This window comes from Trichoderma reesei (genome assembly GCF_000167675.1).
Source record: "Trichoderma reesei QM6a unplaced genomic scaffold TRIREscaffold_12, whole genome shotgun sequence".
Classification (NCBI taxonomy): Eukaryota; Fungi; Ascomycota; class Sordariomycetes; order Hypocreales; family Hypocreaceae; genus Trichoderma; species Trichoderma reesei.
In genome coordinates, this window is record NW_006711159.1 from 851,288 (window position 1) to 984,602 (window position 133,315).

At 54.9% G+C, this 133,315-nt stretch overlaps 34 protein-coding genes and 1 pseudogene across 35 annotated transcripts in view; 16 read left to right on the plus strand and 19 right to left on the minus strand.

The window, feature by feature from the left end:
• Nucleotides 1-759: 759 nt before the first annotated feature.
• Nucleotides 760-1,374, plus strand: TRIREDRAFT_4454 (uncharacterized protein; the record flags this gene model as incomplete). The annotated part of the gene is made up of 2 exons (XM_006966140.1): nt 760-1,032; nt 1,141-1,374. The coding sequence occupies 2 exons, from the start codon at nt 760-762 to the stop codon at nt 1,372-1,374; spliced, it is 507 nt and encodes a 168-aa protein (XP_006966202.1).
• Nucleotides 1,375-2,952: 1,578 nt separating this feature from the next.
• On the plus strand, nt 2,953-4,368 carry TRIREDRAFT_49366 (uncharacterized protein). Its single transcript, XM_006966283.1, has 2 exons — nt 2,953-3,725; nt 3,999-4,368. Exons 1-2 carry the CDS (start codon nt 2,993-2,995, stop codon nt 4,148-4,150), a joined length of 885 nt encoding a protein of 294 aa, XP_006966345.1. The 5' UTR covers nt 2,953-2,992; the 3' UTR covers nt 4,151-4,368.
• A 1,261-nt stretch (nt 4,369-5,629) lies between these two features.
• TRIREDRAFT_122476 (uncharacterized protein) lies at nt 5,630-7,179 on the plus strand. The gene is made up of 2 exons (XM_006966284.1): nt 5,630-6,121; nt 6,479-7,179. The coding sequence occupies exons 1-2, from the start codon at nt 5,792-5,794 to the stop codon at nt 6,962-6,964; spliced, it is 816 nt and encodes a 271-aa protein (XP_006966346.1). The 5' UTR covers nt 5,630-5,791; the 3' UTR covers nt 6,965-7,179.
• A 23-nt stretch (nt 7,180-7,202) lies between these two features.
• On the minus strand, nt 7,203-8,749 carry TRIREDRAFT_22637 (uncharacterized protein; the record flags this gene model as incomplete). The annotated part of the gene is made up of 1 exon (XM_006966158.1): nt 7,203-8,749. The coding sequence occupies exon 1, from the start codon at nt 8,676-8,678 to the stop codon at nt 7,203-7,205; it is 1,476 nt and encodes a 491-aa protein (XP_006966220.1). The 5' UTR covers nt 8,679-8,749.
• An 840-nt stretch (nt 8,750-9,589) lies between these two features.
• On the plus strand, nt 9,590-9,919 carry TRIREDRAFT_42513 (uncharacterized protein; the record flags this gene model as incomplete). Its single annotated transcript, XM_006966171.1, has 1 exon — nt 9,590-9,919. A coding segment is annotated over one exon (330 nt), but the record flags the coding sequence as incomplete, so codon positions are not given.
• An 18,144-nt stretch (nt 9,920-28,063) lies between these two features.
• TRIREDRAFT_49372 (uncharacterized protein) lies at nt 28,064-32,903 on the plus strand. Its single transcript, XM_006966285.1, has 8 exons — nt 28,064-28,644; nt 28,826-29,071; nt 29,141-29,250; nt 29,351-30,122; nt 30,234-30,859; nt 30,927-31,031; nt 31,089-31,706; nt 31,769-32,903. The coding sequence occupies exons 2-8, from the start codon at nt 28,883-28,885 to the stop codon at nt 32,118-32,120; spliced, it is 2,772 nt and encodes a 923-aa protein (XP_006966347.1). The 5' UTR covers nt 28,064-28,644; nt 28,826-28,882; the 3' UTR covers nt 32,121-32,903.
• Nucleotides 32,904-38,422: 5,519 nt separating this feature from the next.
• Nucleotides 38,423-43,715, minus strand: TRIREDRAFT_63756 (uncharacterized protein; the record flags this gene model as incomplete). Its single annotated transcript, XM_006966386.1, has 7 exons — nt 38,423-38,854; nt 39,047-39,638; nt 39,698-40,495; nt 40,551-41,481; nt 41,641-42,955; nt 43,027-43,451; nt 43,547-43,715. Coding segments are annotated over 7 exons (4,662 nt in total), but the record flags the coding sequence as incomplete, so codon positions are not given.
• An 848-nt stretch (nt 43,716-44,563) lies between these two features.
• Nucleotides 44,564-46,343, minus strand: TRIREDRAFT_49373 (uncharacterized protein). The gene has a single exon (XM_006966387.1). The coding sequence runs from the start codon at nt 46,323-46,325 to the stop codon at nt 44,739-44,741; it is 1,587 nt and encodes a 528-aa protein (XP_006966449.1). The 5' UTR covers nt 46,326-46,343; the 3' UTR covers nt 44,564-44,738.
• A 496-nt stretch (nt 46,344-46,839) lies between these two features.
• On the minus strand, nt 46,840-49,802 carry TRIREDRAFT_122480 (uncharacterized protein; the record flags this gene model as incomplete). The annotated part of the gene is made up of 2 exons (XM_006966388.1): nt 46,840-49,448; nt 49,564-49,802. 2 exons carry the CDS (start codon nt 49,800-49,802, stop codon nt 46,988-46,990), a joined length of 2,700 nt encoding a protein of 899 aa, XP_006966450.1. The 3' UTR covers nt 46,840-46,987.
• A 2,450-nt stretch (nt 49,803-52,252) lies between these two features.
• On the minus strand, nt 52,253-53,101 carry TRIREDRAFT_63657 (uncharacterized protein; the record flags this gene model as incomplete). Its single annotated transcript, XM_006966389.1, has 3 exons — nt 52,253-52,563; nt 52,683-52,770; nt 52,994-53,101. Coding segments are annotated over 3 exons (507 nt in total), but the record flags the coding sequence as incomplete, so codon positions are not given.
• Nucleotides 53,102-54,732: 1,631 nt separating this feature from the next.
• Nucleotides 54,733-55,803, plus strand: TRIREDRAFT_63913 (uncharacterized protein; the record flags this gene model as incomplete). Its single annotated transcript, XM_006966286.1, has 2 exons — nt 54,733-55,691; nt 55,749-55,803. 2 exons carry the CDS (start codon nt 54,733-54,735, stop codon nt 55,801-55,803), a joined length of 1,014 nt encoding a protein of 337 aa, XP_006966348.1.
• Nucleotides 55,804-56,718: 915 nt separating this feature from the next.
• On the plus strand, nt 56,719-57,521 carry TRIREDRAFT_79166 (uncharacterized protein). Its single transcript, XM_006966287.1, has 3 exons — nt 56,719-56,789; nt 56,878-57,078; nt 57,215-57,521. The coding sequence occupies exons 1-3, from the start codon at nt 56,774-56,776 to the stop codon at nt 57,376-57,378; spliced, it is 381 nt and encodes a 126-aa protein (XP_006966349.1). The 5' UTR covers nt 56,719-56,773; the 3' UTR covers nt 57,379-57,521.
• Nucleotides 57,522-57,782: 261 nt separating this feature from the next.
• TRIREDRAFT_63397 (uncharacterized protein) lies at nt 57,783-59,385 on the minus strand (the record flags this gene model as incomplete). The annotated part of the gene is made up of 5 exons (XM_006966390.1): nt 57,783-57,891; nt 58,014-58,279; nt 58,415-58,443; nt 58,533-59,096; nt 59,262-59,385. 5 exons carry the CDS (start codon nt 59,383-59,385, stop codon nt 57,783-57,785), a joined length of 1,092 nt encoding a protein of 363 aa, XP_006966452.1.
• A 691-nt stretch (nt 59,386-60,076) lies between these two features.
• Nucleotides 60,077-61,378, minus strand: TRIREDRAFT_79169 (uncharacterized protein; the record flags this gene model as incomplete). Its single annotated transcript, XM_006966391.1, has 3 exons — nt 60,077-60,844; nt 60,954-61,108; nt 61,261-61,378. The coding sequence occupies 3 exons, from the start codon at nt 61,376-61,378 to the stop codon at nt 60,077-60,079; spliced, it is 1,041 nt and encodes a 346-aa protein (XP_006966453.1).
• A 6,238-nt stretch (nt 61,379-67,616) lies between these two features.
• On the plus strand, nt 67,617-69,234 carry TRIREDRAFT_79171 (uncharacterized protein; the record flags this gene model as incomplete). Its single annotated transcript, XM_006966288.1, has 3 exons — nt 67,617-67,745; nt 67,912-67,981; nt 68,072-69,234. The coding sequence occupies 3 exons, from the start codon at nt 67,617-67,619 to the stop codon at nt 69,232-69,234; spliced, it is 1,362 nt and encodes a 453-aa protein (XP_006966350.1).
• Nucleotides 69,235-70,689: 1,455 nt separating this feature from the next.
• TRIREDRAFT_79174 (uncharacterized protein) lies at nt 70,690-71,681 on the minus strand (the record flags this gene model as incomplete). Its single annotated transcript, XM_006966392.1, has 3 exons — nt 71,332-71,681; nt 70,942-71,247; nt 70,690-70,839 (listed from the first exon to the last, which is right to left on the minus strand). Exons 1-3 carry the CDS (start codon nt 71,533-71,535, stop codon nt 70,690-70,692), a joined length of 660 nt encoding a protein of 219 aa, XP_006966454.1. The 5' UTR covers nt 71,536-71,681.
• A 606-nt stretch (nt 71,682-72,287) lies between these two features.
• Nucleotides 72,288-74,207, plus strand: TRIREDRAFT_63442 (uncharacterized protein; the record flags this gene model as incomplete). Its single annotated transcript, XM_006966289.1, has 1 exon — nt 72,288-74,207. The coding sequence occupies one exon, from the start codon at nt 72,288-72,290 to the stop codon at nt 74,205-74,207; it is 1,920 nt and encodes a 639-aa protein (XP_006966351.1).
• A 10,293-nt stretch (nt 74,208-84,500) lies between these two features.
• TRIREDRAFT_71689 lies at nt 84,501-86,748 on the plus strand (annotated as a pseudogene; the record flags this gene model as incomplete). Its single annotated transcript has 4 exons — nt 84,501-85,244; nt 85,322-85,454; nt 85,601-86,611; nt 86,685-86,748. Coding segments are annotated over 4 exons (1,952 nt in total), but the record flags the coding sequence as incomplete, so codon positions are not given.
• Nucleotides 86,749-88,096: 1,348 nt separating this feature from the next.
• TRIREDRAFT_36468 (uncharacterized protein) lies at nt 88,097-90,128 on the minus strand (the record flags this gene model as incomplete). The annotated part of the gene is made up of 3 exons (XM_006966168.1): nt 88,097-88,223; nt 88,330-89,856; nt 89,935-90,128. Coding segments are annotated over 3 exons (1,848 nt in total), but the record flags the coding sequence as incomplete, so codon positions are not given.
• Nucleotides 90,129-90,726: 598 nt separating this feature from the next.
• TRIREDRAFT_63511 (uncharacterized protein) lies at nt 90,727-92,877 on the minus strand (the record flags this gene model as incomplete). The annotated part of the gene is made up of 1 exon (XM_006966393.1): nt 90,727-92,877. One exon carries the CDS (start codon nt 92,875-92,877, stop codon nt 90,727-90,729), a length of 2,151 nt encoding a protein of 716 aa, XP_006966455.1.
• Nucleotides 92,878-93,679: 802 nt separating this feature from the next.
• On the plus strand, nt 93,680-94,330 carry TRIREDRAFT_63542 (uncharacterized protein; the record flags this gene model as incomplete). Its single annotated transcript, XM_006966290.1, has 1 exon — nt 93,680-94,330. One exon carries the CDS (start codon nt 93,680-93,682, stop codon nt 94,328-94,330), a length of 651 nt encoding a protein of 216 aa, XP_006966352.1.
• Nucleotides 94,331-94,494: 164 nt separating this feature from the next.
• On the minus strand, nt 94,495-95,440 carry TRIREDRAFT_108635 (uncharacterized protein; the record flags this gene model as incomplete). The annotated part of the gene is made up of 3 exons (XM_006966394.1): nt 94,495-94,738; nt 94,952-95,185; nt 95,253-95,440. 3 exons carry the CDS (start codon nt 95,438-95,440, stop codon nt 94,495-94,497), a joined length of 666 nt encoding a protein of 221 aa, XP_006966456.1.
• A 1,585-nt stretch (nt 95,441-97,025) lies between these two features.
• Nucleotides 97,026-100,036, plus strand: TRIREDRAFT_63620 (uncharacterized protein; the record flags this gene model as incomplete). The annotated part of the gene is made up of 7 exons (XM_006966291.1): nt 97,026-97,076; nt 97,170-97,301; nt 97,602-98,299; nt 98,367-98,702; nt 98,762-98,841; nt 98,906-99,243; nt 99,317-100,036. Coding segments are annotated over 7 exons (2,355 nt in total), but the record flags the coding sequence as incomplete, so codon positions are not given.
• Nucleotides 100,037-100,480: 444 nt separating this feature from the next.
• On the minus strand, nt 100,481-101,239 carry TRIREDRAFT_108637 (uncharacterized protein; the record flags this gene model as incomplete). Its single annotated transcript, XM_006966395.1, has 2 exons — nt 100,481-100,834; nt 101,015-101,239. 2 exons carry the CDS (start codon nt 101,237-101,239, stop codon nt 100,481-100,483), a joined length of 579 nt encoding a protein of 192 aa, XP_006966457.1.
• A 508-nt stretch (nt 101,240-101,747) lies between these two features.
• On the minus strand, nt 101,748-104,098 carry TRIREDRAFT_63454 (uncharacterized protein; the record flags this gene model as incomplete). Its single annotated transcript, XM_006966396.1, has 4 exons — nt 101,748-102,240; nt 102,295-103,703; nt 103,766-103,892; nt 103,962-104,098. The coding sequence occupies 4 exons, from the start codon at nt 104,096-104,098 to the stop codon at nt 101,748-101,750; spliced, it is 2,166 nt and encodes a 721-aa protein (XP_006966458.1).
• A 284-nt stretch (nt 104,099-104,382) lies between these two features.
• TRIREDRAFT_108639 (uncharacterized protein) lies at nt 104,383-104,763 on the minus strand (the record flags this gene model as incomplete). Its single annotated transcript, XM_006966397.1, has 2 exons — nt 104,383-104,394; nt 104,473-104,763. The coding sequence occupies 2 exons, from the start codon at nt 104,761-104,763 to the stop codon at nt 104,383-104,385; spliced, it is 303 nt and encodes a 100-aa protein (XP_006966459.1).
• A 276-nt stretch (nt 104,764-105,039) lies between these two features.
• Nucleotides 105,040-108,259, plus strand: TRIREDRAFT_108640 (uncharacterized protein; the record flags this gene model as incomplete). Its single annotated transcript, XM_006966292.1, has 3 exons — nt 105,040-105,042; nt 105,117-107,947; nt 108,007-108,259. 3 exons carry the CDS (start codon nt 105,040-105,042, stop codon nt 108,257-108,259), a joined length of 3,087 nt encoding a protein of 1,028 aa, XP_006966354.1.
• Nucleotides 108,260-109,805: 1,546 nt separating this feature from the next.
• On the minus strand, nt 109,806-110,848 carry TRIREDRAFT_122487 (uncharacterized protein). The gene has a single exon (XM_006966398.1). The coding sequence runs from the start codon at nt 110,735-110,737 to the stop codon at nt 110,234-110,236; it is 504 nt and encodes a 167-aa protein (XP_006966460.1). The 5' UTR covers nt 110,738-110,848; the 3' UTR covers nt 109,806-110,233.
• A 5,792-nt stretch (nt 110,849-116,640) lies between these two features.
• TRIREDRAFT_108642 (uncharacterized protein) lies at nt 116,641-118,274 on the plus strand (the record flags this gene model as incomplete). The annotated part of the gene is made up of 3 exons (XM_006966293.1): nt 116,641-117,579; nt 117,657-117,726; nt 117,787-118,274. The coding sequence occupies 3 exons, from the start codon at nt 116,641-116,643 to the stop codon at nt 118,272-118,274; spliced, it is 1,497 nt and encodes a 498-aa protein (XP_006966355.1).
• A 488-nt stretch (nt 118,275-118,762) lies between these two features.
• TRIREDRAFT_22645 (uncharacterized protein) lies at nt 118,763-120,992 on the minus strand (the record flags this gene model as incomplete). The annotated part of the gene is made up of 4 exons (XM_006966159.1): nt 118,763-119,914; nt 120,050-120,182; nt 120,251-120,799; nt 120,895-120,992. The coding sequence occupies 4 exons, from the start codon at nt 120,990-120,992 to the stop codon at nt 118,763-118,765; spliced, it is 1,932 nt and encodes a 643-aa protein (XP_006966221.1).
• A 931-nt stretch (nt 120,993-121,923) lies between these two features.
• On the plus strand, nt 121,924-123,170 carry TRIREDRAFT_49399 (adenosine deaminase-related growth factor; the record flags this gene model as incomplete). Its single annotated transcript, XM_006966294.1, has 2 exons — nt 121,924-122,043; nt 122,217-123,170. 2 exons carry the CDS (start codon nt 121,924-121,926, stop codon nt 123,138-123,140), a joined length of 1,044 nt encoding a protein of 347 aa, XP_006966356.1. The 3' UTR covers nt 123,141-123,170.
• A 713-nt stretch (nt 123,171-123,883) lies between these two features.
• TRIREDRAFT_108645 (uncharacterized protein) lies at nt 123,884-126,640 on the minus strand (the record flags this gene model as incomplete). The annotated part of the gene is made up of 1 exon (XM_006966399.1): nt 123,884-126,640. The coding sequence occupies one exon, from the start codon at nt 126,638-126,640 to the stop codon at nt 123,884-123,886; it is 2,757 nt and encodes a 918-aa protein (XP_006966461.1).
• Nucleotides 126,641-128,480: 1,840 nt separating this feature from the next.
• TRIREDRAFT_4475 (uncharacterized protein) lies at nt 128,481-129,783 on the minus strand (the record flags this gene model as incomplete). Its single annotated transcript, XM_006966141.1, has 4 exons — nt 128,481-128,776; nt 128,914-129,393; nt 129,480-129,499; nt 129,596-129,783. The coding sequence occupies 4 exons, from the start codon at nt 129,781-129,783 to the stop codon at nt 128,481-128,483; spliced, it is 984 nt and encodes a 327-aa protein (XP_006966203.1).
• Nucleotides 129,784-130,602: 819 nt separating this feature from the next.
• On the plus strand, nt 130,603-131,855 carry TRIREDRAFT_22647 (uncharacterized protein; the record flags this gene model as incomplete). Its single annotated transcript, XM_006966160.1, has 2 exons — nt 130,603-131,728; nt 131,783-131,855. The coding sequence occupies exons 1-2, from the start codon at nt 130,626-130,628 to the stop codon at nt 131,853-131,855; spliced, it is 1,176 nt and encodes a 391-aa protein (XP_006966222.1). The 5' UTR covers nt 130,603-130,625.
• Nucleotides 131,856-132,078: 223 nt separating this feature from the next.
• Nucleotides 132,079-133,315, minus strand: part of TRIREDRAFT_79187 (uncharacterized protein) — a gene marked incomplete at both ends in the record, with an annotated part of 2,169 nt that continues 932 nt past the window's right edge. The window contains 2 exons of the mRNA XM_006966400.1: nt 132,079-132,249; nt 132,331-133,315. The exon at nt 132,331-133,315 is cut by the window's right edge and continues 336 nt beyond it. Coding sequence (XP_006966462.1) covers nt 132,079-132,249; nt 132,331-133,315 — 1,156 coding nt within the window. The remainder of the gene's footprint in view (nt 132,250-132,330) is intronic.

The window sequence follows — 133,315 nt, forward strand, 5'->3', positions numbered from 1 at the left end:
TGCACTTCTGCCAAGGTTGTTGTTGGACCAATACTCAATTCCAGTCAGCAATCAAAAACTTGGAAGTCCAATCGACGGATTAATCAATCCATAACAGCCAAGTCAGTCGGGGCCATCTCGTCAATGCACCGCCAGCGAATAGTAGCGATCCTCCAGCCACACGTATGACCTCATCCACTCTGCCCCAAAAGGGAAGGCCACCCAATGCAGCAATCAACACACCACCAACATCCAATCATCAACCCAACATTGCCAGCCCATCACCGAAACAATGGCTGCACAAAAGCGTGCAGAAAACACGAAACAAGGAGACAGCGAATCAACACGGGATTCGCTTACCAGCGGCTGCCCGCGTCCAGGCAAGCGTAATGCCGCACAACTGGCGGGAGAGGGACAGCAGACCACGGGTTATTTTCTAGGTGATGCCAGAATCTGGAAGAATACCAGGCTCGCAAACCGGGTTTTTGGCCATGGATGGGCATCTATGCGTGTCGTATGCCCTGCCGCTCACAGGGGTCATGTGTGCTACGTATGACGACGGAGCTGCAAGTTGGTGTCGTAGATCAACCCAGACCATCCAACCCAGGGTGAAGCCGCGAATCGAATAAATGCAGCGCCTCTGTCCCTCCGGACAATTCGACTGAATAGTCTCTCTGTCTCAGTCTCACTCGTTGCCTCTTTCACCCACATATCCGGCTTCCTTCCAGATACACAAACACCAAGAAAAGCAGCATCACCACCAACCACCAACCACCAACCATGGCGCTCGACCGCATCGTCAACATCGTCCTCCGAGCCGCGGAGCTCGTCTTCGCCGCTATTGTCGCCGGCGTCACGGGCGAGCACCTGCACAACTTCCGCCACGCGTCCAGCTGGTCCCAAGGCCGCTTCATCTACACCGAGGTCGTGGCCGCGCTGTCCATCTTCTTCTCGCTGCTGTGGCTCGTGCCCTTTTCGTGGTCCTTTGTGCACTGGCCCGTCGACATCATCCTGAGTCTGTGCTGGTGGGCTGCGTTTGGTCTATTGGTCAATGTAAGTGACAACTCCATGATTATTTTCTCCTCTCCTGTTTTTCTACTTCATTCCCTCTTTTTGCCATGGCTTGTGTGCAGAATTGAGAGGCTGACAATGTACGTCTAGTTGCTCGGCAACTCGTGTGGCTACATCTTCGACTGGGACAATGTCCACCCCATCTCCGGCGACCAGTGCGGCAAGTTCAAGGCCGACATTGCCTTTACCTTCCTCTCGGCCCTGCTCTGGCTCGTGTCTGCTCTCCTGGGCATCTTCTGGGTCAGCAAGCACCGTCCCGCTCGAGTCGATGCTGCTCCGCGCCAGAGCAGTGGCCGCTGGTACCGCCGCCGCAGCCGTGTCTAAGAAAACTCGTCTTAACACTTCGATGCCCGAATTCTTTGATACCCGATACCCAGTTGTTGAATCTTCTTTGATACCCGATACTCAGATACGAATGAGCTTTACGCAGCCTTGAGAGGCACACGGTCCTTTATGATACCTCTTGATATTGATCCCTTAATTTATACCCCCCGGTTTACACAGCTGTTTCTTGGTCGATTGCGGCTCATGATGAATGATATGAAAAGGTGGTTGGAGTTGGGCGGATGATTACGAGAAAGTGGGATGGAGATGATGTCGCTTCGGCTTTCAGTTTTGCTTCTTCCTGTCTTATGCCATACTACGGCTTCTAATGACCTTCTATAATGACCCTTATACCCAGCTAAGCTAGCACTCAATATTCAATCTTGTCTTCTTTTTCTGCATCCATTATTGCGATCGAGACCATGGCGTCTGATCTCTACTTGAAGTCTAAGAGTTATACCCAACATGGAACATTCCTGCTTCGAGAAGATGGCGGGCTAGACGTAGAGTTTGTGCTAGAGCGCCCTATTTGGTAATTGAGTTCCCCTTTCCAGCATCTCCTCGTTCTTGATTCCAGCCCTCGGCAAGTGCTAGAATTCCATCTCCGTTGCCCTACCAAACGCCATGATCGAGATTCCCCAGATTGCCATGGGGCTTCACGTAGATTGCAAAATACTGGAGTACCTAGTCTGTATGTACGTCAGTGAAGATCTTCCCTATCCACGTCACAACCAGCAAGACAAACAACTTGCTGTGCCACAGCAGCACCTCGCTGCATGTATGTATATTGGTATACCGCTCAAACAAGCACAATCAACTTATCGATTGGCTCAAAACCAAGCTTTTTTTCCTCCTCACGAGACTGCCACATGGACGGCTCACCAGCCACAAGTCCAAGGGCATGATGCAACGATGATTGCAGTTGCGCCACCTTTGGGCCCACCACGTGCGTCATCGCGCAACTCAATCCAACTACCAGCCGTCTCTTTGCATCACCATCACACACTACCAACTTTGACAATAATACCTACATACGCAAGAAACGCGGCCGTGCAGTGGCTTGGTGTAAGCTATTCTCCCTAGGTAGCCTTGATTCTCTACAGTACTACCACAGTATTATTGGCATAACCATGGCACAACACAAACCTGGCCCATCACGCGGGTTACCTAAGCTCGGCACTGGCCTCCTGCTGCTCCCGGATGCAAGTCATCTCTGGCTGATCAACGTCACTATGCCCCGGTATGACGCTCGACGATTGCAGCTTCGTGCCGTTACCTCATAACTTGGGAGCAGCAAGAGGCGCTATGAGATCTGTGGCTGCTGCAGCACGGCTTTGGTTGGGCAAGCAAGAGCATCCCGTAGACAAGAACAGCGGGCAAGCTTCAAGGTTGGACGCCATCAGCTTGGAAGTTGCAGCATGAGCAACCAATGTCATCATCGGAAGCGAGCAGTCTCTTCGTGAGGAAGGATCCAGCTCCAAGCTCTATATAACTGCCGTGCTCCTCCGCTGTTCCTGAAATCTCATCAGAACATCCCCAACACTCTACCACAAACTGTCAACCCAATCTTATACCCAACAACTACCAACATCCTTGAATACCCATCACATTCATCATCATGTCTTCTCTCATCAACAAGGTCAAGGACAAGCTCCACTCCGACAACAAGACGGAGCAGCCCGAGGGCACCCACGGACCTCACAGCTCCCGCGCCGCCAACGCTGCCGACCCTAGAGTTGACTCGGACCGTGACCACCGCGAGAACTTGGGCAAGCATGACGGCTCCTACACCACCGGAGGCGACAACTACTCTTATGGCGCCGGCAACACTGCCACCACCGGCACTACGGGCACTACCGGCTTCGGCTCCGGCCCTGGCCCTGCTTCCAACACGGCCGGCATGCACAGCTCCAACCTGGCCAACAAGGCCGACCCTCGAGTCGACTCCGACCTCGACGCCAGCCGCAACATGGGCATGAAGTCTCATGGTGCTACCCACGATACCACCACCACGGGAACCACTGGCACTTCCGGCACTACTGGTTACGGAACTGGTTCTCACAGCACACAGACTGCTGGCATGCACAGCTCCAACCTGGCCAACAAGGCTGATCCCCGAGTTGACTCTGACCTTGATGGCAGCCGCAACATGGGCATGAAGTCTCATGGTGCTACTCACGGCACCACCACCACCGGCAGCAGCACTGGCACCTCCGGAACCACTGGGTTCGGATCTGGCTCCAACGCCACCAGGACTGCGGGCATGCACAGCTCAGACATGGCCAACAAGCTCGATCCCCGAGTCGACTCGGATCTCGACGGCAGCCGCAACATGGGCATGAAGTCCCACGGTGCTACCCACGGCACTGGCAGCACTAACACCCACGATACCTCTCTGAGCTCTGGAGGCATGGGAACCGACACACTGGGCTCCGGAGGCCTGTCTAGCACCACTGGCTCGACTGGTGCCTACGGCACTACCGGTGGCGCGCACCCATCAACGGGCTTTGGCACGACTTCAGAGTACCGCACTGGGGACCGCAACTTGGGCCAGAACACCAATGTCCTGGGAGGCGATTCGACTACCAGCGCCTATGGCGGCGGCATGGGCAGTGTCGGCGGAGGCTTTGGCAATGATCCCCAGACGACCGGCCCTGCCCCCAACACGGCTGGCCCGCACAAGTCGGACATGATGAACAAGGTCGACCCTCGCGTGGACAGCGACCTCGACAACAGCAAGACGGTCGGCGGTGACAAGACCTTTGCCCAGTCGTAAGTGGGCAAACGCCTCTGTCCCGGAACAACGGTCGCCGACTTCGACGAACTAACACCTCCAGGGACAGCAGGACGACGGCCAAGGATCCCACGGATGCTGCTCAGGTGCCCCCTTCGGTGTTGCAGAAGCACATTGGCAAGCCCACCATTGAGCACGACAACCACAGCTACGACCGTGAGCGGAGGCACAGCGTTCATCAACGGGAACAGCATCATGGGTTGTAGGCCAGGAACTTTCTGATTGATGGCTCATGAGATATCCAGTTTGTACTACTAGTATTATTGTATTTATTAGCGCAAGGTCAATGACATGATGACTTTTAAACGATTCTGGACTTTTCCAACTGCAATTCTAACGTGTGTGATCTTGGACCTTTTTAGAAGTTGTAAAGTTGGACACTACTCTCTTCCATTAGTCTGTAGCACTTCTGTTCGATCTCATGTGTCCAGCAAAATGCAATTTGTGGACGAATTCTCGGTTACGCTCATGTTGCTTGGAAGAAGTGTGATATCCTTCAACTCCTTCACATCTCATAACTACGTAAACATGCGGAATTCTCACTATTCAACACCCTATCTACTTCGCACAACATATTTGAGTCATAAGGGACACGTCAATATGTAGGGCACACGCCTGTGTCACCCACTCATCATGGCACGTCGCACGAAGCTGCCAGGCGAACACAGAGGCAACCCTGTTGTGAAATGTGACAAGAAGGGGCCAATCGCAGCCGGAAGCAAACAAAAGATTCGGTCACCTATCAGACACGCCACAAAGCGGTGCGGCTGAGTTTTGAGCAAAGATGGTAGTATTCGAGCAAGGGGGTTGGTGGATGCATCGGGAAACCCATGCAGCTTTGGCTGTACGTCGGATCAAAGAGAGCTGAAAAGGAACAAGAAAAAAAAGAGATTCGTCATTTTGAGGGAGTGATGAGAACTACTACTGCTGCATATTAATACCGCTGGGCGGCGGTCTCAGTCGGGGACATTTGAGGGAGATGGAAAGGAGGGGGGGGGGGGGGAGGGAAACCGGGTTTTCGGGTGACACTTGCTTAGCGGAGAGGGAGAGTGAGTGGACTGACGAGAAAGATGAGATTTGAGATTTGAGATGGAGATGGAGATGGTGAGAGATGAAAAGTTGGGATCTGATACGATGAGATACGATGGACACGATAATATTACAGACAAGGCTCATCATGTACCCGTACAAAGGGCGAGATGCGGTAACGTGGGGAGGGGAGGGGTACAATGACGAGGTACCTGTCGGCCGACCAAGTGACAAGACAAAAAAGAGACATCAACACCAAAAACCCCCACATATTCACATTCATCCAACTACCATCGACCTCGACAGTGGCCTTGTTCTCTCACTCAAGCCCCCTCTTCTCGCTCCCGGAGTCTCTACACTGTCCTGAACGGCCAAGGGATACAATCTGAAAGGCACTGAGTATTGATCTCAATCAATATACACACCCCCAGGACGTTGCCCCCGCGGTGCATGAGTCGCGTCTTCCGCTGAAACCAACCCTCCACACTTCGTCGCCATGATCCCGCCATAACCCTCGTCGCAATATCCAGCACTACCTACCTACCTACTATTACTACATACTTCAAAGTCCAGCACAGACTCTGATACACCCAAATGGCCACCCCGACGCCCTCCTCGTCCATCCCGCAGCGCCTCTGGGCCGCCCAGATCCCCCTGCACATCACTCACCGGTCCGCGCCCTCGACCTCGACGCCCCTCATCACGAGCGTCCCGCGCTTCAGCTACCTGTCGCTGCTGCTGCCGCGCCTCTCGGCCTACTTCGACGCCCCCTGCTCCAGCTTCCACTTCGAGGACGTGCAGCTGAGGAACCTGGCCGTGGGGCTGCTGGCCGACCTGTACGCCCCGAGCCTGCCCTGGCGCCTGGTTGTGGATGACGGCGTGGCGTGGGATATTGGAGATACCTTTTTGAATAGTGTCAAGGAGGTGAGCCAGCCTTTGTCCTCTTTTTTCTCCGTCTCTCTTTTTTTTTTCTTTGACCTCACTTCTGGTTTTCGTCTATCCGGTCGATTCTCGTGTTGTTCCCGTTTGCTTGCTTGCTTGCTTGATTGCTGCGTTTGATGGCTTGCAGGGCAATGCAATTAGAGAAACACGGCTACTGTTGTGCTTCCACCTTTCCCCCCTTTCATGCACCTCTCATCACACCGGTCCTGTAAAATGGACGTGAAGCACACACACAGATAGACACACACATGTGCCTATACACATTACAGTACACATACAGAAAGACATGGCACAAAGCAGGGAGGGAGAGTTCAATTTTGCTCATGCTGCAAGCCCCAGGCCGACTTCATCCGCTACGGCAACGCCAACCAAATCATGAAAATGTCCAAAGAACACACCACCCAGCTCTGGAACTCCGTCATCGACAACGACTACGCCGCCTTCTCCAAGATACACACCCGCCTGCTCAACGCCCCGGCCACGCTCAAGCACGCCCCCATCCGCATCTACATCCCCTCGAGCACCGCCGGCGGCGCTTCTGGCGAGGGTGAGGGTGCTGCTACTGCCGCCCCTGCAGCCGGTGAAGCTGGATCGTTCAGAGTCGTCCAGTCACTGGTCCCCGTCGTGACGCCAGACCGCAAGCCAAAGCTGCTGGGGCAGGCCCTCAAGGACCTCATGCCTACGCTGTTTCCCAGCAGTCGGGATCCCGTGCTGGCGAGCGTCGTGCTCCATGGCGTGCCGGCTCCCTTCAATGCCCCCTTGGGGGAGATGATGAGGGAGGCGGCGTACCCTGATGGCTGGCTTTGCTTCGTTGTTGTCGTCTGAGGGGCGGTAATGGTTTGGTTTCACGACAAAGCATGGCGTCCCGTGGTTACGCTGAGGCTTTCGGGAAAGTCTGTCGCATCATGATGGGGCGGAACGGCGTCTGGGAAGGGGCTACTAGCGATTTTGGATTCTCTTGGTTTTACTACGTTGTATTAGACTGCCGTGACGGAATTCTGGCCATCCATACAGTCTTTCTGCTATCTGGCATTTACTTGATACTCAATCAAGCCAGGTGCAGCTACGTAAACCTAACTTCCTTGCCCATGAGGCTTCTATACGCATTCTCAATGGCCTTTCTCTTCCTCTGCTTGGCTTGTTCATCCTCGCCAGCCTCTTCGTCCTCGTCCGCATCCTCTGGCCCGGGAACGTGCGGCATCCAGGCCCGTATCTGCCCGTCCAGATGGGCGCTGTAAACGGCCCCGATCGAGTTGCCCCCTCCCATGGCAGGTCCAACCTGCCCACTCCCACCCCCTGCACTACGCCATGCAATGTTGGTGATGCGGTTCCGCCCCGCCTCGCTGCCCCGGACGCCCGTGGAGTGCGTCGAGCCGGGGCTCCGCAGGCGACTCATGACAGTCCCGTCGTGGAGGTCCAGGAGCAATATCTCCTGCTCATTGGGCCAGACGAGCAGCTGGCGGCCCGTGGAGAGGCCCGACGGGGTGACGAGGAAGCTCGCAGTCTTGGCGTGCTGGTTCTGCACAATGGCACCAAAGCTGGCAAGCGTGTTGGCCCCCGTGTCGGCGTCCCAGACCCTGATGCGGCGGTCAAGCCCAGCCGACACAATGTACCTGCCGTCGTCGGTCCACTGCAGCCCGTTGACGGCCTCGTCATGGGCCTGGGACGAGCTGCGAAAGTGCGGCATGCTGCCCCAGTCGGACCCAGACGCCACGGCGTGTCTGAAGCGGTGCACGACGCCCAGTGAGTCCTCCTGATCGAGCTGCGCGATAACGCCACCGGCGCGTCGAATGTCCCAGACGCGAACCCTGCCGTCTGCGTGGCCACTGACGAGGATGTGTTCATGGCGAGGGCTCCACGCCGTGCTCAGGACGGGGCCACCGTGGGCGACGAGGGCCTGCACCGCTGCCCCCGACTTGAGGTCCACGAGGCGGACGTTCGAGTGCTGGGTGGCACACGCAACAAGCAGATGGGCCGCGATCGGGCTGCAGGCGTGCGAGTAGACGGTGGCATTCAGGTCGAACTCTGCAGACAGGGCGCCCCTTGCCGTGGCCCACAGCTTGAGCGTCTTGTCGTAGGAGCTCGACAGGAAGGCGTCGGGGTCGAAGGGATAGAAGGCCAGGTGCGTGACGCCGTGGCTGTGGCCGCCGCTCCTGGGGCCGCCGGTCGAGCGCGGGATGTAGCCCACGGGCCGAAAGGCGTGCGTCTCGTGCGGGCTCGCGCAGCCGCTGTCCAGGTCCCAGAGCTTGATGGACCCGTCGGCGCCCCCAGAGACGAGCAGGCGGCCGTCGAACTTGTCCAGGGCAAGGCTGCTCACCCCTGCGCCGTGGGCGCGCAGCCGGTGCGGGCGCTCGTCCGGGTCCAGGCCCTGCGCGGTCTGCTGATCATGATGCTGGGCCGCCGCCAGCAGCCTGGTGTCGCCGTTGAAGCGGTGTTGCGGCGCTGGCTCAAAGGAGCGCAGCAGCTGCGAGGCCACGATCTGCGCGAGGTCGCGGCTCGGGAGGTCACCCACCTCGCGGGCCAGCAGACGAGACTGCATTCATTGACGCTTGTGTGAGATGAGTTGAGCAGATTGTATTTTGTCAGTACCAAGGTCGTCGCTCGGATTGTATGTAGGTAATACTTGGTTGCTCAGAGAGGAGTAAAAGTGAAGATGCCTGGATGAGGTTCGAGCGAGTGATGTCACCGCCCAAGGCGGTCAGCACAGGACTAATGCACCCCACAATTGCTGCCAGAAACCACACCTCACCGAAAGGGCGCCAAAACTTTGTTTCGACAGACATTTTCAGGCCTCTCCGGCCTCAACCTTGAAATTTGCAGCGTCTCTCTCATCACCGCCTGTTGCCGCCAGCAGCAACACCGTGGCTGCCTCTCAGTTCTCACCGGCAGGGTCTCGTCTCACTGCAGCAGCTGCCATGACAGCCGCGATACACCGTCGCGTTCTCTCTGCATCGCTTCGGAACCGGTGAGGAACGGCACGGGACAAGGGGATCTTCGCTTGAACTGCCCAGTCGGTACATATCAGGACCGTTGGCCGGGCCGAAGCACGGGCCAAGGGAGCAGGGAGAGCAAAAGAGAAAAGAAAAAAGAAGGGGGAAAAGAACAAAAAGAAGGACTCCAAACTCCAGGGAACGAGGCCGGGGGAAGCCATGGACGCCGCAGACGAGCACACAATTGCCGACATCGGGGATCCGTCGCATTTGCACAGCAAGCGCCACCAGGGCCAGCGCATCCTCGCTACCGTCTACGATGCAGTCGCAGGTAAGCTAAAGGGGGGGGTCCAAAATGAACCTCTCCCGGCCGTCTGGGAAACTATGAGCGTCACGTGAAGCTAACTGTATGCAAGGAAGAGTCACGTACGATGGAGTGTTGCGAGAGTCCGAGGGCCAGGACCGCAGGAACCACCAGCCTGGGATCGTCGAACAGCGATCGGCCCGAGATGGCCTCAAGCTGGCTCCAGACGAGGCCTTGTTTCGCCGCAAAGACGCTCCGGAGCGGTATGCGGAGCACGACATCTACCGCGCGCACGAGTGGGAGCTGCCCAACGGCGGACAGGGCGTCCTTCCCAAGAGCGACCTCCTCAAGGCCATTCACGAATACTCGTCTGAGTTTTACGGGGCGCTGAACCGCCATCAGGGTGTGCTCGACAGTGGACGCAACCTGGACGAGCGCAGCATGGACGAGACGGCACTGCTGGCGCTGGGCATCCTGCTGGAGGAGGCGGGGCGAGAGGTCCTAGGCCGACGAGGGCATCTTGTCTTTACTGAGGGCACCAATGATGACCATGACGACAGCGGCGGTGAGCAGGACGGGTTGGGAGGCAGTGCGGCGCAGGACTCGGGCGGTGATACTGCGGTGACCCACGAAAGCGATGAGCTCCCAAAGCAGGGACGGAAGCGAAGAAGGCTTGCGAAATCAGATGACGACTGATTGCAACGTCGGTCCCGGCAAATGACCATGATGAAGTTGTCGCCCTGCAGGGACCTTGTTTTGGAAGTACACATTGCTGCCCAGCATGAGCAAGGGCGATCCCTTGGGCTGCGAAGCAGGTTTCGTTACGAAGTGACAGCAGCCAACAGCTCTTGAAACATCGAATCAAAGTCCGCACTGTCGAGTTATGATGCACACGGGGTTGTTCGTTGCCTTATCGAACCAAGGGAGGGCTGTTGGTCGATGGTGACCGACAAGGGATGTGGCGGGTTTGCTCTTCCGAGCCCTCAAAAACCCGCATGCCGCAGATGGTGAAGGGACTGGACTTGCCAAAAGGCCCCAAGGGTAACCGAGCTGTTGGTTACTGGCTCGGGAGAACAATCTGGAAGCTTATGATGGACCTCATACCGCATGGGTCTGACACCTGGGCTCCTCTAACATGAGGAGCTCATTTACAAGTAGTATATACCTACCTGGAAAGCAGCGAGTTAGTTGAACTCGAGAAGGGCTCGAATAGGCGGACCCCTCGGTAAGGGAGCCGAATTACGAAGGGGTAGTTGTACCTTATTCGCACGCACCACACATGTACCTACCTGGAGACTCATGACGTTGTTACGGTAAACTCAAGGGACACTGTACTTGCGGACCTACAATAATACCCAACGAATAGCTACTGGCAATCCCTACTCATCAGAGGTACCGGTAATAGCATTCAGTTGTTGTTGGTTGAGAGAGCCCTCAATGTTACACTGGAGGTGGGACCTCAACAGCCAAGCCATGGATGGAAGCCCCAATACATGTACGGTGTACGGATGAGCATCTACCGCAGGTACTCGCAAGGTACCTATCGTGAAGGATCCACGGAGATACATTGACACTCATGTCCAAACTCCGCGTGCGTATTCTTCGCCAATGATAGGAGCGGATGAGCTCTTCATCCCATGCTGCTACTGTCTATCCGGGCATGTGCTCGTTTAGTGTAAATATTCCAAATACTTACCAATTGCGTGGCACCACTGGATCTCGCTCCCCATCGTTTATTTTCCCAGTCCTAACCATACCCAGGCACGGCTTGATCATCAACCACGCAGCCGGGGGGCTGGGAATTCGCAAGCATCTACCGATTCAGCTGGCTGAGATAACGGTTCCAGCAAGACCCTGGAAAGTGGACTGACTTTAAGTTGATGCTAGTATTGAATCCCGGCGGCCCAAGTAACGATAGTCTGGGCAGCGTCTCCCTCCCTGCCTTATTGCACCTCCAGCTCTCTCTCTCTCTACCTTATCAGACCTAAAGAAAGTTCCTGTACTGGGTACACCAGACAGGAAGTGAGAAGGGGGGAGGAAACATACGTGACCACTCTCCCACCCCCCCTAAAAGGGATCTGCCCGTGCCAAACTGCGCATGTGGCTTTGCTTCTCCCAACGTCCCCTCCATCACATGTGACGTGCCAAACACAAAGGGCAATGGTGAGCCGCGCCGTGCCGTCCGTCTGACGCCCACCACTCGAAATGTTCGCGAGGCTGGGAGGCCAAGACGAAGGATTGGGCGGCCACGGGCAACTGCTGCATGTGAAATGCATGGTAGGGAAGAAGGGCCAATATAAACGGGATGGATGCGGCAAGTGATCGCCACACCTACGATGCGACCCTGCGACGCCATTGTGTACAAGTTAATATCACCGTCAGTTTGCGTCAAAGGTCGTGATGACGAGATGGAACACATGAGCATCAGGGGGAAGAGAGAGAGACGGCGAGGCCGGTTGGCAATGGCTCCGCTGAAACAATATGACAAGACAAGACAAGACAAACACACAAACACGGGGATACACCCTCTCACAAAGACGGGAGAGAAGCATGACAAGTACGCATGTATCCTACTCTGTGTGCAACTGTATCGATGATGGAAAGGGAAAAGGGAACCGGGACATGGCATGACGCTGACATGGTTGGCTGCAGCAACGAGTCAACACGGCCAGACGAGATCAAACCAAGAGGAATCAGGAGAACGGAAGAAAAAAAGTGATAGTACGGACCGCGTGCATGCAGACCGAATGCACGACGGGAGGGCTATTCGTCACGCGGCAGCTTGCATGTAGTATTATGGATGGCTTCTTTATTATGTGGGTAAGCTGGGCTGCAACCCCGTTGACCGAATCACCTCCACTGCAGTTTGGCATGATACATACCTAGTAATGCTAGACGGACCAATATTGTACGTAGGTTCCTTTATTACAGACGCTTCTTGGAAGAGATGACAAGAGGAGGAGCGGGAAAAATCACGCAGCGGCACGGAGTAGGTAGAGATAGATAGTAAAAAGGCCCCCAAGTACTAGCAATCAATAATATCCTCAATGGCTTCAACCCTGCCCTGCCACCGCTCCACACAGCCATCAGTAAGCAAACTGCGCAAGATTGATCCCCTCTGCGTCATGCTGGCAGGGCCTGCGTCTTCTTCTCATTCACATCGTCCTTCTCTGCCTCTCTCTCTCTCTCTCTCTAATTTTGTGTGGTCTGATCTCATTCTCTCTCTCTATCTCTCTCTCGGCTGTAGACCGAGCCCTGTTAGCCCAGAACGTTCCAAAGTAAACACGCTGTGTCCCTTCTCCCAATAGGAACATTATTCCCGGTCAAGATTGACGGATCCAGTCTCCAGTTCCGTGTTTGTTGAACTTTTTCTGTTTTCTCTTTTTTTCTCTTTTTTGCAAGTCACACGCTGCAGACCCCCATGCTTGGCTCCCCCAATCAACATCTCAAAACGTCTTCCCCCCCCAAAGAAGCTGGATGCAGGCAAGCGGAACGATTTGCATGTGTGCCTCCGAAAATGCGTCGTTGCAGCAGGTCAAAGCTTTTCATCTTCTCGTAAGAGAAGTGCTCTCTATGACGATCAGTTTCCGCTATTTTTGGCCGACTTTCAAGATGTATCTAATAGCAGCCCAAGCATATGCCCGACCATGGGGGGTGTTATTGCTTTGCTATTCGTCCCTCTCACGAAGCCACTTGCATGCACCATCAGGTCCATCTGGATGTTCCCAGTCAGGGCACGTAATAATACAAGTTGTTGAACTGCTTGTCCTACCAATCCCGCATCTTTCCAGGCAGCATTGATACCTTCCTCCTCACCTACTTCATCAACTATTGTTTACTTCTTCTCCACTGAACTATCAGTATATAGTCCACTCACAGACAGTCATCTAGGCAATATTTGACTTGCTCCGAAGGGTTGCATGCCATCAATACTCCAAACAGGCATCGCGACCCTGGCAAACTTACCAAGTACCTGGCAATCTCTCTCCCGCAGAGAGACTCTTTCTCCACACCGAGGGTGGGAGCAATCTCATCCTTCTTTGGTGGTCTCAAGAAAGTAGACCCATGAGTTTGGGTGGGTGACAGGGAAGTTCGAGTAGGAAATCTTCTTGGGCTGTGCTTTTGCCAAGAGTACGTGCATCTGTTTCCTGCACTTAGAAGTGAAGCTTCCTTTGAGACGGATACAACTATTACTGATCGACTGTCGTCACTCGCATGAATAGTGCTATGTCTATGTATCATCATCTCCGGTAGATCAAAGCGGTATTTCGTAAGGAAGCAAGTGGGAATAGCAATCCTTGGGACTAACACCAGGACCATGAACAATGAGACTAAACAAGGGCTTTGGTAGAGTACCAGCAACAAACACTGACAACTTGACATCTGCCGACATATGTTTAAACACAACGTACATAAGCCTTTATTACGACAACATCTTTCTATATTTTGCATAGACATGCATGCCCCCAACAAGTTTGGGCGACCATGTGCCCATCACCGTTACATACCCAAGATAACCCTCGGAAGAAGCTTACGGTTACGGTAAATAGAAGTCGTAAACAGAGCTCGAGCTGTCTTGTTCCGGATTGTATCTGTTGGGGGTTAAAGCCCTCCGCAGTATAGAGGCCTGTAAAAGAGAAGCAGTGGGTAGGCACATGTAGCCAAGTCACCTCCAGCCTCCTCTGTGTACCCGTATGCTGTATGTACTCAGCCCCGTACGCCCCCAGTATTACACGCCTGGCATGTACCACCTCACTGACACAAGGCAGATCAACAAAGGTCAGGTCGGGAGTTTACCTCGTCAATTCTACCCCGGCAAACCTAGTAGGTCGTTTGGATCAATGCCTCCCAGACCACTGGTAGCGGATACATCGCTTCATGTACTGTACAAGCCCCATCTGGCTCTGCCCTCACAAACCACAACTTGCTGTGTTTTTGTTTGAGGATGCTTCTTCCCGCGCTGAGTGACGCCCCCAGCATACTCATAGAGCAGTAGATACTTTATTCGCCCTTGCAGGGTTGAACCCTCTCAGATCAAAATCCTGGGGGTGGATAATCACCATGGTATGAGAACAAGTTGGGAGATCAGATGACATCTATGTCTTTCTATAAAACCCCCCTCTCATCATTCCCCAACGGGACAGCATCTCGGTAACTGAAAGAGGTTCGCGTCGAGCGTTACAGCGGCGGTTTTAGGTTGAAAAGGTCCTGATGGCTGGCGTGGTTGTTGGCCAGAGAACATGACGTGACTTACAAAAGGGCAACAACCGACCAGGTTTCGGGGTGTGTAGCAATAGTGAAATCTTGAAAATGGGACGACTTCTTCGTAAGCGGAACTTGCAAGTCGATACAGATCTGCGACAGAACAGGAACATCAGGCCGTCATTGTGCTGGTAAACTTTATGTGGTCTTGGTACTTGGGGAGACTCGAGGAGTCACTCGCACTACGCCGCTACATAGCTGTTCCAGAGGCAAATCTCTCCCCATGTATGAATAGCAAGGCAGCTCACGGAAACGGTGTCAAAGGCACTGTAAAGAACAACAGCACTGCAGCACTGCAACAATGCATGGGTGAACTCGCTGCATCCAATGCTAGTTCTCGCGGATCGGCCAGTGTGGCAGTGAAGTCCCGACGTCCAAAGTCACTTGGCTACCGCGCGCCTCTCATGCAAGGTAGCATTCAGCCTGTCCTTCACGTGCAGACTTGCGCGTGGCTTCATTGGATGGCCAAGAAGTGCAACTACTCCGTCTGTAACAACATCCCACCCTGTCGTCCTGCCAGGTATTACGGGCTCTCGTCACTTCGTATAGACTCTGTAATAGCGATTCACCTCCAATGACGAGGTCGAGGCATCGGCTTGCAAAAGCATCTACCATGGTTAACACCAACCGCCCGATTTCCGCTTGAAGAAACTCTATAGGCGATGGGGGGCAGGGAACGTTTCGCCACATTGAGGAAGTTAACGACCTCGTAGCGGCTTCGTGTCCGCGGTCATGGCGGCTATCAGTTGCGCGATGACGAACAATTGCGGCCCAACGTAAAGCCATTTCAAGCTCCTCAGGCTCAATAATACATACCATGCTGGGCAGTCCAGCTAGGCCCCCACCGATGGCGAGACAACAAAGATACCAAGCCTCCGAAGGGGCAAAGCGGGAGGCAGGAAAGGATCAAGGTGATGAGAGAAGGAGACAACAAAAGACCACAAAAGCAACAGCAAGGGAGAAAAACCCATGATCCCATGTCCCTCCCTTGTCTTTTCTCTTCCTGTTTCCTCTCTCTCTCAACCAGGATCCTGGGTTCAGGTCAGCTGTCAAATATGACGTGTGGCGCTTACACGACCCAAACCCCATGGGCATGGTCTTGCAAGGACCGAGACCACCAAACAGCTCCCAGGGCATATTACTGCCTAGGTATTACCAGACAGGGGCTGGGAAACTCGTGATGCTACTAGCAAATGAAGACCGAGCCGTACGAGTACTATGCGCAAGTGTTTGTCCTGCTGTCGAGACGCAAATTTTAAAATTTGAGGCCCTTCTGCAGTGAACGGCCCCGGACCGAGAGAGAGAGAGAGAGAGAGAGAGAGAGAGCTCAGGGCTGACAGGTCACATTCTCCTAATCTTCAACCCCAGCATGTGTATCTTCCGGTAACGCAACCGATAACGCACAGCCTGAGGGTGACATTAGCCAGACCCAGCAGCACAAGCACCCCATGGGCAGGCATAACACAACCTGGACAGGACAAAGGCAGGCAGGACGGCTGGACGGCTCGGGTGCGATGCGATGCTCCCCCCTCTCTCGCTCCTCCCTCCACTCTCCCCCCTAGGAAGAAAGGATTCGGCCGACCCAAGCCCGTGTCCTCGGTGCTGCGCGGGCTCGACTTGGCGATATTGCTAATGGGCGCCATCGCCAGGATACGACGTAGGGACCCCGGACAGAGGGCACATGTGGCCTGTGGCCCGTCGCTGCCTCTGGTCTGGCCCCCACGGGCTCTGGTGGGCGATCAGTGACCCCTCGTCGTGTCTGCTCCTCCTTTTGTTCTCGCTCCGCTGTCAGGGAGAAGCTGAGGAAAACGGGAGAAGGGGAAACAAGAGAGCGGTAGCCGCGGATGTGATGAAAATAATAGCTGAAGATGTGTGATTCGGCCGAGTGATATAGGGAGGAGGGTGAAGCTCCAGGCAAATGCAAGGTCTCTGTGAATTCCATCTCAGTAATCAGAATCTCGTATGTGTGTTATTTGATGCCGATGGATGCATCGATGGAGTTTCATTGAACAAAGTTACCATAATGAGCAGGGGGAGAAACAGCCAACCAACCAAGGCATGGCGTCAGTGGTCACGCCTGGTAAGAGGGAATTAAGATGATGTTGGTATTGGCGAGGCAAGATAACGAACGGTCAAGTCCCGAACACAGGCACCGATCGATACGACGGCTGTAGCCGCGATACCGATGCGATGCCTTTGCTGTACTACCAAGTCGGATCGAGGCTCTTCAGGTATGTACATATTGCCTCAAGAAGCAGTTTGATAATGCCATCTGTCCGCATTTGTTCCCTCTCTCTTTCGTCATCAATGGTTCTACCTACTCTAGCCTTGAGCGTTCGATTCTATTTGTAGTCAGCAAGGAACGGCACGAGCCTCGCCTTAGCGCCAGTAGCTCCAGCCAAGGAGCAGAAAGAAGAAAAAACGACTGGACGACGTCAAAGCCGAGATTTGGCTGCCTGCAAGTCTGCCTGCTGTTGGTTGAGACGATGGCAATACTATGGGGATCGGAGCCGGAGCGCCTCGGGGCCGTGGCGACGGCAATGGCGCTGGTCGTGACGTTTGCCGACGAGGCACAAGCGAGATGGACACGGAGTACAGGCGAAACTGCGTGTCCAGGCGCAGGGTATCAAGTACCTACCAGGCGGCATTCTGGCTATTTTGCTTTCCCCCAGTTACAGGTATTGCGCACTATAGCCGTCTTCTGACGCACGTTGGCACCACAAATCCAATCTACGAACCGGTTCTAATTGTACTAGTATTGCTGAGTATTTGGTATAGGTATTAAGCGGCAGCGAAGCCCTAATACTACATACATAGCTGCCTTCACGTTGTCTACCTTATGCAACTTCAAGTTGATGACCATGACAAATTCCCCCGAGAATGGCCTGACTCTTGACCCCCCCGGGTTGCACCGGCTAAAATGATGCGGGAGCAGCAGCTGAAACTGGCAGCCAGCCAACCACCCACTGGGGAAAAGGCCGCTTCGCTGCACACCGGCTGCACGTTGAGTGCTCTGCTCTGCAGCAACCTGGGGGGGGGGGGGGGCGCTTGATTGTCTCTCCAGGTACCAACAGACATCCTGGAGTGAGGTCTCTGCTCTTCTGTTGGGTACCAGTCACAGATACGAAGTACGGGATACGGATTACGGATTACGGGTCATTACGGAATGCCTGGGCTTGTTATTACCTCCTAGGTGGTATTCCTCACCGATATTCCAAGAGCGGTGAGCCAATAGTCATTATTACTCGTACTTTGTACTGTATCCATCAGGTCTTTACATCCAAGACGATTAGATAGTGTCAACATTTGCCAACATAACATGCGGTAAAGCAGGATTCAACGTCGGAGGCAAGGGACCTACGAGACAAGTACTCGTCCAAGGACCCAACACTGCTAATTCCTACCTAGCAGTACCAGTACTAATTCTATGTAAGGTACCCAGTTCTATCGGTGTATCCGTACTCGCAACAAGTACATAAGATACCTAGTATGTAGGTATGTCCAGTCGCGCAGCGCAGTCAGTCGGTCAGCTTCCCTCGCCGCCTTGACCTTGACCTTGCATGCGAATGCATCCAAGTAGTATTAAGACGGCAGGCACATCACAATCCCCAGGTTCAAAGAGAAGAAGAGTCCGGAGAAGCAAGGCGAAGAAATTACCCGAAGGGACTCGGATTGTCTGAATCATGTCCCAGTCCAATATTTGTCCCGAACCGCTCAGCTGGGTGAGACAACTCGAAACAGACGGTCCAGTTTAAGACTTTTTTTTTTTTCTTTTTTTTTCCTGTTGCGCACCCTTATTGAACTGCATGTCAAAGAAGAAGCAGGGAATCAAGGAAAACTTGACAGAGACAATGTGTCATAGAGGAGTCCTGTGCACAGCAGCTGGTGGGGTGCCACAAGAAAGGAAAAAGCAATGAGAATGTGGGAGCAAGTGGTCACCTCGCATGAGACCTGTCAAAAACAAAAACAAAGAGAATAATGCTTGTGTTCTCGTTCTTTCTTTTTTCTTAGGTGTCTTGTCACGAGTACAAGCGCATACAGTATTAACAGCAGCAGCATCATCACCGCATTGGAGTGGCCTCACTGCGAGTCCTCGGATCACCACTCCGAAGGGCGAAAAGAAGAAGAAGAAAAGGAAGCGTTCACCCCCCCGGGCGAAAGTTCGCCTCTCACATGAGCAGCCGCCTCTGCGCGAGATTGGATCGACGCTGACCTTCTAATTTTCCATTCCTTCTTTTTCGTTTGGGGCGAGAAAAAGGCCAGGGGTGGGTTGGGAGGCCAAAGGTACCTACGGAGGATGTATTTACCTACATGGGGGCCAGTCTAGACATGCATGCTTGCTCCGGGAAATGATGCGGTGAGTAATGAGGTATCGAAAGAAGAAGGAAACTTGCAATTGGAGACAGTCCTTGGCTGGGTACCTAAGGTACTGTGTGTCCTTGAGTTGGTACATTGCCGCTGGTGGCTGGACATCCGCAGAAGGGAAATCAACAAGGAGAAGAGATCAAAGACCTGGTGACGCTGGAAAGGCTGGTGGTGATGCACCTCAGGTTGGTAGGTGTGAACCTTGCAATGTAGCTGTACGCGTCTTTCTGATGGTGATTATACGAAGTGTCACGTACATTGTACGGCACGGCTCGTGTATCACAAGAGGTACTACTTCTCACCGATGTATCAGGGAAAAAAAGAAAGAACAATAACGTAACAGGTCGCGGCAAAGGCAAGGGAAAGGTGGCCAATGCCAGCGCTTTCCGGGACATTTTTTTGCGGGAAAAAAGAAAAGTGAGACCTGGAGAAGACGGGATGGATGTGCATCTCAGACGAAACGCCCTGCAGGAGAAACGGCGGCCAAGTGCTAGGTATCGAGTACATGTTCCGTTCCCCAGCGGTATCGTAGAGGTAGGTACCTACCTAGGTACAGACACACAATAGGTATCGTCGTTCTCCCCTGCCAGAGACTTCCAACGGTCTCGCCTTTTAGCTTCAATGCGAAGAATGAACCGGAAAATTTTTTGAAGGCCAGAACATGGCCCTCCTTTGTTGACACCAATGGTTTTGGTAACTCGGTCTCGAGGCGGTCTGCTGAACGAAATGGTGCGGAATTCGATCGCTGCGGGCCACCACTAGCAAACGTGAAGATTTGGACGTGGGCTGAAAAAAAAAAGCATTAGACGGGCCCGGGATTGCATGAATGTACTTGGTACACGCTTTTCGCAAAGTACCTAGTAGTGAGTACGCGAGAGAAGAAAGTATGACCCTGACAACAGTGTCCCTTCCCCCCGGACAGTGATCATTCAAAGAGTGGATCGAAGAGCTGGAACAATAACGGGCACCCAGAGAAAAAAAAGAAGACAAACAGAAAAACAGGGAATTAAGGGGACAAAAAGGGAAATGGACTGCTAAAATCATCGGAAGCTGACCTGATCTATAATACCTCAGACCCTCCTCAGAGCCTGTCTGTCAGCGTTTGTTACCTTTTAGACGGCAGTACCTAGATACGGAGCAATCATCTTGCTGTTCATACTACAAACTACTACGAGTATTACCGACAACGTCCCTACGGCGGAAATTGGAATGAATGGATGAAATGAAGGCGAGAGAGGCCGCTCCGGAGCGGGGGGAGACCCCCCCAGAAAAGGGAATGAGCAGAGAAAAAAATTTTCCTGCTTTGCCTTTGCTTCCTGCTGTTATCGTGTCTAGTCTTATGGAGAATTGGGGGTTCTTTGAATCATGTAGCTTGCTTCATGATGAGTACTAGTAGCTCTGTTCATTGCCTGAACTTGGCGGTCTGGCCGTGCTCGCTGCGTGCATGTATGTACGTACGAAGTACATTAGGCTGTCTGGTAGTAAGGTAATAATAAAACGGGAGCCGCAACAAGCTGCCGCCCGCACAGTAGCGTGCCGTCGGATGGAGATCGTCCAGCCGCAAAGACGTCAGGGAATCCCGCCATCTCACTCGATTGGTCCGTCAAGACGGCCACGAAAAGCAGACATGCTCGTCATTGTGTAATAAGGTACCTTGGAAACCTTGGGTACCTTTGTTCGCGTGTGATTTAGTAAGTAGGGTAAGGTAGGTATGTACACACACATGAGAGATGGGCAGACCACATACATACATTGCGTGTTTTGATCACCACGCATTCTCTGGTCTTTCGAAGGAGCATACGAAGCAACCCAGGGGTCTTTGAGCGTTGGCCCCGTTTCTCCCGCCACCGAGACACCGTGAATCATATTACTCGTACCCGATGGTCAGAGCCCACAGTTCAGGGCATGCATCATATGTAGGCACGCAGTCAGCTCAAGGAGCAGCCGGACGACGGGTCGGATAACGGCGCAAATCACTCCACAGAAGAGCTCCGCCCAAAGAAACGAAGCATGTGCTTCTCACCGAAGATCGAAGCCCAAAAAGCCCCTTCTTCACTCGGCGTGTCTGTCATGAGAACAAGGTATTTTCGATGACTTGTTGGAAGCAGACGGTCCAAATAGCACACTAAAACTGATACCACTAGTAATGACGGGCTTTGTTTGAGTAAGAGAAGAAAAAAAGCCACGCTTGACGTGTTGTCCAAGTCAGCATGCGGGCTGAAGAGGCCTGCCATGACGATGTCTTGACGAGGTGCTGCTGCGGCCATGACAAGGCATGTTCGACTTCTCTCGTCCTTGTCTCTTTACTTCTCTCGCGGAGCCATGTTCTAGACTGCACCACTGTCAGGCCGGATCCCTTCTGACAGAGGGATCCCGGCGCAACGGTACACTTGGGAACCCGCTGGCCACTAGGGGGCTTCTGGTGACCTCATCCTGGGAAGCCTCTTCCGAGTGGTAGAATCACAAGCAAAGATGCCTCTTCTCCAACTAAGTATACTACTACTACTAGTAGTAGTATCAAGCGGCACGGCTATGCCCTAGCATCGTGGGATGGGGACGTAGGCAGCTGTATCATTGACCCCCCCCCTCCCCCCCTCCGGCACACTTCCGTCGCTAGGAAATATTGAGATTGAATCTGTCATAGCCATGCAGAGACGACGACTCTTGCATCTCACCGAGGCCGTGACGAAGAGATGACCGCTACTGCAAGCTCGCAGCCTTCTCGGGCAGTGTGACATTATCATCGAGCACGATCATTCTTTGTGGACTAACAAGAGGGCGGCCCCCGCCCCCCCCCTCCCCAAGTTGCTGATGTCGCTTTTTTGTTGGTTGCCGGCATTCATTGGATCCCTCACACCACTTCAGGGCAGTGGTGTGTAGGGTCATGGAGCATGCCGATTGGTCTCTCGTTTGCCCCTCGTCCGCTGCGCCGACTTACCCTAGATGGATGAAAAAACTGACGAGCATGTGAAGCTTGGAGGAAGAACGAATGAACCAGGTCCGATTGTCATGACCACCAGGGTGAGGAGTTGCACCCCCTCTTCTATCAGGAGACTGAAAGGACAAGGTCCAGGGTATATCAACTGCTCGTCTCGTTGACATTTGTTGAGATATCGAATACCTACGTGTAAGCGGCTGCCTCCTCGGCGTCGCAGTGAAACCTCCCTGCATATGATAATCGTACGGACTGCATTAACAACATGTCATGATATACCAGCTGATGGGTGGTGGCAATGGCCTTCCAGCACCAGATTCGCCAGGCCCATCTCAGTTTATTGAATTGAACCCGGCTCGCAGCGTCGCCCCCCCAGGCATAAAAACCAGGTAGCTGGGAACCGAGCCGCATCGGCTAGCACGGACAGCCCGGCAGGCAAACATTTCCAACATGGGGTTGTCATAGGCGGTAAAGGCAGCTGAACAAGGGCCTGAAATCGCTCATCGTCATCAGTGTTCATGTCGTCCTGGTTGAGAGACGTCGTGACAGGCGGAGGATTTGCGCGCTCGCCGGGGGGGTTTGGGTTGGGTTCAGCGTGGGCTGGCCGAGTGGGAGGCGAAGAAGAGAGGCAATGGATCGTATGTATCTCCTCGGGACTAGAAGTAGTATTCAATAACGCTCCATGCTTTTTCTTTTCTTTCTTTCTTTTTTTCTTCGTGCCGTGCATGCATGTTGACAGCAGTAGTAGACTGTTGTCTAATAATAGAGCTGGGGACGGGGATTTTTCACACTCCCCTGCCCTTCGTCTGTTCTTTGCGGGCCAATTTCACGAAGCTGCATGACGATGATGATAGTGTACTTCTAACTGTTTGTCAAAAGGAAGGAAGGAAGCGGAAAGAAAAAGAAAAGACAAACCTCCTGATCCAGAGGGAGACATGAGGGCACGGCACGACGGTTGGCTGTGAGCATGTGGCCAGCAACAATCGCCGGCGAGATGTATGTACACACCACCACACGGAGTAACCCGCAGGGTAGTAGTACATGCATCGGTATCTTACTTGCCTTATGTACATGTGAGGCGTGTACATGAAGTGTGAGAGTCCGTGATAGAGACACACGCAGAGGATGGAGGAGAAAAGACCCCTCATCATCGACCCCTCCATACCAGCCCGTGGCCCGTGTACGCCGTCCAAGGGTTCAGCATTTTTTTTTTGCTCCCGCACCCCTCTGAGGTTGTGCCCGCCCTGCATCAACGGCTTGCCTTGCGTATGTATGTACGTATGTATGTACGTCTTCTGCAGATCGGGTTGTGCGGCACACACGCTCTGAGACCAACGGTTGAAGAAGTGCGACGCAAGAGAAAGAAGACACCTTGAAGCACTAGTAGGAAGAGGGAAGATTGATGCCCAATAAACCTAAAAGATGCCCGGCGCATCCGTCTCACGTGGAAAGTATCAAGTTCCCCTTGCCAATCTACCGCGCTAGAAACATGGCAAACGGAGAGGCTGGAGGCCGTCTCTTTCGTCTCCCTCTTGCCGGGCTAATAAGGCCAACCAGACTGGCGGGAGTGGCTATACCTTAGCTAAAGCTAATGGGCTGGGTTGCAAGTTGGCGGCAAGTACATCTAGTAGACAAGAGGCAATTAATTGACGTCTGTGCCCAAGATGTATGTAATAGTATAAACACGTTACTTACGAGGGCCGTTGGAAGTAATAGAATGTACTCACAGTAAACGAAAACAAGCGGGAGGCTTTGCGGTTTGGTTGTCTGATACAACACGAGGGACGTCATCCAGTGTATGTACCTCTGGGTAGGTATACCTAGGTAAGGTAGTAATAAGTTGGAGTCTCGCAGCAGAGCGGCCGAGTGCGCCGACCCGCCCACGGCTTTGCCTCTTTGGTGACAAGAGTTGAAAGTGGCTGCATTGGCCGCGCGCGCTGCGAGAGACAGAATCTCAGGCTGAAGCAAAGAACTTACAGTCCGTGCATGTACAAGTACTCAAAAGCTACGCCCTGCCTTTGCCAAGCACATGGCATCCGGACTGTGCTTGAACGGTACATGTACCTGTCCTGTAGGTATGGGGTAACCTCCCGTCTGCCTGACCGACCGGCTTGACGTCTGCTCGCCCGTCTGCCAAACCAGACCGCAGAATGCCGCAAGGCAAGCCGCATCTTCTGCTCGTGTTTCCCTCCCTTTTGTCTGAGTGACAGACGTCAGAATGCTGTGCTTTGCAAGAACAGTGCCGCTGCTTCTCACGACAGAAACAATAAGCGTGTAGTATTACTACATATCGTGGAAACTGCAAAGACGGCGCCGGCTGCCCCACGCCACCATCCCCATGAGAGGCTTCGCTCGCGGCTCGGTCCATTCAGCTGGGAGCTGGGAAGAAGAAAGCCAAAAGTGGCCCTAAAAGCAGAAAAAATGCCAAAAGCCCAAGCCATGGCCGGGCAAGAGCATGAAATCCAAACGATGGCGTCGACGATGGTGAGGCTTCTAGAGCAACCCGTAGTGGCCCTTCTCCGCCCTCTCCGCCGAGCCTAGGGACTCTATCCGGCGCCCGGATCTTACTCGCGCGCAGCCATGGCTTGGGAATCTCTGGGCTGGAACTGACTGGACGGAGCCGGGTTTTTTTTGTGGCACTTGGATGGTAACAAGTATCGTAGGTATTACTAGTATGGAAGCTGTTTGGATCTCTGCTGGAGCTCGCCGATGGCTAGCTGGTGCGCTATTGCTTTGCTTGGTGGCTTGCTTGATGGTCCGCCCTGCTGCTGCGTTCCGTCGGTGTGCTACGGAGACGCGTGCATGTTGGTACATAGTAGTATGGGTACATCCGTACGGACGACGTTTGTCTTTCAACGACGTATCACGGGTAGTAATACTACCTGGTAGTAGCTTTGGATTCTGATTGATGAGGCCATACGAGAGAGGCAGGAACTCGCATATGCATCATATATTGAGGTGACTTTAGGCAGGCGGAGTGGTGCCCCAGCTCATTTCGGAGCACTTATTATTAGTCAGATATGGACTGCTACGACATAAGGCGGCTAGCGAGATGGGAACAATGAGGAGAGATGGACAGAAGACGGGCACGGTGACGTCGCGAAGGAGGGCATCGAACAGACGACTTTGGGGTCAAGAGACTGATGAATGGCATCATCATCAGCACTTGTCTTTAGTAGCTCGTACTGTACTGAATGAAATACTCCAAGTATCAGTATTTCAGGACCAACGCCGGGGAGTTAAGACAGGTCCCATGTAGTAGTAGTTGCGGCATGGCTGTCCGGACCGCGCATCTCGCCCTCTGACTGAGGTATTGCCCGTCTTCCATGACCGACGGGCATCCTCCGGTATTACCTCGATGCCTACCTTACCTTAGGTACCTCAGATACACGAGTAGCTTAGTACAAGAACAAGCGCCGGCACACACCTTAACCACGACCTTACCTGACGCGCACTGGCGCCGGGCCTTGAATCAATGCAGCTTGTTTGAGCGCTCGCAAATCATTTCAAAGACATGTACATCCAGTACCGGCCGCTAGCGGTGCGGAGCAAATTTGGAGCTGCTGTGTCACCATCGTGTCTGTTTGGTTTGGGCAGTTGGACGTCTTGGACGTGCTGGAGCTTCCAGGGCCGGGTACTTGAGCAGGTACCTGTTACCTGTACCTGTACCTGTACTTGCACCTGTACCTTGATTACGGGTAGGTACTGTTACTCGAACCTCGCGTCCAAGTCTTTTTTCTTTCCTTGCTCTGTGCTCTGCTTGCTCTGCTGTGGTGAGGTGACAAGGTGGCCAATGGCAGATGGGCGTGATCCATGCAGCTTGGCCAGAAGCCCACACGCTCTCCTCCACCATCACGGGTCGGTCCCCATGCCATCTATCATCGGGCGCCTCACGTCGTGTTTTCCTTTCTTTTTCTAGTCGCTTTCCCGCCTCTCTGGCCTCGGACTTGACCGAGTCTCTTTCTGTCAGGAGTACCTGGTACTTGTCCAAGTGAAGTGCTGCTGCCGCTGTTGGTCCCTTGTGAGTGTACGAGTCACCCCTCTGCCGCCCCGTCCTGTCCTCCACGTCTGCCCGAGTACCGTGCCGTGAGTCCATACAGAATCATCGGCTGCCCACAGCGTCCCATCTGGCTGACCCTCGCTGGCCGGTGTTGTGATCGCTCCGACTCAAAGGGCCCCCTGGTCGCCCCCGAGTTCTTGGGCAACTGTGCCATTGGGTGCCAACAGAGACTGCCCCCGGCCACTGGCGACGTATGTATGTACTGCCGCTTCCCGAGCACCGAGGTCGGTACCGTATGTACAGTACAAGTGCAGGCGGAGGAGACAAGAGCCAGGCACGCGTGAAGGGTGTCCAGCCCAGTGATGGACAACCTGGTTGGCTGTCAAGATGAGGAGAGATAGGCAGCCAGGTAGGTACCTACCTACTGTAGGTAGGCCGCCCAGAAGTGAAGGCGAGAGCCCGGCAGAGCAGACAGCGGGCAGGGCTCCCTTGCGTAGGCTGTATCGCCGACATCATCCCACAGAACGTCTGGCCTGGTCGCCGCCGTCCCAAGTCGGAACCCTGTAATGAAGCCCCAGTTCCTCGTTAGCAAACCCTGCGCAATGTCGTTGTAGCTGGTCGATACCTTGGATGGGTACCTTACCTACCTACCAGAGAGCCAGCTCCTGACCGCAGGTACTGCATGTACCTCTACACCTTACCTGCCAGCCTAGGTACTAAGGTACTACCTAGCCCGACAGCTACCAACTGCTAGCGCGTAGGTACCTGGGAAGCTTTCCTGGAGCTCCTCCTTGGTGGCGTCAGCGGGCCATGCGCGCGCACCCCCAGACCACCAAAATGCCAAAAATACGGACGACGGCACGCGGTTGATGAGTCCCATGTCGACGGTTGGAGGCTGGAGGCTGGAGGCGCGAGGTACCGGGCTTTTGCACAAGGTCACCGTGCTTGTACAGTACCAGAGGTGGTGCTAGGTACCTAGTCGAGGTAGGTACCTGTTACTGGACGGGCCAGGGATGGAGGAGGAGGAGGAGGCCATTTCTCGGGCTGGCATCAGCAGCATCGTCTCACCTGGGGCTGGAGAGGGCCTTTTTTTTTTTTTTTTTTTTTTTTTTTTTTTTTTGTGTGTGTTGTCACTCTTCTTGTTCGTCCCCCTTCATCGTCTCCTCCAGGTGCTGCTACCACCACCCTCTCGCAGGCTTCTGACCTCCCACGGCCGGCTCGTGCTTCTGACACTCCCCCCCCCTTCTTCTTCCGCCCATTTGCCCGTCATCGCCTCTCGTTCGTTCGCCTAGGCTTGACTCGACTCGACTTCGGCCTGCTCCTCGACTCCCCATCGGGCAGGATTGGCTGCTGGGCTGCTGCAGGGTTCTGGGTTCTGGGTACTTGGGAAGTTTGTCTCGCTCTGCGGCCTTGGCTCTCTTCCTTCTTTTTTTTTTTATCCATCCCGCCCCCACAGCTGCCGGCAACCGGAGAGATAGCTTGCTTGGTGAAGCTGTCGCCGCTGCTGCTTCCTGCTCCTGTCCCGTCTCTCCTCTCTCTCTCTCTCTCGCTCTCCATCCCTCGTCGTCCTCGCCGTCCCCCTCCGCCGCCTCGCCGCCTTGCTCTTGTGCATCCTGCTGCCCAACGAGAGGCTCGTCCTGGTTGATCGCCCCCCTTTGCCGCGTTCGCGTTGCTGGGTTTGGGGCTAGGCCCAGCCGTCGATAGCCCGTCTCTGAGCTCGACTATCACCCGAACCTCGCTCGTCCTGCTTGTGCTCGTACCGCAGCCGTACCGTACCGCACCTGGCCTGTCGTGTCCTGTCGTGTCCTGTCGTGTATTATACCGCGCGCCCGCGTCTCGCAGTCTCTCCTCGAACGGCGGCGGCAGCCCAGATGTCATCATAGTCGCCCTAATCGTGCGAGGCTCACCCACCCATGTCGTTCCTGGTTCCCGGTCTCCCGCTGCCAAAGGCCCAATAACCAAGCACCGCTCATCGACACTCCCCCCGGCGTCCTGGTGTTTCGCCCTCTAGCCCATGGTCAACACCCCTCTGTGGTCCTTGCTTCACCTCTCGCCTCGTTCCTGATTATGTATCCGCGTGTCCTAGCTTGCATTGTCTCTACGTCAAGCCAGCAGCATGGATTCAGGTCCCGACAGCAAACGGCCGCGCCTGTCCTCGTGGGCGGGTGCTGGCCCGCAGCCCACCACGCTGCCGCATCCTCATCATCACCTTCCTCCCTCACCTCACCACTCTCTTCCTCATCCTTCCCACGGCCCTCATGCCCCCTCGACCCAGCTCCCGCCGCCGCCGCCGCCGCCTCCTCCTGCTCCTCAGGGCCCTCCTACTCACCACCACCACCACCTGCACCATCACCATCCGGCCTCGAGTCCCTACCCGTCCTACCCGTCTAGACACTCGGAGCTGCCTCCTCCTCCTGCGCCGCCAGCACCGGCCTCGGCCCACGGGCATGCCCAGCAGCATCCTGACATGGACCGTCGACACTCCGACCAAGAGATTCTCGCTCCCATGCAGGACCCGTATCGCCAGCCGCCGCCGCCGCCGCCGCCACATCACCCGGGACTGCAGCACCCTATGTCGCCTGCGCAACATCCCTATCACCCATATGCCAACCGAGATACCGTCATAAAGCGAGAGCCTACCGAGGATCTACGGAGGCCCAACTCGACGGGCCATGCGCCAGAGTCCCTCCCACCGCCGCCGCAAGCCATGTCAGCACCACCCCATCCTCAGCAACAACAGCACCCTCAGCAGCCGCATCCTCAGCAACACCCTCAGCAACACCCTACGCAACACCCCCAGCACCAGCACCACCAGCAGCAGCAGCAACAGCAGTCACAACCGCAGTCGTTACAGCAGCAGCAACAACAACCACAGCACCAGCAACAGCAGCAGTCGCAGCCGCATCCCCCACCACCTCCCTTCCAAGATAACCCTCCACCGCGACACATGAACTACGACAATGCGCCATCGTTGCCCCCAACTCCCGGGGGATATCGCGCCCCTAGCTTCCCTCCTCCGCCCACGCCCGTTGCACACCAGTCGTCCTACGAACAGACCCCCAGTTACCAAGCCGCAGAGCCCTTCTACAGTGTCTATTCCGCCGTCTCGAAGAAGAAGAACACGAGAGCTTCACAGGTCTGACTCGGCCACCCTATGACTATATATCGTGTATCGTGTGGGGACTCGGACACTGACTTTTCCCAGGCATGCGATCAGTGTCGACAGCTCAAAGCCAAGTGCGATGAGACGAAACCGTGTAAGACGTGTAGAGACAAGGGGACGGAGTGCAGATATCGTGATCCCGTGCCGAAAGCGTAAGTCGCATGATATACCTTTCATCCACGCTCTAAGCGCCTCTTTTGTTTTCCTCGAAGCGAGGCTGGAACGGACTGCTGACGTAGATTTGGCAATTAGAACCGACAAGGCTCAGGCCGACATTCTGGACGGCATCTCCAGCATGCAGAGCACGCTTTCCGCCCTCGCGGAGCGCTTTGGGCACATGGATGACAGGTTGACCAAGATGGAAGCAGTATTCTCGAGGACACCCAGCCTATTCCAGCTTAAGCGAGATCCTAGTCCTGATGCGGAGCTGAAGCCCATGTCAGTGCCCATCCCAGGCTCGCCGCGTGCACCTGACGAGTTCATGGCGGATCGATCTCCTATGGAGGACATGTCTCGGGACCAGCCGGTGCTGTCCACTGAGACGGTGCCCGCAGAGGCGGCTCCTGAGCCCACAGCCACCACTTTCATGGCTGAGGACGAGATAGAGGCCGAACCGGGGCCACCAGTGCCGCCTGGCGAACCTGCAATCCCCATCAACCATACGACCTTGGCTGGGCTCCTGCTCGACTGGGACCCTATCAAAGAGCTAACGCGGCATCACCTGGAGCGCGAAGGCATCAAGTTCATCAGCGAGTACCCCATCAGCCAGGAGCAGAACCGCGGAATTCTCAAGGTGTATGGGCGAGGCGAGGACGCGCACTTTCGAGTCTCGAGGGAGGCAACGGCTGATCACGGAAACGTGGACATCGGCGACGACAACATGTCGGATATTGTGTCCTCCTCTCCCGCTGCGGACTGGGGACAGCTTGGCGGCCTGAGTCCAGGCGATCAGATCGAGTACCGAGGCGGCGTCCTCAGCTCCGACGGGAATCCGGATTTCACCGAGTCCAAGATCGCGACCTATGTGGAGAGCTTCAAAGCTAACATTCTCAACATGCACCCCATTATCCAGCCAAAGGTGCTTGATGAGTGGGTTCACCAGTTCCTGAACGAGCTGCCCACCGTCCAACCCAAGCCGAAGCCGCAGCCTCTGAAGTCGGCCTTCGCCGTGTCACAGCCTCTCGAGGTCACCGGCTCCAAGAGAAAGAGGACGCCCGAGACGGATGGGCCTTCGACACCAGGTCCTGTTCGCGTCGGGAAGCCGAGCCGGTCTATCCACAGCGCGCTTGTTCTCGTTATCATCGCACTCGGCAAGATCTGCCTGCACACCGATGAAGTTCCCGACGTTGTTTTCCCCGTGGACCCAATGCCTCACGGAAGCCCCGTCAGTCGCAACGGGGTGCCCCCATCGCCAACGCAGGGCTCACCTCCAGGGTTTTCCGCCCACTCCCAGTCCTCTGGCTTCCCCTCGCCCAGAGACCAAGAGCGCGGCTATCAGAGCAGGAGGTCATCCATTCATGGCGCAAGCGGTCCTGTTCGCTCAGGGTTGGGCTTGAAGAAGAATTACGAGGTCATTCCCGGCCTGGAATACTTTGCGTTGGCAACGGACATTCTCGGCAACCATACGGGCGCGTACCACAATATGAAGAATGTCTACGCCAACATCTTTGCTGGTCTGTATCACGGCCAGCTTGCACGCCCCCTGGAGAGCTTTGCATTCATCCACAAAGCGAGCCACAAGTTGCAAGTAATCATGAGACCGTGAGTGATTCTTCGCTTGTGATTATCATAACTATTTCTTTCTCGATTGCTGATGTGCGTTCCACAGGAGCCTGGACAAGCTACGGAAAATCAAAACCAACATGGAGTTCATCCGCGAAACAAAGTACAACCAGCTGGCACTAGCCTTCTGGACGTGTCTGCAGCTGGAGAGGTATGAAACCCTAGAGATGCATCCTTGCTGGCAGCCTTTGGTACTAATCCGTCGCAGTGACTTGATTGCTGAGCTTCCGCTCCCTCCATCTGGCCTGTTGCAATACGAGAACGACATGCCCCAGCCCAACATGAGTCTCCTCGAAGGCTTCGACCAAAGGGTCGTGGACAGCTATCCGGCGCAGCTGTACCTCCGGACGCACTTAAACAGCATTCATCGCATGTTCTACTCGCCCGACGACCCCAGCAAGCCGGAGAAGCTCAAGAACGTGAGGCTCGTGGCCGACGGCGTCTCGACCATGCGCTGGGTCCCGGCCAGCTTCCGCTTCAACGAGACGGACCCCCCTGCAACCGACATCTTGTCGGCGCGCCTGAGGGCCAAGTACTGGGGAGCGCAGATGATCACCTATCGGCCGTTTGTCCGCCAAATTCTCCAATGGTCCTTTGAGGTGAAGCGCCACCCCTCCAGCCCCCACGTCCCCGTCATGTCGGAGTACCGCGATGGCATCATTGCACCTTACATCCGCCCGGATACCAAGACTTCGAGCCAACTGGACCCCGGCATCATTGAGCTGGCCCGAAAGGGTATTGTAGCCCTGATTGAGAGCACGAAATCGTTCCATGGCCTTGGGGAGAAGCGACCCATCATCACCAACGTGTTTGGCACGGCGCATGCGTAAGTTTCCTTTCTATCCCACGAATCTGAGGCGTCTCTGTTTACTAACGTGACGGGCGCAGTCAATGGGGCAATCTCCTTGTTCTCTCGGCAGCTTTTAAGGACCCCGTGTTGCACAAGTTCGTCAACGAGGATCTTTTGCGGTCCCTGTTCCACAAGACGATTGCGTTCCTGCGGCAGTCCGCGACGCATACGAGCTCTCTACGAATTGACATGCACATCCTGGAGGGACTGCAGCGGGACCTGTTTCCCATGGACGGAAGGACGGCCTCGAGCTTTTCCAGCAACCTCAGCCATCCCACGCCCAAGCTTCCCATCGTTGCGCCACCCTATTCCAACAGCGATCCTAATATTGCACAGCCGATGCCGCCACAGCCACCACCACCACACATCGGACTGCCTCCGGGACCTTGAGAGAGTTATTCTACTTTTCGTCTCCCTCCCTGGAAGGAATACGCGAATCGTCTTCTTCATTCTGATTATCTATCAATTCTTTTCGACTACTTGAAGCGACATAACTCTGTTGCTTTTGGTATCTGCTTTTCTTTGATCATTTTGGCGTAATATGGGGACCCTTGTTTGTCTCTTCTTACAACTTATCTACATGAACTTGAACGGTGAAGCATTTGGCGGACAATATACAAAGATGTTTGAATGGGGCGGTTGGCTCTGCAATATGCCGGCATCACGATTGACGGCGCAGCGCAGGGCGCGACGATTTTGCATCGTACTGCGATTTTGACTCGTATTCTCACCTGGATATATCATATACACGCAAGGTATAGACCACATTGACGGTCTTTGAACCATCTTCTTCTTTACTCTTTCTGTTCTTCTTCTTGTTCAAACCAGAAAAATCTTCAAGCTGCGTTGAAAAGCCATTACTTGGAGGTGTATTGGTGCTACCTCTTCTCATACACTGTATCACATACATTGTTCCGCATCTGGCGCTGTTGGAAAGCTAATGCTCCTTTGCTTTTTCTTTTCCTTCTTTCTCTTTGCTTTGTTTGCGCGAGTATCCTACATCTGGGGTGGATTCGGAGGAGATACCATTATGCATGCCGGCGGGCAGGCTACTCACTTGGCGCGCATCTGCCGCCCCTGGAGGAGGGCCGACGGTGACGTGGGGAAGGGGAAAAGGATTGGTAGGGAGGGAATGGTAAGGGCATGGGGTGGGTGGACAGGGCATGGGTGAATCGAGGAGGTTTATCTGCATGTGCGTAGCATTGTCTTTCTAGGTCGGGGTAGACTACAAGTCCAGGAATAGCAGTGCTTGTTTTGGATTCAATAATGAAGATGAATGGAGATCTCCAGGACTGGTGGGTTAATGATATGCTGATGTCTTGCCTGTAGCTGCTTGGAAGCCCAACGCTGTACGAGATAGTACTCGGCGCATTGTGTATGGACATGGTTGGAGTTGGTTGCGGACAGTAGCAGCAGCTGAATGACGTTGTCACTTCGGTGGGATACATGCATTCTGGCAACCCATCAGCGACCCGAGCCTGTTAACCCAGATGACTGATGCTTACTAGACCTTGTCAGAAGACTGTTGATTGTTTGTGATGGATTAGTCATGATGAGGCCTGATATCAGCAGGACCGACATTCTGGGCAGAGCGGACAGGCGGAGAAGGTGGTGTAGTTGAGTCGGGATGATGATTTACGCCGTTTGTGAATCTGAATGTGGCGATTCGGATAGGAGAAGAGAGGGGGAGAGAGCTGACGGACCAGGTTGGCTTCGTGAGGGGGGGATATCGTGGAGTCGGGTTCGCAGGGCTGGGGGCTGTGGTATGATTACTGCAAGGTAGCCTTTTTGCATGTCTGGGCGGTTACTATTCCTCTCGGTATCTGATGCTGGGCGAAAGCACAATCAGCGATCTCACTGGAGGTGGCCGGAAGATGCAGATGCCGAGTCTTTGTGACAAGTTACAGCAAGAATACTACGTGATCCGTTACAAGGAATGTCATCAAGGGCGTAATCCTTCCCCTGCTCTCGCATTGTCCATACATGATATGAGAGGGTAGACGTAAAACAGCGGTATGACGGGGACGGGGCGTGTGTATTGGATCACTACTACTACCTTACGTTCACTTGTAATGTTTGATAAGAGAAAGGAGAAACAACGAGGAATATGGGACCGGAGAGCCCTCCCCCTGGCATGGCTGCCCCTTTGGATGAGACTATGATGGGCGATAGGTGACGCGAATGGCAGGTATGATAACAAAATATGTAAGGTAGGCATGCTCGAGTATCTGGGACGTTCCGGGGCATTGCGGCGGTATGGAGAAATGTTACGGTAGTAGTACATACGGATACAGATAAGTATTGATGTGGCCCAAGGCGGCTTATTTGGAGATGACGGGGGCCGACATCAGGCATCAAACAGACATGTGGAGAGGAAGAAGGGGACGGAGAGTTGCCGACGGGGCTTGCTCCGAGGAGTTGCTAGGGGGAGGGGGGAGCTGACCCGACCGACTGGGCATCGACATGGGAGTAGATTTGGGGATTTGGAGAGAGGGGAGGGGAAGAAGGCATGAATAGAGGGGAGGGAGTTTGGGACAAGGGTTTTCTGCTGTTTTGGAGATTGGGGTTGGTAGATGCCATTATCGTCGGATGGATGGAGATGTTCGTTTGAGGGCAGTCCAAAGATGTTCTTCTGTATGACTTTGATTAGAGAGGAATACTGCCTCTGAATGGTTGATACAGTATACAAAGTCTAGTCCCAGCTGCCTATGCCAACCATTTCTTGTTGCTTGCGCTTCCTCCATCTGCGCGACATAAAAACAGGCTTTGTGCAAATGTTGTTGGTCGCCGACAAGCAGGGGGGGGGAGGGGGCCCAATGCTGAAAGGGAAGAATGGGTGAACGGGTGAATGGCAACAAACATGTGCCGAGTACGAGGCCACCAGATGCCGAGCAGAGGCTACATGGGGAGAAAAGGTATGCAGTACCATTGTTGTCGCATATATTACTTCTGATGGCAAAGGCGCGCGCTTAGAGATTTGGCTATGTACATACATGTATGTATGTAGATGGGGGGGGGGGGCTCATTGTGGCGACTGGAGCCCCTATACAACTGACTCTTGAAACAAGTTTGATGAAGTGGGAGATGCCGATGAGTTCCCTGTTGGTTCTATCTCGCGGGTGTTTATGCGTGTGGCTTGGGCCAGAGGAGACTGGAATAGATGGACGGACATGAGACGACAAGGGTCTGTTAGCAACGGGGTTGGGCTTCAACTTCGGGGGGATCGACCATGTTGGGCTCAATGTGCTGGTATTCAGCCATCCGCTGTCGTGTGTTTGTGGCAATGTTCATGTGAGAGCTGGAGGCTGCATTTAACGCGCACACACGGTGAAAGGCGACAATTCGAGTGTAGTCTCATAGTGTCGAACAGGGGGAGGAGGAGAGGAGGAAGGGAGGAAAGGGAGTCATTACTTTGTCGTGTGTGTTGTACTGCGTAGGAAAGCTGTCTGTATCACTACAAGGACCAAAAAAGAAAGGAGGATTAAACAAAGGGGAAGCATAGCGATTGCCGAGCTCGTACCTATATCGTATAAGTGAGGTCGGTGACTTACATTGGTGGGTGTGCTTGAGGGCCTGCTCGATGGCTTCATCCGCTGCACATACTTTGCCATGGCGGAACATGGGGAATCATGCTGGGAATACTGAAATATCTGCATGTCTACACTGCATACTAGGCGGTATTGCTTCCTGTTTTCCCACTTGTTATCGTCCCTGGCGGTTGGAATTCCCTCTACTCTCGCTACTATGCCCCTTTACTGCTAGTTTACGAGTAAGCACAGATTGCACAAACGGCTTCGCTTGGAGAAACAAGGAAGGGTAAAAAAGAGCCTCATGGGAAACAGGAGCTCTACATGTAGGGAGCTGTGGCTAGGTAAATGTAAGCTAGATACTAGACCCCAAGGATGACGACTTTCAGCTCGGCAATAGAGACAGCTCGGGCTGTTGCGAAGAATCTGAACCCCAGCTCCTGCTGATCCCGTCGACAGCCGAATCGCACCAAGCATTCCGGGACTCGAGCAAGGACCCTAGAGACCCCCGAGATCTTCTGCTTCATCTGACTCTACATATGCTTGGTACTCCTCCTACTATTGATTCCCATCGCCAGATACTAGTCCGTTGCAGCGCAAGTAGAAGTGAGAAGCGACGACGAGTCCCGTTGTACCTTTTTTTTTTTTTTTTTTTTTTTTTTTTTTTGTTCTGGACGAGTTTCGGATGGAAACCAGAGGCATCGACGGCATGCCCTATTCAAGGAGGCATCACCGAACGGAAGCGCGCCTCTGTGTCAGTTTTGCCGCGCAACTTTTACTCTTAACGGCATCATTCATGAAGTCGGTAGACGCTATTCAATCGGGAATAGTACGTGCGAAGAGGAGGTGCTTGAATGCTACGCTGCTAAACCACTCAACTCAGCCTTTCAGGGATCAGATAGAGTAGTCCCTTCTTGGTATAACACTTGGATTGTTGTCGGGGTATTGCATGTAACAAAACCTTCCCAATCACGACTCAGGTTACCTTGGATGAGTCTACTTTGATGGGCGGTTTAGCGCGCGGCCAAGCTCAGGAGCCGGGAAATATTCAGTAATCAACAGAGAGAGTCGTACGACTTCAGACCACAGTAGCTCTTGGAGGCGATATGACATCAGTTCGAGAAGATGAACGTCGTTCAGCTCTCGCAATAACGACCGTAAGCGTGATAACCCTCTTTTCTCTAGTATACCTAAGCAGCTTGTTCAACCAAGTGAGAAGGATGGAGTTTGACTCCATGCCTAGACGACAAGACTTTTGTCTTACTGGTCTACCACTACTCTACGTGCTTGGCTAGGCAGGATGAAGATTCAGTTATCGACGCGAATTACAGAGCTGATTATCCTCGTTCCTGCGTTTGCTTTCCCTTTGCATGTATCCTTCGACCCGCTGACCTAGGTCGGGGTGATATCAACCCTGTGTTTAGGCGCGGCACTTGCACAACATAAGCAAGAGGTAAAAAGGCATATATGGTTGGGTACAGCGATTTGCAAGAGCGTTTTTCTAATATGAATCGAGCAGAACCTTTCTACATATTCCTGAACGTGGGAAGTACAAACAGCTGCTAGCTACCACTAGGGATCTCTGTATTCATCACTATCTGCTCGTAGGACCAGGTGTTCCTCAGGACATGCAGTCGAAATTTGACTCGGGGCCGGTTCTGATGGATATTAGTTTGGGTCGGCCTCTTCTTTCTTTGAACGTATGTACTTTACGGAACGTGAAGCATCTCCATGGACGGGATAGTCCGGGCCTATATCACAAGCATGCGGACAGAATGAGAGTCGCGGTATGTAACGATGATATATAGAGGCGTTAAGGAGAGACTGTAAGTATGGGAGCCTTGAAGCGATATTGGCAAATTCAAGACATACCAAGAACGCGTTCCGTCAAGCATAGACACAACTACTAGTAGTAGCACCTATCATTGTTACTTGAAAACGGTATTTTATCGAGCAGGCGATATGACACGGTTTCACTCTGCCGTCCTTCCCTTGTCTCATGAATGCCGTGTCTCTGATAGGGTCGTATGCAAGGAGCTTCTACAACATGGTCGGCTACTATACCAGTTGGGGGTATCTTGAGCTTGATACTATCAGGGCGCATTTGTATGCTCCAACCAAGAATATGACAGACAATCCCACAACAACTATCGAGATATTCATCAGGATACCACGTAACATAACGCGAAGTATCAACGACCCTTAGTACCAAAGACTCTTTCTCCCAACGCCGACAGCGTTGCCATAACCTTGAGGTTCCACCTTACAGGGTAAATCTGCTTCTCGACGGCGTAGATACATTGGCCCAAGATCCAGGGGCTAAGTTTTCCGTTACTTATCGACTTGGCTGCAGTGCTGTGCTCTGCCCAATTAGTGGCAGCCTTGCAAAACAAGGCGAAACCACCAGTGATAGACGGCGCTGGTTTCATACGGGAGAATGGTTTGCTTGTGTGATCTGCGCTGGGTAAGACGATGGAGGGGGCATCTCGCGGCCGGACATTAATTGTCTCGGTTGTACAACAACATGGATATGTCGCAGGGGTGAATATGTTTGTATCAACTTGGGTTGGACGTAGCCATGACCAGGTATGCGGAGATGAAGCGTCTTCCCAAAAAGCCATGAGACTATATTCTGGCTGAAATGCTGGATGATGACTATTTAGATGCCATTACGGCTTCTTATCAGACGTCGGCGGCGACAAAATGAAGACGGGAACAGCACAGGCAAACCCAGTCGGTCAAGCTTGTAGTCAATCTCACAACATGACAAGACACCACTCCTCTACGAGATCTGAACTAAGAATCCAGCAATACATCCCGTCTTCCTGATCACACATTACAGCTCATATCAAATTATACCTGTCAGATTTGCCCTTACAGACCTTCCCACAGACCATATAGAACCACCAGCCATCACGACCACACCTTGCGGAACTTTTCATCAAACTCATCCCTCAGCCGAATAAATGCTCGAAGCACTCGATACAGTCCCTTCCCCTTTGCATGACCATCAAGGCTCGCATACCCAGCGCCATCCCAGTCGTCAACACTGATGGGAGAAGAAGTTGCCTCTGCACCAGAACCGTCATCGCTCGACCCGCTGCTCGTGGTCCCAGCTTCGTTATCCGACGGGCTCTCAAACCCTTCGCAAGCCTCTTCCGCATCTTCATTACTGGCGTCCATGAGGACCGTGAGGCTGCTGATGATGGTGCTCAGCGTGCGAGAAAAATCCTTGAGGCGAAACCACACCTCACCCCGCCGGATTCCGTTGTCCCTTACCAGGACATCCAAGCTGCCGTGCTTGTAGAAATCGTAGAGATAGGCGTTGAACTCCTGGCGGGTATCATGCGGCCACATTGGTATCGTTGGGATGGCCGATTCCTCCAAGAAGACGTCTCCGCGCACCGTCTGGCACAGCTCGTGGATCGTCGTGAAGTTGTCCGTAGTTCCAGAGAGGGCAATGAAAGGGGATCTCACCATGGCCGCGGCGCCGGAGTCAGCAGACGCCCAATGAACCGGCTCATCTTGGCCAACTAATGTTTGAGTAAATGGCAGTATTCGATCCCTAGTGTTGGCCAGGTTATGGCTGACGTACGACTTCACGTAATTCTTGAAGATAGAAAGAGTTTCTTGGTTGTGTTGGATGAGCAGGCGCTCAGCTTCTTTGGGAAGAGGTGGAAGAAAGATGACAGACGATGAGGTTCGGGCAGTCTCGACATTCTTCTGATTGCGCTTGATCGGGAGCCGACAGAAGATGTGGGAGAGCACCAGCACCATTTCCAGCAAGACTCTGTCGGGGTTCGTGTCTGCGCAGAGGCGGTGGAAGTACCCGCCTCTGAGCAGAGAGTGAAAGGCAAACACTGCATTCTCCATGAAGTACAGATGGCCCACGATGCTGGCAAAGTTGATGGGGACGCCGGCAGCGGAGAGCAGATTCTGTCTCCGAAGGTACTCGATGGAAAACCGGACGTGGTGCTTGATGGACATCTCCGACTCGGGTCCTCCCAAGTAGAGGCGCGTCTGGGACAGCAGCGACCGCACCATGCTCGCTGCAAACTCGCAGTTGTCCGACCCGTGAAGTAGCGAGAAGAGCCTCAGGACAAGCGTCGTGGATATGGGGAACTGGCCGTTGAGGCCCGGCAGCCGTGCCGACATGATTTCATACACGCGCTTCCGTGGGATCTGGTTGAAGACAATGTTCCCTAGGAGATCGAAGCCTCGACGCCCGGCACGGCCCGACGCCTGTCTGAAGTTTTGGGCGGTGAGAAATACCGAGCTGCCCTGGAAGACGACCGTCTTGCAAGGCATGTTGATGCCCAGGGCCAATGTTCCAGTGGCAACGACAACCCTCAGATAACCTCTGCGGAACAACACCTCGACCCTGTGTAGGTTCTTTAGTCAGTCAGGTGCGCCAGTGTAGAGCTGTCGCAGAGTACTCACGCTTGGCGATATTCGCGGTTCAGACTGGAGTGGTGCACACCGAGACCGCGTCGAAGGGCATCGATCATCCAGTCAGCCACCTGGCCCTGTACGGGCTGAACTATGACCTCTACCTCGGAGGCTTGCATCTTGGTTGTGTCTGCGAAGCTGAACCGTTCCAATGGCTCGTCCGGATCGAAGCTTGCCCAATGGCTGATCTCGATACTCGCCACCTCTCGTAACCGCTCGTCCTGCGACATCCTTACGTCGTCTCTATTTTTGCCTCTGTTTCGCTGACGTATAATCAGAGTCTGCTGTATGCTGGCAGTCTTACGCCATGCTTCAAAGTCTTCCATCTTTTTGGCCCATTCCGGTGAGCTCTCTTTCCACTTGTCCTCAGCTACCACGAGGTTGGCAAAGATCATCTTCACAATCTGCTCACACCCATGAGTGTCATAGTGGAAGATCAGGGCAGGTAGGGCGTCATGGCTATGCAAATCGACAACCAAGTGGAATATGTTGCTCTTGTCCTGAATGGGGGCAGGATCTGGATCTTCTTCAACGGAGCGCATCTCCAACCGGTTTCGGATCTCCTGGAACACCTTGTCTGGGCTCTCCATGATGCGTCGAAGAGCTTGTTTGAGATCTGCCTCCCATCGAATAACGTCTGCCTTTGAGATGATTTCCGGGAGGCAAGTAGAGAGATCCGGTACGCCAAATTTGGCGGCGTCTTCCTTCGACAAGACCTCCATCATCGTTCTCCATAGGCTTAGACAGTCTCTTGCCTCCAGAGAAAGATCATCAAGCGCTGTGCGAGCCCTGGAACATTGTTAGCTCGGATATTCAGTCCTAAGATGATGAGTGCTATACACACCTGTCAGTGAGAGCTGCAACTGGGTGAACAAATTCAAATTCGGGACATGCTCTGTCACCTTCGTCCAACCCAGGCACCGGAAGCGCCTTGTTGCGACGAAGCCCCTGGAACGGTTTACGCCCCTGTGGTGTATAAATGAACTTGCGGAGATCAGAATACCGAGTGGTGTGCACCACTGTGTCTAGCTTGAGCCCCTTGCTTCTCTGAACCTGTGAGAGCCATTCCTGAAAGGGGCCAGGGTTGCCAATGGTCGCCGAGAGGGCAATGACAGGGCACGGAGCTGCTAGAAGCAACTGCTCCCAGATGATGCCATCGTCGTCTTGACCAATGCAGTGCACCTCGTCGAATATGATTCTCTTGATACGCTTTGACCAGGCATTTGGCCCTTTGGCGTTTGTTGGCGCGAGCAAGAGGATCTGCAGTATATGCGGGACCGTGACCAAGATCTGGCATCCAGTCGGGCTCTGCACTCTGTAGTCGCGAGTATATATAGCCCAGACGGATTTTCCATCTTGTTTGTAGCTCTTGGTATAGCGGGCTGCAACCTCAGCGGCAATCTGGTTGACCAAGGCCTTGGTCGGAGCGACGTACACCAACACACCGTCGTCGCTCTCCTCGAGCACTTTCTTCATGGCGTAGAAGGAGATGAATGTCTTTCCCGCAGACGTCGGAGCTATGACAAGCAGGCTGTTGTTGGCATCGATGGAGTTCAGCACTTTGATTTGCCAGGCGTCAGGATCAAAGGGCACCCGCGTATCCGGCTGGGAGTCGAATCGTCGGTCCATGTAAGGGGCAGCAAACTCGAGCTGCACTTGCTGGAAGTTTGCCATGGTCTTTTTCATGTCTTTTAAAGCACCGTAGTCAAACTCGAACGACATCTTGTGTGTTTGACTACCTATGGCAATCGGAAGGTCTGGAATCTCAAGGCACACTGTCAGCTTCTGAATTGCCCGGGCCACAGCCTTGGATACCCCAATCGCCGGGAGCTCTTGGAGCCATCTCCAGATGAGAGCAATGAGGTAAGATCCTGGGACCTTACAGTTAGCATGCTCTTACACAGGGTATTGGAGCTATCTCAATGTGTTCTCACCGGCTCTTGTGTTGGCATCTGTCCGTGCCTTTGCCCACAACTTCCCGAGAAGGTGGCACAAATAAAGATGGACTTCTGATCCAAGAGCGACATGGTCGACTTTGGATCGGTCGTTCAGGAATCTCAGAGCTTTCAGATAGCGGGCTATCAGAGAAGGTTCTTTCTCAATCTCGCGGCACGTATCGGCCCACAGCGTGACTGTGCTATCCCGCTTGTCGGATGCTTTTCGCTCCTGAACCTCTTGCGCGGCTCTGAGAGCCCTCTCCCTGCCACCCGGCTTGTTTGCGGGGCGTCCTGGCTTCTTGAATTGATGCTGGGGTCGGCTATTTGTGCTGTTACTGCTGCTCTCTGTCGAGGACTTCTTGTTCCTCGAAGCATGCGTTGCCGCAGCCTTCTTCACGACGATGGATTCAGGCTCAATGAGCTTGCCTCTTGCATTGGTAAGGCTCGCCGAGTAGGCCACGATGTCGGCCACACGTTTCTGAATTCTCCTTCTTGCAAAGAATCCGAGTTTCTGCGGCTTGTTAGGCGGCAGTAATAGCTTGGTGTTGTGCCAATGGTGAAGGTCCTCAAACACTGATTGTGCGGATGTGTCCTGCGTGTCTTGGGTCACTTTCAACCTGATATCATTCAGAAACGCATCCAGGACAGGGTGGCTAAAGGGCAGAGCCGACACTTGTGACTTGTCTAGATGATCCGGGAGAGTTTCGGTCGGGATGTCCACCAGCTTGGGGAGGCTTTCGGGGAACTGTCGGCCTGTTGCTGCGCGGAAAGCCGACCAAAGATGTTGCCATGATTGGATGATTTGGTCAGGAAGCCCCTGACGGGATCGGAGAGAGTCGAGCGTAAAATGAAACAAAGAACCATCAATAGCATCATATAGATCCCAGGTACATTCGGCAGTATTGATGCTTGTTATCCACTCGTCCTTCTCCATCAACAGCAACGACGCTTCGGTAATTCCACGCAACAGATTCTGATGCTCGGGTGCTGGGTTGGAGCGACGGGCACCAACCCAGTGCTGCCGCTCAAGCAGGGTACAGTGCTTGAGGACTGCAAGATGGAGGAGGAAAGCCTGTATGCCCTCTTGTAGTTGATTCAGATCCGCGAAAGCGCTCCCCGGTGAGTTGGCGAGGTTTAGACAGGCTGTGATTCCCAAGCGTTCTCTAGCAGTGAGATCCTGAGGCACGACAAGCCTAGGCTGGATACATAGATCCATTCCGTCGAAGGATGAAGTATACGGCGAATCAAACTCCAATTTGGCGTCAATTGGCTGCACTTCCTTGGGTAATATGCTCAGCAAAGGCGCGTATGCCTATGTAAGAGGATGGACTGTCAGTTTGATGCTCGCAATAGAAGGAGGAGGTATGTTTCCAAGCCACGTACCTTTGAACTCTTCCATTCGAGAGCATTGATGATGGCTACATTTTTGCCACGCCTCATAAAAGAGCAAATCAGATTCCGGAATACGATTGTGTCTTTGACATCTTCCGATTCAACGCCATCGTGACATAGAACAAAGTGAATTGGCAAGCCCTCGAGATACTCGCGGAATTCCCGGCAGTCGACAGACTCAAACTCCAACACGGCTGCCCTTGCACCGTTCCTCGCGTTTTCCTCAGCATGTCTCTGCAGATGCTTGATGATGACGGTTCGTGCGTATTGGTATTTGTATTCGAATCCAGAGAGATGAGGCACGCAAAGGTTCCTCAGGTCTCGGAAGAAGACGACGTCAAAATCGCAGCCCCTCTTTTGCAGATTGCTGAGAAATCTCTCCACGACGTACACAGCATGAAGCAACTGAAATCCATCTATAAACTGTTAGCTGGGGGCTGTCTTCGAGTCGATGAGTATTTAGTCGAGTTGGTATGAGGGGATGCTTCCGTGTCTAGCTCTATCTGCCTACCTTGGAAGTCCGGCGGAGATTCTTCGAGACAATGCCGCATCAAAGACTCTCCATGAATGAGAAACGGCTCCTTGCCGGCAATGTCACCGATGAGGTCGACTCGAGGAGCCCATAGATTGGCGTACCAGGAGGGAAGATCCTCCTCCTCCTTGGCATGTTGAGAGGCCATTACTGCAATGGCAAGACAAGCTTGGCAACGCGGAAAACCAGCCGTTTGTGGCTTCCTAAGAGATACAGAAACTTGGAGGAAATTGAAACGAAAAAAAAATAGAGAAACTGGCGATGGATTGAAAAGCTCGGCGCTCCCTGGCGAAGCCCGAATTGGATCGGGGGTTGGTTATCTAACTTGGAAGAAAGCGACGCTCAACCAGTGAAGAAGGAAAACAAAGCCTTTTTCTCAGATTTAGTGACCACGAGGAAAGTAATTGCTCTTGAGAATGATGCGACCCAAAGCAACCGCATCGGAAGCGAGTAGAGCTTTTGTAGTCGAGTCACCAACAAGCGGGAGGCCTACAACCACTGCAACTGCCAGCCAAGTGGCAACGGCATGTAATCCGTACCATGCATATGAACCCCCTCATTTTACTCACAAGTCCTGTATGCAAATATCTACAAGAGCGCGAAATTGATTGGCTACATGTCATCATGTGATATGGAGGCGTTCAGTGGGAGGCCGCGCGATGCTGAGTGGTCAAAGATGCATTCACTTACTTACACCTCTTGTCGAGTTCATTGGTGGCCCGGCTTGGGCATTGTTTACGATCGGCCTTGAAGAATTACTCCGTAGAAGTGCAATATAGGATTCAGCCGCGATACAAAGAACAGAAAAGCGGTGCCGTTCCGTTTCTGGCAACATGCATCTGACAACGCATATAGTTACACAAGTTGAAGCATTCATATATATCTGAACGCCGAAATATGTCAGCATGTGTGCTAATATATTCATGCAAGGCAAAACCGGACAAGGCAAGATGAGATGCAATCATATCAGTTAACACTCTATTATTGATCTCTAATCGAGTGTGCAGTCGTCAAGACAATGTACACAAGAGAGAATCCCCCAAAGTCTCTTACAAACGGGGGAATACGAAGCCATGAAAGATGCCGCCCAAACGCCAAACTTGTCCCAAATGCTCCCACGCCCTTTTTCTCTCTTCTTCTCCTCACCTCAAGCAGCAGCACACAAGTCCCGTTATACCGCGCTCATCATCAGGCTCTCCAGCATGCCTCCGCTCTGACAGGCCAACTGCGCCCTCTCGACCTCGACCTTGACCCTCCTGTGCAACGTCTTGAACCCCTGAAGCAGCTCCGCCGAAGCGCCAGCGTATTCCGAATACAGATCCAGCAGGTGAATGCCAACCTCCACGCAGACGCTCACGTACCGCGGGTCGCAAATGTGTCCGCATACCCACTTGAGCACGGGCTGCACGCTCTGCTCGTCGCGGTTCTCCAGCGCATCCCGCATGGCGCTGCGGTGACGGAGCGCGAGCAGCAGGGTGAGGACGTTGAGGGGTGCGTATTCGGGCGAGGTGCGGTCGACGACTTGGTCAAGGGCCTTGGCGTAGCGGGCGTGGCGGAGGTCGGCTTGCCATGGTCTTTCCTTCTTCCTCGTGACGCGGCCTTCGTTCGCAATGACAACGTCGGCGCCTTCGCCGAGCATATCAAGGCGCTTGGAGGCCTCGATGCGGCGCTTGCGCTTCTGCTTCTTGGCGTCGAGGGAGTCGATGGTTCCGGCAACGAGGGCTTCCATCTCCTTCTCGCGCTCGCGCTGCTTCGTGGCTTCGGCGCCCGTCATGCGCGTGCGGATGCTGAGCACGCCAGACTGCATGCCGACGGCGAGATGGCGATCGTCAGCCCCGGAGGCATCGCCTGAGGGGATGACGCAGACAGAGAGAATGGGGGCCTGGTATTTGAAGCTGTTGACAACGTTCCATCCAGTCGTCTCAAACATCTTGACGTGGCCTTCCAAGCTGCCGGTGACGAGGCGGCGGCCACCAGAGGCCAGGCTCATGGACGTGACCGTCTTTTGGTGGTTGGTAATGAGATGTAGCGGTCGCGCGGCAACGAGGTCGAGCACGCTGACGGCGTTTCCGGCAGCGGCCAGGACCGTCGTCCCCGTAGGCAGGGGAAGGACGCTCTCGACGGGGGCGGCGTGCTTGAATGTCATGACGGCGGCATTGTTGCCCGTTCGCGGATCCCACAGCTTAACGGTCGAATCGTAACTTCCCGACACCACCATGTTGGCCATGGTGCCCGGCATGAAGCTTCCAGCCCTCACATAGTCCGTGTGGCCCACAAACGTGCTCGTCGGCTCGCTGCTCGGCAGATCCCACAGCCTGACCGTCCTGTCGTCGCTCGTGCTCAGCACCGTCGTCAGCTCCACGGGCGAGAACTTGGTCGTCCACACGGGCTGCTTGTGATCGAGCCATGTCCGCAGAATAGCCCTAGAGTTCACGTCAAACACTTGTATCCTTCCCGTGTCGTCGCCCGCCACCAGCACGCGCCCGTCCTTGCGAATCTCGCCGCTGCGCGCCACATCTGTGAAGCGTGTGATTGTCTTGAGCAGCTTGCGGCTGCGAATCGAGTAGATCTGCACGCGGGTGCCCGTCGTCACGGCAAAGGAGTCATTGCTGCTCGACACGTGCGTCACCGGAAAGTTGGTCGGCGACGGGATGAGGAGTTGGTTCTTGAATGACTTCCAGTATTTCTGCTCTGCGGTCAAGGGCGCGGGGCCCGATGCCAGCTTGACCCTCGGCAGGGGCGCCACTTGTGTTGCCATTGTGCTTCGTCGCTTCGACTAGTCGGTTGGTTTCAAGCCAAAGCTCTGAGATGTTTTCTTCTGGTATTGAGGTGTGTTGAATTGGCAATTGGGTTCTGTCCTCGCTCCCAGAGACGGGCTATGTGACGATCCAAGCAGTTCGTGCAGTGTGAGGTTGGCAGGCTAAGTTGGATATTTTTTTTTGTTGGCGATAAGCAAAAGTCGATAAGATCGAACTGCGGAAACTTTACCGCAGGGACAGCAGCGCTATACTATTCATAGACTAGTGTACACTAGCGCACACGATGGCAAGGGGAAAATTCCGTCCCTGCATCATCGCTTCTTGTCTGTCAAGCACGGCATCACATCATCATACAGCCATATCATTCATAGTTTTGCATTCGTTTCTAAATCTACTACCACGTCACGTCATATATCAAATGAAAACCGTTGCTAGCATCATGGAAAAGAAAGGAAAAGGCGACACAAGGAGAGCAATATAAGAAAATGAAAAAAAAAAAGAAGAAGAGGCAAACAGGGATACGGAAAGGGAAACGAGGGAAAGAATGATTTTCATGGTTCCAAACTTTCCAAAGACGCCGCCCATTATCCTTCCCAATACCGATTTATACATGCCTCATCAATATTCGTACAAAACAGAGTTACACTGCATCATGAGAGTTTCAATAACCGCCTCGGCGCCTGGAACGGCCGGTGCCGATATCAATCTTTTGCATCTCCTGGATCAGAGCCATGTCTTCGGCCCCTCCATTGGCGCCGCTCATAACGGGCAGTGGCACTTTGGCCGGGATTGGAGGGCCTTGGTTAGCGACGCTGTAGTGAGGTGCATAGTTGTCGGTTGGGTGGTCCCACGCGCCAGCGCGTGATCGAGTAGAACTGTAATGATTCGTCCTGTCATGGAAGTTGTCTGGCGCAATAGGCGCGGGAGGGTTTGGAACCGCCGTCGTCGGCGGCATGGAGTGGCGAGTCTTCTTCTGCAGACGCTGGCGCCCGCCTTGCACCGGCGGAGCACGCGGTCCCTCCGTGTAACCGTAGGCGGTGGACGGCACCATGGCCTGCGAGGTCCTTGCCATGCTAATGCGGAGGGGCCTCCGGCCGCTAGGCGGCATCGGCTGTGCTCCAGATAGAGCCGGCCTGGTTCGAGTCGGCGAAGGCTCTGGCGAGGGTTTGGTCTCTGGCTCGGGAGCCCAGGACTCTTCAGGTAGATGATCCGATGGGTCAATCTCCCTGCCGTCGTGCGTGACAATCTTGGAAGGCGAGTCGGACGGGTCGAGCCCGGGAGATGCATCTCTAGAAGATATGCCAGGGTTGAAGGCGTCGTAGGAGTCTGGGCTGAAGGGAATGTCCGAGTGCCTCCTATTGTCAGAAGAGCGAGGTGCAGGGCTGACCGACTTGCGTCGGATTCTATGTTGGGGGTTAGGGGAAGCATCTCGATATCCCTGCGCATGCGGGTCAGGCCCACTGGCATATGTACCCGATCTTCGCTTGTCGTATGATTCGTATGCTTGCGGCGAAGCGCCGTAGGCCGGCTCGTGCGAAGGCGGTGGCGGCTCGCTCCTATGGCGGTCTCGAGTAGAAACGCTGACGATTTGATTGGTCTGATAGCTGTATCGGCCGTCTTGGTGTTGTTCCCCATATGCTCTGTTAGACATCTCTTGAACCAAGTTGGGATCTACGCCAGGAGCCAAGGAAGGGGGTAGTCCTGGAAGCCCGTAGCTCGGAGAGCTCTGGATGTAGGTGGTCTCGTGCTCTCGCTGTTGGGTAGAGCGCTGGCTTTGGCTGCCGTAGGAGTACTGCGCCATCTGCTCCGGACTCTCGGTATAATCCCTAGTCGACAGAGGTGACACCGAGTTTTGGTTCCGAGGCTGCTCCTGATAAGACGGATATGGACCCGGGGATTGGCTCATGAACCCAGGAGATGCACCTCCTGGAGAGCGACTGAGGCCTGTCGACACTGGAATGGGACCGGCATCGTACACCACCTCGTCTAGGGGAGGGATGCTGCGGCGAGGCCTGCTTCGCATGGAGCCTGGGGGCGACTCCGGCACGTCCTCCACGGTGGGTTGCATGGAGCGATGCTGAGAGTCGAGAGAGTCGTAGGAATTGTGCGGCTCGTACGCGATGGCTTTCTGCATGGGGGGTGGAGCGGCCATGGTCGGATCGTAGGCCCGAAACTGCGGGCGGCCAGGGTAGTTTGATGTGGTGTTTCTATGAGCCTCGTTTTTCAAAACGTCAGATCTCATTGACGCAGGCGGAGTGACCCTCTGAGGCGACGCCTCGTCACTTCTCCGTGGCAGACCCTCCTGGCTGGTGCTGTGCCGCGATCGGTGAGCCGGCGGTGGCGGAGCGGCCTGTCGAGGAGCCCCCTGGGGAGGATAGGGCGCGGGATCGTCCATTGGGGTCATCATGTCGTAGGTGTCGCCCGCGAGCGAATAGGTGCTCCCTCGGGGGTCAAACTGCTCATAGGGCGAGACGGGTATCTTCTGGCTGAAGCGGCTCTCTCTCTCGTGCGAGTCCTGTCGTGTCGGGCGTGGCTGGCGAGGTCCCTCGACACGGCCGGAACCAGAATGGCCATGGCCGCTGGGCGAGTGTGAAAGAAAGTAGTCTCCATGGCGCGAGCGAGTGCTTCCCTGTGGCGGAGTGCCGTACTCGGTGGTTTCGTTGAGTGAGCTGGTGGAGTTGTATGGTGAGTGATGGATGGATTTCCCGATATGCCGGGGTGGTGTCTGGTGATAGTCTGGCGGGGTTTGAGATGAGATGTTTGCAGTGACCTCACCGGTGACGGGATCGGTCGGCAGAGGACGTCTTTTCACAATGTCCTTGCGCTTTGGCGACGAGTTCTCGAGCTCGCCGCCCATGGATTGCCTAGACCTGGCAGCGGGCTTTTCGGGCTTGGGCCGGCTGTCGTAAAAGGTGATTTCCAGTCGAATTTCCCCCGCATACTTGCCTCGACAGGTGAGGGTCTGCCACACGTCATTCTGGCCGCCTCCAGCAATGATGATGCCCTTGAGATCGATCCACGCCTCTCCAATGAGGTCGGTTTTCTTGTCGTCTGTGAAGACGGAGACCTTGAGCTGGTAGTAGTCGGCTGAATCATGCACTGTGAAGCGAAGCTCTTGGTCCCTGCACGAGTCGAAAAGAAAGAAAAAGGATAGGTCCAGGTCAGTCGCTTGCTCTCAATATTTGTCTCACCACCAAGTTCCATGACGGGATCCGACGGAAAACAGAACGGGCTTACCATTTGGGCGTCTGGCCGCCTCTGACATCCGTGGCCGTCTTCTTGGCCTCCTTGCCCAGCCTGGCGGCGCAGTAGGGGTCCTGCTTGCCAATGGTCTTGCGGTTGGGCAAGTTCTTTGCGCGGTCGACAATGGCAACGAGGGTGCCAATGACTGGGCCGTCGACCGACATGTCGGCAAACAGGCCTGCGGTGTGCGGGCCGTTGATGGCGAATGATTTGGACGCCGTGGACAGGGCCATGGTTGGCTGGAACAGGCTCGCAAGAGCGTTGCCTCGGCCGGTTTTTGAAGGTAGGAGATGGGAGACCTCCATGCTGCGGGACGCTGGGATGCTGTTGCTTTTGTTTACATCGGCAGATCTCGAGGTCTTGGTATGGATGGTATGCTAGCGTCTGGCGATCAGCGGCTCGTCGTAATTGGACGCCACCATTAAGCTTTGCAGACGTGAGAAAGGCTGTGCCGGCGATGACGACGAATCAGACCTAATAATAGCCGCCGAGGGAGTCACGGAGATGAAAGAAGAGAAAGTATACAGCATCAATCTGATGCCCACGGATACGGCAGCGCAAGAGGTTAAAAGAGAATGGAAACTTGGAAGAGAGGGGAGGAGAGGAGAGGAGAGAGAGAGGGCGTGGAGGGTGTGGAGAGGTAGGTAATGCTTCTTGCTGGGCGTCCCGCACGAGCTGGAGCCCCAAGGGAAGCACGGATCCTGCCACAGCAGTGCTCCATGCCATGCATCTGCCCTTCCAGGGAGCTCCCTCTGGGCCCCAGCGCCTTGTTCCAGCGGCCGTAGCGCTGTGGCGGGTGCTGGGCTGCAGTCTAGGTAGCGCACCGCCAGGCGGCTGCAGCAGTGCTGTGCGTCCTAGCATTACAGCCCAGGTCTGGTGCGAGGCTGGGGGGGGAGAGAGGGGCCGTGGAAACTCGGTGGACGGAACTTTGAAGTTCTTCTTCCAAGGAACTGAACGGGCCTCGATGCAAGCATCGGGAGGTAATGCCGATACTTTGGGCGTTTCCACCCTTTCCACGATGATCCAAAAGTTACATGTCTTGAGCCAACTCGCATTTATCCTTGGATCCGTCACAAGAGAGAGCGACCCTTGGCGGGTTTCAGGGCTGGAGATGCGGGCACCTTGTCCATGGATTGCTTGATACGGCGCGCTGCAGCAACGCCCGCCCTTTCGAACCCGCCATCAATCCCTTTGTTGATGATGCCCTTTGGGTGGCTGGTTCGAAATCGGGGTGGCTGGAGCGGCTGCTACTACTACTACTGCAAGGGCCGCAGCGGGCATCTGCCCAGCCTGGAGCGCTGACTGGCCGCGAGCCTCTCTTTCGAGGTTGTCGTCCAGCGGTCTAGTGGCCCGCGATCAATGCCCAAGTCTGCCTCAGCCCCGCCTGGGTCTCATCGCGCTGGGATCTTGCAGGGAAGAGGCGGTGCCCTGTCAACGGAAGCCTGTTGTATTGTATTGTGTTGTGTTGTGCTGTGTTGTGTTGTGTTGCGTTGCTCAGCTAAAAAGAGCTGCTTCCGTCAATGTAAACAACCCGCCAGAGGGAACCTGGAACAAAGAAACGGGAGCGGTTGAATCACTGGTGCATGACGATCGATCGGGCTCCCTGCATTGCTGGAATGCACATGGCCATCTCTCTGGACCGTCTCAGCCGCTGCCCACGCGTTTCTGCAGCGACTCGTGCTGGCTGGCTTTCTCCATGTGCTGCAGTTTCAGCTGAATGCACGTTTGCTCATGGACGGGACATGCTAACATCAATGACTAGGACCTGGCCGTAGCATTGTATGTACATCAAATATCATCTCCTCCAGTCGTCTCCATGGACAGCCCCCGAGACCCAGAACTTATTACAGGCATCAATCACCTCGAATTCTTGCATCACCGCCATCTCTCTCTTTTCTTCCGACACCATTCATGCCTGCAGCCCTGCTCCATACCAACTGAATCGACAAACAAGCAACACCACGGATCCTTGCCTGCTCCCCCAAGCCCAGCCAGCTGACGTCGCCCTACCACCCACCCAGTCGTTCAAGGCCATCGAATCAGATCCGTCTGCGCCCACGACGTGTGGGAATTGCTGCGGCAGTCTCTCCGAGCCGCGCATCTCAGGAGGCGTCAGCAGCGGGTACTGGCAGCCCTTTTGGAGCTTGTTCGACTTGCGCTTCTTTGTCATTTCCTCTCTCCCCCTCCACACCACATCCCTGCCTTGTGTACTATGTAGTAGTACTCCGTATTTGTGCCCAATATTGGCGTCTACGGATGGCGCATCAGGATATAACTTTCGTGACCCAAACGGACACTCTCCGTGCGTGTGTTCCGTGACGAATATTCGCGTCTATAGGTACCTAGATGTAATAGACGGTGTGGTCCGTATCATATATGATGGGGAGGGAGAAGCGGAACTGGCGGTCACTGTTTCGCTTACATCCGATGGGCTCGAATTCTTGTTTTGCGTTCTACAAGTGGGATCTCGCATAGCTCGACGAGATATCGGTAAGATGATGAGTAGCGAGCAAAGTACGGATAGGACTTCAACATTGCACATCTGTAAGAACACACACACCAATATTACATGTAGCCATGTCGTCAAGGCATGCCAATGGTCGACAATTGTTTCACTCGCACAGTACTGTAGGCCATCGATGTCTTCCATTCATAGGTAGGTCATCTTCATTCAGCTCATCTATCACCAGTCACAGCCCTTTGCCAACAGGTCGGCGAGGTGCTCGAGGTGCTTCTTATCCGTCTCATCGAATCCGTTCAGCTCGGCGCAGTCGACGTCGATGATTGCGACGAGCTTGTCGCCCGATACAATGGGCACCACGATCTCGCTCTTGCTCTCGCTGTCGCACGCAATGTGGCCGGGGAACTTTTCGACGTCGTCAACGAGTTGCGTAGTCTTGGTGGCCGCAGCAGCACCGCACACGCCTCGGCCAAACGGGATCGTCTGGCAGGCAACTTTGCCTTGGAACGGTCCCAGAATGAGCTGATCCTTGGCTGAGGGATCGAGCACGTAGAAGCCTAGAGGGAAGCAAACATAAGCATAACACCCTTTGGTCCCTTCGTCTCGAAGAGTTTTGTGTCTCTCAATTGGGAGTTGTTGTTTGCCAACTTACCTGCCCAGTTCACTTGGTTGCTCGGGGCGGGAAGGGACTTGTAGGCATGCCACAGCAGCGAAGCCGCGTTGGAGAGGTTGCTAGCCGCCTCGCGTCAACACAAGTCATGATCATATCAAATTCATACCTCCAGCTGCGAGGATCCGGCCTCGCTCGGCGGATGAATATGGAGTCGACGCCCATCACCTACCAGACCTGGTCATCGCCAGCCGGGGGGAGCCGCATGTTAGTCCTTGAGTCGTATTACATACATGTTGCCCGCCGAGACGCGGTGAGGAGAGAGGGACAAGAAAGGAGATGGATATACGAACCCAGTTGCGCTGACCGTAAAACAGCCCTTCGGCCTGCAGCAGCACCTGCTCATAGGCATCATCCTTGGTGACGCCCTCGGCAAAGTTGGACGCATCGGCGTGGACCTGCAGCTTTCAGGTGAGCACAACGGCCAGTGTTGAGAACTTTGTGACTAGTCTCCCTGAACGAACCATGGCTCCTTTTTTTCTTCTCTTTGTCTTCTATGTGTTGTTGTCTGTGTTCCTTGTTTGTCTCCTTTCTTATTACCCCTGGCGAGCAAAAAAAGAATGCGTCAGAACTTTCTTTGTTTCTTGGCGTCAATCGATCTCCTTTTGATTCCCACAGATCGGCAACGGCGATGCTTGTTTTTTTCACTTGTCTCCTTGATCGCGATGCGGATTTTCAGAAGCCGCCTTTTCCCTCGAAGATTGTGTGAGCTGAGCGATTAGTCACCGCAAAGTTCGAGATGGGACGGAGCCCGCTAAGCAAGACACGGCAACGGCGAGTCAGTGGGGGGGCCATTGACGCCATCGGGGGCAAGGTGGAGGTTGTTGAAGATGCCATTAGTATGTGTGTTCATAGTACTGTAGTAGCAAGGTATAGGTAGCTTGCAAGTTGAGCCTCTTCTTCGTCACTCCCCAGACGTAGCCGGGTTGTGTATCTCGATAATGGACTGCCGGCAGACGCCATCGAGCTACTGTAACAACAACAAGATCCGACAAGGCCTAGTCTAGTACACAATCGGCACTGCACATCTTGACATGAATGCTCCCTTGATAGTGATTGAACCAGCCCCCTAGTCGACAGAATCATTGGGGAGCAACTCTCGTCTCCTTGGTGCGGTGTGCAAGGGCCCGCTTCGTTTGGAGCAGCACGACTGCATCATAAATGACAGAATAGAAAAGCCGAGCATCCACGGAAAGTCTGGCCGAGATGCGAATTTGCTGTTCTAGAATACATGTACGCATTGGTCGCGCAGATTGATACAATGTGCTCCGTCTGCAATTTTCCGTAGCAATGTCGATGACCTCTATCTATAGGGTAGATGTAAGAGTTGAGAAGCCAGAACAGGAGCTTGTTCGCATGCAATCAGCAGAGTCATCCTGCGAAGGTAGTCATTCGAACTTGGGTCTATAGATGTATCACGTAATAAGATTTTTGCAACGGGGTATAATGAAGAGTCGTGATAATATATCTTCATGTCTTACAACTCGAGAACCAGCGAGCATGATGAGACGAGGCTGTAATAATATCCTGAGGCTCGCGTCCAAAAGTTGGCGGTCTTATTACTCAGACCAATTGGATCCCAGGTCGGAACGCCGCCGAATGCGACTTCCCGAGTAGGCAGGAAGCGGCAACCTCTCAATTTTCTTTTTCCTCTCATCATTCTTTGACTTTTCAAGCCATCTGTCACCAATTCACAAGCCCACACTGCCTTGGGAGCAATTGACAGTGTTCCGAGAGTGTGTCGGATCTGCTGTTGACTGTAATATGAGTCGCGTCTGACTAATCCAAAGTTTAGCAGCTGGCCAATCGACCATCATGATGGCATAGACGACGCATAGACTGCACAGATTCGCCCCGAAAGCTGGTCGTCATCATGTAAACCTCCCAAGCCCTCTGATCCGCAACTAGGTAGCTAGTCCAACCTCAGTCGATCATGATGCTAAAACTCAGCTCTCTATAGACGTCTTCCCTTCAACATCTTCATCCAGATCTTGACGGCAGGAGTGCAACCACAAGCATGAGTTACCACATCATGGCCCAAGGGAGGCTCTTCAGACCTCGAATAGTCGCCCAGTCGCATATCCTGCGCGCCAGCCGAGCATTGCATCAGTCAAGAATTCTTCGCAATGACAAGAACATTAGCCCTGCCACTCCGCAGCTGGCACCTGTAAACCCATTCCTCAATCCTCCAGCTTCAACGCGTCCGCCGCCACTGCAACCCGTCGAGCCTCAGCCGTCCACCGTCAAGTATTACTTCCAGCTGGGCAAATCCTACGTCAAATTCTTCACCCAGGGCGTCAAGGCCGTCGTGACGAACGCCAAGCTGCTCAACGCCAAAGTCAAGAGCCTGCCCAGGGCTGAGCGGCCCACGATATTCAAGCCTCGCTATGTTCCAGATTCCTTCTCCCGCGCAGACTGGGTACTGCTGTGGCGAAATAGGCACGATCTCGTGCGGCTGCCCGTGTTTGCACTGTTCTTCATGGTTGCCGGCGAATTCACACCCCTCCTGGTCGTCTTCGTCAGCGGCATACTGCCCTTCACATGCCGGTTCCCGAGTCTGATGAAGGATATATTGGAAAAAGCTGAACGGCGGCGTGCGGCGGCATTCAACGATCTGGAGAGCAAGTATCCTGAAGGTGCATTCAGCCCCCAAATCACCAAAGCTGTAGCGCGCCAGCACATTCTCAGAACCCTGGATCTCTCAGGGGCAATGTGGGATCGGCTGGGATTTACACCCCCGGGAATGTGGAATATCAAAGGCAAATTGCGCTTGTCGTACCTCGAGGTCGATGACAAACGACTGCTTGACGGCGGCGGCCCGTCGGGGCTGGAAGTCGAGGAGCTTCGCATCGCCTGTGCTGAACGCGGCCTCAACGTGCTGGGCAAGAGTGAGGAAGAGCTGAGGAGGCGGCTTGGTGACTGGCTACGATTGACCGCGGCTGAGGAGCCGGGCGAGAGGCGGCGGCGGATAGCGACGCTGCTGCTAACAAGGTGCGTCTTTCCATGGCTGGGTTGTAGCGACGTCCAGCTGACACTTCATTCATGCAGACCCGAGAACTGGCCACAACAGCGCAACTTTACCGTTCCTGAGTGGCAGCTGTAAGACATACGGAGACTGACGAAGGCACTGGATTGGGAGTCACGGTACAGGCTGGGCTTCATAGATTTCGTTACAGATACACGAGGGCTAGGTCATGGGTTAGAAGGAACCAAGAGTCCCATTGCGATCCAGATGCAGCGCCAAGTGAAAACGGAGTCTGACCATCGATTCTTTTGCTCGGCATATAGACCTGCTCTCATGGCTCTCTAGCACACATCGAGGCCGAGAAATGCCTACGTAGTATTGCCTACCTACCTATCCAGTACCTTAGTTCGGCTCTTGTCAGCCCGTGCATCAGCCACATGAACAAGAAGATGCCGAGCTCATCATTCCGCCATACACAGACGACGTCAAAGCACGCCTCCTCTGCTCAAACAGTGCCGTTCCCACGTGTCAGATCCGGGGAATCGACCCCACGCTCCAATATAGCCGAAAGGCACATCAGCCAAACCCATTGATGTCACTTACCTGCCCAGGTAGTAGAAGCGCTATTCCAGTCTGCATACATGAACCCTTCAAATATTAATCAGACACACAACGTCAACGAGGCACAATAGAACGAGCAACGCGCTTCATTTACAAAGGATGCTCCATTTCATCCTGTGGTATATAGGTATTTGACAGCTGTGAATTTTCTTTGGGCGCTGTAGAGGGATTCCTGGGGAAGAAACGAGGCTAAACCTGAAGCTCGCTGTTTCGGCGGCCAGGGATGATGGTGATGATGTCAGCAACGCAAGTTTGGCCGAGGCTCGCATCACATGCGCGGCTCCCTCGACGGTCATCCATCCATTCCGGCTAATGCTCAATACATATCCAACGAATCTTTCTTCTTTCTCTCCTCTCTCCTCTCTCCTCTTCGATTCCTCAACCAGCCAACATATCAACCTCGTCGCCAAACTCCCCAACTATTCCTCCTCCGCAACCCATCCCCTTCGCAAAACAAAACCCCCCCCCCAAACGAATCTCGCGCAGCATGTCCCTCAAGAACGGTAAGCACCGCAAACCCCCAACGACAGCCTTCTTCCTTTGACAGTCCCAAAGCTAACACACGCGCTCTCTTGCGCCACAACCGACCAGACGCATTCCCCTCCTCCGAGGCCTTCGACGCCATCAACGCCGCCCTCAGCAGCAGCGAAGCCGACCGCAAGGACGCCATCAAGAACGGCAAGGCCGTCTTTGCATTCACCCTCAAGAACAAGGCCGGCGAGACGGCCAGCTGGCACATTGACCTCAAGGAGACGGGCACAGTCGGCACAGGCCTGGGCGAGAATCCCACCGGTACGATCCCTTCCCCCCCTCCCCTCCCTTCCCTTTTCCTCTTTCTTTCTCCCAAAAGTCTCCCAAAAGGACTATCTTAAGGCGGATTGAGCGGACTGTTGCTGACGTTTGTCGTTTTCGTTGCTGTCAAATGCAGTCACCCTGACTCTCTCAGACGAGGACTTTGGCAAGCTCGTCTCCGGCAAGGCGCAGGCCCAGCGGCTCTTCATGTCCGGCAAGCTCAAGGTCAAGGGCGACGTCATGAAGGCCACCAAGATGGAGCCCATCCTGAAGAAGGCCCAGACCAAGTCCAAGTTGTAAGACGCGAGAAGCTCAACGCGCACCCAAGCGCATTATTTCATATGGAATCTTCTCTCGGGGGGGTGTACATACGACGAGGGGAAACTGCTGGAAACGCAACGCCCCCTTGACCGCAATTCTTGATTTTTTTTTTTTTTTTTGCCCTTCCTCATGTATCATACCAATTCCCTGTTGCTGGTCCGACTGAAGTTGCGTCGCTGGGTTTAATCCCACCGCAAAAGAGGAGGCTGGAGAATGAGGGATAAGTTGTTTCGAGCTTACTTTGCCTTATGAATGCTGGCATAGACGAGAATACCATTATTCAGCTGGATACGTTTCCAGCTTTGCCTTTTGCTAACTGCTATCTCTCCATCAAATCCTCGGGTGAACAATCAAGACGGATGCCGATATGCCCCTATACCTACCTAGACACGAGCTGCAACCTTGCGAATAGCCTGCTTGGCCTCCTCGCGCACCTCTCGCACAATCTCACCCGCAGGCTGCTCCTTTCTCACCAATCCAATCGCCGCGCCCCTAACAAAAGCCAAAGTCCATCAGCACCAAAAGATCACACTGCACGAACGAACAAATCATACAGCAAATCCCAAAGGAAGGGGGGGGGGAGGGAAGAAATCCGGCAAGGATAAATTACTCACGCCCAGGTGTTAATCAGCCTCGCCGCCTCCTCAGGCGAATGCTCCTCGCGCAACCCCCTCCGGCACTCGTCCAACGAGGCGCCCGCGAGGAACTTTTCATGATAGGGCCCCACGACGGCCCGCCCGTCGTAGAGCGAGCCCCAGAGGTCCGAGTCGGCAATGTCGTCGTTGAAGGGCGACTTGAGGGTCGAGATGGCGCCGTCGGACGCTTCGAGGATGATTTGCTTGCGGAAGTCGGGGACGATGCTCTCCTTGGCGACGGTGAACTGCCGTGCAAGTGCAATTTTGATGTAATGTTAGCTTTTTGACCGAACCGTCTGGAACCTGTTCTCTCTTTTTGGGGGGGGGGGGGGGGGCTCTTTGGCTTTGGGGGGAAAGGGGGGTTGAAGATATATACGGACTCTTGTGCCCAAGACCACGGCATCCGCTTCTGTATCTCGCTCTCGTCAGCCTCATTGTCCACTTATACATGACTGGCCATCCTCCCCATCAATCATATATCCCCCCGTGACTTCTCACCAAGCGTCAACATAGCCGCCACCGCCTTCCCATCCGCAATGCCCCCCGCCGCAAGCACACAAACGCCCTCCCCATACCCGCCCTCATCAACGACCCTCCTCGTCTCCCCCAGCAGCGGCACCACCCCCATCCCCCTGCGGAACTGATGCCCTCCCGCGTCCGTCCCCTGGCAAACCACCGCGTCCGCCCCGTCCGCAATCGCCTCCCTCGCGGCCGCCACATTGCCCACCTGCACAAACACCCTTGGCGGCGCCTCTTGTCCATGCTCTCTCCCGAGCCCCAGCCCTTTGAGCAGCCGCACAATCTCGCCTTGCGGCCGGATGTGCTCATGCGGCGCAAAGAGCCATACCGCGGCCGGCTTGTGCTTTCTGATGATGGGCAGCGCCGTGGCCGCAAAGTTGGTGATGCTCGGGTGGCATGTTAGGAAGCCTGCGCCAACGCGGAGGTGGCCTGAGGGAGTCGTCGCAGAGGAGCCCAGCAGCTGCCGGATCTTGGTGAGGTCTGCGTCGAGCTTGGCTACTTGGGGCGAGTTTTCGCTGACGTCTGCGATGCACCCGAGGAAGCCTTTTCGGATGTCAGTGGTGTTCCATCTACATCTTGCATTTTCCCCCGCTGCTGCTGATTCGTCTCGTGTAGTATATATTTCCCGTGTATCCGGGTTTCACTCTACCTAGGTAGTTCTTGTAGAGTCATACGCGGAAAATGAGGCTTCTCGTCATACACACATACCGAGTCCGCCCGCCTTGGTCACTTCGGCGGCAAGCTCCGGGCTGGCGGCGCCAGCCATGGGCGCATTCACAATCACGGGAGCTTCAGTCCATGGAAACCACTGCTGGATCTTGTTGCTCGACATGGCTGCAGCTTGATATGCCAAGTAAGACGCGAGAAGCAATTCGAGGGTATTATATGGTAAACAAAAGGTTTCGTACGTCGTATCAAGATTGATCAAGATTCAGTTTAAAGGCTTACTTTTATCAACCTTGAATTCGGAGCGCGCGGATTGTGATGCGATCAACTTGAGTCAAAGAGTGCCTGTCGAGATAAAGGTACCTATATAGAGATGAGGTACTATCGGCATGGAGGGGTAAGGCTGGGCAAATCTGAGTACATCGAGCCACTCCCCGGAGATGCTGCATCTGCTGATTGATAATTAGTGGCTGCTTTAAACTTCGCGTCATCTTCCTAGGGCTTAGCACAGGCAGAGGCTGAATTCAGGTGTCGTGATGGTCTATCGTCTCAATGGTATAGAGAGCGGTAGATAGGGAAAGCACCTGATCTTGTCCTGCAAAATTACGGGCAAACAAATCAGTCTCCTTTGTCCATTTGATTAGTACGTCTGCTAGAGGATGAGTGGCAGAATTTGGGACTCGAGGCGCCAACGCCTGGTGAGAAGCCCTGAACGAGGAAGGGGTGAGATGTCAGCAATCAGCAAGCCGCCGGCTTAATCATTGTTCTAGAGCAATGGCCCTTTCCGGGACTATTTTCCCTATAATTCTCTGCTCCTTTTCCATTCTCTTCCCTTTCTCCTTCCCATCAACGTCCCTCTACTCCCGGTCGTTCAGCTGAGGAGGCTTGTTGTTCAGAATCTCGTCAATCTCCGCCATAATCTCGGGCGTCAACTTGTCCACGACATCCAGAGCCTTGATGTTCTCATACACCTGCTGAGGACTGCTGGCGCCGGTAATGGCCGAGCTGATGTTGGGGTTCTTGAGCACCCAGCCGAGGGCCAGAGCGCTCTGCTTGACGCCCAGCTTCTCGGCAATGGGCTCCAGCCTGTTGACCTTTTCAATGTGCCCCTCCCAGACCTCCTTTCCGGTCCGCTTCCAGTAGCCGGCAACGAAGGCGACCTCTGTCCGGGCGAAGCGGGAGTCGTCCGGGATGCCGTTCTTGTACTTGCCCGACAGGATGCCCTGGAACAAGGGGGAGAAGGTGGTCAGGCCGAGGCCGTGCTCGCGGTACAAGAGCTGGAACTCTCCCTCCACCTTTTGCCGGTTGAGCATGTGGTACGCGGGCTGCTCCATCAGGGGGCCGATGAGGCCCAGCCTGTCTGCCACGCGCCATGCCTCGGCGATCTCGACGGCCGTCCACTCTGACGTGCCCCAGTAAAAGGCCTTGCCGGTGTCGATGATGTGATTGAAGGCGCGGACCGTCTCCTCCATGGGGGTCTTGCGGTCGGGGCGGTGGGCGTAGATCAGGTCGACGTACTCGAGATCGAGACGCTTCAGCGAGGCATTGACGCCCTCGACAATGTGCTTTCGAGACAGGCCGACGTTGTTGACGGGGTTGGTGCCGAAGTTTTGGCCCCAGTAGATCTACAGAGATGGCAGGCAAGGCATCACTGTTAGCGGAAGCTCTCAAAACTGACAATGGCAGTTGCGCCGTATGCGGTGCAGAGGTGGGAGGAGGGGGGCTGCGCGGTACCTTGGTGGAGATGACCAAGTCGTTGCGCTTCCAGCCAAACTTCTTGATGGCCTCGCCCATGACGATTTCGCTTTCGCCCGCGGCATAGGCCTCGGCGCAGTCGAAGAAGTTGACGCCGCAGTCGTAGGCGGCCTTCATGCAGGCATATGTGCCCTCTATCAACCATCAGTCAGTACGTGCATACTTGAGCTCTGCTTCCGCTTTCTCTTTCAAATCTCTCCTCTCGCTCTCCTGCTCTCCCCCCCTGCTGCTCTTACTTCTCCCTCCTCTTCTAACCCTGAGGTGACACATTGCTCCTGCTACGCACCTCGGTCGACGTGGCCACCGTACGTGAGCCATCCGCCCAGAGAGATGGACGAGACCTGGAGACCTGAGCGTCCCAGGTTCCGGTACGTCATCTCGGGGAGTCCCTCTGGCTTGGTCATTGTGTCTGCTTGGGGCGGGTATCTCGCGATGTTGTGCTGCTTCGCAGAGTTTCAAGATCGAAAGAGAACCGCGCAAAGCTTAAGAGCAATCGGTGCTGTTTAAGTACCTCACAGCTTTCAGTCTCCCCCTCCTCCCCCCCCCCCCCTCTTGGAGCTCTTGGAGGGGTCGTTCAACATCCCTCCCCTTGCTCGTTTCTCTCTCCCTCCCCCCTCCCCCCCCCCCCCCCCCCTTCACCATCCAGTTCTTTACTTTAATCCTGTACTTCCTCGCAAACCCCAGCCAGAGCTCCCACAAGCAGGCGGGGCAATTGTCAAGCGTGTGTCCCGCGCGCCATGGAGAAAGACGTATGTAATAACCACTTTGTGCCAGTTGTTCCCCCCTCCCCCCACCAAGAAGCCGTAGATCCATGACGCGAGAAAGAAGCAAACAAGGCGGGAGAATAGCCGCGAGCCGTTTTAGCACGAAACGCAGGACCAAGCCTTGGCGCAGGCCAGCCGCCAATGGCATCGATATGTCCGGATTTCTAAGCACTCAAGCCCGGGGAAACTTGCAGCAGTTTGTTGTCGACGGGCTGTGGATCGAGTTCTGCTCGGGCTAAATGCGAGAGGGGCTGAATGAAGATGGCAGCACTAAGAATGGAAGGCGTTTGGAGAGCTTGTGGGACAAGCTGGATGGGTGACAGACAAAGGTACCTTGATAGGCAAGTCCATGAATTAAATGGCAAATCGATGGTGGATGGCCTCATCATGTAGAGCACATGCGCGTCGAGCTCGATCTACACCATCCGGTGTTGATGGCCAATCTCTTGGACGTTGATCATCATCGTCCAATACTTTCCAGTTCCAACCTGAATGCTGTAGACTCATCACTTGCTGCAGGGTAGGTCAGTCCTAAAAGCTCGCGGCCAAGCTACCGAATTCCGACATTGCCAAAGAGCCTTTAACTGACCAAATCCCCGGTCATTTTTTCGGACCTTTTGGTGATTGCAAGCGCGCATCAAGCTGGATCGACGGCGTTATAATGGCGGCAGTTTGTTATGCCGACTCATGGACGCCGTTTTGACTCACACCGATGAGATCGGGAGTTCCCGTGGTTCTGGCGGGACGAACCTGACGAGATATCGGGGAAGCAAGGCCAACGCCGATTGAAGTAATCAATCAATCAATCAATCAATCAAGCAAGCAAGCCATCGATGATGGGCAAAGGCAACCGTGTGCCGCTCGAGCCGCGCGCCCCCCTCGTTTGGCCCCCAGATCAATCTGGAGAGCTTAGCCGCAGGACCGCTCGTCCTATCGATGGTTCACACTCGGTAGGCGGTTCTGAACTTTCAACTGCCGCAAAGTAACATGAAAGCAGTAGGTTGATAATTGAGGACCACAACGACACAATATCACAATATTGCGTAGAAGTGAGCCTCGAAATCCAGGAAACCAGACACACACTTACTCTAGACAATGCAAACTTGAGATCTTTATCCAAGATCTCAACAGGCATACGTCAGGTTATCTGGAACGCGGTGATTACAGCTTGGGAGCTGCCCTTGTATTAATCCTGGGTGGAAAGCGAAGGAATGGGCACGTTGCTCCAGCAGCTACATAGATGCGCCTCGTATGCCTTCCCCTGCCCTACCCTATGTACTTGCTTCCACTCGTGGTGTTTGACATCAACTCTCGCATGTGAGAGAGAATCAATGTCTTGTCCACATCCCGAAACCCCATCGTCGCCATTGGCCAGGACCACAAAGCATGAAGGGCGCGGTCCGGACCAATACGACATGGTCGGTCGTGCTGGCTCTCACATGGATGGATTCATCTCCCCACGACTCTGCAACTGAGACCAGCAGATACGGAGTGTCCATTTTCCAGGCAGGCAAAGTTGCAAGTCGCCGATTCGCATTCAACCATGGGGCACATGTCATCATACGTGGCAAATACTGATAGTAATACTACTACCCAGCATGGCATATCCATTGATAGATGCAGGACGGACTGCAACGGGCGCTGCAAGGGCCGCAAGCACCTGAGCGTCACTCACATGTGCCGCTGCGCGTGACGAGGCGAACGGTGCAGCTTGCAGAGTAAGTAGGTAGTAGGTCCATGTAGATGCAGCGCGCTATTCAATGCAGGCTCCTGTTGGGCAGCCAGTCGCTGAGTGCCTCGTAGCCGACGGCGGAGATGGAGGGTTGAATCACAGTAGGTACTCGTGTGTGTGCATCAGAGGGCATCGAAGAGAGGAGGACCGCGGTTGTTGAGGTAAGATGGGAGATATCAAAAACTACCTATGTATGGGGCGCTGCGGGAGCGGCAAGCTGCACAGGGACGGAGCCATAGTCAAGGAGCCTCATCCAAGATTCGGACGCGCATTGGCCCGATGATGTTGATAATGCCATGCCGTGTTTTAGTCTGCTCCAGAGTGAAGTGGTCAAAGGGGAGGCTGTCCCGTGGAAAGGCAAACGAACGGATTGGCGATGGAAAAGGCGACAGAATCTACACGGGTACCTAAGGTACCAAGGAAGGTACACTGCCGTGACAAGGTGATTGCTGTTCGGACGAAGCGGGTACGTCACTGGTGCGTGTATCATGTCTTGTCTTGCCTTAAGGTACTTGACCGAGCAGTAATACTACTACTCGATCCAGGACTGATGCGTGGAGATGAATGGAGATGAATCCGGCGATGCGTCTCTCCAAAGGCCCAACAGCGGTTCCAGCAGCATCACCGGTGCCAGTTAATAACGCAGGATGGATCTGTAATCTTGAAGCCGGCCAAGGTACCTACCTAGTCAAAGTACATATGCACATAGTATACCTAGGTAAGGTAGGTGCTTAAGGTACTTAGTATGTAGGAGGTAGGTATCGTCATGTTACTTGATGACCGTCGAGCATTCCGGCTCCAGCACGGTAATTCTAGGTGGTAGCATTCCGTATCCGTCTTGGTTTTAAACAGTCCAGATCCTGCCCAGGATCTCTTCCAGCCTGTGAAGACGTGAGCAGATAAATTTCCCTGGTACGGAGTAAGGGGGTGGTCGCAAAACGTCTTCGGTCATTAGCGACGAGATAAAAACTCGGATAAGGTAACAAGCCAAGATGGGCACTCGTACTCTTTATATGTGCCAACAGCCAACCTGTACGAAAGCATTCTCACCGGGGTTCATTATTACTCCCTGGTACCTATGGACAGCTCCGTGCTATGATACTAACGAGAAGCGCATTGCCTTGAATCGTTATTGCCGTGGGGACTGGATGGGGCTTCTCTCGTCTGGTGCTGTTCCCCCGTGCGGCTAGTAATGGGATTGGGCTGTTGGCTCTGGGAATGAGATCCATTCTGCTCGAGCTTTGGCCGTTTTCGAGCAGAGCTGCTCGTCCGTCCTCGTTCCAGCACGGAGCACCGCAGTCGTCTCCATGTCGGGAAGGCATGAGTGTAGGTACGGAGCAGATTGTCTGTGATTCATATGCGTTACACATTGTTCCACAGCGTCAAAAGGCCAGACGAAATACAGACGAGTGGGAGAAGGGAGGTAGGTAGGTAGGTACCTAGAGGTCGACGGACGGTGGCATCTCGGTAGGTGCCTCGAGCTGTGCACGAGCAAGGATGTCACCGGTGTCCGTCGAGTGTCCCAAGCTCCTTTGGACCTCCAGCGGCCTGGACGGCGTCGGAAATCGACGCCTTGGAAGCACATAGTATTACTTACTAGTACCTAGGTAGGCAGGCTATGTACCTAACGATTGAAGCGCGCGAAATGCGAGAGCCAAGCGAAAAACGCCCTCTCGATCCGGCCAAGGCAAATCGCTGCAATTGACTGGTGCTCAATGCCAAGAGCAGCAGCAACTCAGGAACCAGCGTCGCCGAGGGTGCCCGCGGAGGAGAACGAGGACCAGGCTCTGGTCTAGGAGTTGAATGGCGCTTCCCAGTAATAGTTGACGCGAGCCTGGCGCGCGCATTGAGGGCGATTTGGAAGCGAGATGGGCCAGTGGATGACGATGCCGAATCTACTTTTCCCCTTCAATTCCTGGCTGTCCGGTAGGGCTTACGGTAATAAGGCGTCGGCCGTCTTGCATGTGCTTGTCGAGTGACCTCGAGAGGTTGAATTCTCTTGTCCTCCCATTCGTTTTCTTCTCCGAGGGCGTAATACGTGCAACTCGGCCTGCACGTGTCTCGCCGCCCGCAACGGTAGCATTGACGCATTTGCTGCAAGCCCATTTGCGTCCAAGAGGGACGAGTCGAGATTGGGGAGAGCCGCAACCAGGTCCAGGTGCTTGAGCGTACCAGAGCGAAGCCCCAGATTGCGTCCTGAATCCGAATGGCACCTTCAGCCACTGCCTTCCATATTACCTTACTACCTAGGTACTTTCACTCAAATCCAGGCACCGAGTCGCGTGCAAGGTCCCAAAAGCCATGCTAGCACCACGTTTGGTCGAGTCGTGGCTCGGCTCCATGCCTTCTGGGTACCTATAGGTAAGGTAGGTAAGCTTTGTTTGCATTGCACCAGACCTTGTGTGCGTGACCGAATCCGTCTCGTTGCTCTGTTCTTCCAGATAGTAGTAGTACTACAAAGTAACGTCCTTTCAAAGGCAAGGTCACTCGCGTTCCTGGCACGCGTCAAGACACAGACTAGCGAGGTATCGATGCGCGCTCGCCCCAGGCTGGCCGGTACCTTTGGCGCGCGTACCCTGGCAGCCCCCAGGTACAGAAATCGCGCGCGACGGAACCCTGCCTGGGCCTCAACAAGCCCATGATGGAGCGAAACCTGAACGCTGCTGGAACCTTGCAGCGTCCCATTTCCCTCGCCCTCCCTTTCCTTCCTCTTTCTGCTGCTCCTTTCCGCCGTCTGGAGTCTTGCCTGATTGAGCTGGTGCTCTCCGCTGCCTCGTCGTTGTTGTCCGAAAACATCCGCCGCCGCCGCTGCTGCTGCTGTTTGCCCAGACACAACAGCTGAGACTTGGAGGTAGAGACAGGCAACATAAGGTAGATGGAGACAACAGAAACAACATGGACAGACAAGCAGTGCCCAACAGCGCCAGCATCGCCCATCTCCAACTCTATCACCACAGTGGCAAACCAACAGAACCGCAGCGCCCATCGGCTGATGTGCGCCTGCACAAGGGAAGCTAGCAGTAGTGATAACCGCCGAGTGCCTGGATTCAAAGGGTCGGCTCTTGTCTGGTGTGGGCTGTGGCGCGGTGTCGCCGGTCGCTGCTCGGCCTCGTACCGCCTGCACCGGATGTACCTCCCGCGGTGCGCATGCTCGGCGGCGCTTGGCCGTACCTACGCGTCTCCCGATACCTAAGGTATAGATACCTACTAGTAGTAGACTGGACCTTGGTCGGCTGTCGGATTGACGCTCGTAGACGCTGTGTGATGGCCGGCGGCAGTGGACAAGCTGCAAGCTGGACTTGAATCTCCATGTTCGCATCAATGCAGATGGAGGTCCCTCAGCTCCTACCTGGTAAGGTTTTGTGCAGTTGAGTGCGAGTCGCTCACTGGATGCTCCGCTAGCGCCTCGGGCCAGCAGCCAACCGGCCGCCTGCTAGGCACCGGCTAGGCCTGCTAGGGACCAAGGCTAGTGGCCCGCCCGCCACTCAGCGCTCGTCGCAGGCCCTCTAGGCTCGAGCCCCCAGCACACGGGACAGCCCCCAGGCTGGCTTGACCGCCCGGACCCCCCCAGCGGCCCCCCTGCCCAACCCCTGCCACCGCAGCAGCGCAGACTTTGCCTCGCCCCAAGCCGACTGGAACAACTGACCTGACCTGGCCTGGGCGACCAGATCCCGGGCCCAGCCCAGCAGTCCCAGTTCAGTCCAGTCCAGTCCAGTCCAGTCCTGTTCACCCGCTCCTTCGTCCTTTTTTCCTGCTGCTGCACTGCTACTGACTGCTCTGTCTCTCACCATCCCGTCAAACCACCACCAAGCCGCAGCTCTTCCTCTCGTCTGGTCCATCCGCTCGCCCATCGCCCGCCGCCGCCGCCTCCGTCCCAGCATCGCGCCGGAATGCCCAGTTCACGCCGCCGCTGACCCTTTTGCTTGCTCTTGTATCCTTTTGGCCCTTCTTCCCACCCGCCGCCGGCCCTCTGATTATCCGCGCTCCCCCTGTCCAGGGGCTGCTCTCGTTGCTCCCGAGCCTCGTCGTGCTCGACCGTCCGCCCGACCGGAAGTAGTCGACGATCCGTCTCTCGCCCTCACCTCCTCCCCCCATCGCCGCCATCTTGCCTCGACATCTCGACGCTGCTCCTCGCCCACCATCGCAATGGCTTCCTCGTCGTCAAACGTCGTCGGCGTCCACTACCGGGTCGGCAAGAAGATTGGAGAGGGTTCCTTTGGTGTCATTTTCGAGGGAACCAACCTGCTCAACAACCAGCAGGTGGCCATCAAATTTGTGAGTAGCAAGAGCCCACGACTGCGGCCACACTGTACCACACGTCACGCAGAGACGAAGAATACGCGCGTCCATCTTGGCTTCGATCAAGCGCCTCGTCGTCTTGTCCAGCTCCATCTCTTCGATCACTCTACCCTTGATTGATACTAACACTGCTGCCTCGCAGGAACCTCGGAAAAGCGATGCACCCCAGCTTCGAGATGAGTACCGCACGTACAAAATTCTCGTTGGTTGCCGTAAGCCACACTGAACCACAACCACAACCTCAATCCCCCCCAAATGACATGAACGACTGATACTGACGCGAGAGCGCGCTTCTTTTTTAGCCGGCATTCCCAATGTCTACTACTTTGGACAGGAGGGTCTGCACAACATCCTCGTCATTGACCTGCTCGGACCTTCACTCGAGGACCTCTTCGACCACTGCGGACGCCGGTTCACCATCAAGACGGTCGTCATGGTCGCCAAGCAGATGCTTTCCCGAGTCCAGACGATACACGAAAAGAACCTCATCTACCGCGATATCAAGCCCGACAACTTCCTGATTGGACGACCCGGCACCAAGGCGTCCAATGTCATTCACGTGGTCGACTTTGGTATGGCGAAGCAGTACCGGGACCCCAAGACCAAGCAGCACATTCCCTACCGCGAGCGCAAGTCGCTGTCGGGCACTGCCCGTTACATGAGTATCAACACTCATCTTGGCCGCGAACAGTCTCGTCGAGACGATCTGGAGGCTCTCGGTCACGTCTTCATGTACTTCCTCCGCGGCGGCCTTCCCTGGCAGGGCCTGAAGGCCGCTACTAACAAGCAAAAGTACGAAAAGATTGGAGAGAAGAAGCAGACCACTGCCATCAAGGATCTGTGCGAAGGCTTCCCCGAGGAGTTCAGCAAGTACCTGACGTACGTCCGCAACCTGGGCTTCGAGGACACCCCCGACTACGATTACCTTCGAGAGCTCTTCACCCAGGCCCTCAAGAACGCCGGCGACGTCGAGGATGGCGAGTACGACTGGATGAAGATCACCAAGGATTCGGGAAAGGGGTGGGACTCGATGAAGAATCATGGCGCAGCATACTTGCACAACCCAAACGCGCGCCCCGGTCCTTCTCAAATGGAGCTGCACAGTGGTCATCGTCCTGGGAATACCACCTCTCAACAGCAGGCTCAGAATCTCACTGTCAGCCGTTTAAACGCCGCGCAGCCCCCTCCTCCATCGCCGATCAAGCAGATGGGGAGCAAGAGAGAGCGGCCAAACGCCCCAGGCGCACTGCCAGCCCAGCGGATGAGTGGAACAGGCCTCCGCGAGATGGGTACCCCGACTGGCTCAACGCAGGCCCAGTTCCAGAACAGCGCCCAGAACCTCCCTCAGCCGATAACAAGCCAGCAGGGCCCCATGACGACCGCAGGCCAGTCTAGCGCGCGACCTGCCGAGCAACAGCAGCCCACCGGCTTCCAGAAGTTCATGAAAACCATCTGCTGTGGCTAAAGCGGCGTTTCTTCATTTTCACGACTTTTTCCGGGATTCTCCTTTTCTTCTTTTCTTCCAAGTACCCTGCATGGCTCCGACGTTGTACCCCGGCAAGTTGTGTCGACGCCCCTCTTAATTTTACTGGAGATTTGATTCCTTTGAAGCAAAACAAAAGACACAAAAAAAGAAAATTGACTTGCTGGCGTGACGGCCGCCTTGTTCGTTCTCTCTGGACCTGGGCGACTGCGGCTTGGCCGATCCCCCCTCGGGACATGGCGACAGAGAGCCACAGAAGGATGGACCAGAGGAAAAGAGGCGATGGACCGTTCAAGGCGATGGCGCCCTGGCTTGGAAACAAGAGCGAATCGATTTACTCCATGCATTCACCACATCCATGTCATCACACCTACCACTCAATAGAAGATCTGCGGCATTGATGGGAGCGCGTGTTCATTACGACCATCCGAGAAGGAGTTGAGAAGAGAGGAGTAAAAAAACAAAAACGAGAGACGGATACTGGTCTTGATTTCTAGTTTGGACTTTTTTTTTGCGTGTTTCTTTTTCTTATCCTCTCTTGCCTGTTGTTCTTTTCCTTCTCATATTATTACTTTTCTTTTGTCCTTTCTCTTTTTTTTTTTTTCTCTCATGTCTGACATTCCATTACGACACCATACTACACCACTTTCGATGTGCAGCGCAGCAAGGCGCAGGACGGTCACGAAGGGCAGCATTGGGTCTGGTCCAGGTGTGTGCTTTGCTTTTTACTCTATTTGCGCCGTCTATATAATAAGCCTTGCGAAATCATGGAGCGGCAGAGAATGAGATAGACGCGGGAAGGAAAGAGAGCGACGAGCTGGCGTGGACGTGTATAGAAGAGATGAGGTCGAAAGGAGTGGCAATTCGGCATCCGGCGAGCTCTGTAAGGGGTGGGAGAGAGGACGAGAAACGAGGGGAGAGAGGAGATGTCTTTTGAGAGTTTGGGATCCGTCATTAGGTAGGGAGTTATTCATCGGTATACCTTGTAATGGAATTAGGATTGTCCAAAAAAACAACATTAAAATCAGCAAAAAAACAGCCCAAGCAAAACATGTAAACCAGAGTCAACCTATTGCAATAATCACTACTGTATATGGACGATTTTCAATGTCCTCGTTCTCCTATTGATGTGCCCTGACACGCCCCGTCTGTAGGAGTTGTGTGCGCAAATGTTTATAGCCATTTCTTTCCATACTACGCCTGTAGTAACGCAGCATGACAGGGAAGTTGGTCATGCAGTTTCGATTTGCAGGGACTTGAAGCAATTGTATTTCATTCATCTTTTGGTTTCGATCCCGCCATATCAATAATTTTTGTTTTGCACAAAGAGGCTCCCACGCTCTCCTCCCTTCAAGACAGCTAACAAAACCAACAACGCTCCCCCCCTTTCTCTTTGTTTCCCTCCCCGGCTCCGCGATTACTAGTCTCGTCACGCCTTTAGGTAAGCTTCTGCTTGATGAAGAATGAGCGCAGATGGGAGAGCTGCCACGCGCAGGTGGCGCCGAGGACGACGAGCTGGATGATGATCCAGCGGACGACGCGGGCGTTTGTCGATTCGGACTGGTCTCTGAATTCGGCTTCTCGCTCCTACACAACAACAACACGATTTCTTGTTAGCATGTATGTGGTGATTATGAAGGGAAGGTAGGAAGGGAGTGTAAAGGAAGAAGGAGGAGGAGGAACACCGACTCTCTGGAAAACCTGCTCCCTGCGGATATCGTTCAGCCGGGCGTTGAGGTCGCGGACGCGAGAGGTAATGTCCTGCAGCTTGTCCTTGTCGTCGCTCTCAATCTGGTTCGTCTCGCCAATGACCATGTCGAGGCGCAGGCGGATGCCGCCGTTGTGGTTGGCGGTGGAGAGCCAGCCGGGGCGGCCGCTGCTGGACGAGGGCGTGAAGCAGATCTTGTGGTCGCCCGCGTCGGCGGCGGAGAAGGTGAAGCGGCCGGACGAGGTGCCTCGCTGGGAGACGACGCGGTGGTTGTTGTCAAAGACTTCCTAATGGCCCCCCCCGAGAGGCAGTTAGCTCTGCTTTATTCTTCACTTCCGGACACGGGGGAAGGGGGGATATTCAATACGCACGTCGACGGTGATGTAGATGCTGATGCCCTGGTGTTCCTGCCACATGTTGGCCCGGTCATCCCACTCCTCGGCCGAGTAGTGGCCCACGACCAGAGTGTCCTTGGGGAGCTCTTCGTAGAAGCACTTGGGCGTGCCGCCGTCGATGTAAAAGTACAGGGCCTGAGCCGCGGCCACAAAGGTCGCCAGGGTGAAGAGGGATCTCATCGTCGTTGTCGTTGCTGCCCGTAGCCTCGTAGCTTGTTCGGTGGTGGCTTTGCGTGGGGGGGGACTTGTCGACGTTGTCCTTCAGCTCGTGAAAGCTGCTTCTCTTTGGCTTCTTCCTCAATCAAATAGAATGCAAGTAGATGCTCTGGCCGCCGCGTCGATCCGCCAATTGAAGCCCTGATTGATCCGGCAGAGTCGTGGAGTAAAGCGAGAAGCGCAATTGCGGTCGGTAGTTCTATCTTGTCTCCCTGCCGCCAATAGTACTCGACTGCGGCCGTCCAGCCCGCTAAGAGGCGAAGGTGCCACGTTCAGGTAAATCCAGGGGTCTGTAGGCTGGTCAGGCGGGTCACGTGCACCTCAAGACGGGCTAGACGCGCTTTTGCAGAACTTCAATTCAACTCCATCAGCCTTGCAACTGCCTCTGCTGCTGCTACTCCATACTAGAGATAGAGACTCCATCAAAACATATCTCGGGTGCTGTGTTTGCATCCCCCTCGACGGTCGCCTGGACTCGCTTCCAGTAAATAGAGATCCCGGACTACTTCTCGATTACCGCCTGTCAATCGCCCGACCGAATCCTACACTGCGACCGAACGAACACTTGACTCCTCTGCCGCTCCATCTCGCTGCCTCGCACAGAGAGTAGCAGAGCGATGACGGCATAAACAGAAAAAAAAAGAAAAGAAAAAAACATCGCTCGCCTACCCTCTTCCTGCGTCGCCATACCAACTCTCTCTCGCCCGAAGTCCATCATGACATCCTCCGACGTCCGCGACGTGCTCAACCTCCCCGACGGCGCCGCCGCCGGCCCGCGGCCCTCCAAGAAGCAAAAGGTCGCCGCCCCGCGCCCCAACCTCAAGGGCCTCGCGCGCGAAGTGCACAACCTGGGCGGTGACAACCCCATCGCCATTGTTCCCGAGGTGACGCAGTTCAAGAAGCGCCGCTTCGTCAGCCGCAAGCCCGCCGCGCACTGGGAGCTGCGAGCGTTTCGCAATTCGGGCAGGAAAGATGGGAGTCTGCTGCTGAAGCACTGGAGGAGGGCCGACGACGGGAAGCAGAGGCAAGCGGGAGAGGGCAACGCGACGGGGTCAAAGGACGAGGAGGAGGAAATCGAGGATTCACTGTACGCCAAGTACAACGTCCAGGTCTCGGTGCCGCAGTACAGCGACGACCAGTACCGCCAGGTGCTGGAGAACCCTGACTGGACCAAGGAGGAGACGGACTACTTGATGGAGCTGGTGCGGGACTACGATATCAGATGGCCCCTTATATGGGATCGATACGAATGGAGCCCGCCGGCAACCAATGGAGAGGCCGACGCTGATGGCGACGAGAGAAAGGCTATCGTCCCAGCTACGCGATCCCGGTCGATGGAGGATCTCAAGGCGAGATATTACGAGGTGGCGTCCAGGATGATGGCCGTCCAGAAGCCAGTCCAGTACATGACGCAGCCCGAGTTTGCGCTCCACGAGCTCATGGCACATTTCAACCCCCAGCAGGAGAAGCTGCGCAAGGAATTTGCACTCAATTCGCTGAGCAGGACGCGCGAGGAGGCGCGCGAGGAGGAATCGCTTCTGCTGGAGATCAAGCGCATCTTGGCTAGGAGTGACAGGTTCAACGAGGAGCGGAGGGAGCTCTACAACCGCCTAGACTACCCGCATGCGGAGCAGGACATCGCAACGTTCAAGTCATCGGCCGGTCTGCAGACGTTGCTCCAAAATTTGATGACGGCGGACAAGTCCAAGAAGCGCAAGTCCATCATGGGTGGCGAGGCGCCCACGCCATCGGGCCAGCCCACGCCGCAGCAGGCGGCTCCGGAGAACGGAAGACGCGATAGCGCTGCGGCTTCTACTGGCACGCGCGAATCGAATGCGCCCACAGCGGCGTCCACCTCGAACAAGAAGGCCCAGCAGCAGCATCATCATCAGCAGCAGCAACAGCAACAGCAACAGCAGCATCAGGCGCAGCAACAGCAGCAGGCTCAACAGGCTCAGCCGCAGGAGCGCAAGAAGCTCACCGAGCAAGAGGAGCTCATCTACGGCGTCACGCACCACGACCGTCTCGGCTCCGGCCCTACCTTCCGGACGGAGAAGATCAACAAGCTCTTCTCCCACAAGTCCAACCAGCAGCAGCTGCGCATCACAAACACGCTTAACGAGCTGGATGTCCCGGCCAAGCTGGCCATGCCCACGGCGGCAACGACTGCCGCCTTCGAGCAGCTTCTGGCGGCTGTCAATAGTCTTCTCGATGCTCGCAAGGTTAACGACAAGATTGATGCAGAAATCAGGCTGGAACTGGCCAAGAAGGCCGAATTAGAGAAGGCCCTGGGCCAACAAGAAGCCGACAAGTCCGAGGACGCTGATGGCGATGCTAAAGACGAGACGGCTGCGGCAGATGAAGCATCCAAAGACAATGGCCAGGACGATGGCGCCGAAGCTCAGCCTGGAGACGGCGAGAAGGAGGAGGAAGGCGAAAAGGCAACACCATCTGATGAAGCAACGGCCAAGCCATCCGTCGAAGAACCAGAGGACAAGAACCAAAACACCGACACTAACGCGGACAAGGATAAGGAGAAAGACGGTCAACCAGAGAGCGGCGTCACCACCCGCAAGCGGAGCGCCAGTGTGCTAAGCTCCGTGAGTGATAAGAGCACGAAGAAGCAGAAGAAATGATCTTCTCCAAGTACCTCTTGCGTACCGGTACCTTGCTCCTACGCGCCCATTTCCATCACCATTACCTTGTTTCTTGTTTCTATGAATATCAATGGCAGGGAGATGACCCTGTTTTCTTCGACGGGGTAGAAAGAATAAGAACCCTGGGGAACTGGGAAGCGAGATTCATCTGCGATTGTGTGAATTCACTTGCAGCAAACGAACGACATATGCGCACCAGCGCGCATGAATCACCATTACCCGCAACAACGAAAAGGTCAGCGGATGCCGAACCTTCACCCCCCCCCCGGTGGTCCCGTCGACAGCGCTTGTGCAAGACGAGAGAGAGAGAGAGAAACAATATGAAACAAACAACTGCCGTGACGAGCTTGTGCAGCCGAGCGCTTCTGCTTGGAAACGACTTCTAATGGAGGGGCGAAGGGTGTTTGCGTTTGCTCCTCGGCTCTTTTTTTCCCCCCACGCACCTCAGAAGCGCCCATGGTCGCAGACCCGGCCTCGAAAATGGAAATGAGAGGATCATGCAGGTCCCGGATGCATTGTGACATCTTGGTAGGCGCGTGCTAGAGGGGGGAAGGAACAAGGCAGCCGCGTGTCTGCTCTGCCTTTGTGGCGCCTTGGAGAAGAATGAGATGAACTTACGAGGACGGGGGGGGGGGGGGGGTCCCACACGAAACAAAGCTGTCAGAATCTGTACAAGTATGATAAGCGAACGGCTTCTTCACTGGGGAAAAGGAACCAATGGGTTAGAGCATTGTATTAGAGCAAGAGTCCAAAGGGTAGGGGGAGGAGACGAAAGCTTCGTCGAGGGGGTTCATGAACTGATGTCTCGATAAAGCTCATACCTCTTTTAGACGGCTGCATTGCGGCTACATCTTAATATAGCAACAGCGTCTCTAAAAATAAACAACGTCCCCTGATCTCGCATGGAATCCCAAGATCGAGATAGCTGTAACATCTGGGCCGTTGACGAGCTAGCATCTGGTATAGTCCACGGAAGGACGAGAGGGAGGGGGGCAAGAGAGAGTGATGGAGGGGCGTGTACGATGCAATCCAGCAAACAAGCGGTCATAAGTAGCAAGGTGCTCGGGGGTTACCGCGAGCGTGGGATGGCGATCCAGGAACAAGATGTAGTCAGGGGGGGGGGAGACCTTGGGAACGCATGTCGTAGGAGGGGAGGAGACCTGCAGGACCCAGGGAACCTTCTCGTTGCTTCCTCTTTGGTATAAGAAGACATTGGGCAGGGGAGTGTAGAAGGACAGAAATAGAAACAAGTGCAGGCGTATGCTACCGCCTGGCAGGCATCCCAGCACTGCGTGTCTCGGGTCGTTACTCTCGGCGTGGGAAGTTGTGGAGCAAAAAGAGGTCTGTTTTGGTTGTCTCCATCGCGAGAAGCGGTTCCTGGGCGGGTAGGAGGCGCTCGTTTGGTGTCGTTCGTTCGGAACCGGGATCTGGGGCGGCAATATGTATGTACATATGTATGCAAGGTCCAAGGTGTGATGATGCCTTGCATGAAACATGGGCGATAAAAATAGCAGCCAGAGTGCTACCTCGCCTTTGTCTCTTTCGACGTGCAAGCCCCTGTTGATGGAAAAGCATGGAAAAGGAAGCCCGAGGGACCTGGCGCATTGAAGAGCAAGAGGTCCAAAATGGAGCGAGAATCGTTCTAGAAAGCGTTCGCAGGCGCTTATTATTTGGAGGTGAGCGGCTAGATGGGCGGAAACCATTGGGTGAAAGCGTTCGAGGCGTTGCGGGGGTGGAGAAAGGAAATGAGAGCGAGACGAATCTGACTGACTGACTGACTGCTGTTCTTTGTTTCGTTTCCCTGCTATGTGGACTGCATTCTTCAGGAAAGAAAGCAGATTCGACCATGGCTGCGTGGCGAAGGTTTATTTTTGGGCCTGAAGTCATTCAGAGGAAGATGAATGCGACATGCCTTCGAATATGCACTCCGCAATGGCAGGAACGGCGCAGGCGAGCTTTGTCGGGATCAGGAACAGTGACATGCTCTGCTGTGATTGGCCAAGGAAAGAGTGTATGCCGTAGGACCCCTGAACTTGGATGAAGCTTCGTCTGCGATACACCGTCTCAAGATATCAAAGATTAGGTGCAGCGTATCAATCTTTCGTTCCACATCTAGGTAGTCGTAATGACTCGAGGTAAGTCTGACGGCAATGTGCGTATTTGGGCAGCCAGACAGACTCAGGTCCAACATCTGTAGACTTGACTATCTGAGTCAGCGTAACCCAAGCCCAAGATACCCCTTACTGTACTCACTCACTGGAAGCACTTCGTAGGATGGGCTCAGCTAACACTCATTCGTCCAAGTGAGCACCTCGACGCTGTTGGGCGAAGCTGGCCGGCGCTGCACGATTTCGGCAATGTTTACCCGATTCAACCAAGGGGTCGCTCCCCGGTGTTGGCTCCTCTTGTTTTTCTTCGTCTCCCCCCCCTTAAGCAGAAAGGGCCAGCCCGGCCGCTTGCTTGCGCAAATCACGAAGAAAATGCCAATTCCAGCCCCTCCAGTCCTCCAAAGAGGGTGAGGAAGCGATTGCCTTTTTTTCCCTCTCTTCCGGGCCGATGCTCCCTCCCTCTTCCCATCCCCCCCCTCTCTCCCTTTCCCTGGTCTGCTGCGCGCTTGCAGAAGCCGCCGTCTTATATTTAGCCTCGCTAAAACCCACACACCCAGCATTTAAAGCCGGGAATCGTCAACCAACCGCACACGCCCCCCCTCATCAACCGAAACCCCCCACTTGTTTCTGTCCTTCGTGTCTCGTCCAGTCTCTTGTTCGTTCGTACCCAGCACAGGTGCAACTCCAGCAGGGCAGGTTGCAGTTGCTCACTTGGCCATCGGTTTGGGAGCCAACAACGCACTCGCGTGCTCACCCTAATCCTTCTTCCGCGCACCGTGACGTCGTCACTACTAGTTGTAACTAGCCTCAGGGCAAAGTTAGCCTTTGGGCCGACCAGTGGGAGGCAAGATTCCGCAGACAGTCTCCTCGACCCAGCGTCAGTCGAAGGACATCCGTATCGAGATGGATGCTTGCCTTTCCCATTGATCACTCTTCTGTCTCAAGATCTGTTCTTTGAATCAGTAAATGTGGGTAAATGTTGCCCTAGCATGCGGCGGAAAGAAGAAGGAGACCATCTATATATCTGCTATAAATCTTAACATATAGCAAGCCGATAGGTACAAACCGAGAGTAGCAGAAGATACAGGATCTTCTATTTTATCAACATGGGAGTTTTAGTAGCAATAAAAGAATGACTTACAGTGTGTCAGCCAGTCTGATGGTTTTCTTCCACCGCCTGGGCGATATGTCCCGTGGGGTTTTTTTAGAGCCAGCAGCATACTACCATGGGATTGATAATGCTTGTGACAAGTGATTGCCCAGGGCATCTGCTCCTCTAGGAGTAGGATCGTCGGCTGGCATCCTTCCAGCAGCTGGCTTGGAGCTGAAAACCCCCGTCGGATCTTGAAGTGCGGCGATTGCACTTCGCATAAGTAGCATGTAAGTAGGACTGCACACTTCGTCGCAGTAGTGGTACTACCTTGCGAGTTCGCCCCAGTATTGGCAGGTCATGAACTTGTTGGAGTGCTGTCGGCGACATACGATGCCATATCCTATTCTGCTTGTGAGAGGGTGGCCGCGTTTTGGGCGCCTCTTTGTTGGCTACCCTGACCTTGAAGCTCTAGTCTGACAGACACGTACAGTACGGTAGAGTGGACAGTGCAACAGCTCTCTGCAAACCCATGGTCGTAATGCAGCTACATACGAGTAGTATGATGCGTCCCCTGGCATGAGCAAGGTCGAGGCCAGCGAAGGAATTAGTAGAGAGTATATGAGAGCACCTGGTTATTGAGCTGTCTCCTGTCGTTAGATGCCATCCATGTAGGATACAGCGAGTTGGCGAATAGTAGAGCAGGCGGGTCCATTCCCTCGAAGGAATACTCGTACTGACTCGTGCCGTTACCGATTCGAGGGCATTTCGAGAGCCAAGATGACCGGCGTTAAGTTGCGGCAATTCGGGATCATTACTCTCATTGTCCCTGATCTACGCAGCCACAGGAAACGCTAAGCACGGAGACGGGACGTGCCTCTGAGGTCTTGATTCTGAAGCTGGAGCCTAGTTTTGCGGCATGTTGTAACACTGTTGCTGTAGGTAGTAATTAGGTAGTCTGAACGAGCCAGCAGGTGCCCGCCAGAGGTTGATTGACTCAAACCTGCAAGGCAGTCGCCGGTTGGTATTGCCCCAGCGGCTATCTTGGCGACATACCACAGGACATGAGGGAAGCTGTCGAAATGTGCATCCATTTTCGGCCCAAGTCTTTCCGGCGGTGTGATATCTCTGCAACTTTGCAGGCAGGCGTTTCACATCGAAACAGGCCATGAACTCTCTGGCCAAATGTCCAAGATGCCGCCGTGACCCTTCGGCCATGTGCCACCAGGAGCCAAAGTCGGCCCTCACAGGATGATGTGACGTGCTCGATAAATCGTGCCGGCCATTACAGCCAAGCAATCCTCTGGCGCAGTTGTGCCAGCGTTTGACAGCGTTGGCAATTAGTCGTGGCGATGTGACGAGAAGGTGCTGTTGATGTAAGAGTTTCTCTGGCACACACTGTGGTCTAATCTATGCAGCCGGTTCAATGTAGGGCATCTGGTTGATGAGCACGGAATTTTGTACTTCACACAGGTGGGCTATATGCCTCCAACCCAAAGCTATCGTTTACAATAGCATGTGAGAGCGTAACGCGACGTGATGCAAGAGGGATCTGCGCAAAGGTACTTTGGTATCATACCCGTCATAGATCTCATCAGTGGGATCAAGGCTCAGATATTGTTCAAGCCTTACAGTGAGAACCAGCAGTTGTAGCGCGCCCCGTCTGCAATGGCGCGCTGTGAGCATCCGAGACTTGGATTCCAGGTGTTTCCTCCTCGCGGTCGTACCACAGGGCAGAGGGCGCCCGGAGCAGAAGCGAAGGCAAACGCTAGTGGAACGGTGGTGCCCATCCAGCGGGTGAAAGCGATGCGGTTGAGCGTACGCCGTACGTGGCCTGGCACAGCCGCGGGCGGCGGCGGCGGCGATACGAGACGAGACGGTCCTAGACGCGGCGTTAGTGCCAGGTAAGTAGAAGTTGCTTGACGGCTCGCTCCCTAGTCTCAGTGCTCTCATTGGCTCCGTGGTCGGACAACAGCCGATGCCTTGTGCCCTGCACTATCGAGACAGCTCCGACCCTAGCGGCCAAACTGTGTTTGGATGAATCAGATATCCAGGCCTCAACCTGACGTTTGGCGTGGTGATAACCGCATGCAGTAGGTTCACATGCAGTTGAGATACCGTGAACAGGCAGCTACCGCATCAATAGCTGGAGAAAGGACGGTGCCTTGCTCATGGGAGACTGCCCTCCCACCTGTGGTATGGACATGTTGAAGCGATGGTAGTGTGGTATTACATGCAGTAGCTTACCATAGTTTGCCAGTAGAATTGGGGCAATCAGCAAGCTGACAGATGCTGGGACTCGCGGCTTGCCGGGGACGGAGGTGTACATAGGTAGATATGCTCCATTGCGATGAGCTCGAGCATCAACTCATCCGCGAGCCCTGCCCGTCCGCTCCTAGACTGCACATGACTGGCAAGGCACATGTTAGCTTGTTGTCTCTCTCCAATAACCGAAGCGGGCAACATCTGGGACAATTCCATTTCAAGATCCCGGATGTCCACCGACGAGGGGTGTGAGCTCTTGGCATATATCGTAAGTGCAAGGCCGAATAAGCGTGCGTTGACAGGCGAGCTGGTGTCACCAGACTACTACTTCACAGGTGCCGTGTTCTTGTACAGGTGCCTTGTTCTTGTATGGAGGACCCAGAGTCACAGTGCTGTAGAATGGTTTCGAGATGAGACGCCTTGCAATGTTGCCGATTCCTTGGAAATTTCCTGCGGATCGATCTATGCATCAAGTAAAGGTAGTCAGAGGCTGCTTCGAACAAATGCCACCTCTGGACGGGTATAGGCCGCCTGCACGCGGGTAGCTGCTCGCGTTGTGGCCGGTGACTGGCGGCATAGACGGGGAAGAGCCCTGTGATATCCAGTGGTGGCGTCTGGAGCTAAAGAACACCCGTGGATTGGCTACGCGGGTGTAGGTGGTCGCCGCGCGTTTCCACTCCAGGGTCCCAGAAACGGGTCGTGCTTGTGAATAGAGGGGAGACTTGGCGACGATGGCGGCCGCGGCTCGCCTTGGGAGGGTGGCACCCCTTGCGATGGCACCCGGATCGATTGGGCGCAAAGGTGGAACAGTGCTTGGGGGGAGACAAGAACCTGGCTCAAGAACCTGGCTCAAGAACCTGGCTTGGGCGCAGCACATCGTGCAGGCAGTCCTCGTAGTAATAGCAGTAATAGCGTTGACTGACAGGTCCGGGACCCGAACACGGCGCCCGAAGTGCTCTTGACAAATTGGCAAAGAGTTTCTTTCCAAAGAGATGCCCTTGCTGGTCTGATCCATAACAAGCTGGAACTGCTAACATCAGCATGGCATCACCGGCTTGGCAACGGGGCGGCATCGTGTACATTGAGATGCATCGGCAGGGTGGAAGAGGCGATGAAACCGTAGCAGAAGAAGAGCCAAAGCAAACCTTGAAGCTTCATCAAGGAGAGAACGGAAGAGGTGCGAGTGTCATCATTGGGAGTGATGTGGTGTTTTGCAGGATGCCGGAGCGGGGAAACCTCAAGCACAGGCAGGAACGGAGAAGACGCTCTTCTCTGTTTGCTGGTTGGTTGGGCAAGGCAGGAAGGAGCCATGGCGATGCTCGAAGTGACGCGAGGCCTTCTTTTCTCATGCTGTTGGGACCGTAGCTGCAGGTGCGAGCACGTTTTTAGTCCTCGTGCATGCCAAGTTTAGTAAGGTACCTAACAAACGAGAGCTTTAACTGGCAGTTGCTGGAGTAGCGTATGACGCTGTCACCTGCTGGATACCAACATTGGCCGCAGCAGCAGTAGCGTGGGGACAAGTACTCGGCAGGTTACAGCGCCTCAGACCGAAGAATTGGGGACCAGGCAATCTCCATGATGCTATTTCGAGACTTTGCCCACCAGATCCCCCCCCTGCTTCATTCCTCGGATGACGATGGGAGGAGAGATTCGCAAGTTCTTACTCATGGTCGAGGTGAGTAACAGTGCTACCTCTACGGATGGTGCTACCCTCCCACCGGCACAGGTACGCTGCACCAAGCACACGAGAAGGTACCTGGTAGATGCCTACCTATCCCGTCATCATCGTGCCTCGACTTATACTGACGGCGCAGTTGCGGGAAGCCAGGAACAATCGCGAGTTTCTCTGCCTGGCGGCATTATCCTCAGCCCTTCCCCGGTGCGCTGATGTCGACGACAAGAACGCTAGAAGACGGGCCAGGCGGCTTGGAAGATGGACTGGCAAGAGACCTGCGCCGTCGAGGTTCCGCGCTGCTGCGCTCACTCCCTCCTCTACGCAGCATGCAGTCTGTGGTTCTGTGGTAACCGAGAGAGCGGAGCCGCGGCAACACCGCTTGTTACTGCGGTCACACCTCTCTCCACCCCGGGCGAATCGTGCGCGCTGCTTGCTGCGAAACCTGCTGCGGCCTCGCGCTCGAATCTTGTCAGTGGAGGACCTCTGCGAAGCTTAGCACAGCAGCACAGGGTGGGGGGAGACGTTGGCCAAACCGCCGGACATGCCACGGCTGGACCCCCTTGTTATCCGCTGCCAGCTAACTTGTATGGATGTACCCGTACGCTGGAGCGAGGATGCCAGACTCGATGTTGCGCCCAGCGCCGGCTCTGGGGGTGCCCGAAGCCCTTTGTCCTCTGCTGGTTAGTGATTGGGAAGCTGATGAGCCACAGGCCTGCGTAACTACCCAGTGGGCATCCCGACAACAGCCAAGATGCATTTGCCGTTCTTGTTCTGTGATGTCTCTGCCAAGACAGATGATATCCTAGAGACCCTCTGGGGCACGCCCACGCCCCTTGGTCGCGGAACACCGCTCCCTTGGACCTCCGTGGCTGCCATTGCGCGTAACCGAAAACTGCCGCCTCTGGGATTGCATATCCGTCTGGCTGGCCTGGGTCTCACAGTGGCCATCGCATCACACCCTCGTCCGTGGAGTTCGGAGGGCTCCTGGGGCATCCACTCACACTTGCGCCTTCGCGCGCATGCACGCACACACTTCTGCCCTGCTCCAAGCACAGGCGCACCTACAGAGGTACGCAGTATACGCAGTACCAGGTACCTCGTACTGACCGGGTAGCGCAATTTAGCAAGCTTCCATCGCCGTGATGTGGCTTTGGGCTGAGGACCAGGCGCTCTCGCGGATTGCCACATGCGATGACAGCCAGGTACCAGGGAGCTAGGATCAAGGTTGCTTGGTGTGGGCTAGCAGCGCTGCTACGTGCAACGGGCGATTGTCGCTCTGGGAGAGGTGTTGGCGCACTTGTTTGGGACCCGGTCAGAAGCGCCGCCTATTAGCTCCCATGCCTCGATGGCCCAAGTATTGGCTGCGACGCCTTCTCCATTTGCCGGACTGCGCTCTCTGTGTGCACTCACACCAAGGTACGGTGCCTGGTCGTCGAACGCGAGGAGGGGGGTGTGGTCCTGGGTTGAGGTGAGCGATCGACTGTCGGCATCACTACTCCTCTGGATTGCTCGGGGACTTGACCGTTTCCCAGGCCATGGCAGCTATCCATGGGAAGGACCCATCATGTGCGTCCTTTTGAAGCCCCATCCGCTATTAGTACACCGGACCTTGGGATGCACGCACGCACGCACGCACGCACTTCGAAGTATGGCCATTGGCCGTCCTGTTGGCAGTGAAAGGACGTCAGTCACTTCATGTATCTGGTACGAACAGTACTTTGCATAGGCGTCAAAAGAGCCGCTTTCTCTAGGTGCATTTCGGTACATTCCCGGACCTCTATTGGACGTGGAGCCCGCGTGTGTTTCTCGCCTCGAGGTTCGACGACCATATCTGCATCTCCTTTCCCCTCAGCCCGCATGTCACAGACGTCCCCAAAGCTGATCCGCAAGGCCTTACCCTCCTCCTCCCCTTTCTTCTCCCCTCCTTTGCCTCCTCCCCTTTGCCTCCTCTCAGACGGTACATGGTGGCTGCAGTGCATTACGAAGTTGCTGGTATTGTCCTGTTGGCCACACTGCCACTCTCCTCCGCGTGCTCGCCTTAACCGCCGCAGGTGCTCTGGCTCGGTCTGGGCTGGTCTGTTGGAACCAAATCAACCTGTTGTCATCTGTCGCTGGCGATAGATTATTACACAAGAATCGTTCCTTACTCCGATTTTCTTCACCATTGCAGCAAGCATCGCACGGCCGATTAATTACGAAGTTCCCCATTCTCGGGGTACAGGTACTCACACGCCTCCACGTCGTTCCCGTGCTGAACTGGCCACCCCCCCTTGACTAGCAGGCGCAGCATAATCGCGCGTGTAAAGGAAAAAAAAAAAAAAAAAAAAGAGGAAAAAGAAAAGAAGCTACCTAAGCCCCCCAAGCGCGACCTGAGAAACTTCGACCCCCCAGCTCTTCCGCCTCGACACCTTCTCTCACCTCCATCTCGGCTGCTCCTCGACAACATCTGCACAGCAAAGATCCTCTGTGCTCGACCTCGTCGACACGATTTGCGCACCTTGTTCGTCGCCCTGCGTCAGCCAAGTCACGACGAGTAACCAGAGGGCACCTGAAGGGCGAGGCTCCGTCTCCCGAGCTGCATTGGACTCACTGGCTGGCTCCGATTTGCTCGCTCACTCATTCGTTTGCGCGTGGCTCGCGCTTCCGCCAGCGCTGGCAACGGCCAGTCCCGCACACAGTTTACCGCTGCAACGGCAACGAAGCCCTGGGCTATCGACCAAGGCATCGACGAGTCTGGGATTCATCGCCGCGCGCTTTCTTAATCTTTGTTTACCCTTGCTGGAGTCTGGATCTCACTGCGCAACGTCGTCTGCCCAGACTTCACTCGGCTCAGTCTCACTTGCGCAGCTTTTGGTAGAGCTTAGCGCGGTGACTTAATAGCACGGCAGCCGTCATCTTGCGAACTTCCATACTCCAAAGCCTCGCTTTCATTGAGAACTTCCTCTATTGTCTGAGCCAGATTGCAACACCAGTCACCGTCATCATCAGCATCGGGCTAAACACGCCGTATTCGGCCAAGAGAAGCTGGCCGCGAGGGGCTGATCGTTGCAGGAACTGTCGCATCCTCGCCTCTTGTGTTCAGTGTGCCGCATAGTCATTGAGTGCTATACTGCCACTGAACATTCCTACTCAAAATGTCTACATTCACTGCTCTCAATGGCGCCCCCTCAAAGTTGACCGAGTCTCCCGCGGCGCCGGCAGATCAGAGCTCATCTCCTGGTGAGCGTCTTGCTGGTTCAGTAATAGCCACCTCGGCGCCAGCGGCCGCTGAGATGCCAACAACTTCGTCATCTCAAAGGGAATCGTGGACACCTCAAAGTGCGGAGAGGACCATACACGTTGCAACCTATCCCCCGGAAATCGAAGGGTCACATAAGCGTAAGCGATCGGTATCCGTTGAGATCCGGAGAGAGCTCCCAGCACAGGAGCGTACCCCAGATACTGCAACGGCTCCGCCGCACAACGAGGCCCGCGATCACTATGGTACGCCCCAGAGAGACTACCGGTCCTATGGTGATGAGCAGCGAGAACGCGACAAGGAAATGTGGTACTCGCACTCGTCTCGAGATGAGAGGAACCCCTACGAGACCCAGCAGAACTCGGCAATATCGACCCAAAGCAACACAGAAGAGCAACTTGGAGAAGCGTTGAGGCGAGCTGCAGGCCAGATGGACCACAGCGATTACACTAACACGAGCCCCGATGGCGATGATCGATCAGTGTCCCTGTACGGTGGCTCATATACCGACCACAGAGGAGACTCGATGCTCCAGCACGATCCCAAGAAGCGAAAGCGTAACTTTAGCAATCGCACGAAGACTGGCTGCCTTACATGCCGCAGGAGGAAGAAGAAATGCGACGAGCAGAAGCCTGAGTGTAAGTTTATGCCCCCCCCCCCCTGAGGCGCCATGTACTTTCCAGTCGTGTGTGAACGCTGCTCTAACGGAGTCTAACAGGCAGTAACTGCATCCGCGGTGCGTTTGTATGTGCCGGCTACCCTCCACAGAGAGGGCCAGGCTGGCAGAAGCCGGACAACAAGGCCGCCGCAGTCCCGCTTGAGTCCAAAGACCCCAGCTACGTGCCGCCCGGTGCGTATGGCATGCCGCAGCCTCACCCGCAGCCTCACCCACAGCCTCACCCGCAAACACAATCGCAGCCGCCTCCGCCTCCAGCGTCGGTGCCTGGCCCAGGGCCAGCGCCGGCGCCAGCTCCCTACGCCCCTCACGCCCCCCAGCCTGTGAAACGGGAGTCGTTGAACCATTACCGCGGCCAGCCTCTCCGAATTGACCCCCCTCAAAGCCGGCCAGTGATTATTCCAGATGACGATCGGCCAACGGCGTCGACCATCCCCAGTGCATCCGTGGCGAGTCCCGACAACAAGCTCTCTGCGCTGCCGTATACGCCCGCCAACGTCTTCCCCACGCCCGTGAGCGCAAACACTCAGGCACCACCCTTTGGGGAGAGGACGGCAAAGGAGTACCAGCGCGTGCCCCCGCTGCATGATTTGAGCCGGACCGAGCCCGAAACACCCCATCCGGGCAACCAACTGCCGCAGATCAACATTCTGCATCCGACGAGGACAAATAGCCCGACTCCTCGCCCACAGCCTCCTGCAACCTCAAACGCGCAGATGGCTGCACAGCTCGCGCTTTCTCACTCGCAATTTCCTCTGCGACGGACTCAAAAGGAGGAGATGCTTTCGGGAAGGCACTTTTACCCGTTTGATAAAGAGCTTTGCCTTGAGCGGGAGCGATGCGCTGCCGCCTGCTGGAGATTCAACAACCTCACGACGCCCCCGACAAACGGCGTCTCTCCCGAAGAGCGAGCGCGCTTGTTCCTCGAGATCCTGCAGCCCCGAGACCCTGTCCGCGTGTCTCCCATCGAGGCGTCTCCGGTGACCAACGTTGGACGGGTTGGTCGTCATGTTGCCGTCGAAACTCCCTTTGTCTGCGATTATGGCTATAACATCTCCATTGGCAACGACGTTGTCATTGGCCGAAACTGCACCATCAACGACGTCTGCGAGGTCAAGATCGGGGACAACTGTGTCCTCGGGCCAAATGTCAGCATCTTTACCGCCTCCTTACCCATTGATCCTAAGAAACGTCAAGGGGGGCAGGGGCCGCAGCAAGGCAGACCTATTGTCATTGAGCAGGATTGCTGGATCGGTGGCGGTGCCATCATCTTGCCCGGCCGGACCATTGGCAAGGGAAGCACCGTCGGAGCAGGATCTATCGTTACCAAGGTATGTTGTGCCCCCCTTTGCCCAAGCATGTGGAAACGGACAGTGCCAGTGCTAACAGTAACTCGCCTTGCAGGATGTGCCCCCCTTCACGATAGTGGCTGGAAATCCAGCACGTGTCCTTCGCGGCATTGCGTCTTAATACTTCTAATACCTGGGCCTTGTGCTTTCCCTGGAGAGCGTGCTTTTGCATCTCGTGTTGTGATACCCAAGCGAGCGCGTATAGTGGAAGCTTGTGTGCGTGCGTGCATGCGTGCATGCGTGCGTGCGTACAACTGCGCGACTTTGTTCCAGATTTTTGTTCTGCCACCCGTTTCTCGTTTTCTCGTTCGTCTTTCCTTTTCTTTTGTTGTCATTGCTGTGCGCCAATTCATTTTGTGTCATTACCGGAGGAACAAGAAAGCAAAAGTTTGTGTGGGCGATTACGCTTAATGATATTGATTTGTACGTGGAACCTCGCGGGACACACGTGGGATTGGATATGGATCTTGGGGAGAGGCAAACTCATTTGGAATGGAATAGCTGGGCTGGACTTGGCTCGGACTGGTTTATACAAGAGGGCCCTCGGCTGAGGGGAGTGCGGGATGGAGTGCGTTGGGGTTCTGCTTAGCGATTGCTTCTCTGCTTTATTGCTCTTGGCTGGGTCATCTTGTGCCCGTCGTTGGATGTGGTGAACAGATAGATATTTAATTGGGAGACGATTAATATGACTGGCTTGCGTGGATACGCTGTTGAGATTGCTCTCTTTTCAAAGTCTACTATGTGATCTTTCTTTGTGTAGCAGTACTGTATCAGTCTTGCAGAGGGTTGGAGCATTGCACCCAAGGTAGAAGAGGGTAAGACGAGGGTGCATGGCGAGCTTCGATTCCATTCTCCATTAACCCTCTGTTCGCGTATGGTCGGTATTGGATGAAATGTGACCCAGGAACGATGAGCCTAGTATACAAGATGGGATGCCATCGAGTATAGTCTACCTTCTGAACAGGTCCAGGGGTAGGCATACCGTGAGCAGAGAATTCGCTTGTAGCAAAACTGATTCATTTACGTGCCATTTCTTGTTTCCATTTCGTCTTGAGGATGATCAGAAGCTACTGTCGGGATAGGTCTGCCTCCAGAGTCCGGGATCTGATTGAATGTATTGATCGAGACAACTCTGTTTCGTTTGAAGGGCGACGAGTATGATTAGTATAGTATGTTGAACGAGGCTAGGCGTTTCAAGAGATAAAGGGGGGGAGGGGGTTCACGAACCCAATCGAGCATGTCGATATTGTCAAACATATCCTCAAAGTTTGGCATTGTAAAGTTTATGTCCTGGTCCAGGAGTGTCTCGTCTGTGGTTGAATTGCACATTTCGTTGTTACTCAGGGGCAGCATCTGCTGCTGAGTTGCGCGGTCTGGGCAAGCGTTGACAGCACCAGGAGCGCTATCGAGGTTGTTCGCCAAAGGCAAGTTTTGGCTGTGGATGATGATGATGGGGTCGGAGTGGTCGATGCGGTTGAGGATGGCGCGGAGGACGCGCGAGGCGTGGAGGGCGTCGGCGGAGGTGGTGCTGCGGGCGGACCAGATGGCGGAGGCGCTGCGGAGGGTGGCGATGCGCTTGAGTCTGTCTCTGGAGCTGGATGATGGGGAGCAAGAGTAAGAGGGGTCAGTGTGTTGGTTTCGACTGGGATAGGATGGCAGCGATCCAGGGGTCAGGGGGAGGGGAGATGGGGGAGGCTCACTCTATGTCTGCGGACTCGCTGAGGTCGATGCAGATGATCATTGCCGCGAGTAAGAAGTGATGCAAAGTCAAGTTCGACACCATGAATCTATCTTTGTACATTCTCCCACCCGGTGCCGTCTCTACGTCAAGTTCCGCCTGAATTTCCAGTATCTTGAGTGCCGACTCCCTGCATATCTGTCTCGAGGCGTTGTACGCTGGGTCGTTCTTGTGCGAAGTGAGGTAAGGGCGGTTCAGTATACACAAGCTTTTGAGGTACATGAGCTCGAGCATCAGACGGTGCATGATGGTGTAATTGGGATCCGTAAAGGCAGTGTCGCGAATGGTCCGGATGCGCAGACACGGCGGCACGGAGTCGTGCCACTCGTCCAGCTCCCGGTTAAGAGCGAGCGTCTCGGCGTACGGAGCCGGCGACACGGCGAGGACGTGGCGCACGACGCGGCGCATGACGGCGCAGAGCTGAGACTTGACGATGTAGGCGAGGATGGGGTGGGGATCGGTGGGTGTGCGAGGCGGCGGCAGGGAGACGCAGTCCTCGTCAAAGTCGTCGTCGAGGAGGTTCGAGGGATGGCGGACGTCGCAGGTGTCCTCTGCGATGATGGGCGGCATGCCGTTCTGGAAGGAGAAGAGCAGGTCCGTCGACTGGACGATGAACCAGGTCCTGCGGCGCATCTCGGCCTCGAAGGGCGTCATGGCTTTGATACCGGCGGCGGAGGAGGAGGAGGAGGAGGAGGCGCCGCGGTGATAGCCCTGCTTCTGGGCCAGCCGGGCGGCCAGCCCGTAGAGCGACCACAGGGACGAGTCCGAATCGAGCTTCTGGACGTTGCGCGAGTGGGCGTGCATGAGGAGGGCTTCGACGGAGAGGCGCCTGTTGCCGTCGAGGTACCGGCCGGCGAGGAGGCACTGGGCGGACTTGGCCATGTAGAAGCGCGAGCTTGGTGCTGACGATGACGACGGTGAAGATGTTGATATTGATGTGGAGGAGGAGGAGGATGAGGCGGAAGACGGCGAAGCCCTTGTGTTGGCGACCATTGTGCCGATGCTGAGGATGGAGAAGAGGATGCTGATCCAGAGGAAGCTCGCGGACGGGGGATCGGCCCAGAAGGCGTCGTACCGGCGCTTGAAGTGATGTGTGTGGACGAAGATGGCGGTGACGAACTTGGCCTCGAAGTAGGCCAGGATGAGCCTGTCGGCGTCTTTCCGCGATGGCAAGCTGTCCACGACGTCTTTGATGGTGATGGGCGGCACGGCGCCCAGCAGCAGTTCCGGCTCCGGCTCCGGCTCCGGCCCCGGCCCCGGCGATGCTCCTCGGGCCTTTCCGTCGGCCGCGAGGATGTCCTGAATGTCGCGGATGCTCTCGACCAGCGCCGTCCAGGACGTTGCCCCGTGAAAGTCCGTCTCCGTCTCATCTCTGCCTCGCCAGTTCCCGTCCTCCTTGCCGCTGCTGCTCGTCTTCTCCTCGGCCAGCCCTCGCACCATCTGCTCCAGCTGGTCGAGCTTCCTCTGCATGTCTCTCTTCTTACGACTACTACCACTACTACTACCACCATCACCATCACCCGTGCCGTTCCTCTCTTTATCAGATAGTACCGCCAGTGAAGACGACGCATTTGCCCCCCCGTACGAGCACGAATCGCCGCAGCCGCGCTTCTCGCAGGCGCCGCACGGGTGCTGGCGATCGCATCGCGACTTGCGCCGCTGGCAGGCCGTGCAGGAGACGGTTTGGCGGCAGCGCCTGACGCGGTGGGCGTCGGAGGCGCGGAAGACGGAGGTGAATTGCGCGATGCCGGGATCGGGCATCAGGGGCTTTGATGGATATGTTGAAGGTTGCTGTGGGTGAGACTGTGACGGTTGGAGAGGCTGATGATGTTGTGGTCGTTAGTAGTAATGACAATTGGGCTCTCAAGAGATGGTGAGATGACGCGCGCACTTCTCTTGTATGTGAATGAAACAAGAGCAATTTGACCCGTGTAAAGGAGTCAGGAAGGTGTTGCAGGATGACTATCTTATGAAGGCTGCTTGACAGGATGAACGGTGAGGGTATGATATTTGAGGTAGAGCAGTAAAGTCCGAAGTCCGAAACTATGAAAGATGGGCGAGCCACCTCACTTTGACAACCAACTGTAGTTGACACGAGACGGAGCAATGGGCTGGCATGAGCAGACAACGATTAGAAATCACTAATACTCTTGTTCAAAGTCTGTTATTCTGCAGAAGCGAGTACACGTTCTATAAGTCAACAATTGTCAACACCAGAAGCCTCTAATAACCGCCCGTCGACTCCGTACTCTATGGTATCATATCGTTTCGCCGTAATACATGTATCCAAACAAGAGAGATATCTCCAAAAAAAAAGATGATTGCAACAGAAATGAGAAGTGTACAATCCGCAATCGCGTTATCCATACAAATCCTCGCCCACAATCTTTTGTCTATTCACGTCAATAATGCCCTCCATCAGCTCCAGCGCCCGTGCCTGGTTCTTGAGCTTGCCAAACGCCTTGAAAGTGAACAAGTCGGGCTTGAAACCTGCTGCCTCCATGTCCTGTAGGGTAGACACCGTCTTCTTGATGTTCTGCATCGACGCATAGCCCTTTGTGAGGGTATTCCACGTCACGAGGTTTGGCTCGACGCCCTGCTCCTTCATCACATGCAGGACTTGCTCTGCCAGAATCCGGTCGCCACTGTTGAATAGACCACGCACAAGGATGCTGAATGTGCACAACCCGGGTGCTGGATGAATTGGGCCCGTGGCACGGCTTTGGCCTTCGTCAGACCTCTCGTCGCTTCTTTCCGCATCGCCAGTGGCACTTCTTTGCAGGTGATCCTTCAGCATGTCTCCGAAAATCTGCAGCGCAGCCCGTGCCAGTCCTCGTCTTTCCATCATGGCCATGATGATGGTGTCATGGACCAGGCTGCCTTGGTCTTTGATGAGCTGAGCGGCGAAGCCTTCTTTCCCTCCTTGCTCTTCAAGCCGAGCTTTGAAAAAGGCATAGAACGCCATGAGATCATATGGGTGCTGGAGGGTCTTGATGTAAGCCCGCAGCATGATGGCTATTGTTGTTGTGTTGGGCTGCAGCTTCGGCCCGCTACTCTGGGATTCGAATGTCTTCTCGGTGAGAGGGACGATGCTTCCCAAAAAGTCCCATTGTCGAACCCGAGTGCTGTCAAACTTTTCGCCGTCGTTACCCGTCGTCTGCGTTAGCATCAGAGGCAGTGAGTCGGGCAGCCACCATTGCAGTGGCTCCAGCTCGAATTTCTTCGCGTACGCTCGCAGCATGGGGCCGAACAGGGGATAGATCCAGGGGGCAGAGAACCTCTTTTCGCGGGACTCCATCTCTGCGAAGTAGAAGATGGCGTGGAGGGCATTGTTAAGCACATCCACATAGGGCGCATTGGCCGCTTTGGCAACATCCAGGCTCTTTGCCACGTTCTCGACTTTGAGGCTTCCCTTGGCGCCCCTGAAGATGGTTGACCACGCCTTTGTGTCAAGCTGGACCCCGGACTCGGAAAACAGCAGCGCAAGCCGTATCGCCTCTTCGACTTCGGCCCGTTGACAAAGGGAGTCGAGAAAGGCAGTAGCGTTGATGACATTGGGCACGAAGCCTCTGTCTAGAAAGTATTCAAGAGTGTCCTTGGGCGAGAAGGACGAGCTGCTGTCTGACCAGCCACCGTGAGCGATCCGGCAATGCAGCAGAGTCGTGATCGCGCTGGAGGGACTGGGTGCATTGAGATCTATCCCATTGTCGGCGAGCCCCTTCAAGATCTCAAACGCCGTATCTTTATGTGCCATGTCGCTGGCTAATTTGCCCGCAAATTGCAGCAGCGAATTGGGATGCAGCTTGATGTTGGCCCTCTGCAGCATCTTGTACAGTTCGCTGGCCTGCTCGCTTGGTAGTCTGCGGGCAAGGAGGCCAGCTGTTCGTTGGCCAAGCGGCACATGGCCGGCAGGCGTATCTTCAAGGACTTTGGCCACCAATTCCAGTATTTCCTCTGCCTTGAGAGTCCTCTCGCGTAAATTCTTGATGCTGCTAATGCGCAAGCGCTGCGCAACGAAGAGGAGCACATCGTTGATGGCATACCCAGGCGGTAGCGGATCCAGCGTCGCTTCCAGCACCATGTGTGCTTTGTCTGGGCAGCGATCCAGCGTTGAAAGCATAATGTAGGGCCACTGCTTCTGGCGACTTTCGATATCGAGGGCTTCCCATGCTTTCTGCATGCTCCTGGCGTTGCTGAGCTCGAAGAGCCACTTCGCATTGTCGCGCCATGGCCACGGCAACTTTGGCTCTTGTGGCTTGTCTGGCCTTGAAACTTGCAGAAACTTGGTCTTCCAGAATGTGAATGCCTTCCGGGCGGACCGTCGTTCGGAGTCCGAGTAGCGATGTCGAATGTAGCCCCATTGCAAATGCATCGCTCGCAGACTCTTCAACTCTCTGTAGGCCCTTTGCGCCGCCTCGTCTAATTTCGCCGAGGCTTCCTCCGCAGCAGTGAATCTGTTTGCGGGCTGCACAGGCACAGGGGGACGATTCAGCCTTCCATGTGTGATCATATAGCGCCTCTTTCCAACAAATTGAGGCCGCTTCGGAGCGGAATAAGACCCTTCTTTAGGCCGTCCATGATTCGAGTCCGACTGTTGTTGCTGCATGCTATTGCTTCCTGATCGTGCGGCATGATGTCTCGAACGATGACCCCGTGAGCGGTTACTGCCGTCGTCCTGATTGGGAGTTGTCGCGGGGACGGTAGATGCCCTGATCGCTTCTGGTGAACTTAAAGAAGAGGCGAGATGTTGCGGTTTCGGAGGGGAAGTGCCATTCTCGAAAGGCGAAATAGTCGCCAGTGGTGTGCTCTGCGCTACAGAGCTCAGCTGCCGTAACGGAAGCCTCGGGGCGAAGTGAAGCCTCGATCGAAGAAGATTGCCGGCTGTGGAAGACATCGTAGAGCACCTGAGCTTCAGGGAGCCGGCGCGGGCGAAGGGGGCCGCTGGCATTGCAAGAGAACAGGGGCCGGCACGCGGCCAGCAGTCGGCATGATGCTCTTCTGCGAGTCGCGGCTCCTGGGATCGGTCGATCGTGGTAAGAGAGTCCTGGCGATGATTGTAAGTGTGTGGTTGGTTGAGGCTCTCGAGGCTATCGCAGAGAAATAATTTCGGCGCCAATTGACTCCCCCAGTTGGCTTAGCCGCTAACGAAAACCCACGCGAGCCTTGTACCGACGTACCGCGTGCCCCACTAGCGAAGCTCGAATTCGCTTTTCCATACCCACCGAACGATTCGCGAACAAAGCATCTCGAGATTGCGGTTGAAGCCGACATACAGAAGCATCTCGCGTTGCAATTCCACTCTGCTACATACGATGAACTCCCACAACAGCCTCAGCGCCGCCGCAGACGAGCGGAAAGCGCGTCTCGCAAAGCTCAAGACCCTCAAGCGGAAACAGCCCGTCGACGAGGTCGCCACTCCAGAAGGCGACAGAGACGCATCACCAGCCGCAGCCGCAGCCGCAGCCGCAACAGCAGAAGAAAACGACGTAGCGACGCGGCACCTCTCCGGCCGCAACTATGACCCCGAGACGAGAGGCCCCAAGCTTGGCTTCGACGCGCCGCCGACGCTCGGGCTGGAAAAGCCCACGCTGGAGGAGCAGGCCGCAGAGGTCGAGGCAGAGGTCAGGGAAAAGGCAGCCGAGGAGGCGCGGGACGACAAGGGCCTGGATCTCTTCAAGCTGCAGCCCAAGAAGCCGAACTGGGACCTGAAGCGGAATCTGGAGAAGAAGCTGGAAGTGCTCAATGTGCGGACGGATAATGCGATTGCGAAGCTGGTGAGGGAGCGAGTCCAGAGTGCTCAAAAGGCCGCCCAAAAGAAGGAGGACGTCGACAATGGCAACCTGGATGGAGATGCTGCTGGCGTGGATGGCGTCGCGCTTGTGGAGGGACTCAGGGTTCGCGAACAGGAGGAGCAAGAGGAAGAAGAGAGAGAGCGTCAGGAAGAGGAGGCACTTGGTCTGTGAAGAGGAGGGGAAAAAGACGATGGGAAGGACATTTGGGTGTGCTGTATGTAATCACTTCGTTATGCGCTCGCCGTTGCATGGGCTGGAGTTTTTGGTTTTCCTTTCTTTAGACATTATGGCCTATATCCTCTACACACGGCCAGAATAAGATACCCAAATCATCCTCATCTTCCGCCCATGTTCATAGACTGGGTTAGTGCTAATCGTTTGCTGAAGGGGCTCAGGCTCCGCTCTCGGGGCGCCTCTTTGTGAGCCTCTCTGGGGGTCTCACTGGGCGGTGCCCGTCCCTGCCCTCCATAACGACCTCCTCGATGGCCGCCGCGCGGGGCGTTGTGATCGTCTCGGCTCCGATAAGGCCGGCCATCCTGCTGTGGCGAACGCGAACGCGAATCTCCCCTATCGCGTCGCCTACCATGTCGTCGGTCTGGCTCCTCATCACGCTGATACCGTCGCCGAGGGGGTGAGACATCGTCTCTTCGGCCAGAAGAAGATTCTCTGTGTCGCCTCCTCTCGCCTCGCTGAGAGCCCTCGCGCGAAGGAGAGGGACTGTCGCGTGATACTGAACGCCGCTCCCGTCGCGGCGGTGATGGACTTCGGCTGTAGCTGCGATCACTGGCTGACTCTGGACTGTATCCCCGTCGCTTGGGCGGCGTGGGAGACCTGGTTCTTCGCCTTGGTGATGGAGAGCGGGAATCCCTCGAGGCGCCTGTTGAGATGGTTGAGACTGAATGCGAAGAAACTGATCTCTGGCGCCTAGAACCCGCGTCTGACAGCTCGTCTTCGCGCTCTTCAAGCTTTCGTTTCCTCTCTCGCTCGGCCTCTAGTTTGGCGAGCTCCTCATCCGCAACACCCTTCCTGTGACGACATCAGATACTGCTTCTTCAGTCTTGCCTACCTAGTAGCAAGTCTGCATGCCACTTACTTCTTCTCAAGGGGGTTTGGGGTATCGCTCGTCAGCTTGGGGACGAGCTTGGGATTGCGTAGCTGCTGTGAACGCGACGGGCGAGAGACGTATGGCCGTTCTTGCGCCGGCGCTTTGCACTCATATGAGTAATGCCGTGCTGAGTGAGTCAGTCGATGAGTCTCCATAGACGTGTCAAGCCGGGGCATCTTCATGGCAAGGTAAGGCAATACATATCTCGTTTCAAGCATTTCTGACACTGGACATTGGCCGGCGTCGCCCGGCTGGGCCCTCCGCGGCCTCTGTGAGCGAACATGATGGATTCCGAGATTACGGGTTTCCGAAGGGTTCTGAGAAGGCAGATGGCCGTCTTTGGTGACGCGAAACAAGGCGATTCAGGGCGGTGGACAAGTGCTCAGGTGGCGATTCCAGCATGTCTGAGTCTCAAGTCTGGGTTGGCACTGGAATTGGTTCCAGGTACGAACGCTCCAAGGTACCCGGACAGTAAATCCGTACTGGGTACGCTGCAGCTAGCCTGGCACGTCCAAACGGGATTTACAGGGCATTACAGCGGGCGAGCCCGACCATGGCCCACGAGCCAGCCTCAGACCGCCTAAGCCCTCACGTGATTTGCTGGGTGTCAATTCTGCGTTTTGATACATCAAACACTTACTGTAGCTGACTACCTACCTAGGTAGGTTCCTGGTTGGGCTGCGATGAAAGAGGAGCTACCTAGACTGTACCTAAGGCAACGCATGATGCCGCTTGATGTAGTCGTACTTGAGAAGAAATCAAGGATGAAAGTCATTTGAGGACTCTTCCCGGAGTTGGATTATGAACTTCCAACTGTCATTCCCTTAGTAGGTATACCTTAGTCGTGAGGCACGGTATCTTGACCAGGCAACCCACCCGGTACTTCCAGAATTCCCACCGCCTACGTGCAGTTTCCAGCACCGCCTTCAGCTCAGCGCCTGCCTTACATAAGCCACACACACTTTCCAGCGCTCCAGGGACTCGCTCTGGCGCTCTGCCGGCGGCACTAAGACATTCTGAGCTCCCTCTCGAGATTTGTAACTGCAGATTCTCCTCCAGAGCCCCGTCGTCCTCGCATCGCGATGACATCGGCCTGAACTGCGTAAGGCGCCCACATCTGCGTGCTGTTGCTCGTCAAGCCTTGTGCCACAGGCTCTGGGGAAGCCACCAACCGCCGTGCTCGTGAGTCCTCTCGCTGCCCCGGACACGCAAAGCCCAGCAAAAGCCACAGGCCACCCCTCTCAGGGATACGCTTCCCATGTCATTGGAACACCCCTCCACAAGAACCTGAGAGTCCTGCAACACCACCAATGGGCCGACTGCCTCTTTGCGCGCAACGGGCTGATTGACTGACTCTTGCTCCAGGCTGCGACGTGAATCCAATCCAACCCGCCAGTCCGCCTCTTCGGCCCGCCGACCGACGCTGAGAAAACGCTTCAACTCGGCTCGTTTCGCCTTGCCCGTCCGCCAAGACATTGATTGACCAGCTGCCGCCAGCAATGTTCTTCCTACGACGACAATGAGCACCTGCGCCCTGTTCTTGATCTCCTGGCTTGTTCCCATCCATTCTGCTTCTTGATCTTTGCCTTGTCATACGGTCTTTCCCGCCCACTCTTCGTTTCATCTCCGTCGACCCGTCGGGCGCTTTTTGGATTGCGGCGCCCATCGTCGAATAGAGCCTTCTGTGCTCAGCCTCGTTTCCCGCCCTGTTGTACATCAACCATTGGCTTCGAATAAGCGGTCTCGAGGCTGCGAACACCCATCGCAATGGCGACAGTCTCTTCTGATCCACCAAAACGCTCCTTTGCAGATGTAAGTTGTTTCCGCGCTGTACTTTTGTCGCTCCAGGCAGCATCTGTTTGTAGGGACATCCTGGGGACTGACCGATATTCTTCATGCATACAGATCGCTGCGTCTGTAGCGACAGGAGACTCCACGGGTCCATCCGCAAGCCGATCGACAATGCAGTCAAAGGACCACTCAGCCGCCAGTACAACTTCAGTGGCTGGCAAGCCCACCTCGCCCTCGCCGCAACAGGTCTCCTCTGCGCGATCGTCCAAGCCAGTGCATGCTTGGTCTGATGAGGAGTTGACGGAAGAGTTTGCGAAACTGCTCAAGGACCATCCTGACGCACTCCCCGGGGATTTGGCCCCATCGCCCTCCAACGTATGGCCGGCGAAATTGAAGTCTGGGAAGACGATCGCATCTTCTACCAATCCCAGGCAGGGGTCCAAATCAACAGAAAATCCCTCGGGTCACTCTACAAGCCAACCGACTATGCAGTCCACGAATGGCTTACCAGAAAGTTCAGCATCGCCGACTGGCAAGCCTACGGAGTCTTCGTCGCCGCCAGTCTCATCCTCGCAGTCGCCTGGCTCGCCAACACATGCTGCTCCTGGAGAAGAGGTAACCAAGGGTGTGACAAAGATCGCTGCTGGCAAATCTGAAGGTGCCAACCACGGGGCCGCCGGAGCCCAAGCTGTCAACTCATCTGCTGCCGTCCGATCTTTGGTCTTTAGCCGGGCGAGCGGCTCAGACGATTCTCAAAAGGCTGATTCCAGCTCGGATCTGGGCACCAAACCCCCTAGTCTCGATGGTAAAAGTATCACTTCCGGTACCACTTTTGCTCTTGATGAAAAGGAGTCTCTCCGTCCCGATGACAGCGCTAGTGTCAAGGCTGCTGCCGAGGATGACGACTCTTTCTCGATCCGAGGGTCTCTGATTGCTGGGTCTCGGATGAGTTCAGATTTCGCCGCCAGAACCAGAGGTATTCAGCTAGGCGATATGCCGGAGCGCCAATTGGTGCAACCAGTGGTCGAAGCCCACGGGCAAGGCATCCTCACGCCTCAAAGCACATCGTCTGAGCAGCCTCCTCAGGATTCCTTGAGGAGCACAGGCGGATCATCAGATGCCTTGAATGTTATTTACAGACAAGCTCCCGATGATAAACTCCTGGAGGCCCTAGCGGCTCCCAGAGACAGACTTTTCCTGCTGAGATTGGAGAAGGATGTCATTGATTTCGTACAGGATTCCAAGTATGTGATACACCCATTCGACAGCCCCTATTTTCCTCTACGAGAGTTATAGCTAACCACGTCTAAGGGAGCCATATATCGATCTTCCTCCGTCAAACTCGTTCTGTAGAATGCTAACTCATAAGCTGGCTGATTACTACCACATGACGCATTCTTACGAGCGGAATCTTGGTGCTGTTCGCATCTTCAGGACGCCCTTTTGCCGAGTACCGCCCTCTTTGGCCACAATGGTTCCGCAAACCACTGTTGTGGTTAGCAGCACTCCCCCCCCAGCAGTTCTCCCCAGGAAGATCATGCGCCGAGGACAGGATGAGGAGGGCGGTGCCGCTAGCACAGGGGCATCCAAGGCCACCTCTGAGATTGGGAGCGAATCAAAGGACAAGCAGCCGCTAGCAGCTCAAAAGTATATCACCGCTTGCGCACTCACGGAAACGCGATGAGTTTACTAATTCTTCCTTGCAGGCTGTCTCGAGAAGAGCGAGAAGAGATCTACAAGGTGGTTCGACAACGAATCTTTGGCAGCACCGAAGACACAACATCCGGTGAGTTATGATTGCCCCTCGACTGACCGATCGAGGATTGGAAGCTGACTGGTTGCATCAGAAGTCGACGGCGAAACTGGCATATCCCGGACGAGCTCCGTTTCCGCCAATAGGTCCTCTACCAGTAAAAAGGGAAAGACACCTATCAAACAGCGACGGGACGATGATGCCGATGGTTTCGACTCCAGACGCCAGTATGCCCCTTACTGGGGCTCTCAGCAACAAACATGGGTTTCTCAAGCGCCCAACCAGTATATGCCTCAGGCCAGCGCGCAGTTTACTCCTCAGCCTGCCCCGTCTTATCCTGCTCAGGTGGCGCCCATGTATGGCCAGCAGCCCGGATATCCTGCTGTGCAAGGAATGGCATCGAATGCAGCTCCGCAGTATCAGGTTCCTGCCCAGGTACGTTAGGATTGCGTTTCCGAAGCTGATACTATCAGGTAGCTGGGAGAAACTGACAGTGGAGTACTAGCAGTATGCGCCGCAGCCCGTTCAGCAACGATACCCTCCAAACGCAAGCCCAATGACAGCGTATGGCTCGCCGATCCTACCCGGCGCCCTCCCTTCGCAAAACTGGCAACCCGGCTTCAGTCCGGCCCCTTACCCGCCCCGGGGCCCTACGCCCAGCGGCCCTCACTCACAGAATGGCATCCCCTACCCATTCGGCCAACTGCCGGCCAACACCAACCCTCACGATCCCAAGAGCCAGCACCCAATTCCTGGAAGCTACAATAGGAACCATGCTTTCAATCCAAAGACTCAATCTTTTGTGCCGGGATCGAACGGCATGCCGCCGCCACCGATGCAGCCTCCCCACCCGCCCTTTACGGCCCCGGGCTCTCACCACAGCAGCCCTCAGATCGGGACTCCTCATCTGGCGTACGGTGGCTATCCACCGGCGATGCCTCCTCATCCGTACGCCGGTGGGTATAACATGGCTCGGCAGGGTTCAAACAGCTCCATTGCCGCCTATCACACTCCGCCAACCCTTGTCGCCCACCACGTCCAGCAGCTGCCGACGATGCAAAGCCTGCAACACATACCACCACCCCAGCATCTATCCCAGGGCCCGCAGGCACATGCTCTGGGACGAGCAAACATCCCTCAAGGACCGAACCAAATGTTTAGTAGTAGTCACTTACCTACATACGGCAATCCCGCCTCACTGCCGCAGAAACCGGCCACTGGAATTTAATGAGCATCTTACGGCGTTTGCCCGCAGAAATGAGAAAGCGTCTACTCTTTTTTTCTTGTATGACCTTGTTTTCTACTCTTTTCCTTGTACTCGGGCGCAACCTTTCTTCTGATGCTGATGGGTATTGGAACATGGGGCAGCCTCTTTATCGGATCTCAAGCATTTCTATAGACTTTATGGAGCAATCGAGACAATGACACCCATATTGAATCTGACGTCCGGCTTTCTTTTTTAAACATGTGCGCCACATATCTAGGCCACTCAACGGGCGATGGAATTCTCTGCGAAGCTATGTCCCGAGTCAAACAATGAGAGAACTCATGCCTTGCGTCCTCCTCCTCCACAGTCAACAAACAACTATCCGCCCTTGACTTGACTTGATAATTTCCTCTTCCTAACCCAGTGGAGTAAACCGCATGTCAAGAACCGTATATCCATCCAGAATCAGTTCTTCAGCAAATTCGCCAACCGCTCCTCAATGTCGCTCCTCACAATCCCCATGATGGACTCATCCAGCAGCTCCCCATTCTTCTCCACCGCGCCCCTCCTGACGCCCTCGAGCGTGAAGCCGGCCTTCTTCAGGACGGCCTTGCTGGCCTCGTTGCGGTCGTACGCCATGGCCTCGATGCGGTTGAGCCGGGGCCAGGTCGCAAAGGCCCAGGGGACGAGGGCCTTGACGAGCTCGGTGGCGTAGCCTTTTCCCCAGGCGGACGGGGTGAACCAGTAGCCGAGTTCCCAGGTGCGGTAGTAGACGTCGCCTTTTTGTTCGAGGCCTGCGCCGCCTATGAGGAGGGGGGGCTGCAGGTGTTGCTGCTGCTGCTGCTGAACTGAGTCGGGTGGTGACGCTGCTTCTGCTGTTGCTGCTGCTGCTGCTGATGATGTTGCTGTTGAGGTTGGGTCGAAGTTGTTGTTGTTGTTGTTGAGGGAGCCTTGTTTGAGGAGAATGGCTACGGCACTGGGATATGCCTCCTCAGAGACGACGTAGTTCCTGAGATAGTGCTCGGCGTCGGACAGGGTGTAGGGCATGGGGAAGCGGTCGCGCAGGTTGAGCGTGATGGACGGGTGGTTTGCGGCTTTGGCGAGGGCGGGGGCGTCGGAGGAAGGGTCCCAGCGGCGGATGATGAGGTTGGTCGTTTCGAGGAGGATTGTGCCGGGCTTGTTGCTGGGGAGGGACGGGGAGGAGAGGGTTCTGTCAGGGGACATTTTTGGTTTTTTTTTTTTCTTTTCTTTGGTGTTTTGGTGTTGTTGGTGGGATGGTGGGATTGATGGGGAGTTGTGTTTTATATGGTGGTTATTATGGCTATGGTTATTGTTGGGTTGGAGTAAAAGAGAGGGAGAGAGACCTGGGTTGGGAGTGAGAGGGCAATTTGAGGGTTTATATAGATTTTGTCAAAGAGGGTAGCATATATATCTAGGTAGGTAGGTAGCCTGATACGACATCGTTTATACATGAGGTTGGAGAGGGGGACGATGTGAAGCGGCATGAGTCAAAGGAAGGATTCCGCGCTAAGTACCTAACCTCATCAGCAACCCATGCCGGGGGCTGATGACCAACGCAACCATATCCGTAGCTTCATCAAAAGGACCCTTAGTTTTCTATCTAGGTAGTTTCCAGTTACGGCAGTCCAGACATTACTCTGCCTCGTATATAACGTAAAACATCATGATGCAACTTGTTCAAAACAGACGATAGTATAAGTCACACCCCTTTTTAAGCTCCGTTGCGGTAAACCTGCGCTCCCTGGTTTCTAAACATTATTGTATCCCTCCGTTGCAGCAGCATCAGCGCGCGATTCAATGCCTGTTCAGAATATCCCTTGCCTTCCACCATCTCCCTCCGTAGTGTGGCCAGGCTGGTACTCCATCCGATGGGCAACCGCCGCTTGAGCTCAGCCTCGAGGCGGCTCACCTCATCGTTCATTTCGCGGCTGCCTTGGTTGCTGCCCTGGTTGACTGCGTCCATGGTTGAGCACAGGAAGAGACGGATGGCCTCGTCGACGTGTGCTTCAGTGGCAATCGGGGACAGGGTCAATTTGGCGAGGGATTCAGTGATTCGGACAATGGCTTCGAGTTGACGGACTGTGATGGGGATGGAGGATCGTGTGTTGGCTTCAATCTCGGCGGCGTGGACTTGTCGTCGGATGGAGACGAAGTGAGAGGACAGCTTCTCGGCGGCCTCGGGACTGAGTCGAGGTGCGCATCGACTTTGATTTATATGTTAGCGAGACTGCAAATGCAGGGTGGGGGAGTGCACTCACGTTTTGCAGTACGTAATGTATCGCCGCATCTTTTGAATGGGAATCTCGGACTCGGCTACGTCCTCAGCACCACGGCCATCCATATGGATGCCCATGACGTGTTTTGCCATCCTCTCGTCCTTTTCCCGTGTGTGCTCATCCTTGACGATGAAAATCATGTCGAAACGAGACAAGATAGTTGTCTGGAAGTCAATGTTCTCGCCGGGCGTCTTCATATCGTCGTAGCGTCCAAAGATAGGGTTGGCAGCCGCAAGCACAGATGTCCGAGCATTGAGGATGGTTGTAATACCAGCCTTGGCAATTGATATCGTCTGCTGTTCCATGGCTTCGTGGATGGCCACTCGGTCCTCGTCTCGCATCTTGTCAAACTCGTCAATGCACACAACACCTCCATCGGCGAGCACCATGGCACCACCTTCCAGATAGAACTCTCTCGTCGACTGATCTCGCTGGACAGAGGCCGTCAGACCAGCGGCTGATGAGCCCTTTCCGGAGGTGTAGATGGAGATAGGAGCTGCTTTCTCGACGAACTTGAGCAGTTGCGACTTGGCGGTACCAGGGTCACCGAGAAGCAGCACGTTGATGTCGCCTCTTAATCTCATGCCGTCGGGCAAGATCTTCTTTGACCCGCCGAGCAACAGACAGAGGATGGCCTTTTTGATGTCTCGGTTGCCGTAGATGGACGGCGCAATGCAGTCCGCCATGATGTTGTAGAGGTCCGGCCGTCTGCTCAGCTCCAGAAATTCCTGCTCTTCCTCTTCTGAGAACGTGGCGTTTCCCTTGGCAGCCTGGTCAATGTCGGTTTGGATGCCCACGGCTCGCAGGTATGGTGTTCGAATGGCAACTGCGCCACCCGTTGACGAATTCTTGGACGCTTTGTTCTGGTAAATAGAAAAAATGCCCATCACAGTACACCGAGAGCCTGGGACTACTCGGTTTGTGAGATATCTATCAGCGGTGATGAGCACATGTCGGGGCAGCTCTCCCACAGGGACCTGGTCTGGAGCCTCTTGGAGCTTGATAACCTGCTGATCGACAAATCGACACTTTTCGTGGACGACAAAGTATGGGTCGAGCGGACACTGTGGTGTGGGATCGTGGGGAATGCGTTTCCGCGCGCATTGCCTGGGCAGTGTGACGCCTGTGAAACCGCCGAGGATAGGGAGAGCCTGGGAATGGCTGCAATTTCTGCACTGAATATGCAGCTCGGTTGCCTTGGAGGACATGACTGAAGCGCCAATGACAATCCCAGGAACGCGGACCATCCGGGCTATCGTCATGGAATCGAGGTTGCGAATCGACACGTCGTCCGCATCGGAGTGTAGGAGAAGCTGGTGGTCGGGGAGATGGACGGTTTTCTCGTGGGGGAACACGACACGATGCGTGCATTTTTTCAATGCTGCTTCAAACTAGAAGGACACAATCATCAATCATGATAGTTTTCCCCAGGGCTGCAAGAAATGGCACTCACAAGGGGAATGATTTCGGCTGGCTCTGTGATGAGTTTGTGTGCCAGCTCCTCGTTGAAGCTGATGAGGTCCTTGATGTCAACATCGCAGTAGAATTTCTTGAGCAGCGCGTTTTCTTTCAGCTGGTCTCTGCACTGAGGCGTTAGTCTGGATGTCTGGATGCCTCTGTCATCTTTCGTGGAATAGCTGTGGCATTACCGATAGACGAAATTGTTGTCGATTCGAAAGTCGAGGATGAACGTCTCGAGCTGGGACTGCAGCTGCAGGCGGGTGTCGTCGGCATCGCCAAAGTTGGACTCGTACACGCGAGTCGAGTAGACAGACTGACGATCCATGATGCTGTCCCGAGTTCCTGTAGACGGCGTAAATTAGGTGTAGAGGTGTAGATATCCCGGCTTTCCCCTTGAATATCGTCAGTCAGTCAGAACCCAACCAGCAACTGCTTGGATCAGGTACGAAAGAATTGGCGGGGCAAATCTGGCTACTAAATGGACGCGCTGGAAGACGCGAAAGACGCGTTTAGTGGTTGCAGCAGGGTCGCGCCACGGCTGGAAAGGGTCTAGCGCATCTTCTGTTTCAACAGGTGTATCACGTGTGTCTCGGCAGAACTCCGGAGGATTTAGAAGCTCAGCTGTACGAGTACGAGTTAGTCTACAGTACCTACCTCAGTACATGGCAGCAACTTGCTTGCTGACAGCAGCCAGCTTACCTTATCTGATGGCATGCGCCTTGACGGACTCTCCAGCTGGCTAGGTAATGGACAATCCGCCGCAGCATCTTCATCTCCTCCCCGTTTCTCCTCGTTTGTTCTTGGTCGATCCAGCGTCCGTCTTTCTCCGTGCTTTCTTACCAGCGATGATACCCCGGTAGCCTCTTCGTATGCTCCATTCAATCCCCCGCAGAATCCACGTCGGCAGCGCTGCTCCTCGTTGTGCTTAGCCACCCTCAGCCCGAGCTGCCACTCTCCTCTGCATCCTCCACCATCCATTGCGCCAGCCATGTATTCGTCCCCCATAGCCGGCAGATCGGTCGACAACCTGGCGCCACTATCTCCTCCAGGCCGGGCCGACTATCCCTTCCACAGGTGGGCATTTCATCCAGAGCTTCGCGGGGAGGAGCCCGCCGGTAGCTGACGGCAGATGCAGCAGCCGAATAGCCCAGGGCCATGGGCGTCCGCACTCGAGGAGGAGCTCCACGGCCAGTTCGATCCATTCAATAGGAGGGACTCTGGACACGTCGCTGAGCAGCGGCTCTGCCGTGTACGAGTCTGGCCAGAATGGTATGTTGAGCCGCACTCGGAGCAAGGCAACGCTAGCTAATTGAGGCGCTATAGCCATCTCGACGCTGCTGCAGCCCCCTATTGTGCGAACAGGCCTCCAGCCTCACACCTCGGCGCCAGCCTCGAGCTCCCATAAGCCTCCCACCGCCAGAGATATCCCGCCCGTCACATTGACCAACATACCCCAGATTGACCCCGAGGAGTTCGCGCCGTATCTCTCCCAGATCGGCGCCTTGTATGACCAGCTTCGCAGGGTTAAAGAAAGCGAGGAGGAGGAAAATGCGCTCCGAAGGGGCAGCAGGCCAGAAGAACAGACTGAAGCCGCCAGCGAAGGCCTCTTGCGACCGGCTGCCAGAGGCCGTCTCCCCCGCAAAGGCTCGACGGCATCCCTGTCATCCATCACTTCAGTAGATACGGTTAGCTCACTGCGGAGGCCGCCAGGACTCAGTCGCAAGTCTGCGCAGGGGCCTCCTCCGCTATCGACGATCCCCCCGGTCTACTTCGACGAGGACTTTCATCTTGAGAACCCTAGGACTTTCGATGTTGTCAGCGAACGATCCGAAGTCATACAGAAGCATAAAGATGAAGGAAATGGGAACGCTGTGGCGCCAAGGAAAACATTGGCGACGAATGCAATTCTACAAGAGAAGCTGTCATGGTACATGGACACCATTGAGATACACCTGATTAACTCCATCTCGACCGCATCGACGACGTTCTTCACTGCCCTTGGGTCACTGAAGGAGCTTCACTCCGAGGCAGCGGACTCGGTACAACGAATCAAGGCGCTGAGAAAGGAACTCGAGGCATTGGACGAGAGAGTGGCGGCAAACGGCCTGATGATGGTCCAGAAGCAACGACGGCAGGAGAACCTCCGACAGCTCAGCGATGCCGTCTGGCAGCTGAGGTTGATCACCGAAGGCGTGGCGAATTGCGAGTCTCTCGTTGATGCTGGTGAGGTGGACAAGGCATTGGCTAGCATCGACTCGTTGGAACTGTTGATAGCGGGCGAGCGCGAGGGATCCAGTGAGCAAAGCGAGATGCCCAAGTTGAGAGATCTCCGATCTGCTTCGGCTCTACAGGGAGTGAATTCGGACCTAACCCAGCTCCGCTTCCGCATCGGCAAGGCATACGAGTCCCAGTTCTCCTCGATGCTCTTGTCCGACGTTCGCCAGCATCTTGAATCCGTCTCATCAGCCGACGTCCTTCTCCGATGGAGCAATGCAGCGCCAAAGGCAAGGGGAAACCCCCTCAGATCGCCGTCGGTCTTTCCTACGTACCTGGCGGGTACGGACACGTTGAAAGCGCAGCTGATGTCAGTCATGCGCGGCCTGCATGGCGCAAAGCACATTGCAGTTGCTGCGACCGCTTATCGCGAAGATATCCTGCGCGAAATCAGGAATCTGATCCGCCGACCTCTGCCCAGCTCCAATGACGATGATAACATGTCCATGATGTCCATCTCTACTGCAAGCGGTGGCAGACATCTGTCAAGTCAGGAGAAGTCTGCGAACCTGGCCCGTAACCTGCGAGCGTTGGATCCAGAAGATGCAGAGGCACTTCTGACGAGGATATACATTAGTGTGACGGAGACGTTGAGGCGCGTGTCGACTCAGGTCAAGGTCCTGCTGGATATTGCGAGTTCCCTCTCAGACCAGCCCAATGGCGATGGGCTCAAGTCGCCGCCGATGCGGTCTCCCTTGCCTAGCCCTCGGTCTGACAGACAGATGAGCATGCCGCAGCCGTCGGCGTTTGCCATTCAAGAAGAGCTTCACAAAGCCATCGACCTGGGGAACTTGCTAGCCCAAGCTGTGGACCTTGCCAACGAGAAGATTGTCAAGATTCTCAAGGTCCGCTCAGAGCAAGCAATTCACCTCCCTCTCGACTTGTTCCTGCGGTACTTCAACCTAAATCTCTACTTCACCTACGAATGCGAAGCGATATCCGGGAGGAGCTGCTCTGCCCTGAAGACGGTGGTTAACAGCCACATCAAGGAATTTGTGCAAAAGTATCGCGACGCCGAAATGCAGAAGCTTGCGCAGGGGATGGAATCCGACCAATGGGGAGCCAAGGATTTCACCGACGAGAACACTCTGCTCCTGAATCAGATTCTGGAGTGCAGCACACAAGATATCGAAGCTTGGACTGTGAGCAGTAGGATATGGATTCCTTATGAGAGTCCAAAGAAGCTGAACTCGGACGGTGGCGCGTCAGAAACAAATGGCGCCAGCAAAGAAAAAGTTCGAAATGCGGTCATCGAGTCCGAGAAGTTTGTGCTTCCGAACTCTGCGGTGTTGTGCCTTGACGGCATGGGAGACTTCCTGAAGCTCATTGCCGGGATTCCCTCCATGACGACGGAGATTGCAACATCCCTAGTGGCATACCTACAGCTCTTCAACTCCCGGAGCTTTCAGCTCATCCTGGGAGCGGGTGCCACTCGGTCAGCTGGCCTGAAGAACATCACGACGAGACATTTGGCCCTTGCTTCCCAGGCGCTAGTATTCATAGCCACCTTGATCCCCCATGTGAGAGAGTTCGTTCGCCGCCAGGCAGGATCGGGGTCAAATGTGTCCAGCCTTATGGGAGAGTTTGACAAGGTCCGACGATTGCTTCAAGAGCACCAGGACAGCATCCATCAGAAATTGATCGAAATTATGAGTGGCCGCGCTGTCAATCATGCAAAGAGCATTCGAGCCATCAACTGGGACTCTGACACCTCCGAGGGGCCTCATCCGTACATTGAGATGCTTGTCAAGGAGACAACGACGCTCCATCGAGTGTTGACAAAACACCTTCCTGAAACGTCTATCCAGGTCATCATGGTGCCGGTATTTGCAAGTTACAAGAACCAGCTAGGAGAGGCCCTGCGGCAAGCAGCCGTGTCAACGCAGGCTGGTCAACGACGGTACGTAGTTCAAGCGAGCCTTTGCTTTTGGAGCTCTTCTTCTAACATGGTGTCTACAGCATGATCCAAGATGTCGACGTCTTCATCAACAAGCTGCAAAAGGTTGACGGGTTTGGCGATGCTGGCGAATATCTCACCAACATTGTCAAGTCAAAAAAGGTTGAGGCGGATTCACCTCCGGCACCTGCTCCTGCAACCACAGCCGCAACCACAACCACAACTACGGCAACAACTAATGGGACAGACGAAGCCAAGACTACGGACGTGGAACAGGAGAAGAAGACATCCTCGGAGGGGGCCTCCCAGGAGTGAGAACTCACCTTTGGGTTGCTTTACATCATCTACCAGATGGTTTTTTGCTTTCACGACAGACGCGGGATCAATAGATGGGAGTTTGTGGCTGCTTTTCGAGTTGCAGTTGTTGGATTTGTATACTACTGTTATGAGAGACAAAGGACCGACGGATGGATGTCGGTCCGTGTCCTGTACATATGACAATGTGGGCGATACTGAATAGTGTCAAAAACCCCCTTTTCTCCTCGGTACTAGTAACCTACCTCTTGTCTCTCACCGATCAGCAGGCAACGGATTGGACCAAGGAGGTTGTTACTCCGTTCTTCTTTGAGTTAATCGACGACAGAGCCAACATTCTACGGCGCTTCGGCGCTTCTAGAGGCCAATTGACTAGTCATTTGCACAGTCTCAAGTTCGTTCAATCGAGGTTGTCTCTATTTCTTCTGTGTTTGCGAGTTGGAGTAGCGCGAACAGCCGACGCAAGTGCAAACTTTGCCGCCTCTTGGGTCATCTCCACGTGTAACTAGTACTACCTCGATTAACAATAAGATCGTCCTTCGTGGAGCTCTCTCTTCTCTCTTTTTTTTATCTCTTCTTTTAGTGGGTGGCGCTTGTCAACTTTTTTTTTTTTCTCTCTCTCTTGCTTGTGTCTCCATGCTCGAAACAGTGATCTCAAAGGTGAACGCCACCGGAGGCTATTTTCCCTTTTTATCCTACACAAATGCTTTTCTTCTTCCAGAAACGGTTCTATTTGGTGGGTTTATGTTTTTGGTAATGGATTAGATTAGATGCTTTGCTCATGAGATGATGATGCTCCTCTGTCCTGGTTGTGAGGCCGTCATCATCACTCAAATCATGATCATTGTTTATATACGTCTGAAGCAATTGTTGCTCAAAGTCTTCTCACTATACAGGTTATATAGTTCAACAATCACCTTGCAAAGACATACAGTTGCCTACTACCTAGATACTAACTCTCACCGAGAACTGCGTTGGGCCTAGTGGGAATTTACCTTATCTCTTCAATTGGACTTTACATGTATGAAAGCGGCATCCCACTTTCGGAAACTTACTCCGTGATGGTAGTGCTAGCAAGAGTTTTGTTTTTTTCTAGTTGTTTGCGTTGGAAGAGCTTCTAGGTCAAAAGTGCCTCGGCCCATAATACCTAGTCAACGACATCTGTTTCTTAAGAAAGAAAGAAAAATTTGGAAACAGAACATTTCCTAGTCGTGGATGTGGCTTGCACTAAAACGGCCTTGATTCTATTTTTCTTTCCAACAACGAGGCTAAATAGGCCCTGCTATGTCATGAATGGGCGGCCGAGGTGGAAAACTCAGCAGACAATCTCTGTCAAGTGATGGAAATGCCTCGTGAGAGTTACACTGTCTCGAGTCATGGGAGAAAAAGCCAAACGAGAACCCACGAACAAGTCAAAGAAGCCAACGAAGCAGAGGTCACGACAGCCAACAGAGCATAATCGCTCACAAGTACTGAGTTCAAGCCAAAATGCCATGATCCATTTCTCTAGATCTCTCTATCCTAAATGTGTATGAAAAAAAAGTCTAATATGTACCATGAAGTAAAAAAAGGGGGTATTCATGAATGGAAAGAAGAGAAGTTGAAGAATTGTCCAGTCAAAGGAGTGTATGAAGTGCCGCGGTCAGCGGTAAAAGTAGTAAAGGAGTGCCAGCCTCTGGCGTCTCTACTCTCATCAAGACGGAAAGAAGAGAACCAGAGTTCTGTAAGAAGTGAATGGTTGTGCTCGCAACCAGTTTGTCCCTTTTGTTTTCCCCGTGCAAAACCTTGTTCCCAGTAACCCATTTGCCCATAAGTCTCTCCGGTCATCTTGGACCAGATGAGGTATCATTGAAAGTTTTGCATTTCATCGTAGCGTCGTGAGTTGACCTGGCGCTCAGCACCAAGGGAGGCCCATGGGCGTCCCAAAGTCAAAAGCCAAAAGAAAAGAAAAGGAAATCCTTCCGGCACAGCCGTTTACTGCTCCTCGGTGAAGGTGTGGCCGATGGAGCCACCGCCAAGGGTGCAGACGAGCTCCTGCTCCTCGGTAGCCTTGGTCTGGATGTCGTCAGGCAGGTAGTAGGCGTTGTTGCAAGGGAAGTTGACGCAGCCAGACATGGGCTCCAGGGACTTGGCAGGGAACATCTGCTTGACGTTGTCCTTGTCGTTGGGGTCGACAATGGCGGAGACGTCAAAGTAGGTCAGGCCGTGCCAGCTGCCAAAGTTGATCTCGCCGAGCATGCCGGGGACGTTGTTGGCGCCCTCCTTGACGGCGTAGAAGTTGCCCTGCCAGGTATCGGGGAAGGTAACAGTGGTGTTCTTTCCACCGCCGACCTTGACGGAGTCGATGTTGGAGCTGCCGGGGTTGGAGGTGAAGTAGATGGTGCGCTGAGCGTTGTCCAGGGTCCAGAAGGTGACGCTGGCGGCAGAAGAGAGAGCCGCGGAGGCAATGAGGGTAGCAACAGAGGCGGCGAAACGCATTTTGAAGGTTTGCTTGGGTTTTTTTTTCTTGCTTGAGAAGCTAAAGAAGGAGTGTTGATGATAATGTGACGGGCCTTGCCGTTGTGCTTTGCTTTCCAAAAGGAGTGAAAAGGTGCAAAGTGCAGAAGAATGAATGATAGTCCGTAGACAAGTGAAAGGAACAGTGATGCTGATGTCTCGACAAGATCTTCTGAAACGAAGGAGAGGGGGGAACGGCCTCTTTATAACCACTCCAAACACAAAACACTCGTCGCTCAGCATAGGAGCTGTCCGCGTGGCAAAGAACAAACAAGTCTAGTGGGGAGAAGAGGAACCATTGAAGTCGTCCCCTCTCCTCTTTGTTCCCTCCCCCCCCTAGCAGGCGGCTACCGTGGGTCGCCCAGCCGGGCTAGAAGTTATTTAGTGCCTGCATGCTTGGCCCTGAAAAGACTTTCCATGTGCATAGAGGCCAGAGCCTAATGCAGGCACCATCTTGTTCGCAAGAGAGTGTGCCTGGCGAAGGGTGTGGACGGCTACTTGGAGCGTTGGAGCCCGGAACCCGAGCCCGTTGGGAACCCCTGTCCAGCGCCACGCCGGAGGTGCATGGGCTCGTAAAGGCTGAGCTTCGGGATCCCATTGCGTGGCACACTTGGGAGCCGGGTGGGCCTCTTCAGAAAGAGAAAACAGGTCCGGGCGAGAATGGAGAAGAGACGTCGAGATGCGGCTAATGAGACAGGTCGCCGAAGCTGGTCGTTTCCGGCGCCCTCTTGCAACGAATCGCGTCCATTTGCCGCCATGGCAAAAGAAATTCCACAATGGTGAAAACGGCCCAAGAATGGGCGCAGTTCGGCTCGTGTGGGAAAAAAGCAGACGCTCGTCAAGAGTTACAGTTGCCGCTGAGGTTGTTTCCCCTCTTTGCCTCGTCATCCAAACCTCCCCATTCCCCCAGGGGGTTGTTGACGCCCTGCGAAAAGTGTAAATGGCTGGGCAAACGGCTCAGGCACTCCAATGAGAGCAGAAGCTCGCGTTGAGTTGCCCGCCCTCAGCTCGACGTGTCGGAGCTTGTCAGCACTGCGGCAGAGAATGATGGTGTGCAGTCCAGACACACTTCCCAGCAGCGGCACTGTGTAAGTCACTGGCTGGGAGGGACGGGTTCCTGATCCGGATCCAGCACCCAGCGCCGAGAGCGCCATTCAGGCTCGCAGACGCATGCTGTCAGAGTACACGTCGACAAAGTCGAATGCTGGTTCGTATAGTGCGTGCTTCGCCCCCCCAGCGGCGGCATCTGATACCTCCAGCCGTCGTACCCTCCATCAACAGCCTTCAGACCCATTCCAAGGCGTGCAATTGGCCCAGACGGTGCCTGGTGGCTTGAGGCACCGTCTCCTCTAGCTGCGTAACGGCCGGGATCCGGTGCCGCGACTCCATTGGTCGGTGCCTGGCAGGACTCCATGTGGCCTGCCCTGACAGGCCGCGCCGGCGGGTGGATCGTGAGATTTCTGCTGTGCCTCTCGCCGTTGCCTCCGAGGGCAACCCAGTGTCAGGCCAGTCGCAGCAAGTTGTACAGCCTCCCAAGACCCTTGGCAGGAATTGGGGCAGCGCGGGGTTCTGCTTGATGCTAGAGCTGGAGATGATTGTGTGATGATGACTTGTATGCCTGGCTGAAGGAAAAGCAACCGATCATGCTCATGATCATCTTGGCCAGTATCGAACACGATCGTAGCCTGCACGGCCTCGACAATGCGTGTCCCTGCCCCAATAGCCCGCAGCTAAGGGAGTGGATTGGGCGCCATCGAAAAATTCTCCTCATCCCCGCTGCAGAGGGCTGAGAGCTCGTGTTCAGGTTTTTTTCGCCTCTGTGCCCAAGTGCCTTGCAGGGTATCCGGATCTAGGGCGCTGCGATGCTACGATCCGTCAGGGGAAACAGGCCAATCCCTGTCACCGAGCGTGCAGGGCACAGGGACCTCGTAACCAGCTGCAAACTTGCTTGCGCAGCTTCTCATGGGTGGAAAAGGACAAGAACTGGTGGAACCTGAAAACCCCTCAAGGCTCCATCTCCTGCAGCAGAGGCGGAGATATTCCATGCGTTTCCCTCCCGCTGCCGTCCGCCTCCATCGCATCGCGATTCTGCTCCGTGCAAGGGGCCCATTGTCACGATCTAAACCGATATCCATTTGGAAGAGGAGCCTTGATCGCACTGATCGAGTATTGCACCATATAAAGACCTCGAAGGGTGTGTATCAGGCGATAGCCGATGAATAGGTAGCATGCAGTTGCCCTCAATGCAACAATGCAAGCCACGTACGAGTCTGGGTGGTTCGCCATTGATAGGAGCACATTGTGGGTTATCACGGCCCTCACATGCTGCAAAGCTGATTCGATACCTTCGCCAAGTGCTTTGATTATGCAACCTTTTCAACTCCCAACGTTGACAGTGGGGCCAGGGTGGACAAAAGAGGTCCAAAGCGCACCGTGTTGGAAAGTAGGTGATCCTTTGGCAAGACATGCAACCTCGGAGATGTTGGCAACCCAATATCGGTATACCCAACGCCTTGGACGAGGCATCAAGAAGTAGTGATCCAGCAACAATGCGACTTGACGACGGCTAAATGGCCCTCAAACAGCCAAGCCTTGCGTGGCAACAGACAATTGGCTATATGGCCGGCGGCTTTCGCTCCTCGTTGGGTGTCAGAATCTGGCAACGGGAGCCATGGTGACGGCGACTTTCACACAGTGACGAATTCCCCTCGAGGCCGACGTGAACACTCTTCCGTTCTTCTGACAAACGTAAAGAAGAACAGAATCTTCTGCCTCCACCGGGAACAAAGAGGATGATCCAGCTTTTGCCCGCCATTGATAGGCCTGAACAGTACCTGATGAGGTAAATGCAGGACTTGCCTCCCTCGTGTTCGACGGCTCGGACCCAGTTCTGACGTTTTCGTCCGGATCAAAGAAGAAGAGGAAAAAAAAACGGTGGAGGGGCAACTTGGCTGCCACAAGAGGCATTCCGAGAGAAAGGAAGGACAACCGTACAAAAATTTTCCTCGTTTTGGAGCCGTAACGAGACAGTTTGCCAACGGTTCAGGCTACTACCATTCGGAAAGCCCGCACAGTGGCAAGGAGCAAAGCCCGAAATTTCTGCCAACCAGACTGGTCAGCCATTGCTCCGCGGCTCTTGGTCCTCGGTGGGCGTAGTGCGTTCACCGGCGCGCCTCTAAGGCTTGACAGTCGAGGAGACGGCGACTTCAAGGCGAGAAAAGAGGAGAGCAGCGACTAGCGCGATGGGCATTGAGCAGTGAAACGATAGACTGGTGCCTTGAAGGGCTTGGTGGAGGTGGGCAACTGGACTGGCAAGTCAGTTTGTGCGACAGCCGTTCGTCGAAGAAGCTGGCATGAGCATTGGGACACACAGCGCCAGTTCATGAAAGGCCGGTGAAGGTATGCTGCACGTTGCTGCATGTGCGTCTATGCGTGAATCCCGAAGGAGCCTGTGACTGTGAGCCCAGTCGGAGGATTATGTCGAGACCAGGCATCTGTGCGACAAGCGTCATGCAGGTTGCAGGTTGTGTGCGAGGGCCGTGTGACGTGAGCGGTCTCATGCTTCGCAGCAATTTGTAGGCGGTTTGAATCCTCGGGTAGAACGAAGCCCTTGAGACTTTGACGGCTCCAAGACCCTGCAGCAAGTATCAGCATTCCTGTTGAAACTCGACAAGTGATGGTAGAGGAGCTCGTGTGATTTCGAACCTCGTTCAGGCCTTGAGGCGTACGATCAGCATCCTTGACCGCTGGTAGCAGGACGAGGCAGGTCGTCTCGAGAGGATTTCAATCATGGTGAAGATTCTGTTGGTGCGACAGTCGAAGCAACTGAAAGGATGGGAGCCGTAACCGTGATGAAACAAGACGAGGCAGAGTGCAAGAGTGACGATGCACCTTTGATGCGGTTCGACTGAGGGAAGGACCAACCACAGGGCACGTGGTCGCGAATTTGACGTCTTCGCATGAGGTAAGCCCATGGTATCGCGATAACGTGCACTTGGCACTGTGTCATAGCACCCCGAAGTCGCGCTGTCATACAGTGCAATCCACCCAAAGCATACGCAGTCTGCAGGGGCCAAGCCTGCATCTCTGGGCTGCTTCAGCTTGTTGCAAATAATATCCTGCGTTGTGTATGAGGCATGAGGTACAAGGTATGTGAAGCTTGGACACACCGACATGATGCAAGCTCTTCGGTTGCTGCCTCTGCAGGAATCTACAGGTCCAATGTAACCAACTCATCCAGTCCGCTTGAGGGGGGGCATCATCCGACGAGCAAAGAGGCTGTCGACCGACCAGCAACCCCTGACTTACACACTTACACAACAGTAATTGGGACACGAAAGCGGCATCCTTCTTATCAATCAACTTGCTCACACTGATTTTTTTTCTGCAAATTCTTGAAGCCCAGAGGAAAAAAAATCACCAGTGTGTTGCTTTCGGCTTAGCATCTCCGCGATTGGTGTTGTCGCCAGCTATCCGCATTCCAGTCGCATCTTTCCAACTGCCAGCCGAAACCATCCAACTAAACTTTCCGCATCGCCGCAAGGCTCCGTAACGCCGATCATACTAGAGATAATTATAGAAACGAATGAAAGTAGAGAGCATCGGAACCCTAGGCTGCTTTCAACTGCCATCTGAGGCTGAGGCGATCTACAGGGGGGGGCAGCAGCACAACGCCATACTGACTTGCTCCTCGGTCTTTTGAGCCCACTCGCAGACATGTCCAGATCGAGCTTTACCCCTTTCATACACTGCAAAGTTTTTGATACGTTATGTGAAGGGAACATGTTGCTTTCGGAAGCTATCTGGAGCGATTGCACCATTTCTGATAAGTACTGATGTTACTCGGGGCAGACGTCCAATTCATCAAAGGTCGCTCCTTGTTGCTTCCGCTCTCTGTGCTCTTTTATGAATGGTGATCAAGGTTCGTCTATGAGTCCCTCAGATTCATCGACAATAGATATACGCGTATCTGTAGGCTGCTATGTATAGTACTTGCTGCCCCAAGCTGGCAGTGGAACTGTTGATCCGAGTTCCACACAGAATACAATGACTTTCGGAACAGTCCGTCTTGGATCGGAGATCTACTGAGGTGTCAGTCAAAGTCTCAGCTACTATTCCCACTCAATTGAACCAGTCTCGTAGCTCGATAGCTTTGTAGTTTGATAGACAAGGCATCACTAGTCGTTAAACTCCGGTGAAACTCCAACCTCAACCATCTTCCCTCCTATCAGATGGTGTCGGTCAGCTCCACCAGCAGTCTCGAATATTCAACATCACGATATCGAGTTCTTCGAGTGCGGATTTCTTGACGCTTTCGTGCAAACAAGCTGTTAGCGGCCCGGAGGCTTTCAATCTAGACCCAAACAAGTGCTATCGAGGAATGGAAGCTCAAGATGCTTCGGCACCAGCCGAAGAGGCGTATCCTCCAGCAACCATGCCCCCTTACCGCTTCCGGCACGTCTCTATCCTCATAGAGTTTGTCCAGCACAATCCATGCCGACCAAGGTATGCTCTTTATCTGATCTAAAACGAACAATCATGCCTTGCCCACCAACACCAAACCTCATGAGAAGTCTCCCAGGAGCCACGCACCAGATTCCAACCTCCTCCCGATCCGGCGATGCTGCCACAAGCCACCAACTGTCTCCATAGAACTTCTCCCCATGCGGCGAGATGCCTCAGATGGAGTCTCCCACGAAAGCAGTCGTGATGCTGCCGTTGACCCTCTCTGTCTCAACTACAAAGAGGCCCGTCGATCCCGCCATCTGAATCAACCCCCTTTTCCAACACAAACCACATTCGCTTATAGTCCAAGACACTCGCTTGACTTTCCCTCTCGTCCTTTTTCCTGTTGATAGTCGTCGTCGAAACGCCGTCATTTCAACATGCGTTTCTTGCATCTCTTAGCGTCCACCGCGGCGCTGGCCTCGGCGGCCTCCGTCGCGGACTTGAACAGCAACTACAACAAGCCCGACGACAAGAAGGTCGACCAGTTCGACAAGCCCAACTTTGAGGAGCCCAAGGTTGAGGGTCCCAAGGTTGAGGGTCCCAAGGTTGAGGGTCCCAAGTTTGTGCCAATCAAGGCCGATGAACACAGGGACGGCAACGCCAATAACGCCAATAACAACAATAACAACAAGGGTGCTGACTTCCACAACGGCCCTGAGAATGACCGCAAGGATGGTTTCAAGCAGGATGACCACAAGGGTGGTTTCCAGCAGGATGACCACAAGGACGTCAAGCAGGACGACCGCAAGGGTGGTTTCCAGCAGGATGACCACAAGGACGTCAAGCAGGACGACCGCAAGGGTGGTTTCCAGCAGGATGACCACAAGGACGACCACAAGGATGACCACAAGGGTGGCTTCCAGCAGGACGACCACAAGGATGACTTCAAGAAGGAGGGCGAGCATAAGGATGCCTACAAGCCTGAGCCCAAGAAGGACGAGCACAAGGATGAGAACAAGTGGGATGAGCACAAGGGCGAGCACAAGGATGAGCACAAGGGTGCCTACAAGCCTGAGCCCAAGAAGGAGGAGCACAAGGAAGAACACAAGGAAGAGCACAAGGAGGAGGAGCATAAGTGGGAGGCTCCCAAGAAGGAGGAAGAGCATCATAAGGAGGAGCACAAGGAGGAGGAGCATAAGTGGGAGGCTCCCAAGAAGGAGGAAGAGCACAAGGAGGCTCCTAAGAAGGAGGAGGAGCATAAGTGGGAGGCTCCCAAGCAGGAGGAGCATAAGGAAGAGCATAAGGAAGAGCACAAGTGGGAAGACCACACCGTCTACACCACGGTCATCACCACCGACTACACCACTTACTGTCCTGTAAGTCACCTCTCATACAAACCTCCAAACCCTTCAGAAGATCGCACACAGACTAACACACCCTCCTCTTACAACAGTCTCCCACTGTCATCCCTATCGGTAGCATCACTTACACGGTCACTGAGCCAACCACTCTGACCATCAAGAGTAAGCCCCTCCAGCCCCTTATCAACTTCTCAAGTCCCATGTACTAACAATCTGCAACAGACTGTCCCTGCACCATCCCGGTTCCTCCTCCTCCGCCGCCCCCTCCTCCGCATACCACGCCTCCGCCGCCTCCCCCTCCGGTCACCACCGTGGTTCCTCCTCCGGTCACCTCCGTTGCGCCTCCTCCTCCTCCTCCCCCTCCACCGCCTCCTCCTCCTCCTCCTCACACTATCGTGCCCCCTCCTAACAGCACCGTTATCCCGCCGCCGCCGCCTCCTCCTCCGCACACTGTCGTTCCCCCTCCCCCTCCCCCTCCCCCTCCTCCTCCTCACACCGTTGTCCCCCCTCCCCCTCCTCCTCCTCCTCCCGTGAGCTCTGTTGCTCCTCCTCCTCCTCCTCCTCCCCCGGTGAGCTCCATTGCTCCTCCTCCTCCCCCGCCGCCTGCCACAGGAACCACCCCCTTGGTCGTTCCCACCGCTGCCGCCGACAAGACCAAGGCTGGCATCGGAGCTCTCGTCATCGCTGGTATTGCCGCCATGGCTCTCTAAGCGACCAGATGTGGGCTACCATCACAATGGCCCTTCCTTGGAGGAAGCCACCGGGCTCATTACCCCAAATAGCTGTGGGGGACAGTTCTCAACTTTTAATGATTGCTTTCCACTAACTTTCTTGACACTCCTTGATCATCTAAGGGTATAATGGTTTGGGCAAATGAGAACTGAAGACGGATAAACAAAAGGCTGTTGGATCTTGTCTTGTTATCTAGACAAGTATAGATCAAACAAAAGTACGCTCCTTTACAACGCATCTCATCGCCGTGACAAAGACATGTGAAGTCAGTCGGCCTGTTCCTTCTTAATACTTTCATTCATCCTATACATCCTATTCATCGTTAAAATATGGGTAGAAGGGGGGGGGATCAGTCCAGACACATAAGGCAACAGCCCCATCATCAAGTCCCATCCATTCTGTTGCGGGTTTCACTACGCCATCGTCGCATGGGATATCGACCACGCCAAGTGTTTGGCACCCGCTGCTAGCTTGCAGGTCCCAGCATCCCCGATGCCTCAAGCCGCGATCTCACCTCGCGCGCCAGCGCCTTTGCTTCCTCGACCTCGACTCCATCCTGACACAGTTCGGCGGCCAGTCGGTTCGCCGTCTGGTAATCTGCCGTGCGCATGGCGAACTTGGCCAGCCACATCCGCGCCTTGCTGGTCGCAGCAGTGACACCGGTGCCCTCTGCATTCCCTTCTGCGTTGGCATCCTCTCGCTCGGCATAGCCTTCAGAGCCTCCCGGTGAGTCATTGTGAATCCTGACAGACTCACCAAGGTTTCCCGCAGCAGCCGGGCCGCCATCTTCTTGCGCCATGCACAGCTCCATGTACGCTTTGGCCTCCTCTTCTTCGCCGAGCTGATCATACATGGTGGCAATCTGCAAGAGGATCTCTGGATCCATCTGACCAGTGGCACCGCGAGCGCCCAGTAAATCTCCGCCGCTTCCAAAGCTGCTGCCAACGTCATAGTAGGCATCGGCCAGCAGAGCGCGTTTGAGCGCCTTGATGCCATCACGCTCTCGGCCCATCTTCTGGAGGCACGACCCAACCGCCATCCACATCTTGCCATCCCAGGGGCGAAGACCTGCTGCCTTTTTATAGTACCATAGCGAGTAGGTATGCATTTCCAGCATTTCGTAAGTTTGTCCGAGGCCGTACCAAGCACGGTAGTCGCGCCGATTGACATCCACAGCCCGCCGATATGATTCAATGGCAGCGTGCGTGTTCTTCAGCTCCACGTACTCGTGGCCCATCAGGGTCCAAGCGGAAAGACATGATCTGTCGAGCGTCAGTGCTCGGCGGAAATATCCCACTGCTTTCTCATGCATTGACAATAGCGAGTAGTAATTCCCGATGACGACGCAGGATTCGGGTCGGAATTTGTCCACGCTCGAACACAGGTGGGCCAAGAAGGCGAGTTTTGGCCGCAGGTTGAGCACATAGAGGATATTTGAATAATGGTCCAAAGAGTCCAGTCTGTGTGGATGGAGTGATAGTAGCCTGCTGAAGTGTTGCTCAGCAGCCATTAGATCCTTGGCATGGTAGGCTAGAAGCGCGTTGCAAGTGAGGAGGAATGACGATGTCGGGAAGATGGAGAGAAGCTGGTCGAGAGAGTTGGCGAGCCCTGCGGATTGCTGGTACAGCTCAAGTGATGTGTGTAGGTGGAACATGTAAGAGACAATGTTCTGAGGACAATGTCGGCATATCCGGTTCAGCTGCAGGTATTGATCAGTTCGAGCTCCAGGTGATGCTGAGGATTGAGCACTTACGTCTTCGACTCTTGATATCAGAGACGTCATCTCTAACCAGCAGCCCCAGTTCATGGGATACTTGTGGACGCTGCGGATGAAGAACTCCAAGGCCTTTTCATCATTCTTTTCCTTGGCAAGCACCATGCCATATCTGTTCAATGGCTGATGTTAGTGGTCCTCCATATACCTTGGCAATGGCGACAAAGGCTTTCCACGTACAGGTATTCCAGCCAACCTTGGCTTCCGAGGACCTCGTCATCATCCGTCGTCCGCTCCTCAAACCAAGCAGCCAGAAACCTCCCCACGATGAGAAGCTGCTTGTTAACGACAGTGCCCAGATCCTGAGGCCCCATGACCATTTCCGAGTCTTCATTCTTGCGCTTCTCGCCAGACATGAATTTGGCATAGAGGGCCAGGAACAGGCTCTTCTGGCTCAGCTTGGGCAGCGGGATCGCACTCTGCTTCGCGTCATCCGTAGCCTTGGACTTGCCCTTGCCCTTGACAGCCACCGGGGGCTTCTCGAGGCGCGAGTCGAGGACAGTCGACAGCAGCGAGTCCGGCAGGAAGACGGCGGCGCAGCGATCGTACTCCTTGCAGTCAAAGAGGGACTTGGCGAGCAGGTACTTGCTGAGCTCCTTTGCTTCGAGAGCAGCCTCGTCGGCATCCTGGTTTGGTGAGAAGATGGGCGACGTGTGCTTGAGGTCGGCCCCAGCGGCGTCATCCTCGCCCTCGTCCGATTCTGGCACTGCGTTGAGAAGCTCGGCTGCCCTTGATAGTAGGATGATTAGCCTTGTGCCTTACACTGTGGTGACGCATACTCGACAATGCTTCGAGCATCGCGAAGAAACATTTGGGCAGCTAACCATTTTGCCGACTGGTAGAGACACCGCTCGGAGCACTTCACCACCGCGTCCTGCAGAGCCACCCTGAGCTGCGCGACCTCGTGAGGACTGAGCGCCATGGCTTGCGATCAAAACAACAACAACAACAACAACTGAGAGTAACCGGTGCAACTGGCGGCGCAAAGGCCCAACCCGCGGCCTTGCAGTGAGTGCCGAAACCCTTGTCCTCTCGTTCTATGTCATGAGCTTATTTAGTAACTCTCATATGCAGGGCGTCAGTGTCCGGCGTCTGCGAATCGCATCGACTGTGTTGAGCTTGGTGTGAGATGGTGGATGTCGCGATAAGAGCTGCAGGTCAGACCCGAGTACGTGCCTTGGGTGCCGTACTCGTATTGCCTAAGAAGTGATGCAAATTAGGTACACAGTGTCGCCGTAAACTGGCAGAATGCTCGCAATGGCTGCAACTGTCTCGCGGTTATACAGTGCTCTTACTGTATCACTTGGCCGGGTTCTGCACGGAGTACCTCAATATGGGCACCATCACCCTCCGATATCATCCAGCGATCAAGAGCAATCATCGGCGCCTGCCCGCCCCAATTTCAGGTACCGGCACACCAACTTCCAGCGGTTGTGACCATCCCAAGCCGCGCCGTCACAGCGACTAAGGCCGGGTCTCAGTACACTGTACATCGAGATATGCACTAGAGCAGCTCTCTCTTGGCTGCAGCTCCAAAGGGCGACAAGTACCCTCTACGAGTAGCCATCCTCTCACCGCCCCCTCCAAACGGGAAAAGGCAAGGAGGGGCCCTCCCCGGTTCGGCTCTGGCAATTTTTTGGCTGGCAATTGGATAGAGGGGTCGGAGGGTCTCGTCCATTTCGAGCAACCGAAGTTCGACCCAACACTTGGCCCAACACGTATATCATTGTAGACTATCTCTCTCTCTCTCTCTCTTCCTCTTTCTTGATTCCTTGTTCTTGAATCGTTTCTGCCCCTCTGCTTCGTCTTGCCCTTTCTAATTGAACTCTCTAATACCACAATCGACCGTCACAATGGCTCAAAAGACTACCCTCAAGGAGTTTGAAGCCGTCTACCCCAAGCTGGAAGAGGCCCTCCTCGACCATGCTCGATCATACAAGCTGCCCGAGAAGGAGCTGAACTGGTTCAAGAAGGTAAGGAAGAATCTCAGCCACCCCATTATATCAATCTCATTCATGTTTGAAGAAGAAATAGAAGAGGAGGAGGAGGAGGAGGAGGGGAGACAGGCGAGGACAAAAGACAACAACAAGAAGCACTTTGAGATCCATTGTCCAGATCAAGTAGCTAACACGCTCATTCCTCGCAGAACCTCGAAGTCAACCCCCTCGGCGGCAAATGCAACCGCGGCATGTCCGTCCCCGACTCCGCCTCCGTCATCCTCGGCCGCCCCCTGACCGAGGAGGAATACTTCAAGGCGGCGACGCTGGGCTGGATGACGGAGCTCCTGCAGGCCTTCTTCCTCGTCTCGGACGACATCATGGACAGCAGCATCACGCGCCGCGGGCAGCCCTGCTGGTACCGCCAGGAGGGCGTCGGCATGGTGGCCATCAACGACGCCTTTTTGCTCGAGTCGGGCATCTACATCATCCTCAAGAAGTTCTTCCGCGACCACCCGCGCTACATCGACATGGTCGAGCTCTTCCACGAGACGTCCTTCCAGACCGAGCTCGGCCAGCTCTGCGACCTGCTCACCGCCCCCGAGGACACGGTCAACCTCGACAACTTCTCCATGGAAAAGTACACCTTCATCGTCATCTACAAGACCGCCTACTACTCCTTCTACCTCCCCGTGGCCCTCGCCCTCTACCTCCTCGACATCGCCACCCCGCAGAACCTCCAGACCGCAAAGGACATCCTCATCCCCCTCGGCGAGTACTTCCAGATCCAGGACGACTACCTCGACAACTTTGGCCTCCCCGAGCACATTGGCAAGATCGGCACCGATATCAAGGACAACAAGTGCTCATGGCTCGTCAACCAGGCCCTCCAGATCGTCACCCCCGAGCAGCGCAAGATCCTCGAGGACAACTACGGCCAAAAGGACGACGCCAAGGAGCAGGCCATCAAGCAGCTCTACAACGACCTCAAGCTCAAGGAGCGCTACGAGGAGTTTGAGGAGAAGCGCGCCGCCGAGCTCAAGGACCTCATCAACAAGATTGACGAGAGCCAGGGCCTCAAGAAGGAGGTCTTTGAGGTGTTCCTGGGCAAGATCTACAAGCGAAGCAAATAAGCGATTTATCTTTTCCTCTAAACTGTCAATCTTGCGGATACATGAAAAAAAAAGAAGAAGAAGGCAGTCGGCGTCTGTACAAACCGGAGCGAATTTACAGCGTTTTAGATGTCGTACATGGTAGAAACCACAAGAAAAACAGAATCAGCATTAATATATAGTTAGGCCACATATAGAGAAAGAAGGCTCAACGGGAGATAAAACAAACCAAAAGAACGCAGTGGATGAGTATGTATTATGAACTACCTCTACAATGGCCTCTTCCACAATCTCTCTCTCGTTTTTCCTCCTCCCCTTCTTCTCTGTGCGCGTGCCCATGCTGTATAATACCAAAAAGGAGACTTCCCGAATGCCGTAAATGATGACGCAGCTCCTCTAATAAAAAGAACAAATTAAAAAGGACACATGCAACCCAATACCCTCCCAATTTCCCTTCTTCCGTCATCTTCACCATGCCATGCCTTGCTTAGGTGAGGTAGCTTCAGGAGCCATCTAGGGGCAATTTGCCCTTGGGAAATGATAAACAAAGGGGAAACGAACAAGAGACGGACCACCGCTATGACCATGATGGGTTATTCAAGACAGCTAAACAAAGGGAATACCAAAAACCCGACTGTGGAAATATGTTATGCCTCTGCTTTCGGAGTTTCATGACAAGAAAATGCGAATCGCTCTCATCCATCGGTCGGCAGTACTAGTACCTCATGTATGTACTCTGCAGACAGTTAGGTATAGACCGTCGTTCATCGGGCTGAGTTGACAAGAGGCCCGGGCCGTCGCTCTTGGGGACGCTCCCTGGGTCGCTCCTTGGGACGTTCTTGACGCTCCTGCAGCAAAGGACCCGGACGGCGATGCTCGTGGCTCCGCGAGGAGGCATCGCGAGGCGAATGAGGGGGCATCCGGTTTGAACGTGGACCGGGTTGCCGGTTTTGCGAAGATGCTAGGGGAATCTCATCGGCAGAGATCGGGTGGCGTCGAGAAGCACCACTATTGGCACTAGCTATCGAGTGGCTACGGCTTCGCGAACTTGAAGCTCCTGACGGCGGCATGGGACCACCGGCGGGAGGCGGTCGGTGTCTTCCTCCTGGCGACGCGGGTTGTGCTTGCTGTCCCCCGGTTGCAAATGTTACAAGAGGCGACCCCGGTGGAGGGCGCAGCCCGTGTCCCTGTCTGGAGCCGGGGCCGTGTCGAGGGCCGTCTCGGATCCGTGGCGGTTCTGGGAAGTTGTTGTTCGCAAAGTCCAGAAGCGGCCCCTGCCCCTTGCCGTGAGCAGATTTGGTCGAAGGGTCGGCCGTCACAGGCCGTTTGGAGATGGAAGCGCTCCGGTTGCGCGCGCTGTGCTCAGCGGCGGACGGGAACCAGGACTTCACAGGAGGCTGCTCAGGTGATTTGGGAGACGACAGGCCCATGCTGTTCAGCAAGGACGGGCCTTCTGTGAATGGGCCCTCAATCTTTTTGACTGCTGCGCCGTCAGTCGCGGCCTCGCCGGCGGCGGCCGCCTCCTCCTTGCGCTTCTCATACGCGTCGCCCAGCAAGCCAGTGGGCGAAAAGGTTGCTTGATCGCCTTTGACGCTGGGGCTGACAGAGGCGCTGGACTCGTTCCGCCTCCTGGGCTTGTTCTTGTTGAGTTCAGCTTCCAGCGCCAGCTTCCTGGTAGATTCTTCAATGGCCTTGGTGAAGTCGGCCTCGTCGATAAAGGTTCCGGTAGAAATAGTCAGGCCACTAGAGACCCGTGGAGACTTGTCTGGGATGCGCTGTATAGGGCCAATGTCCATGGCCAGGTTCAGGGGCGGAGGCACCTCGACCGGGCGCGAGTGCGTGATCTTGTTGACAATGTACCAGCTCCGCCACGCATGCACATGGCTGAAGAACTTGTGGGCTGTCGCGGCATCGTCGGTGCAGAAGAAATGGACGAAGTTCTCGCCGTTGGGAAAGACGACGGTCTTTTGCTGGCTCTTGATGGCGTAGCAGATCTTCTTGGGGGGCTTGAGATGCCGCTTCACCTCGCTCTCCCTGGGCTTGTAGATGTCAAAGTCTGACAGATGGCACAAGGATGTACTGTCCTTGTCACCGACTTGCGCGTCGGCACGCTTGGAGGCGAACATCTGGCCGGTATTCAGCAGAGTGACATACCGCTTGCTCCACTTGCCAGGGCGCGGGGAGTGATAGAGGTAGATGGTGAAGCCAGGCGCGGGCTCGTCTGTCTGAGGGACGGCCGAGAGCTCGAGACTGTCGTCGTCTCCCGGCGTGTCACAGGGCACAATCAAGAGCGAGTTGTCCTGGTCCCGGTCCCAGGAGTTCATGGTGTCTCGTACATGCTCATATCGTCGCATGCGCCGGTCCAGGCCAAGGGCGTCGTAGCATTCAATGACGACACTCGTTTCAACATCAACGTCATGCTGTGTCTGCGCAGCTGCTGCGATGAGGATATCCTCCGGCGTAGTCTCGGTGGTTACCTCCAGTTTGAGGGTAGACGACATGCATCGAACGGTAACACGCTGCAAGGGGGAGGGGTCAAGAGAAGAGGGGTCAGCAAGTGAGCAAGCAGAGTCACACGAGGATAAAGGTGCGAGCCAACGGGCACTCACTCGTTCACCGCCATTGATGGCAGAGATGGGCGCGTCGCCATCCGGGTGCGGTTGGATGAAGCTCATCCTATGCGAGGGGTTGAACGGGGGAGAGTCGTCGAGGCTGCTTCTCCCGCCGATGCTTGGCGTAGGGGTGAAGATACTGGGCGCGATGGAGTTGGGCGTAGCAGGCGGCAGAGGGGTGAGTGGCGGCTGGCCCAGGTTGGAGCTGCTGGGCTTCCTGGCGCTCCTGGAGAAGAGGTTGAGCTTCTCGAGGACTCGCTTGGGCTTGGTCGAGGACGGGGTCGAGGGCGGCTGCGCCTGGAGCCGAGCCAGGTCAAACTTGCGCTGCTCGTCGATGACAAGCTCCCGCTCGGCCTCGAGTCGCGCAACGTCGTCTGCGCAGCGAGCGGCGTCTTCCTCCTGGCAGCTCTGCAGGGCCTCTGCCTTCTTGCGACGGGCCTCGTCGAGCTCGAGGTCTAGCTGGGCGGCGAGCTCGTCGATTTCTCGCTCGGTCCTGCTGGCAGAGCGGCTCAACGGGGTGCCAAAGTGCGAGCCCAGCGGCGATCCGGGCTCTGAGACGAAGGACCTGGCTGAGGGCGATGGCGGCGGCTTGAGGTCGCCTCCGAAGAATCTGCGCTCCAGCAGCGACGGGGTCGAGTCGATCTTGGAGTTTGCGCTGAGCACGAGGTTGGGGATGAGCGGCGGCGGCTGGAGCTGGAGCTGTGCCGGTGTATGTTGTTCTGATGCTTGTGCTTGTGTTGCTTGAGAGTGGCAGTAGGGGCTTTTGGAACCCGGCGAGCTCTGCGGCGCATCAGGGTCGCGGAACAGGTTGAAGCGCGAGATGCTCTTCCCTCCAAAGGAGCGCGGCGTCTTGGGCGGCTGCAGTTCGGGGCCCGGGGGTGCTGCAGGGACCTCGCCTGCAGCGGTCATGGCGGCTGTGGTGCCTGGAAGAGGGCCCTGGAGCCGCTGTCAGCTTCACTGGGTTGCGCCCTGGCAGCCCAGACAGAGGATCCCGTCAGTCGATCAGCCGCCTAACGCCAGCCACAAACACCGAGTGAATGTGCTCGATTGCTGTTTTGGGCTGAGACGCAACCTAGCCCGTCAATCTAGCTGTCACGCAGCAGAGATTAAAGGCTTCGGGAGTGATTCCGCACGGGTTTATGCGGCAGAATCAAGGGGGACAAACAGGAGCTTTTTTCTCCTCCTGATTCTCCTTTTTAGTCCCCTTTTCTTCCGTTTTGCCCTTTTCGTCCCCTTTTTCCTCTGCCGGCGATGCTTTGATATACTCAATGACAGCCTGTAGGTATAAACCGGTACAAGGGCTGCGGGAGTGGCGCACCCAAAAATCGGTGTAAGTGCAGCTGTCAGGAAAGCTTAACGTCAGAATGTAACCCGTTGCTGAGCCGTTCTCTCGGGAACCAAGTTTCGCAGCTGACGTACCAGATGTGGCAACTCGAGTTTCGTAGAAAGAGTCACCTTTATCGAATGTGTCCAATGGAATGAGCAGGCCAAGAAAAAGATGCCGGTCGTGAAGGAACAGCTCTCCGGGGAAGCAGGTGGAAAGCAAGGCGGCGACCCGAGGAAATATGCTGGAGAAAAGGGAAGCATCTAGGAGAGCAAGCTCAATCGACGCAATCTCTCTTGCCCTCCCTGTCCGGACGCCTCGTGGCCACAGGCGACAGGCTTCGTGCTGAAGATCAGGGAGTCGCCCTGCCAGACGTTGATGCCCATGATGCTGGTCATATCGCCAAATGCCATGAGCCTCCAAGACCCCCCCTCCACCGTCCGCCTCCCAAGGATCTCCGCCGGCATCGAACAGATCACTGTCTTAAAATATCTCCTCGCTTGCAGTAAGCCTTGTCGTGGCGAGTAGTGGTACCATCGCTGGTAGTACAATTCCAGAGGCATCCCGGCGATTGCAAAGGGGGTTTGTTCGAGTATTTGCTTTTTTCTGGTGGGGGTCTCAATTTGGCCAGCTTGTCGACGGTCGGTGCGGACACAAAGATTCAACGGCGTCGATCGAGTGTGTGTCTCATTGTAGTGAAGAAAAGTCATGCAAGGGGACTTTCTAGAGCGCTCGCAGGTATGAATGGAACATTTGCGCTATGCCATCCAGCAACTGTCAGTATGGCCAGCATCACCAGCATCACCGATTTGCCCCTCGCCTTCGCCTGCTGTACTCACTTGCTATACGGTGCCGACAATCCCTGGCAGGGTCCAGCAGGCATGGATCTGCCCCCAATCTTCTCACGGCGTTCCATGCCCCTTCAAAAAGGACTTCCGGTGAGCCTGGGTCAATCGAGGGCATCTCCTCGGCGGGTCATGAGGCGGAGGCGGTCGAAATAATATTCTTAATGTCGCCTTCTAAGCGGATCCCCCACGAACCACCGTTCGGTGAGTCTAGGCTTATGTACTTTGCAGGCAGGGGTCTGGTATATCATTCGCCTCCCTACTTGCGCTTCCGCACGTATATGACAGAGTATTGTTAGTGACATGGACAAGTAGTAGTTTTCACAGATGATATATGTGCCCAGCTGAAAGAGCAACATGGGTGTCGATCCTCGTCCGTGATGTACTGGCATACCAGCGCACGCATAGAGGGCGGCAGTGCACATGTCCCCGAGCTTGCATGTGCTCCAAGGAAGTAGGTGATAAAGTGCATCTTCAAACAAGTAGGTATGCACACATTGCTCTGATAAGCCGGGTGTGGACAACAAGATTGTCATCAATGCGAAACCGTGTTCGGTCAAGAGAACTGGGCTATTAATAACTATTTGCGAAAGGCGCGAACCTCGCGGCGCCACCAGCTGACGAAATCGCATGTCGAAACGTCGATGTTGAGATTCTTGAGCTCCCGGGTGCTCAAGTGGCAGTCATACGGCCGTTGCACGCTGGCGTTGGGGTCGTTGCCCTCCGTGTTGGGCTCAATGTTGGCAATGGACAAGCCCATGATGTCGCCAAAGCGCTGGCAGATCTCGTACTTGGTCACTCTGTCTTCGCTGGAGAACTGGAGGATCTGGGGCAGATGCTTGCGATCGCTCGAATCGAGGTACTTGACCGCCACGTCTGTGGAAACGGGGGAGAGCGCAGTCAGCATCGGAGGAGCATCTCCATATGCAATAGAACGAAATATCAAGGGTCGAGGAAAGAGTGAGATGGTAATCATGAGACATTGGGAACCCCGGTGCGGACGTCTGCCCAACTGTAGAGCAGCATGAGACGAGACTTACCGTGGCAGACCCTCCCTACATCTTCCGTGTTGGTCGGGTAGCGAATGGCCCAATGGTCCATCTTGATCTTGGTGCCCTGCGTCTGGGCCTTCCAGACGCTGTCCATGAGCACGTTGACGGCGCTCTCCGAGGGCGTCTCCGCGTGGCCGTAGAGCACCGGGACTCGAAGGACGACGCCCAGGCCTTCCTTTCCAGCAATGGCATACTCCTCTCGGACAGCCTTTTCGCCGTCCAGCTTGGTCTGGCCATAGAGATTAGTAGGCTCGGGGGTGGCGTCGGCTTCGTAAGGAGCCTCGCCGGGCCGGCCAGGAAAGACATAGTCCGTGGAGATGTAAATCATCAGAATGTCGCGAGCAGCAGTGACGCTGGCGAGCGACTTGCTGGCGGCAATGTTGAGCGTCCGTGCCGCCTCTGGATCCTTGTCCACCTTGTCTGGGAACCGTTGCGCGGCGCCTGGAAGTGAATAGCCAAGTCAGTCAGCAATCCCGCTCCGAGCCCTGCTGCTTCCATCGATTAAACACTCGGCGCACGATACATACAATGAACTACCACGTCGGGGCTGTCGTACGCTCAGAAGAGACTCGTCAGCATTCAAGCCCGGGGTGAAGCGTCGTTATATCGGCTATGCACAGCCGCCAAATGAGCATCAACGCACCGTATCTCGTCTATTGTTTTGGCAATATCAGCTCCGCTCTCCAGGTCGAGCTTGATGATATCAACGCCGTCTGCGCGCGAGTAGCCCGAGCCCTTGACGTTCCATCCGCTGCTGTTCCGAAAGGCGGCGGCGACTTCTCTGCCCAGCAGGCCGGTGGCACCAGTGACGAGGACTGTTCGCTGCGCCATTGCGACGGTAAGATAATGACAGTATGGCCCCTAAGCCAGAGATATCACTGGAGGGGTAGTAGATGTGTAGAAGCCAATGCCCTTCACAATTGACCGCCAAGATTCTTCCTCTGGGTGTGAAAACAGGGGGTTTTGGGATGAAAGTTCAGTGATCAGAACAGACAAGTTGAAGCTTTGAGATGCTCTGGCTGAGCTGCAGCTTGGCTGGTGGAGCTGTGACGTGAAGACGAGGGGCCTGCTCCGCATTTCCCAAGCAGAGCTACCCTATCAGACGACCAAGAGGCGACCTTTGTCAACACCAGGAGTCCAATTCATGTTCAAATCGATATGTCGAGCTTGATTATAGATATAGCCATCATATGTATAGGCTCCAGAGAGTGATATTTTATCATTAGTGGTCTACAGAAAGTAGCTAAGAGGACTACCTCATTACTCGGACCGCGGGCGCCGTGTGTTATGTACCTCTAACATACAATGTACAGCAGCTCGAGAGCCAAACACCGCGAGAGCAAACTTATCAATTGGGCTTGTATGCATCACAAGCCCGCCCCGAAAAAGCCCCAGTAGAGTAGCATGCCTTCTAACCATACATAGACATGTGTATTCAAGCAATTATTCATGAAATTGCCCAAAATTGGGATGCCTTGAACTGTCTGATCTGTTCGAAGCCGAATCACAAGCTTCCCGCTAGCAGCTCGATAACTGACATGCTATCGCAGACCCACCTCGATTTTCCAAGACTCTCCCTCTAACATCATCAACTCCAACCTCATCCTCCTCTCTTCCCTCTCCATCTCACCCAACCCGCACGCAAAGAAACCTCCCTCCTCCTCCCGCCCACAATGCCTCCCAAGCGCATGACCGCAAATCCCATCAAACCCTCCCGCCACCGCGCCGGCAAGCCCACTGGCGCCGACTCCTCCTCCTCCTCAGACTCCGACGCCAGCGACGCCGACGAACCCATCGCCCCCGTTGCCGTCGCGCCTCCCCCCAAAGCCCTCAGCGCAGGCAAGATCATCAGCAACCTGAACAAGGTCGACCTCGACTCGCGCCGTAAAGATGCGGAAGCCGCCGAGGCGCGTCGCATCGCCGCGCAGAAGGCGGAGCGGCTAGCCGCCGAACAAGGCTTCGTCACCGAGGAAGAAGAAGAAGAAGGAGAAGAAGAGGAAGAAGAGTCAGATGATGAAAGCGGCTCAGAAGAAGAGGAAAGCAGTGAAGAATCAGAATCAGAAGAAGAAGCGCCAAGGAGATTAATGATGCGACCCAAATTCATACCCAAAAGCCAACGCTCCGGCGGCAAGAACCCCGACGCCGACGCCGCCGCCGAAGCCGCCCGCCAAGCGGCAGAAGAAGAAGCCCGCAAAAAGGCCGCCGCCGACGAGCTCGTCGAGGAACAGATAAAAAAGGATTTGGCCGCGCGCGCCGCCGGCAAGAAGCACTGGGACGACGAGGACGACTCGGGCTCCGACGTCGACACCACGGACGGGCTGGACCCCGAGGCCGAAGAGGCCGCGTGGCGCGTGCGCGAGCTCAAGCGCCTGCGGCGCGCGCGCCAGGCCATTGAGGAGCGCGAGAGGGAGCTCGCCGAGGTGGAGCGCCGCCGGAACCTGACCGAGGAGGAGCGCGCCGCCGAGGACGAGGCCTTCCTCGCCAGGCAGCGCGAGGAGAAGGAGGGCAAGGGCAAGATGGCGTACATGCAAAAGTACTACCACCGGGGCGCCTTCTTCCAGGAGGAGACGGCCGCCGCGGGCCTGCTGCAGCGGGACATCATGGGCTCGCGCATCCAGGACGATGTGCGCAACCGCGAGGCCCTGCCCGAGTATCTGCAGAGGCGGGACATGACGAAGCTGGGCAAGAAGGGCGCGACAAAGTACAAGGATATGCGGACCGAGGACACGGGGCGGTGGGGAGCGTTTGATGGCGATAGGAGGAGGGGAGAGCGCCGGTTTGACGGTGGTGAGGACGACCGGTTTCGGCCGGATGACGATTGGAATCGCAGAAAGAGGAGCACGTCTCGGGAAATGGATCGGTATGATGGCGACAAGAGGCGCAAGGTTGACAGTGGGGAGTGAAGACGCATGCACAAGAAGGTCAACATGGCTTACATTGAGTCTGTCAGTGAAAGATGCACCAACGCATCCGAATTCTAGACTTTTAATAACTGTACAAGTTTATACCCCCCCAAATCTAGGTACCTAGTTGGCATAGACCATAGCCAAAAACAAAAGGAGGAAGATGACGCAAATGAGCAAAACAGAGTTACATCTTTGCTTCGGACCTGCTTTCCCCATTCTTCTATATCCTCACAATCTCTACCCGCGCCCTGTCGAATACCCTGTGACTTATCAAGCCGTCTATTACTTCGCCATCCAACGGTGGAGGGTAGAGCGTCATGCGAGCATACGTTCCCGGTCCACGCCTCTTCGATAGAGACCCCGGGTTGATGGCTAAAACGCTCTCAACGACCTAGTATCCCTTAGTCAGACGATTCTAATAAGGAACAACTGCAAAGTAGAAAAAGGAAAGTGCATATAGAAAAGGACATACCCTTGCAAAAGGAGGTAGTGAACTGGGCGTCAGCAACACGTCGGGCCGAACATTGACCATCTCGCCCAGCTTCAAATAGCTCACGTCCAGCATCGCCCCCGTCGCGAGCCCTTCCTCCGTCCCCGTCCTAGGCAGCCTCGACCTGTCCGTCGGTGGGAAGACGGGGAAGAAATGCCGCTGCTCGATCAAATGGCGAGACAGCCTCCTCATGAGGTCTCCCGCCGGCGCCCCCTTGGAGACCTCCTCGCTGCGCAGCTCGTAGAGCACGTCCTGGCTGGACAATCCGACCACCACCTCGTTCATGGACAGCGTCATCGGGTTGGAAACGATGCGCACCGACTTGGGCAGGCCGAGCTCTCGTCGGGGAATGGTGTCCTGCGGCCACGAGACGTGCTTGTCGAGGACGTCGCGCACCGAGGGGACGAGAATGACGGTGAGATGAGGATTGGCGGAGGCGAGGCGATTTAGCGCCGGGGCGACGAGATGTTTGAAGACGGTGTTCATGTTGGCCGTGTCCGGGTCGTACGAGGCCTCTTCAGGAAGGTCAAAGTCGCCCGTAGCAATAAGCGGATGATCAATGTCAAGGAACGGCCCCGTGAGAACGAGGGCGTCGGCGTATGTGTCGGCTGCTTGACTGCAGAGCGCCTGCAGCGGCTCATAGTCGAGGTTATCGTCGGCCGTGTACGGCCCGGCTGCGTAAAGAATGGTGAGCGGCGCAGGGTCCGAGTCCGAGTCCATGGCGTCCGGGTCGCCCTTGAGCTTCTCCCGGTGAGCCTCCAGGGCCGCCAGACTGGAGGCAGCGCTCGGCAAAAGAGGCACCTCGAGAATCTCCTTGACGATGAACTCGTCCCCGGTGATGTTGCTTCCCCTGAGCGCGACAATCTGGCCCGGGAAGAAGCTCCAGCTTTGGATCGCATCCAGTTTGAGCGGCACTCTCAGGCCCCTGCCCGTCCGCCTGGACGTCTCCAGCACGATCGACGCAGCG

Coding starts and splice junctions, on each gene's coding strand:
- TRIREDRAFT_49366 (XM_006966283.1), top strand. CDS start 2,993: ATGTCTTCTCTCATCAACAAGGTCAAGGACAAGCTCCACTCCGACAAC. Junction 3,726..3,998: donor CATGGGCATGAAGTCCCACG/GTGCTACCCACG, acceptor GTGTCGGCGGAG/GCTTTGGCAATGATCCCCAG.
- TRIREDRAFT_122476 (XM_006966284.1), top strand. CDS start 5,792: ATGGCCACCCCGACGCCCTCCTCGTCCATCCCGCAGCGCCTCTGGGCC. Junction 6,122..6,478: donor TTTTGAATAGTGTCAAGGAG/GTGAGCCAGCCT, acceptor TGCAAGCCCCAG/GCCGACTTCATCCGCTACGG.
- TRIREDRAFT_49372 (XM_006966285.1), top strand. CDS start 28,883: ATGAACTACGACAATGCGCCATCGTTGCCCCCAACTCCCGGGGGATAT. Junction 29,251..29,350: donor CGTGATCCCGTGCCGAAAGC/GTAAGTCGCATG, acceptor TTTGGCAATTAG/AACCGACAAGGCTCAGGCCG. Junction 30,860..30,926: donor TTGCAAGTAATCATGAGACC/GTGAGTGATTCT, acceptor TGCGTTCCACAG/GAGCCTGGACAAGCTACGGA.
- TRIREDRAFT_49373 (XM_006966387.1), bottom strand. CDS start 46,325: ATGGCAACACAAGTGGCGCCCCTGCCGAGGGTCAAGCTGGCATCGGGC.
- TRIREDRAFT_79166 (XM_006966287.1), top strand. Junction 57,079..57,214: donor CCTGGGCGAGAATCCCACCG/GTACGATCCCTT, acceptor TGTCAAATGCAG/TCACCCTGACTCTCTCAGAC.
- TRIREDRAFT_122487 (XM_006966398.1), bottom strand. CDS start 110,737: ATGCGTTTCGCCGCCTCTGTTGCTACCCTCATTGCCTCCGCGGCTCTC.